The following is a 144,179-nucleotide window of genomic DNA, read 5'->3' as shown; positions in this document are numbered from 1 at the left end:
CCATGCTAAAGAGGTGACTTAAGAAAAGAACAATTTGTTTTACATTAACGAAGAATAGCTTGAGAAAATAAGTTCACCTCAAGACAATGTGAGTGGGTGCTCGAGAGGGTTAGCACTCTCTATCCCAATATGCAGCTTAAAAGAGAATAGAAGAAAAGATCGTTACATTTTAGGAAAAGGTTACATGGAGGAACGCTTCGCACCCGCCCCGAGAGTTAAACTGCTGAGCTAGCAAAGAAAGAATTTATTAATCGGCCATTACCTTATTGATGACCGCTGCCGAGGAAAGAGGCGCTTCCCGCCTCCTGCTATGTACTTTATACACTGAAAGATGGAACAGAAGTGGCCCGGAGACCCAAAAATCAGCAGTTTATATCCTCTCGCGGAAGGTTCTAGGTGTTAGGGGAAAGAAAACACCCTCCCACAAACTTTTTATTGGCTAGGGTATAGAAACATATTCAAGTTGGGGGAAGATACCAATGATTGGTCAGAAATTAATAACAGAAATTCGGGATTGGTCAAATACAAAACAAGGGGAAAGAGAGGGGTATACAGCCAACTTAAACAATAACAGAAAGAAATTTAACAAAGAACAAACTTTTGAAATAAAATTTTCTCCAAAGAACAGTTATTTTTCTTCCCACTAGGGTGCACTATTGTAGTTTTTCAGTGGTGTCCTCTAGAAGACAAAGTTCACACTTCTTACTTCAAGCAAAACAAAAGTACGTCGAAAATGACACAGTTCACAAACTCAAAAATTTCCAGGTGGTGACATCTTCTGAGAAACTAGAAAATTAATAGGGTAAATAAAGTTCAGACTTCCTCCAGCAGAGGAGTTTCCACAGGCGCACATTTTAAATTAGCGGAGTGGAGGTGTACCGCCCGGTACAGACCTCCCCCCCCAAAAGTTCCTCCCGGGGTGACACATGAAATGGTTTGAAAACAAGGTCCAAGTTTTGATGTAGATATGGAGATAAATTGCCAAAAAAAATTATAAGATTTTCTTAGTTTGGTTTGATTTAGTTTCAAAATTTTGTTGTTGCAGATGAAGTTAAGTTTTTAAGTTTGTAGAAGTAGAATTCCGAAGATAGACTTTTAATACTTAAAAGTGATGAAAAATTTTGCAATGTCCACCACATATTGCAGTTGAATTCCCAAGTGTAGTCATTGCTTATAGTAACTGTCCAAGTAGTTGATGTTGATGAAGTTGGATGGCCAGACCGGCCGTTGCAGCTTGCGTCCAAAGGAGGCCGCTCGGACCCCTCAAGTACCCTGAGATACCGCTCGCCCGCAATATGAGGGGAGCAGTGGTGTTGAAACACGCCGCGCCCGCGGTGAACATATACAGGCTGCGGGCAAGTAGCAGGTCGTGCGCCGCACATCAGCCTTGGCCGGGAGGAGAGCTCCGGCTCGCCGTGCACATGTCGTCCTCGCTGGGGCCGAGGGGGCCCGTCCTCGAACCCAGCCGCGGCACAGCGCCGCGCGGCTGCGGGGCCCTGAAACATTTAAGCTAGGCGGCAGAATTGTGTTGGACCATCATGTTTCTTTTGAGGGCACAGGCATGTAGAGAGATTGAGGGGCCAGCGGCGTGCAGATATCCATGGCATTTCATCTAAGCCAGCCACTGCGTGTAGTGGAGCAGGAGACGGGAGCGTGGTAATGGCCGTGGCAAGGACAGGATGGCAGTTTAACAAATCGGGGGAGGTTTACAAGAAATGCTTAAATATAGAGAAATATAATAGAAGGAGCAGAAAGCCTTAAGAGTGGAACTCACAAAAAAAATATAACCTTCATATTCCTATCAAATTATATGAAGCAAGTTGAAACAAAATTTACACCGGTTTCACCTGGGACAGGTGAACCCTAAATATCCTCTCGGTGGCTGGATTGCTTACTAACAATGTAACCGGAGTAAGAAAATCGAGAATGATGCATGGCCCATGAAATCTGGGGGCAAGCTTGCCCGCGGGAACAAAATTCTTGACCATCTCCTGGTCACCTACCTTCAAAGTGGTGGGTCTCCGTCCACGATCATACTTTTCCCTAACCTTTTCATGAGATACCTTAAGATTGGCTTTAGCCTTCTTCCAAAGATCTTTAATATTATCCGGATCTATTGTCTCGGGTAGAATGTCACTCAGAGACCAAAGGTTAGAGAGCGGCGTGTTGGGAACAAACTTGAACATCAAGGAAGCTGGAGTGAACTTATGAGATTCATGAACCGCCGAATTCAAAGCAAAAGCTAACCAATGCAGGGACGTGTCCCACCTGGAATGATCTTCATGATGATAGGCAATAAGTGCGGACCTGAGATTACGATTAACCCGTTCAGCCAGAGATGGTTGAGGGTAATAAGCAGAAGTAGTTACATGAGAGATGGATAAGTCAAAACAGAATTTACGAAATAAGTTAGATGTAAAAGCCTTAGCATTATCAGATACAATATATTGGCACGGACCAAAAGAAGCAAAAATAGAATTTAAGCAAGTAATGGTAGACTGAGCGGTAGCCAGCTTAGTCGGAAATAACCAAGAAAATCTGGTAAAACCATCTACACACACAAGGATGAACTTGTTGGCATTACCCTTTGACTGGGGGAATGGTCCTACATAATCAATATACAGGCGTTCCATGGGGCGCGACGCTTGCTGAGAAGACAAGAGGCCTACCTTGGTGGACATGGTCGGTTTACTAAGCAAACAGGATTTACAAGCCTTTACTAGTTCACGGATTTCACCGTCCATACCTTTCCAGATGAACATTTCACGAATCTTTTCACGAGTTTTAAAGATACCAAGATGCCCTCCTAATGGAGTCTCATGATAATACTAGAAGATCATAGGTACAAGAACCGCTGGAACAACAACTTTCATCATCTTATTATGCCTCGAAGGGCAACATAGAACACCATTCCTCAGAACATAAGGGACAACATGTTCCTCAGAAGAAAGAGTTTCCATTATCGGAGCCAGCGTCGGATCTTCACGTTGGTATTTCTCGATATCCCTAAAGAGCATGGGAGCATCTGTTAGGATGGCATTAACCTTAGATAGTATGGACTCGGAAGGTGATGAACTGTCGACCGGTTCGTGGGTCTCGACGTCGTTAGAAAACATACGGCTGAGTCCATCAGCAACAACATTTTCGGTACCTCTAATATGTCTAACATCAAACTGGAAGGCAGAAATACGGATGGCCCAGCGGGCTATACGACCAGTACGACGCGGCCTACCTAAGACCCAGCTTAAGGCTTGATTATCTGTCTCCAGGTCGAATTTGACATGTTCCAGATAGAGACGGAACTTCTCTAAGGCGAATAAGACTGCCAAACCTTCGAGCTCATAGATGGAATACTTGGCTTCTTGAGCCGACAATGTCCTAGACGCATAGGCGATGGGGCGCCTCCCTAGTTCAGTCTCTTGAAGAAGGACTGCAGCTACCGCTGACGACGATGCGTCGGTTTGGACAATGAATTTCTTCGAGAAATCAGGCATAGCAAGTACAGGGGCATTACAAAGAGCTAATTTAAGGTCTTCAAAAGCGGCTTGTTGAGAAGGTCCCCATTCGAATTTGATGCCTTTCCTACGAAGAAGGTTTAAGGGCGCCGCTCTATTAGCGAAGTTAGGAATAAACTTCCTGAAGAAATTCACCATACCAATGAACCTGGCGATACCTTTAATGTCTTTGGGAGGTTTAAAATCACGGATGGCCTGTGTTCTAGAATGATCGACTGCTACACCATCCGGTGACACAATATGCCCTAGGAAAGACATAGAGGGCTTAGCAAAGGCAACCTTGGACAACTTGACAGTTAACCCAGCCTTACGAAGGCGATCGAGAACTTCTCGCAGATGATCTAGATGTTCTTCAAAAGTCTCTGAAAATACGACGACATCATCCAAGTAGTGATATAAGTACTCAAATTTGATGTCGGAGAAGACTCTATCTAGCAGCCTAGTGAGTACAGCTGCTCCCGTGGGGAGCCCGAAAGGCACGCGGTTGTATTCATATAAATTCCAGTCCGTGGCAAACGCTGTAAGGTGTTTAGACTCTTCGGCAAGGGGAATTTGATTATAGGCCTGATTCAAGTCCAAGATAGTAAAGAACTTGGCCTTACGAAACCATGAAAAACAAGAATGAAGGTCGGGAAGGGGCACATATTGTAACACCACCTTCCGATTGAGAGCCCTGTAATCAATGACAGGCCTGAAGCCTCCTTGGGGTTTCGGGACTAAAAAAATAGGCGAAGAATACGCTGACTTAGAGGGCCTAATAATACCGTCCTTCAACATCTGATCGATGATTTCTTTTAGAGCCTTCATTTTAGGTGGAGATAGCCTATAAGGTGGGAAACGGACAGGAATCGAATCCGTGACCTCAATTTTGTATTCAATAAGGTCAGTAACACCAAGAGTATCAGAGAACACCTCGGGAAACGACTGACACAATTTGCGAATACTATCAGCCTGCTCCTCAGGTAGATGTCTAAGGTCTAACAACATCTCATCCTGGGTAGGCGAAATAGAAGAACATGATGCAGAATTACACTTTAATAGAGGGATATTACAATTAGAGGCAAATTTGAAAGTGCAAGACCTACTCTGAAGATCGAGCACAAGACCAGTGTGAGAAATAAAGTCCGCTCCCAATATAATGGGGCAAGACAAATGCTTGGCCACAAACAATTTAACTTTCCATGTGAATTGAAAAATACGAATTTTGACATATAAGGAACCGAGAATTTCTAATGGAGAGGAATTAGCCGAAACGTATTGGATCGCCGACAAACAATAGTTAGGAAGCTTACAAACAGATTTCAATTTTGAATACCAATCAGCCGAAATAATAGAACAAACACTACCTGAATCTAAGAGAGCTGTTATAGGCTCGTTATTTAACTCAATTTTGAGAAAGGGGACCGGTGCGGGGGAATCCGCCGCAATCCTAAGACACTCTTTGGGACCTTCAAAAGATGAATTTGAAAATTGCTCGTTCCCTGAATTTACAACCTGTTTACCCGGGGCTGAGTCTCGGGAAGATGGATTAGTCGACTCAGCCGAAGCCACTAGTCACTTTTTATTATTGGCATAGGTGGAATTTGCACCAGAAGTTGAGCAGGAGGGGGTGCTATTCGAATTGGGACAATTCTTGGCGATATGTGAGAAAGCCCCACATTTAAAACAGCCTTGTGATGACCCGGCTCCATTCCTTGTCCCACTTGACTTGATCAGTGGACACTTGTTGCGCAGATGGTCAGGCGACCCGCAAGCATAACATTTACGGGGATTGACTGGTCGGCGAGGTGGAGGCCGAGTATTACTAAAGGAAGGCGGGGGTTCTTTCGCGACACGCAAGGAATCGGCGTATCTAACTCCTTCCGCTGAGACGGCCAATGCTTCAAGTTCAGAGAAAGTTTGCGGGCACGCCGCGAAACACAAATATGACCTGTAGGGTGGTGAAATCCCTTCCACAATAGCTTGTACAATCTGATCCTCAGGGAAATGAAGAGCAAACACCCTAGTATAAAACTTAATGTCCTGTATGAAATCAGCCAAGTTTTCATCCAGGCGTTGTACACGGTAATAGTACTTCTGAATAAGGGAGGACCTGGCCCTAGCCGGGATGAAGTTAGCTAGCACATGGGCATGGAAATCCTCAATAGATGATTGCTCGGCAATGGCTCTTACGATTTTATCTGAGAGAATACCAATAGCATACGGATAGATAATTTGCAAAATTTGACATGGAGAAAGAGAAAACACAAGGGCATGATCCTGAAATTCAACTAGAAATCTTAAAAATGAAATTACATCACTGGTGGTATTGACGGAAAACTTAGAGATACCTCTGAGCAACATTGCCAATGGATGAGGCAAGCTGCTAAACCCGGGTGACATAGTAGGTAAAGGTTTCAATGGCAAGGAAGTTAATTCAGAACGGATGTTACTCAATGGTGCACGACGTTCAGATTCGTTGTCCAATGGGGCAGGGATAGTTTGAGCAGCAACGGTTATCCTATTAACTTCTCCCTTGGGAGGCGCTTCCTCAGTACCTGCATTCACTGTGGTAGGTAGATCGCTTTTGGGAGGAACCTCCCCTGTTAACAATTGAGTGACCTTGCTAGATAATTCAGACATATTTTCAAGCAGGGTACTAGCTTCCTTCTTCTGAACGTCATTCAACTTTAGAGACAAGAGATCGTTAACCTTATTTGAAAAATGATATAGCCTAGCTTGCACACGCTTAATTTGATTAGGAGAAGGATCATTTTCATAAAAAAAACTAACTACAGAAGCTAGCCCAGTAATATTCTCCGTGATCGTGGAAAGAGAGTCGTCAATTTCTTTCTCTCCCAAATTGGGGATGGAATGGGCAAATCTAGGGACTCTCTAAGCTTGTTTGTGTCTACTGCAACCGTGCCTCCAGATTGTACATTTCTAATAGTCAATTCATAGATCAACTCCTCCTTGCGCAAATAGTTAAGATGGAGAACATCGCGAGGGCCGGGCATGGTGACAGAACAATTTTGAAAAACTCAAAAAATTCCAGCAACTGGGAAAATAGTTAGAGTTCGGAACAAACAATGTTTAGCCGTCAAAAGGGGCTAAATTGAGACCCATTCAACCACGCTCTGCTACCACTTGTTACGGAGTTTTTCCGTGGTAGGTAGAGGTGAAAGAAGGTGCGGGTGTGAATAGGTCTCCAGCTACGAAAGCAAAATTAATTTAAAATTTAACAAGGTTATATTTTCTTTTTTAAAACAAAGAAATAACAAGCATGGCAGGTACAAAGTAGCAAATCAAAAAGGGTAGTTACAATATTTACAGGATTTGGGCTTCGCGCCCTGATTTTACACTGCTTGGGCAATCAGCTCAATTTTACCCCAAACACGAGTTTTAACAGAGGGGCAGAAAACCCCATTCATACCTAGGAGCCCTTGCTCCAAATTACACAGAAAAGCCTCCACGAGGCATACAACACCTTTTTTTTTCAAAAGAGCCACTCGCTCTCAAAATTTAAGCCTCTCCCAGGCCACACCAAACTCCACCTTCAAGTTGTCCTCAACGGACATAAACACAGGGGTAAAATACCCAATCTACTGAGGTCTATTAAATGAAAGGCAGGTTAATTAAATGACCTCTAAAATAACAATTTGAGAGGAGGCGAACTTGCACTCCTAATACACTTTGATTAAGACCTACTTGGCACTAGGCCGTTAATACAAGGGCTAATCCCATGCTAAAGAGGTGACTTAAGAAAAGAACAATTTGTTTTACATTAACGAAGAATAGCTTGAGAAAATAAGTTCACCTCAAGACAATGTGAGTGGGTGCTCGAGAGGGTTAGCACTCTCTATCCCAATATGCAGCTTAAAAGAGAATAGAAGAAAAGATCGTTACATTTTAGGAAAAGGTTACATGGAGGAACGCTTCGCACCCGCCCCGAGAGTTAAACTGCTGAGCTAGCAAAGAAAGAATTTATTAATCGGCCATTACCTTATTGATGACCGCTGCCGAGGAAAGAGGCGCTTCCCGCCTCCTGCTATGTACTTTATACACTGAAAGATGGAACAGAAGTGGCCCGGAGACCCAAAAATCAGCAGTTTATATCCTCTCGCGGAAGGTTCTAGGTGTTAGGGGAAAGAAAACACCCTCCCACAAACTTTTTATTGGCTAGGGTATAGAAACATATTCAAGTTGGGGGAAGATACCAATGATTGGTCAGAAATTAATAACAGAAATTCGGGATTGGTCAAATACAAAACAAGGGGAAAGAGAGGGGTATACAGCCAACTTAAACAATAACAGAAAGAAATTTAACAAAGAACAAACTTTTGAAATAAAATTTTCTCCAAAGAACAGTTATTTTTCTTCCCACTAGGGTGCACTATTGTAGTTTTTCAGTGGTGTCCTCTAGAAGACAAAGTTCACACTTCTTACTTCAAGCAAAACAAAAGTACGTCGAAAATGACACAGTTCACAAACTCAAAAATTTCCAGGTGGTGACATCTTCTGAGAAACTAGAAAATTAATAGGGTAAATAAAGTTCAGACTTCCTCCAGCAGAGGAGTTTCCACAGGCGCACATTTTAAATTAGCGGAGTGGAGGTGTACCGCCCGGTACAATAATAATAATAATAATAATAATAATAATAATAATAATAATAATAATAATAATAATAATAATAATTGTCTCTTTCATTGACTTCAAAAAGGCTTATGATTCACTAGATAGGCAGTCCGTGTTCGTTACTCTAGCAGAATTAGGGACAGATAAAAATATTTGAAAACTGGTTGATAAAACTCTCACAGATATAACCTCAAGAGTTAAGTTTCTAAATGAACTTTCAGAACCCTTCAAAACCAAGACTGGAGGTCGACAAGGTGATGGACTTTCACCAGTTCCCTTTAATTTGGTATTGAATAAAATAATGAGGAAATGAGAAATTAAAATCAAAATCAAATCAAAATCTCTTTATTTGCAAATGAGGTGTCTACCTCGGTGGCAAATGGTACACTAAAATACATTATTGTCAAGCACTAAATTTTAAATTAACAAGAGAAGAAGAACATTTTCCTAGAATTCAATATTATACAATTTACGCTAACAATTTTTTCTATTAAACACACAGCTCACCCTTAATAAATTTGTATTGTTTACAAAATTCTACTTATAATATCTACTGTACAGTATTTACAAACATAGTGAACTCATATACAGTACATGGAATTACTTCAGATAATACTATACAACTGGTATAAGATTAAAATTTACATTGCATTTATTTATTTATTTATTTATTTATTTATTTATTTATTTATTTATTTATTTATTTTTTTACCCATTTTGGAACCTAAGAAGCATAACGACCTGCTGCGTCTTCACCAGAGCCCCTTTTGTCACCACTTTTCAGAGTTCCTGAAGGGCCTTCACAGCTACCGTACCGGTCCCAGGGCCCTCGAAGTCCCCACTGTACTTCACCCCTACAGGCAGTCCCCTAATTCGGCTGTCCAAACTCCATAGACCAGGGGATCGAATTAATTTATTCACACACATTTTTATTTACAATAACCTGCACTGTTCGAATGCCCTCTGACATTTCATTTATTTTCTCTGTTGTTGTTTATTCTCTTTTTGAATATCTGTACAGATTTTGGAAAAGGATCAAACACTGCCCCTGGTAAACTGTTCCGCTCTTTCACGCCCTTCCCAATGAACGAAAATTTACCCCAATCGTTTCTGCTAAAATTCCTTCTAATTTTTTACTTGTGGTCAGTTCTGCCGATATAATTATTTTCCAACCGAAGCCTCTCACGGATTTCTCCCCATGCTTCTTCTCCTGTAAGATTACATGATAAAAAACATTCAACGAATCAATTTGGGGTGAGGAAAAGGAAGATTTGAGTTGAAATGTCTTGCCATTGTTGATAATATAGCAGTAATTTCAGAAGCACAAATGATCTTGAAAACTCTACATGGTATGGCCATTAAAATTTGTCTTCAAATTTAATATGGAATAACTAAATATATTGAACATAGACACAACGGAGAGAAGAACCTTACAACACAACATAGACAGGTTGCTATACCAGAGTCCCAGCCGCTGCCTGTTGCTGTGCGACAGAGGTCGGAAGGGAGGGGAAGTGGTGCTTCTCGCTCGTTTCGCGCAGTCGCAGTAGGCATTGTACAGTTTATTCTGAACAAACTGAGTACTGTGCAAACCCCGTAGAAGGAGAAGATGAACTTGTACCAAGAATACAGGCAGCTTTCTAGATCGTTCGTGACACACCACACATCCTGAACAGAGTCCAAATTATGAGGGGCGCATATTGAACACCTACTGTAATCAAACCATTGGGCATATTGTTTCCTTTGTTCAGTATTTCATTCCATTTACAATGTTGTGAGTGAAGGAATACACAGTCGTGGGGCGCAGCGTTGCATTTCGTGAATGTTAATAATAAAGAACGTTACTGCGACTAACACACGAGAGGAGAAACGAACGGGTGCATTTCTTGACTGACAAGTGCGACTTAATTACAGTGTGTGCTTGTACCATGACGAATATAAAAACCAAGTGTGATGACTCAACGAGTTCAAGCGCGCCCCGCGAGGCAGCGCTAGAGTGTGGTAGCTCCACATAACCGATCAGCTGGTCTTAGGAAACGTATTACCCCGTAACTGATAAGTATATACACTGTGTTTTATTAAAAAATTGAGAGATTACAATTAAAATACCACGGCAGAGAACGATGCAAAAAATCATACACGGAAATAAAGATCTACGACCTTCATCACATGTCGAGAAAAGCACAAGTTACTCGAGTGTACATATACAATAATAACACACAACTCCCAGCATATTAAAACAAACACCAACTCAGGTTGTGGGTTAATGGACTTTCGAAAGCTTGCGTGAAGATTTGGCGGATGTTCGAGATTGTAAATATCACCGGATTTCTTTCATACTGAAGAAAACTCGGCACTTCAGATAATGATAAACAAGTGGGGATTATATCCATAACATGTTGAAGACAACAGCCAACTCTTGAAGGATCAACTGAAATTTTGTCTATAGAATCGATACAATCAACAAATATTTCGCCCCACATCGATTTTGAGTTCAGTTTTTCACGAATTATTTTCTCGGCCTGGAAAAGAATGTCGCATATACTTTTCGAAGGGCGTGTAAAAAACACTTCATTATTGCTTGCACCGTAGTCTGTTATTTCGGAGAGAACTGAAAATGTACTATGATTATTGTCACGTAGAGAATGGGCACAGGGCGAACACTTAATCAACTTAGAAGGAAGTATATGAATATTGTTACTCGGGTAGTAAAATAATAACTAACGATGGCAGAAGTAAGAACAAAATAACATGCAGACTAGCACGAGCAAGGAAGAGCTTTCTTACGAAAAGAAATGTACTCACTTCGAACACTGAAATAGGTATTAGAAAGATGATGATTGTTGTTCAAAGGGGCATAACTGCTAGGTCATCGGCCCATAATGGTACGAGGTGCAATAAAATGCAAATTAAAATTAAAACTTCAAAATGTATCGATTAGAATCTAAAACGAATAGTGTTGACAAGGTCTTTTGGGCATCAGAAAGCACAATAGGATAATAACTCAAATTTTGATCGACATTAGACTGACCCTTTAATTCTCCATTAGCTGATGCACTCCCATCTTCAATCTTGTTTCTTCTTTTCCTAGTGGTGTCTAGATTCTTTTTCCTGTTGGAAGTTTCACAGGACTTAATCTCACTTGAAAGGTATTTCGGAAAATTAGGGAAAATGTGAGACACCGCTCCTGGACGTAATTTCCATCTCACAGGAGACATAACCACTTTTTCACCATTCACTATAAAATTATCTGATTTTACTATCAAATCATCAGAGAAATGAACTTGACAAATTCTACTATTACGCATTAACACAGTATCCTTTCGTGGAACAGCTTTGGCCCATTTTTCAAATTTATTTATATCCTTCGGTGGTGAAAAGAATTTTAGTACCATTAACTACTCTACCATAGCCTGACTTACAGCCAGGCACAAAACAGTACTCCGTGTTGAACTATTAATTTAATCAAGCCACATAACACACGTGCTTTAAGTGCACAATACACAATGAACTGAGTTTAGGAACTGAAAGCAAAAAAAAAAAAAAAAAAAAAAAAATCAACTTATTGACTTGAAATATCTCGCACAATAACATCTCCAGCACTTTCCTACACATGGTTTGCCGGTCTACTGAAGCACGTGTTGGACACCGTCGTTCGCAGTGCTCCCAGTGGTGGGTCCACAAACTACCACGCTATAACCACGGCCGACTTGATGCGTCGCTCTAGCTAGCTCCTTACCGGCCTTGACAATCGGGTCCACGCACTGTAACGTTGCCTACGCTATAATAGAAGGCCTGGACAAGCCGACACATTTCTGGGCGAACGATGTAGTTCAGGCAATGGCCGCTTGGATCGCGTTTATGTTCTATTGTTCTCATGTACTGTCTATATTCTTATATTGAATATTCATACAATAACGCGAAATAATACATTTTTATTATCATCATGTCCCGTGTGAATGAGATATAAATATACAAAACAACTTAGAACACATTACACTTCATAGAGTTCTTTCATTTTGCACTTGTTTATCACAAAGGAGTAAAGAATAGGGAAATAGGCCTAAATAGAAGTACTGACCCGATTTTTCCCTAATTCCATAATTTCAACACTTTTCTGCTCAGAGGCTTGCTCTTGAATTTGTTTAATAAATCACAGTCATTAGTCACTTTCTTTGCGTTATTATCAAGAACAGGCCTGAAAAATGTAAGTATAACGTATGTGATGTGTGCTTGATCACAGTCGCGGCACTGAAACGTCTTTTTCAACTTTGGAGCGGTAAGGAATTTCAGCTTTCGGACAAGTTTACATTTTCCGAGATATCCTAACGCCCGCGTTGTAAATATTAATACATTTTTAATAAGAAGAATTTGCAACGGCACTTTGTCGGGGAGGCAAAATTCCCCTCACAGTACTTACACCGTAATCTGATTCGACAAAGTGCAAGCTACATGTTCTGGAGTTATCATTAGGAGCCGGAAGAGATACTTTTCTGCTGCCCTGTCCAGAAATAGCAGGCCTCCATTTCTCCCGTAAACTCGGATCTTTAGGAAAAGGATGAAAATTTATATTTGTGTATATTTCTTCGCTGTGTCAGATGTGCAGTTAGGCACGCAAAATTAACCATCATAATAATGTTAATAATAAATAATGTTATTGGCTTTACATCCCACTAACTACTTTTTCGGTTTTCGGAGACGCCGAGGTGCCGGAATTTTGTCCCGCAGGAGTTCTTTTTACGTGCCAGTAAATCTATCGGCAGGAGGCTGACGTATTTGAGCACCTTCAAATACCACCGGATTGAGCCAGGATCGAACCTCCCAAGTTGGGGTCGGAAGGCTAGCGCCTCAACCGTCTGACTCACTCAGCCCGGCAATAAACCATCTTAACCTACAGAATGGAAAGAGAAACTTGACGGTAATTGGCCCCAGGGGCTCTGAAATTTTGAACTGTGTTGGCAACCAGGGGGCCCTTAACTGAGTCCTGGCATTTCTTCCACTTACTTGTGCCAGGCTCCTGACTTTCATATATCCTATCCGACCTTCCTTGGTTAACTCTAGTTCTTTGCCGACCCCTACGCTATTAGGTTTCCGAGGGCTAGGCAGTCTTTTATTTTCACGCCCTTCGTGGCCCTTGTCTTCCTTTGGCCGATACTTTCATTTTTCGAAGTGTCGGACCCCTTCCAGTTTTTCTCTCTGATTAGTGTTATATAGAGGATGGTTACCTAGTTGTACTTCCTCTTAAAACAATAATCACCACCACCACCTTGACGATAATTTGGAAGCACATAACTAAACAAATGTTACTGTAAATGCATCTCAGCAACCATCCATATATTGCAAATCGTGAGACCAAATAAATTAAAAACGACAAAACTCTTCATATTTCACGTTAGATAAGGCCTTACCGTATAAAATAAAGTTTAATATATTATTTCTTCTTATAAAACACATTGCAGTTACACACATCATCATAGAATTCACGCCAAACAATAGAACATAAACGCGAACCTAGCGGTGGAAAAGAGAAAAACTATTAACCCGCTTTTAATGCAAGAAATTGGCTTTCTGTCCAGGCCTTCTAGTATCTAGTAGGCTTTGACTGTAATCGGAGTAGTTACACAGCTCGACACGTGGCGCTGGCGGCCGACCTATTTGCGGTAGAAATGCATACTTCTTTATGGAAAATATATTGACTTTATTTGCCGATTTATTGCAATTTAGAGTTATGGAGAATGTTACATAGGTTAATACTGTTAAAATGATTAATCCTAAAGGTTACTTTCGTTGATATTTGCCAAAATGATGTCGTGAAATGAAACTGCGGGGAGATGACTTAGTCCAGCTGTCGTTCTGATATTGACTCTGATTGCCGATGTATCTTAATTTAGGGAATAAAATAGTACGTTACATTGACTAATATAGTTAAAATGATTAATCCTAAAGGCTCCTTTCATTGATATGTGCCAAAATAACGTCGTGAAATGAAACTGCGGAGGGTGGAGTAGTCCAACTGACGTTCCTTAATTGTGAGGAATAATAGTAATCGTTTTTATTATCATGGCATTTAGATACATAGCAGAACTTACCACAATACTTTTGTCTTCTGGTGTTAATATTGAGATTAAGAGTCATTGTTCAATTAGAGTTTTAAAATTCTTCAAGCGCTGCTCTCAGGAAGGGGGCTGGACAAAACATAAAAGTCTTACTTTTTCCATATTCGTTGTATGCATAACATAAATGTTTTGACTCAAACATGTTTACATTTTTATTTCAATATATATAGTTTCAGATTTTATTTCATTCATACCTTTCAGTAGAATATTAAATACCGGGCAAGTTGGCCGTGCTAAATTCAGACAATAATTTTTACTTGAAATGCAGTAGGGTGGAACAAGTTAGCCGCGCGGCGTGCAGCTGTGAGCTTGCCTCCGGGAGATAGTGGGTTCGAACCCCACTGTCGGCAGCCCTGGGGATGGTTTTCCGTGATTTCTCATTTTCACATAAGGCTGTACCTTAATTAAGGCCACAGCCGGTTCCTTCCCACTGCTAGCCCTTTCCTATTCCACCGGCGTCATAAGACCTATCTGTGTCGGTGCGACGTAAAACAAATAGCGAAAGAAGAAGAAGAAGAATTTAAATAAAAATTCAGTGAGAGAAAAGTATTTTGAGTAAATAAATTGTAAACTGTTCTCTGCTCGATGATGATGCTTGTTGTCTAAAGGGGCCTAACATCTAGGTCATCGCCCCATTGCTCAGGTAACAACACTTCATACGTTGGCCTTACCGTCATAGCAGTAGTGATTCTTACTTGTCAATGTTTAAATGTTAAAGTTCAGATTATCTTGGAAAGAAATGTGTTGTATTGCTGTCATATGGCAAATACGACACCGCCTAAAGGATTATTCTATGAAAGAAAATTCATGGGTAAAAATACCTGATTAGCGTGATTAGCTGCCACTCCCGAAAGCCCGGGTTCGATTCCTGGCCCTGCCACGATATTTCAAAAGTGGTACGAAGGCTGGAACGGGGTCCACTCAGCCTTGGGAGGTCAACTGTGTAGAGGGGGGTATCGATTTCCACCTCAGACATCCTCGAAGTGGTTTTACATAGTTTCCCACTTCTCCTCCAAGCAAATGCCGGGATGGTAACTAACTTAAGCCCACGGCTGCTTCCTTCCCTCTTCCTTGTCTATGCTTTCCAATCTTCCCATCCCCAACACAAGGCCCCTGTTCAGCATAGAAGTTGCGGCCGCCTGGGCGAGCTACTGGTCATCCTTCCCAGTCGTATCCCACGACCCGCAGTCTCACGCTCCAGGACACTACCCTTGAGGTGGTAGAGGTGGGATCCCTCATTGAGTCCGAGAGAAAAGCCAACCTTGGAGGGGTAAACAGAGAAAGAAAGAAAGAAAGAAAGAAAGAAAGAAAGAAGGTAAATACCCGAAATAGAAACGGAAAACTAAGACGAGAATGCTACCTGCTTTTAGCCACTCCGTAGTTTTGTCCTGGTCTACAGAGAATTCGTGAAATGACAGTGTCCCTTAGCTGTTTTTTTCCTGTTCGGAATACAAAAAATGCACACAGCACACTATATATTCGAATATTTCCTAATACAGTTAAAGAAAAGCAAATCACCACACCATTAAAAAACGAATTAGCGCATAAATTGAAATCCTTGTTCAGGACGAAGTTACAGCGAGAAATCACTTTGTTCTTGTTTCCATAAAATTTCTGCTCGAAGTACGAAAAGGTGCACAAGAATGTCACAAATTCCAAGATTTGTATACACAATTTAAAAAAATATAATCACCACACTACACAATAAAAAATAAACTCACTAGCGCATAACTATCAGATTTCAATATGAAGCCAACAAGCACCTCATTGCGAACACATTGCCAACATTTACGACAGCAAAACCATATAAATAAAACTGGAAGTGCTGCAATTTGCGATATACAGCTGCCTGTCAGTGGGTAGTAGGCCAGCGCTCCAGCGGCATTACGGTGAAACTTTCCAATTACAGCTTTGTGCTGGGCTTCACAAGCGATTGTCAAGGCCGATATAAGGAGCGCAACGAGCGAGCCAGTCGGCCGTGCTATAACGGTTGAGTCATCACACTTGTTATTATATTCGTCATGCTTGTACTCTGTGCGCTGTTCTTCTTCTTCTTATTCTTAATCCGTTCACCCTCCGGGGTCGGTTTTTCCCTAGGACTCAGCGAGGGTTCCCACCTCTACCGCCACAAGGGCAGTGTCCTGGAGCTTCAGACTCTGGGTCGGGGATACAACCGGAGAGGAAGACCAGTACCTCGCCCAAGCGGCCTCACCTGCTATGCTAACAGAGGCCTTGTGGGGGGGATGGGAAGATTGGAAGGGATAGACGAGGAAGAGGGAAGGAAGCGGCCGTGGCCTTAAGTTAGGTACCATCCCGGCATTTTCCTGGAGGAGAAGTGGGAAACCACGGAAAACCACTTCCAGGATGGCTGAGGTGGGAATCAAACCCCCTCTACTCAGTTGACCTCCCGAGACTAAGTGGACCCCGTTCCAGCCCTCGTACCACTTTTCAAATTTCGTGGCAGAGCCGGGAATCGAACCCGGGCCTCTGGGGGTGGCAGCTAATCACACTAACCACTACAGCACAGAGGTGGACCTGTGTGCGCTGTTACGGCTGTTTAACCCGCGAGTGGCCGCACGTGAGACATTCTCTCCCATTAAACGCCATTTAAAATTTGCACAAATTTTCGGGGCGTTAGAGTGAAATGAATTACGGAAATGAGACGTAAAGACTGGGTTATACATTTTAGATTAAAAAATGAACTGATTATCCGTATATTACGGAAACAAATTCAAATTTCCTTAACGGAAATTAGTCATTAGTTCAGCGAAATGTCAGTACATAACATTCAGAAGAGTGCCGGGCAGAATGGCTAAAACGGTTAAGGCGGTGGCTCTCTGAACACAGGTTGGCAGGTTCGATCCTGGCTCAGTCCTGTGGTATTCGAAGGTGCTCAGATACGTCAGCCGTAGATTAACTGGCATATAAAAGAATTCATGTGGGGCAAAATTCGGGCACCTCGGCATTTGCGAAAACTGTAAAAAGTCAAGCAATAACGTCAAAGCAATAACATTTTTGTTAATATAGAATTTTTATGACAGTCGCAATACAAAAGCAGGAATAAAGTACAACAGGTCTCCTCTCGTAACTGAAGTTTGTAACAGCGCTTATTAGCCAGCATTCTTCCTCGACTCATAATTTTTGAAGACTCATTTATCAGTAATTGAAAATGGAGAACGTTCCGCGCGCAACTTAAGTCAAATACTAACGCCTAAAACCGGATAAAGTTTCCCTTTCGATTTCAACAGAACACCACAGTCTAATTATATACAGCCGCGAAGCTCTGATGATTTTTTCATCCGAGGCGACTACAGCGCTCCAAGCGGCGAGATAGAGGCAACTTGCTAGCAGACAACAGGGAACGAATTACCACTACAGTCAAAAATGGTCATAACTTCTGAACCATTCATGCAAATAATGTCCTGACAAGGTTATTGTAATCCTTATGAAATAGCGGAGGAGGTCAAACAAGTTAGCCTATTTCGATGACGAGTTCGAGGATGATATCGAAATATTTAAGGAGTTATTTTTCTTTACCTCGGACTATAACATAAAATCGCTTTTAGAGGGCAACCAGTTCGAAATAGGTATATACCATTGCGGACATTTTTGTAGAGGTTTCTATGCTCTACAATTCGTGCGGCTGACACTTGGGGCAAATACAGTAGAGACAATACACGACACTTACGGATTTCGCCTTGCTAAAATGGGAGACAATTCGACGGTGGCGCTCCTAGTGACTTGACCTGAACAAATCGCGCTAAATTCAAATATCAATGGAAATGGATAAATAAATTACGTCTAGAAAGACAGTGGTATTGAGATATTAACTTCGAAGTTGCTAAAGCAATTCTGGATAAATGAATGAAGAATTATTTAAAAGGTTATTATTCAAAGACTGAAATTAGACATATAAACAAGGTGTGAAATGGACTGCTGTGAAATGGCTTGATCTTTCATTTATGCAACACTTTTTTAGCTTTAGCAAACCTGCCTGAAATCTTACGGTTGGATTTGTCTTTTTTCCTCATTTAAAAACAATGTATCATCACATTAAGACATTTGTCAATAAAAATATCGGCACATTCCTTACACATATGATGCAATGAATTAACATTTAATAGCTGGACAATTTTCCTCTTAACATGAAGCCTACTAACAGAAAGAAAATCTATAAAATCCCGGCTTTAATCTGAGAAGAGGGATAAAAGAAAGAAAAGTTTGAAAATGTTGTCGATAGTGATGCTTTGAGGAATATTTACGTACAATTAGAGTAAAAATGTAACATACCCTTGGCTGTATAGTCGAGGTTTTTTAAAGTCGCTGGCCTGGAAATGATCTGAACAGATCTTATAATTCTTATACAAGCGTAACGTCCCTTCTTTCTTGTACACTTTATCCAAATCGCTTCTGTGACATTTCAAAACCCACAGATCACGCCTACAACAACACATCGGTATTGAAGGTTAACTGCTGCACTATACAATAAAATATGCGTATTATATTTTAAACCCGTTAAAACATGGGTCGAACAGGTTAAGAGGATTATGAAGTACTATAAAAATCTCTGTCACTGGAAGAATATATATGCAAACACAATATTACTTACATGTTCTTGTCACGAGGGAACCTGAAGAACGAGCGCGCATTTTTCTCTACTTCGTAATTACTGCAGCCAAACACAGCACATACCTTTCCCCTCATGTTGAGAGGAGATATCAAGGAATGACACACGCTACTATTTAATTATGTCAACTCACTGAAAACGCATAAATAACACCAAAAACTTCACACAAAAATACACGTGCTCTTATGACAGAATCAGTACCGTTCAGGTCTATCCGCTAGAGTGTGCTCCAATAGCTGTCCCTCGATATCTCGCTCAGTGTCGTGTATTGTCTCTACTGTATTTGCTTGGGGTCTATCGCTGACGGTTCACGCAGCGTGAGCCAAGAAAGCACCTCCCTTGCGTGACTGAGAAGTGAACTCACAATACTAAATAATGTGAGAGAAAATCTCATATACCGACCACTCGCGGGTTAATAAACGAACTGTGGCTATTGCCACACAAGGACAAGCCTGTGCATACATTATCTCTGTCTCCACCATACACCCCACTTCCCTTCCATCCCCTTCCCATCACTGAAGCACGGCAGCGGAATGTGCTCTGACATAGCAAAATAGAAGGAAAACAAAATCCACAGTCTCTTTCCAGTCATTCAGCCGGGTCAAGAATGGAATGAATGAAACCCCCATCTAGCGGCGAGGATAGGAATTGTGCCGGCTGCCGAAGCTATCGCACTCCTCTGCAGCAATGTTTAATGAATGACAGATGAAATGAAATGATTTTGGGGAGTGTTTCTGGGATGAAATATGACAGGGAAAACCGGAGTACCCGGGGAAAAACCTGTCCCGGCGCTGCTTAGTCCAGCACAAATCTATATGGAGTGACCGGGATTTGAACCACGGAACCCAGCGGCGAGAGGCCGGTGCACTGCTACCTGAGCCGTGGAGGCTCAGCAAATCGATGGCTTACTTCTAAAACCTCGTATTTCCCAGTGCTCTTCTTATCCATTATTTTCTATATGACTGGACGATATAACTGAAATATGAAGTATCTGACCCTCATCATGACGAACATTACTTTTTCGAGCATTAGCCGCGGAGTTGCTCAAGATGTTGCAAATCGATTTCAAATAAGAGAGGAACATAGAAGTAACTTAAAGAAAACATGGAATATGGGGAATTCGGACAATCTGAAACATACAGAAGTTTTTCTATTCTCTTATTTTATTTCATATTTTATGTTTAAATACAGAGATAGTAATAATTTCGTGTGGCTATTTCTAGCCGAGTGCAGCCCTTGTAAGGCAGACCCTCTGCCATGTCTAGGAAACTGTGTATTATTGTGGTGGAGGATAGTGTGGTGTGTGAGTTGCAGGGATGTTGGGGACAGCACGAATCCAAGCCCCCGGGCTATTGGAATTAACCAATGAAGGTTAAAATACCCGACCCGGCCGGAAATCGAAGACGGGACCCTGTGAAGCGAAGGCCAGTACGCTGACCATTCAGCCAACGAGTCGGACAATACAGAGATAAATCGCTAGATATGAAAACTTCTTTATAGGTTTGAACATATAAATTTTGCGCTAATAGGGTCTAAATTACAAAAGTGTAATTGTATAATTATAGAAGAAAATATTGCGTTAGTTAATATTGAAATAAAGTATTATGTTAATAATATCAATGAAACTTTGTATAGTTTTCTCCTCTCGTTCAGCTTTCATTGGACTGTGTTACTCCAATTCCATGGAGAGATAAGGTCTTTCTTCTTTTCCCATCACTTTTCCCCACACCTGTGGGTTTGACCCAGTTTTACGGCCGGATGCCCTTCCTGACGCCAACCCTAATGGAGGGATGTAATCACTATTGCGTGTTTCTGTGCTGATTGGTAGTGTAGTGTGTTGTGTGAATATGAAGAGGAGGGTGTTGGGACGAACACAAACACCCAGTCCCTCAGCCAGGAGAAATAATCAGAAGCGATTAAAATCCCCGACCCGGCCGGGAATCGAATCCAGGACCCTCTGAACCGAAGGTCAGTACGCTGAACATTCAGCCAACGAGTCGGACAAAGAAGGTATTCCTCCATGGCAGTTTATAATATGAACGGGAATCCATTCCAAAATTACCCAATCATGTATCAGTCCCGCAAGCGATAGGAAGTCAGCGTATGCGTGAATGCGTCCATGTACTGGCAACGAACTGCGTGCTGGAAAGAACTTTTGTGCCAAACCTCGGCTTCGGGGAGCGAAGGCATTGCAGTACTCGTCGTCTGTATTCTGTGTTCGTTGATTTGAAGTCACTAAACAAAATGTCATTATTTTTTGAACAACCATCGAGTTCTTAATTAAACTTGAGCTCTAATTTCATTTGTGGTGAGTGGATGGAACTAACAGTCGGTGCCACTAATTACTTCCCACTTCAGAATGTCATTAGTTAATATTGAGTACATTATAAAGTCAATTTAAGTTCATTCCTTACATTCCAGGGTGCTCCAAAACAAGAATATGACAGCCTTATTTGGTGCGGTGACAAGAGTTGGCAGTGATGTACTTCCTCCTAGAAAAATACACAGCGCCCATTTGTTTCTTTTTGTGACCCCAGTATATTTGTTACTCTTCCCCAACATATCTCTTATTAAGATGTTTTATATGAATGTTTAAGAGGCCGACTGTGAAAGCCTTATCCGCTTTTAATTTGTGACAAATCAAGCTGCACTTTTATGGTCGGAGTGTTTTACTGCTTCAGCAGCCGCCCGAATAAAAAATACCGAGCTTAGCTGATCTACGTCACTGGCTCCCATCGCCTTTGGTCCCTTATCTACAAGACTCTGCTCTGTCAGTTCTCACCCTCAGGTCATTAACTGTAAGGTGGTCACCAGTTTTAATTAACCCAGCACTGGAAACGTAGGCGTTTTGAAATTTGGAACGTCCACGAGCTTATATTAATAAGATACAACACCACACAAAACTTGAAGTTGATTAGTTAATTTATTGCAAAGTTATTAACAAATATTATACGTTGTAAGGAAAATGTTCCATGCGGTACACTTTTCATTATTTTGGGCTGTAATTTACACACTTATCATGTACTTAATAACAAATACAGTAGAGATAATACACTACAGTCTGCGAAATACCGAGGGACAGCGATTGGAGCTCTGTCTAGCGGAGTGAGCTGGAGTTACTGATTCTGTCATAAAAGCACGTGTATTTGTTAGTGAAGTTTTTGGTGTTATTTATACGTTTGCAATAAGTCAATATAACTGAATAGTAGCGTGTGTCATTCCTTTATAATTATCCCCTCTCAACATCAGTGGAAAGATATGTGCTGTGTTTGGCTGCAATAACTATGAAGTGCAGAAGGATTCGCGATCTTTCTTCCGTTTCCCTCGTGACAAGAAAATGTAAGTAAATATTGTGTTTTCATATATATTCTTCCAGTGACAAAGAGATTTTTACAGTACTTTCTAAAGGTCTGACCTGCGCGACCCATATTTTAACTGACTTGAAATGGAATAAGCTTATTTTATTGTATAGTGCAGCTTCGATATCGATGTGTTGTTGTAGGTGTAAACTGTGGGTTTTGAAATATCAGAGAACTGACTTCGATAAGGTATATGTGAAAGAAGGACCTTACGATCTCTTCAGATCATTTTCAGGTCAGCGACTTTACAAATCCCCGAATATACAGCGAAGTGTATGTTAAATTCTTACTCTAATTGTACGTAAATATTCCTCAAGACAGAAATATTGATAGCATTTTCATGCTTTTCTTTATTTTATATCTCTCCTCAGATTAAAGCCGTGATCTGTACTAACACAGAATCTCCCCAAAAAATGAAACATCAAACGCTACCGACCCTTCCAGAAGGGGTTAGTCCTTCCAAGAGAAAAAGACAGGAATGTGCCGATCTGTTTATTGACAAGTGTCTTAATGTGATGATACAATGTTTTTTAAATGAAGGAATAGACGAATCTAATCGGAAACCTTCAGGTAGGAATGCTAAAAAAAAAAAAAAAAAAAAAAAAAAAAAAAAAAAAAAAAAAATGAAAGATCAAGCCCATTCACAGCAGCGCATTTCATATCGTGATTATATGTCTAATTTCAGTCTTTAAATAATAACCTATTAAATAATTCTTCTTTCATTTATCCCGAATTGCCTTAGCAACTTTGAAGTTAATATCTTTATAACACTTTCTTTGTAGACGTAATTTATTTATCCATTTCCGTATACGAATTTCCATTGATATTTCAATTCAGCGCGAATTTCCAGGTCACGCCTCTTGCGAATTGTCTCCCATTTTAACAAGGCTAAATCCAGAAATGTCGTGTATTGTCTATACTGGATTTGTTAATAATTACCCTGGGTTTTGCAGTCATTTGTAAACTATTGAAGATGTATGTTTTCCATTTTTCAGAACAATAATAGCGGAGAGTGAAGAACAATTAACGACAATGCTGGAAGTAATGGACAGTACTTTTACATATGGATATAACATGAAAATAAATTTAGACCAAACAAACGTAATGGTGATAATTAAGCAACAAAGCTCTGCGTGGGAACCAGCTCAGTAACGCTGAAGAATTTTCTTACTTGGGAAGCGAAATAACAGGCGATAACTGAAGTAAGAGAGATCTGGTCAGCAGAATTACCTAATCAAGCGAAGATAGCCTTCAATAAAAAGAGAAAGCTCTTCACATCTAAAATGTCAGCTTAAAACTGAGGAGACAATTAGTTAAGACATGTATGCGGGCTATTTCTGTACGAAAAATAATGTTATTTGCTTTACGTTCCACTATCCACTTTTACGTTTTTCGGAAACGCCAAGGTGCCGGAGTTTTGTCCCGCAGGAGTTCTTTTACATGCCAGTAAATCTACTGACACGAAGCTGTCGTATATGAGCACCTTCAAATACCACCGGACTGAGCCAGGATCGAACCTGTCAAGTTGGGGTCAGAAGGCCAGTGTCTCAACCGTCTGAGTCACTCAGCCCGGCGTATTTCTGTACGGAAGTGAGACCTGGACACTAGGGGGTGATACTGAAAATTGAACGTTGCATTTTTTCAGCTCAAAATATTATCCGTTCTTTGTTATGTACAAAATGCCCCTTGCGATAGCGTTCAATATGTATAGAGATGAAATATATTTCTCCATTTTTTAAAATTTTTGTTTCTAAAATAGCACCAAACTAGATTTTTGCCCACTACTACTACTATTAAAGTTTACAACCCTAATGTTGGCTGGCCGCAGCTCTCTAAAGGTTACTGTTTTGTGGCATTCTCTTCAGTTCTACGTAAGACTGACATCCCAGCTCCGCCACCAGTTGACCAATAAATGCCTTCCCCTACAATGTCTTCCTTCCACAGAGCCCTCCAGGATGAAGGCTATACTTTACTTTTGAGGAAATTAAATGATCATAAATATGTCTTTCAATAAGTGATGTTCAATCTGATTACGATTAATTAATTAATTTGCATCTAACGAATCATTTTCGAGAGACAAAATGTATGGTAACTGGAGTCGGCAAGTGTAGGATTGTGGGTAACTGAGTCAGGGCCTATGAGACTACCACAAACGAAATAATCAGCTCTCTAGGATATGATGAGATGAGGGCTATTTTATAAAAGAACCTTCTGTGTGTCTCTCAGTCATGGCTAGAGCCCGGATTTTCATGAAAATGCATGTTCCTAAATAAGCTTGTTACACTTCTGAAACTTTGCAAATATTCATTCTATGACTATACTGCTAATATTAAGAGTTGGTGTGTGACATTTCTTACAGGGAGGTCCGTTTACTGCCTGCCGAGGCGGGATAAAGGGAGTGGTTGTGTGGTTGCCATGGAAACGAGGGTGGGGCGACTGCGGTTGCCATGGAGATAAAACTTCAGGGCAGCTCGTCTTGCTGGAAGTTGCCAAACCTGTCACTGTCACTGATAAGAACCTGATTGATTGTATAAGAGTGATCGCAAATGGGACGACACCGCCTGGCCAGGTAGTCTACAACAGATCACAGCGGTCAGAATGAAGGAGGGAACAAGTGAGCCGGAAGCGAGGGATAAGAGCATGTAGAAAAGAATGCTGGAATGTGGCAACATCGTGAAATGACACGTGCAGCGCTCCTCCCTCCAACCTTACCTGTCAGACACCAACTTTAGTTAAGTCTAGTATAATCAGTTCCAAACAACCGTATTTTTTCCGTGCATGTTTTGGCCTTTTTGGGTGAAAATTCATGCGTAATGCGTATTTTGAAAATTTTGGATTTAATAGCGAATAATTGGACATTTATATTGGATTATGTCTTGCTCCATGGCTAAATGGTTACATTGCTGGCCTTTGGTCACAGGGGTCCCTCGTTTGATTCCCGGCAGGGTCGGGAACTTTCACTATCATTGGTTAATTTCCCTGGCACGGGGGCTGGGTGTATGTGTTGTCTTCATCGTCAATTCATCCTCATCACGACGCTCAGGTCGCCTACGGGAGTCATATCCAAACACCTGCACCTGGCGAGCCGAACCCGTCCTGGGATCTCCGGGCACTAAAAGCCATACGCCATTTCATTTTTCATCGGATTATGGCATTCCTTCTGACGTTGACACATGTATTATGTTAACTTGCATGATAGAGCCATTTTTGAACATCGGTTTGCAGAATTTGAGATCGTACGTCCACGTTATTTGTCTATCATTACGAGAGAGAAGCAAGATGTATTCCTGGCATACTACTTGACAACGAGAGTTAGATGCAGAGAAGTCCTATAATCCAGTCAGCCAAGCACTTTCTTATCTGATGCTTGAGTGAACATTGACATAAGCGGGAAGACCCCACGTCGACTGCTCTAATCCTTATAAATAAGGTGTCGCAGTAAAAACTGAACCCTACATTTTGCATTACTAAATGCTATTTTTTTCGTCTATGTTAGACGAAGAAATCAAAACTTGAATCACATTACTGCGACGCCGCGTTACTGAGATAGCTGCTTACAAACCTTGGTTTTGCACCGAATCCTGTTTTGTTTTCTTGGAATTTCCTGCCCCGAACTCCGAACTCTCACTGTTCACACGTCTGAGGCCAAAATAATTGAGAAAAGTTGGGAGTTGGAAAGGAGTACACTTACACGGTTCAAATTGTACTCGCAATTTAGTGGTGGACTCTGCTGCGAAGTGTTGATGCCATGCCAGCTGTTAACAGTCTATGAATAGACCTAGTGTCTAAATGGATTGAGGAAAATAATTTCTAAATTAATTTTTTAAAGGAGATAACTTCAGAATGAACCTGTCACTTCTTGTGACGTAGGAAGATCATTTTCTGTGTTCAAGAATGTTCTGTCAGATAAACGAATGAACTTAAATGAAGAAAATTTGTAGAAATTAAATTAGTTGTTATACAATGTTTCTAAAGGAAGTGAAAATATAAAAATGTTGAAATGAATTTTGATAGTGCATATTTTCCAGTTTATTGTGCATGTTCCATCATTTGATAGTGCATGAATGAATGTATATTTTGAGATTTGATAGTGCATGGAAATACGGGCTCTAGTCATGGCCATCCATTAATGCTTTACACCACAGTTTGCTCGGTTGCTAGGTAACTTTGCATCACACAGTTTTCCTACCGCTAATTTCGTGACGCAGAATTTCAGGTGTCCTCCAGCCATAATTTGTAATATTTGTACACATTTCATTTCAGTTTCAACTCGGTCCTTTAGTCTGCCGAAATAAATAAATAAATAAATAAATAAATAAATAAATAAATAAATAAATAAATAAATAAATAAATAAATAAATAAATAAATATTCGAATTTAATAAAGTTGTTTCCTTGTATTTATCTTACTGTTTGTTTTCTTTTCAATGTGGTTTATAAATTTATGTAGGGCCTATTCAACAATTAGCTTCGTCAGACTGAAGGACCAAAGTTATAAATCTCCAGCCATTAGACATATTTTACGTCAATGATAAAAACTTGAAGACCTGATTTTATTCGCGCTCCTGTGGTACCACAGTTTGGCTACTGAATCACTGCATAAACATCTTCGAATCATACAGCGCCTCACGTACAGATGGCGGCCAAGGTGTGGCGCAGACGGAAGGAAGCAAGGAAGGATATGGTGCGACCGTGTCAGAGGCTGCAGTAACAGGGAATAAATCTGGAGACTCGCTAATTGCATTCCGTGCGCGCTCCGACACTCATTAGACTGACTCGTCTTACGCTGTCATGTCAGCAACTAGCTTTATTGCTCCGCTCTTATTACACTAGTTCAGATAGAAATTCATTAAAATATTAATGAAACCATCGAGAAGACGCGGACAATTGCGATTGAATTGCCTAATATAGAGGAGAAGTTTCTAGACCTGCTCCTGGTTACACCAAACCAATAAAATCCACTTTACTAGCGTGGTAATACATTGTAATGTAGATTTAAGGGGCTCCAGACGGCAATAATAATAATAATAATAATAATAATAATAATAATAATAATAATAATAATAATAATAATAATAATAATAATAATAATAATAATAATAACCGCCTCTCTGGTATAGTGCTTAGTGTGACTACCTGCCACCCCCGGAGGGCCGAGTTGTATTTCCAGCTCTGCCACGAAATTTGAAAAGTCGTACGACGACTGGAACGGGGTCCACTCAGCCTCGGGAGGTCAACTGAGTAGAGGGGGTTTCGATTCCCACCTCATCCATCCTCGAAATGAGTTTCCGTGGTTTACCAATTCTCCTTCAGGCAAATGTCGGAATGGTACCTAACATAAGGCCACGGTCACTTCCTTCCCTCTTCCTTGTCTGTCCCTTCCAATCTTCCCATGCACTACAAGGCCCCTGTTCAGCACAGCAAGTGAGGTCGCCTAAGCGAGGTACAGGTCTTCCTCCCCAGTTGTATCCCCGAGATCCAGCGTCGCACGTTCCAGGACAGTGATGGTGGTGATTATTGTTTTAAGAGGAAGTACAACTAAGCAAAAATCCTGTATACAACACCAGAGAGAAAAAATAGTAAGTTCCGACACTTCGAAATTGTTGACAAAGAAAAATAAGGGTTATGAAAGACGTGAAAATGAAATACTCCGTAGGCCTCGAGTTCTCTAATACCGTAGGGGTTGGAAAAGGACACGAGTTTAACAAGGGAGGTCGGATAGGATAGATGAAAGTGAGGAACCTGACACAAGTAAAACGCTCCAGGACACTGCCCTTGAGGCGGTAGAGGTGGGATCCTTCGCTGAGTCCGAGGGAAAAACCAACTCTGGAGTGTAAGCAGACTTAGAAAGAAAGAAAGAAAGAAAGAAAAAAAGAAAGAATTTTAACGAAGGGGACGGTTATACCTCGTATACTGAGTAAGATCATGTCCCTGGAAGCCCTGGAATGAACTACATTTCTAACAGGGTCTTGAATCTAGTTACTATGGAATGACAATTATAATCAATCGTTTTCATTCTTCATTGTTATTGCTCTAAAGGTAGCAATATCAAAGCGCGTCAGCCTAGAACAATAATTATAAGACGACTTAATAACCCCAAACTACCATAATGTCGTTTAGCGGTCGTGTAAGCTTACGTTTTCAGACAGACGTACCGTTTTGTACACGGTGTCCCACATTGCCGTTGATTTTCTGAAGTTATACTCTTATGCACTTGCTTAGCACACGCGCTTTGTTGCTTGCATTTTACAGGGGCTTCAGGGTGGAAAAAATAGACATAATGTACTTTTCTTGCTATTAATAATGACTGTACTATGCTCCTGGTAGAATGAATTATTAAAGGATGGAATAAGTTACAAAATGAATATTAAATTGTTGCACAATTATGACGATATGAGGGGTCTGGAAGCAAAACTGAAAATTTCCACTTCTCGGTGAAAATGAGTTAAAGTATGGATAGCATTCTGCGAGGTAAATGACAACATTGTTGATTTGCGTAACCGACACAATCCTCCTCAAATATAACGTTAAACATTGCAGTTAGGTGCAAAGTCGCCAATCTCCATGTTGGCCAACCGCAAGTGAGCTCAGTGTCACGTGATTGTTTACAACACTATTTCAAATTTAATGTTGCTAGCGTTTTGTTCTAACAAGAAAACAAATCCAATGAACAGTGTTCTAATGCGAGGTGAGCCTCAGTACCGGACTGGCATAGGGGCGGCTAAAAGTGATCGTAAATCTAGAAAAGGATATTTTATCATTGCGAGATGTCGACAGATTGTTGACTAAACATTACGGAAAACGTTTGACAGTTTACATAAATTTGCTGGAAACAATGGCATGACACTGAATGAGGAGGAAGTCATCGAGGCAGAGGATTTTTTTTTGTTTTTACAGAAACAGATGATTTGATATTTTAGACGTTCTATTTATGTGATTAAATACAGTTAATATATGCTGAACTGTTATTACATCATTACTTTCTGTATTTCACATGCAATTATGGCAATCTGCTAACACTGTTGGATGCAGAAGTGGAGTGAGTTAGTTGAAAACCTGTCAATTTGCAATTTTAATAACGTCAATGCCGAACGTTTATCGCAGATATTAGGCTATGCGGCATTTTGAACTGTTTAATAGGAGGGTTATATTATGTAAACAAATTCATGCAAGTATCTCCTCTAGTTACAGAGTTGTAATAATTCAGTCTCTCCTGTAAAATTGGGTTGACTGGACATTGCCAGTTCTGCTTCTAGACTCCTCATATGTTCATTTTCTCTGTTATACGTGTACCCATATTAAATGTAACTTTGGACCTGTGATGCTCCACATCACTCGTCTTGATACTCCGTCATATTGTTTTGCCTGCCATTTTCAATAGTTTTATGAACATTTGATATCGGTACATAATAACTGATTCATTCGTAATGTAGTTTATGCTCGACGATGCCGAAATATAAATATTATATGGCAGAAAACTGAATCTTAATGAGGTTCATTATAGTTCAAGTTTCATTATGATACAGGTTCTCCACCAATCAGAGTTTAGATTTTTCATTGTGATATAGCTGCTTGACAAATTAGGTAAGGATAGCTTCGCACTTGTTTCCAAAATCAAACATGTCGAACACACATATTAACATCAATGCACCTTCTACTTCCAATATTCCACAACCACACGGCACATTCCCGCAAATTCACTTCACCAACTCTATAATAAACAATTTGTGTTTGAAATAAAGCTATAGTCGTATAGTCGTATTTTATTTCATTTCAATATAGGCACCTGAGCCAAGGCTCTTCTTGGTGCAATACAAATAAATTACAATGGCAGCTATATTCACAATGTAACTACAAAAAAAAATACAGTAAGTATATAATTTAACATGATGTAATAGATAAGATAGGACAAAGCTTCCTAACCAAAATTACCATACTACTTCAAGTATTTAGTTACATTACTCTTGAAGATAGATAAAGTTGGTAACATTTTTATACTTTTTGGAAGCGAGTTTTACATAGTTATAGAAAAATGCCAAAGAGAATTTTGACCATAACTAGTGGAATGAATCTGATTGTAGTGAATATTATGAATAATTCTTGTTTCATAATTATGAATCTGTGAATTAGTGATTACTGATGTGTTTGAGCGGACCAATTTGTTTTGAATTTTATAGATCATAATTATAGAAGCCTTTATGCGGAGGTTTGAAAGTGATAATATATTACAATGTTTATACAGATCTTTAGTCGGTGTCAGAATGGGCAGTTTGAAAATTATTTTTAGTGCTATCTTCCTAAGGATCTCTACCTTTTCAAATAATTCTTTATTACAGCATGCCCAGACATGTATCATATAAGAGATGTGGCTTTCAATAAGAGCATAGTAAATACCCTTCAACAACCCACGAGAGAACTTATATCGAAATCTACTGCGGATACCAATCACAGGGATTCTGGATTGCACAGGAGGAGGGATCAACGGGGGAAGACCTGAGAAATCAATCCAGATGAACCTGGGCAGACACACTACCGTCTTTCAAGCTGAAATGATAGCTGTCACAACATGTCTTGAAGAAAATCTGAAAATGAACTAAAGGAATAAGAACATTTTCATTTTCACGGACAGCCAAGTGGCCATTAAGGCACTAGAGGCAGTTCGGATAATATTCAGAATTGTCTGGTATTGCCACTCACTTCTCCTGAAGCTCTCAAAATACAACATTGTCAAATTAATATGGATACCAGGGCATGTAGGAATAGAAGGAAATAAAAAGGCAGATAAAATGGCCAGGAAAAGGGCAGAACACATTTTGTAGGCCCAGAACCTGGATGAGGGATTTCCTATGGACAACCCTGATACTACGTAGGAAAATGGGTACAAAAGAAACAAATGGAAAACTGGAAAAATACTCCAGGATGCAGGATTACAAAGGAACTGATAAAAGAACCAAACAAGAAGCATACTAAAGAACTGTTGAAACTCAGCAGAGAAAATACAAGATGAGTAGCAGGACTGTTGACAGCACACTGCTGTCTGAAAAACTACTACATAGAATTGGAGTAATAAGAGACAATATATGTAGAAAATGCAATGAAGCAGAGGAATCAGCTGAACACATACTTTTCGAATGTGAGGCGCTGGGTAGAATCAGACTCTCCACTCTAGGACTACCAGTTGAAGAGAGAGAAAAAATCCAAGAAAACCCAATAAGAACCTGCAGCTTTGTGAAGGGAGCCGGTGTATCTAGGTGGGTAAGGTAAGGTAAGGGTTATTCTGCCCGAAGGCAGGTCCGAACCTCCGCAGAGGTGTTCCTGAGCCGGAGTTTACGTGCGGTAGCGTGGCCAGTTCCTTTCCGCTCCTTCATTCCCTTACCCCCCATCAACAGCGCGTGGCAACCCATCCAACTCCTAACCACGTCCAATGTTGCTTAACATCGGAGATCTCACAAGATCCGGTGTTTCAACACGGCTACGGCCGTTGGCTATCTAGGTGGGAATGAAGGAAAAACATGGTAGCAAATGATCTTAGAGGTCGACGTTAATTAGGAACTAATATATAGGTAGCCCATGAAGAAAGGAAGAAGAATAAGAATATGATGATGATAACCTTCTATCAAAGCTTTGAAAACATATGATATTGTCAAGGTGTCCGGTCCACTCACGAAAAGTTAATAACCCAAGCGCATGTACTTTGCGCTCTGTTCAGTAAAGTCAACAGTCAAGCGACATCTCGACAGAAATGTATGAATATTAAAAAAAATAGAGTTATAATTATCGTCGAGCATAAACAGGGGTGTCGTATGCAACTCGCCTATAATGGTAATTAAGACACTCGTATGGAAATTATTAATTATTACCATGATAGGCTTGTTTCATAATGTACTATTATAACACTTCTTTCCACATAACATTATCTGTGCGTCGACCAGGAAGGCGTACCTGGGTCTATATTGCCTGGTATACAGAAGAGCAACATAAAAGTTGCCGTGGCTGAATATTGGACACTCACTTTCTCAAGAGGTTGTCCCTGCGCTTTATTATTGGCCATACAGAAGACCTTCCTGCCTGTGCGTACGTAGATTGTTGTCTCTTAGCAGCATGTTCTGCCATCTGTTGAGTATATTCAGAAGCTGAGGAAGGTCAGAGAATCAAAGGATATCTAGCAGAGCGTAATACCTTCTATTCCGTGGTTTCTGTAGATTCGCATTTACACGCGAGGAAAATGCTGGGGTTGTACCTTAACTAAGGCTACGGCCCCTTCCTTCTCACTCCTAACCCTATCCTCTCCCATCGTTACCATAACGCCTATCTGTGTTCGTGCGACGTAAAGTCATTTGTCCATCCATCCATTATCCGAAGGCTAAGCCTTGTCGCTGCAGCCACATCGCATGGTCTTCAGCAGTCCTTTTCATCGTGACATAGAAAGCAAAACTCAGCTGAGTGATTATATTCCTAAGGTATGAGAGACGTGGTCTTCCTCTTGACTTCTTCCCTAGGACCTTTCCTTCGAAGACATTCTGGAGAAAGGTGTCATGTCGTATCCAAGAAATTTAGCTTTCCTTTGCTCCAGAGACTAAATTGAGGACCGTTTCTCACTAACGTCATTCAATATTTGGATATTAGTCTTCTTTTCTGTCCAACTCGTCCCTGTCAGTCTTCTCCAGAACCACATTTCAGCAGCTTCTAATGTTGATTGTGCTTGTTTTCCCAAAGTCCACGTCTCACAACCGTAAGTTAACGCACTCCAAACAAAGGTTTTAACAAATTTCTTCCTGGTTTCAATTCCTATGTGCTTATTTAACAATAGATTCTTCCTGCTTTGAAACACTTGTTTTGCCGTAGCAATTCTTCTTTTGACTTCTGTCAGGCACTGATTATCATTGGTAATAACACTACCGAGATAACAAAATTCTTTAACCTGATCAATTTTTTCACAGCGTAATTTAATGTTTGTTTTCAATTCAGTCTTCTCCTTTTGAACAACCATCACTTTCGTTTTCTTTGTGTTTATTTTTAGCCTGAACTTCTCCAACGTGTTGTTTAGTGTACCGAGCATCCTAGTCATTTTGTGCTCTGAATCAGCTATCAATGCAATATCAACTGCAAAGCGAATACTATGAATTTGTTTACCATTAAAATTTATCCCTTTGGTTTTTTCTTTTACTGTCTAATAGCGAATTCTATGAAGATATTAAACATTTAAGGTGATAAGGGACAGTCTTTCCGCACTCCTCTTCTTATTTTTGCTTCTCTTGTCGTACCATTGATGTTTATTTCAATTGTATAAAAAATAATCTTCCATGATCAGAGGAAGTGTGTACTCTCTGGCTTGACAGATAGTAATCAAACATGGCTGCATGCAGTCACACTAATGAGAATGAAAATCACATCCAGTATATCAGAATATTAATGAAGTGTTATTCGCTTAGCAACCCGCTAAGTACATAATGTATTGCGGGTTCGGTAAGCATTCGCCTGCAATTATTGGAATGGTTATTTAGTGATTTGATTTTAGCATCAGAAATCTGTAAACCTGTAAACACGCCAGTAGTCTGTGTCACGAGTGTCCATTGACCCGCTGAAAACAAGAAAGTGTCAAATTCCAAGGCGTCTTTAAAGGTTACAGCAGTTTCCCCACTTCACATCGGATGGTAACAGAGAGCTGACTGTTGTTTTATATTTCCCTCTAACGAGTTATAATCAATTTAGCAAAATACAAATGGTATTTTTAATTGATAAATGTCTAATAAAATACGCAAAATTGAAGCTGCCTAAAATATATTTTTCGAACCTATTTTTTCCACATCTGAGATCCTATTTTAGAAATTTAAAATAACATTTTTAGCCTAAAAATCTAAGGTCTCTCGATCATTTTACACGTATGTGACATATTACTACAGTCGGAATCTTGACATTTTTCTGCAGGCTGTATACAAAGTTTTATAGCACAGTTTGAGGGTTTGTAGGTGGGGGGGGGGGGGTAGATAACATTTTTAGCAAGGATCTATATCCTGAAATGAACGGTTTCTGCGCTACAAAAAAAAAAAAAAAAAAAAAAAAACCACCGTCGCGTGTTTAAATGTCCCGCGTCTGCTGCGTCAGTGAGGGGAGCGAAGTACGTACGTCGTTGTAACAGTGCTTCTGTGTCCACTTATAAGAACTTACAAGAAGATTCGGCTTTACAAGAGTCTGGTGGAGTCAGAGGAAGATCTGCTTCCGTGGATTATATCAGCGGCGGATGTTTGACATGATACGCAGGTACAATGTTTGTATCACAGTGGGTGGTCGCCACGTCGAGCCGTTCTTATACCAAAAAAAAATAGGGAGCATAGAAGTTATTTTTCAGTCCGACTTCTTGGCTGAATGGTCAGCCTTTGGTTCAGAGGATCCCAGGTTCGTTTCCTGACCGGGCCGGGGATTTTAATCGCATCTGATTAATTCTTCTGGCTCCGGGACTGGGTGTTTGTGTTTGTCTCAACACTCTCCTCCTCTTCACCGGAAAGTAATTCCGAATAGAATAAAAAAGGAATGAAGCAAATGGGTCGACTGAAACCACCGGACGGATTTATCGAAGCTGTTTTTAGTAATTTTACTGTATTTTACTGTTAGTTCATCAGTTCTGGAGGTTTTTACTGTACATTTCAGTATGACTTGTGCCGTGTGGCCACGTTACATTGCTCTAGATTTAAACGTAAAACATTGTTTAGCTAAGGCGATGTTGAACGCTGCCTGTTAGAATATATTTTATTTTACTACAGGCAAGAAGAACCGAATCAGTTCTCTTCTCGGCTGTGTACATGATTCGACGTTCCGTCTCCCAGCGCCGCTCGATTAGCTCCAAGTTTACAGGAAAGAAACACCATTCTTCTTGCGCGGGCATCGCGTTGTATAAACTTCCCCCGACTACAAATAAACGGACAGGTGAGAATAAGCAGATGCTCTCTGGGCTATTAACACGTACCTGTGGCGGGAGGAGCAGCTCGGGATGGTTCTATCCTAAAGACTCGTTATAACTTGCGTTCAATATGGACTTAATTCACGTAAAAATTGATAAATTGAAACCGTTCATTCCAAAACAGCACAAGTCTAATTTTTGGCACTATACGAGTTATTCGTATCAGCGTATTTACCTCACATCAGGCACACCTTTGACAGTCAGAACAGTACAAAATTCTCAACGGAGGGGTATTTTATAGAGGCAATGATATTCATAAGAGCACAGCTCTTCTGATTGTCAAACTCAACAGTTTCAAAGCGGCACATGTTCCTAGCCAAAGGCCACTCATACCTGCTTGTGACCGTGATTTTGCCCATACAGAGCTGAAGAAAAGAAGGAAGCTACTGTCTACACACCAAATCAACGGGCTAAGATAATCCAGGAAAGTGAAAAATAGTATAGAAGTTGTTGATGCTGAGCAATCCATGATCAAAGATTTAAAAAAACCTTCTTCTCCAGTTTGAATGAACGTATTCCTCTGACAAATAATCAAGCGAAGTGGAAAGTGACAACATTTAGTACCATACGAACTATAACTAAGCAGTACTCCAAGTGGTCTGGTCACCGACAGCTTTCACTTCCGACAGAAACGGATTCTTAATCATTGGTTGCTTAAATGTACTTATGAAGATGTCATACCAATAAAAGCTCCTAAGGCAAAGGAGATTGGGAAGTATGTAGCATCCATCGATCCCCATCATCGCCGATACTTTGAAGACCAGATACAGAAATACGGAACGCATGAGGAGAAACATGCTGATTCAGAAAATGAATTCTGGGACTCAGATTAAGTGCGAATGTACACTGACTGACAGAGCAAATGCAACACCAAGAAGGAGTGGTCAGAACTTTATGCCAATTGCAGGGTAGACTGACGTCACTGAGGTATGCTCATGATGTGAAATGCGCCGCTGTGCTGCGCACGTAGCGAACGATAAATGGGACACGGCGTTGGCGAATGGCCCACTTCGTACCGTGATTTCTCAGCCGACAGTCATTGTAGAACGTGTTGTCGTGTGCCACAGGACACGTGTATAGCTAAGAATGCCAGGCCGCCGTCAACGGAGGCATTTCCAGCAGACAGACGACTTTACGAGGGGTATGGTGATCGGGCTGAGAAGGGCAGGTTGGTCGCTTCGTCAAATCGCAGCCGATACCCATAGGGATGTGTCCACGGTGCAGCGCCTGTGGCGAAGATGGTTGGCGCAGGGACATGTGGCACGTGCGAGGGGTCCAGGCGCAGCCCGAGTGACGTCAGCACGCGAGGATCGGCGCATCCGCCGCCAAGCGGTGGCAGCCCCGCACGCCACGTCAACCGCCATTCTTCAGCATGTGCAAGACACCCTAGCTGTTCCAATATCGACCAGAACAATTTCCCGTCGATTGGTTGAAGGAGGCCTGCACTCCCGGCGCCCGCTCAGAAGACTACCATTGACTCCACAGCATAGACGTGCACGCCTGGCATGGTGCCGGGCTAGAGCGACTTGGATGAGGGAATGGCGGAACGTCGTGTTCTCCGATGAGTCACGCTTCTGTTCTGTCAGTGATAGTCACCGCAGACGAGTGTGGCGTCGGCGTGGAGAAAGGTCAAATCCGGCAGTAACTGTGGAGCGCCCTACCGCTAGACAACGCGGCATCATGGTTTGGGGCGCTATTGCGTATGATTCCACGTCACCTCTAGTGCGTATTCAAGGCACGTTAAATGCCCACCGCTACGTGCAGCATGTGCTGCGGCCGGTGGCACTCCCGTACCTTCAAGGGCTGCCCAATGCTCTGTTTCAGCAGGATAATGCCCGCCCACACACTGCTCGCATCTCCCAACAGGCTCTACGAGGTGTACAGATGCTTCCGTGGCCAGCGTACTCTCCGGATCTTTCACCAATCGAACACGTGTGGGATCTCATTGGACGCCGTTTGCAAACTCTGCCCCAGCCTCGTACGGACGACCAACTGTGGCAAATGGTTGACAGATAATGGAGAACCATCCCTCAGGACACCATCCGCACTCTTATTGACTCTGTACCTCGACGTGTTTCTGCGTGCATCGCCGCTCGCGGTGGTCCTACATCCTACTGAGTCGATGCCGTGCGCATTATGTAACCTGCATATCGGTTTGAAATAAACATCAATTATTCGTCCGTGCCGTCTCTGTTTTTTCCCCAACTTTCATCTCTTTCGAACCACTCCTTCTTGGTGTTGCATTTGCTCTGTCAGTCAGTGTATTATTCACGCTATTGTGAACAAGTTTAAGTCAAAATAACTACTGTTTCTATATTGTTCTCTTATAGTGAAGTTGAAGTGACTTCCAAAACAGCACAAATACAAGATGTTAGGCATTTTTTCACATTTAAACCATTCGTTAAATGTTCCTAATATGAAACAAGGTTATGTATACGCATATTAATTAGCTGTACACAAAATATCAGCATAATAAACTAAATAGTTTCAGAGATATAAAAAATAATTTATTTTCTCAGAAGTAAGGTTGGTGGATTTATGCTGTTCTGGAAGTCATGGCTTCAATTCGTGACGCGATCCATCCTGGTTATCTTCAACAATTTTCTGGAGCGCAAAATCTAAATGAAAATGAATGAAAACCGACAACCTGTTTTCCAGTCAATGGCCGGGTCAGGGATGGAATGAATGAAGCCCTCATCTTGCGGCGAGGTTAGGAATTGTGCCGGCTGCTGAAGCCTGTCGCACTCCTCTGGGGCAATAATTAATGACTGGCAGATGAAATGAAATGATAGTGGAGAGTGTTGCCGGAATGAAAGATGACGGGGAAAACCGGAATACGCGGAGAAAAACCTGTCCCGCCTCCGCTTTGTCGAGCACAAATCTTACATGGAGTGACCGAGATTTGAACCATGAAACCCAGTAATGAGAGGGTGACGCGCTGCCGTCTGAGCCACGGAGGCGGAATGCCGAATATAAAATGCCCTCAAAAAGCTCATCACTACAGTTGCACCCATTGTCCAGGTCTCCCTGCCGTATCGCAGCACATTCCACAGCAAGGTCCTGAGGTTGATGATGGTGTCCTCGTCCCGAGGTGGTGCAGCTTTTTGCAGTCACACCCCCAAGGGAGGTGAGCTGCATGTCCATTTCAACCACATGAAATGTACCACAGCCGCCTCTGTAGTTTAGTGGTTACCGTGATGAGCTGCCACCCCCGGAGGCCCGGGATCCATTCCCAGCTCTGCCACGAAATTTGGAAAGTGGTAAGAGAGCTGGAACCGGGTTGACTCAGCCTCGGGAGGTCAACTGAGTAGAGGGGGGTTCGATTCTCACTTCACCCATCCTCGAAGTGGTTTTCCGTGGCTCCCACTTCTCCTCCAGACAAATGCCGGGATGGTACCTATCTTAAGGCCACGGCCGCTTCCTTCCCTCTTCTTTGTCTATCATTCCGATCTTCCCATCCCCCCACAAAGCTCCTGCTCAGCGTTTCGGAAACGTCGTCCACCGAGATACTTTTTCAGCTTTCTGAACACATAATGATCGCATGACGCTAAGTCTGGACTGTATGCAGGATGTTGTCATACTTCCCACATGAATCGCTGCAGCAGTTCGGACGTTTGGCGGGCCGTGTCGGGTGTTGCTTTATCGTGCAACAAAATCAAACTGGCGCTCAATTTTCCCCGCCGCTTTTCTTTAATTCCGAAACGATGGGGAGGTGATAGCAGCTGTCTTCAGGTGGTTACATAGCGCCTAAGATGATTTCTATGCATCGGGAGTCGGAAAGGTTCGTTCACCGTTCAGAGAAATGTTTACAGACTCTTCGGTATTATATAGAAAAGTGAACTTACATTGTACGTTGTCTCAGCCGTGTTGCCTATGTGTAGGTGGTTTCATAAATGGTCATAACTTGGAAGTGTAACTTACTTTTTGATTCGCCCTCGTATACTATTCTGTATGTGTGCTATAATGTAATAATTTACCCCTCATCTATCTTCTTTTCCATGTTGGACATCTAGGGACCACATAAAGTAACACCGTGATCCTTCTTTTCTTGACTTCCAATAGTTCTTCATCCTTTCTTGTGTCCAGATGTTATTTGCTTTCCTCTTCTCTTTCTCCTGGGAACCCTTGAAATTTTGTATCACTCTTCTGGAAATTGATTTGTCTTTTATTTATCTTCTGTTATTTCAATCCCTGTCATAGGCTATCTGTTTATTTTAATGGTTGTAATTCTTGCTCTTATAAACATGGTTAAACAATCGTTTTGCTGTTCTCCATCCTCATTATGTGACAAAAAAATAATTCTCCTCTTTCTCTTCCTGTCTGACATCCTTTCTTTTTCTTTATTCCTCCTATGTCTAATTCCTCCGTTTTCTATAGTCCCCGGATTTTTCCTCAATATATTCCTTTCCTTTTTCCTTCTCTCCTCTATTTCACCGGTTGTCATGGAGAACACCTATCATTTCTTTAATTTTTTATTTCATCCGTTTACACTCCAGGGTTGGTTTTTCCCACGGACTCCACGAGGGATCCCCACCTCTACTAACTCAAGGGTAGTGTCCTGTAGCGTGAGCCATTTGGTAAGTGATACAAGTGGGAAGGACGACCAGTACCTCTCCCAGGCGGCCTCAACTGCTATGCTGAACAGGGCCTTCTGGGAGGATGGGAAGCTTGGAAGGGATAGAAAAGGAAGAGGGACGGAAGCGGCCGTGGTCTTAAGTTATGTTCCATCCCGGTATTTGCCTGCAGGAGAAGTGGGGAACCACGGAAATCCTCTTTGAGGATGACTGAGGTGGGAATCGAACCCTCATTCAGTTGACCTCCCGAGGTTGAGTGAACTCCGTCCCAAAACTCGTACCATTTCTTATTTGAATTCCCTGACAGAGCCGGGAATCGAACACGGGCCTCCGAGGGTGGCAGCTAATCGTGTTAACCAGTACACCACAGAGGTGGACTAATTTCTTTAAACAATAGTCTAATTTAGACTTTAGTCCAGAGCTGTCAGTTGATCTTATGACAGAACAAGTGGAGGTGAGTTTGTTTGAAGAGCGCATGATCTCAAAGGTGACGATGTACTGCTTGAGTCAGAGCAGTGACAGGCGGGGGAGTCCTTTGATTCACCTGACTCACAAAGCATCAGGATGAATGGGGGCAAATATTTATAGTCTATGACAAATTACCTACATGGTGAATATAAACTTGTGTCGTAGTCTTCTGAACGCCTTCAGCATTTAATATTCAAGGACAGCACACTCGCACTGAAGTTGACAGCTGTCAAAATTACTCGAAAATTGTTTGAGATATTCAGTCCTTACTGGATTATAGATTTCTGTGCCGTCAGTGATGATGGTTATACCGGGCGAGTTGGCCGTGCGCGTAGAGGCGCGCGGCTGTGAGCTTGCATCCGGGAGATAGTAGGTTCGAATCCCACTATCGGCAGCCCTGAAAATGGTTTTCCGTGGTTTCCCATTTTCACACCAGGCAAATGCTGGGGCTGTACCTTAATTAAGGCCACGGCCGCTTCCTTCCAACTCCTAGGCCTTTCCTATCCCATCGTCGCCATAAGACCTATCTGTGTCGGTGCGACGTAAAGCCCATAGCAAAAAAAAGATGATGGTTATCATGATGATAATAATAATAACCGATTAAGTAGCCGTGCGTTTAGGATCGGGCAACTGTGATCTCCCACTCGGGAGATAGCAGGTTTGAACCCCACTGTCGGCAATCCTAAATATGGTTTTCCGTAGTTTCCCATTTGCACACCAGGAAAATTCTGGGACTGTACCTTAATTAAGGCCACGGCCGCTTCCTTCTCACTCCTACCCCTTTTGTATCCCATCGTTGTCATATGGGCTATTTGTGTCGGTGCGACGTAAAGCAAATTGGAAAAAAAATCGTCTGATCTCATTTGCACAATCTTAGTTATCATATTAAATTTTTATTTGCTGCTATTCGCACTTGCTAAGCGCCAATGCGCTTGCCAGCAGATGGTAGTAATTATACCATACTTCATCACAAATTACTTGATATTAATATTATCATTTAGACTTTCACGGCCCGTGTAACTATTCATCAATGTATATTTAGTGTTTATGATGTGTAATGAAATATATAAACATTCTCGAAGTATATAAACACTCTCAACGCGTTTGAAAAGTAACCCTGCCTTTCTTCATCAGGAGAACACAGAAAAATGAAGCGTGACGCATCAAGGGTTGCTAAGAGACAGCAGCAAGGAACTTAAAATGGTACCCTAAGAAGGACGCCATTTCATCCCCATGCTAAAGCACCATTTTCTAATGGTTCTGATAATATATAGCCATGATTCCGAGAGGCTGTAGCCTGTATCGCGGTTAAGAAAAAAGTGATGTAAATGGAACTGCTTACCCACCTTGCATACTTAACACTGCTAAAATCTTACATAGGTACAATGTACGAACTGTATTTGGAACTTCCGTTAAGATTAGGCAAATCCTGCGACCAACTAAGGACAGTTTGCCTAAATTGCAACAACCAACAACCTGGTATCTACAGAGTTCCCTGTACTTGTGATAAGGTTTATACTGGGCAGACTTCGAGAACAATATGTACTCGCATGAAAGAAAGACTCAACCAACCCGATAAATCAGCTGTTGCTGATCATGCCTTAACACCTGGTGATGATGTCATGTTCCAAGGAGTGAATGTTCTTGCCCTATAAAACAATATAGCGCCAGAATCATCAGGGAGGCGGTTGAAACACCCAGATAATTTCAACCGCGATACGATACAGGGTACATCCTCAGTGAATCATGGCTACATATTATCAGAACCATTAGAAAATGATGCCTTACTCTTGCCATTCGTTGTCTGTAGCATGGGGCTAAAATGGCGTCCCTATTACATCTTAGGGCAACGTTTTAAGTTCCTTGTTGCTGTCTCCTAGCAACCCTTAATGCGCCATGCTTCATTTCTTCTGTTTTCTCCTGCTGAAGAAAGGCACGGTTCCTTTTGAAACGCGTTGAGAGTGTTTATACAGTTCATTACACGGAATAAACCCAAAATATACATCACGAATAGTTACTTGATATTAACTTAGGTGTGTAGATTGTTATTATTAGTAGCGTGGGTGCCTCTTTCCCGGCGGCCAAGTCAGGGATTTTTAACTGGATGTGACGGTGAGATAGTGGCCTCGGTCCAGAAAGCCAGAAAGAGGGTTCGTCGTGCAAGAACTTGGACAGGTAGTGGCTGTGGATTGCGAAAATTCATTCAGAGGTTTAAAACATTTTTTCTGAGAGAAAGAAAGAATAATAATAATAAATTAATTTAATGCAGCCAATGGCCATGGGATAGTTATACACATAAATACGTGGAATAAATGTTCACTTAGAATACCATACATACATACATACCTACATACATACATACATTACCATTATAGGCTGTTATGCCTTTCAGAGTTCAGTCTGCAAGCCTCTGTGAATTTACTAAACATCGCCACAATCCTCGATTTGCAACTAGTGTTGTGGCCTCATTTAGTTCTATACCTCTAATCTTTAAATCGTTAGAAACCGAGTCTAACCATCGTCGTCTTGGTCTACCACTACTTCTCTTACCCTCCATAGCAGAGTCCATTATTCTCCTAGGTAACCTATCCTCCTCCATTCGCTTCACATGACCCCACCACCGAAGCCCGTTTATGCGTACAGCTTCATCCATCGAGTTCATTCCTAAATTATCATTTATCTCCTCATTCCGAGTACCCTCCTGCCATTGTTCCCACCTGCTTTTACCAGCAATCATTCTTGCTACTTTCGTGTCTGTTACTTCTAATTTATGAATAAGATATCCTGAGTCCACCCAGCTTTCACTCCCGTAAAGCAAAGTTGGTCTGAAAACAGACCGATGTAAAGATAGTTTCGTCTGGGAGCTGACTTCCTTCTTACAGAATACTGTTGATCGTAACTGCGAGCTCACTGCATTAGCTTTACGACACCTTGATTCAATCTCACTTACTATATTACCATCCTGCGAGAACACACAACCTAAATACTTGAAATTATCAACCTGTTCTAGCTTTGTATCACCAATCTGACATTCAGTTCTGTTGAATTTCTTACCTACTGTCATCAATTTAGTCTTCGAAAGGCTAATTTTCGTACCATACTCATTGCACCTATTTTCAAGTTCCAAGATATTAGACTGCAGGCTTTCGGCACAGTCTGCCATTAAGACCAAGTCGTCAGCCTAGGCCAAACTGCTTACTATATTTCCACCTAAATGAATCCCTCCCTGCCATTTTATACCTTTCAGCAGATGATCCATGTAAACTACGAACAGCAAAGGTGAAATATTACAGCCTTGTCTAATCCCTGTAAGTACCTTGAACTAAGAACTCATTCTACCATCAATTCTCGCTGAAGCCCAATTGTCAACATAAATGCCTTTGATTGATTTTATTAATCTACCTTTAATTCCATAGTCCCCCAGTATAGTGAACACCTTTTCCCTTGGTAGTCTGTCATATGCTTTCTCTAGATCTACGAAACATAAACACAACTGCCTATTCCTCTCGTAGCATGTTTCAGTTACCTGGCGCATACTGAAAATCTGATCCTGACAGCCGCTCTGTTGTCTGAAACCACACTGGTTTTCATCCAACTTCCTCTCAACGACTGATCGCACCCTCCCTTCCAAGATGTAGTCACATGTAGTCACTACAAAATTTGGTCAAGGACACCACTCTTTTTTCACATTCCTGGAGGTGATAGCGATCACAACGATTCTTGCGCAGCCGACACATACAATCCTCCTGCGGTTCATGATGTTTCGTATTGTCACATATTCTGTGATGGAAGCCATGTGTCATCACATGCCGTAGCTCATAATTTGGTTGTTTCCGATCTTGAGTCATCATGGCATCCATGGTATAAAACGTGCTCCATATTTCCTTTTTCTTTGAATAAAGTTCTTGTAGAGCACTGTTGTAGGCAGGTGTAGAATGTAGAATTTTCTATGAAAATAACATGGGTGTTAAATCTATTGCCCGGAAAGGTCCTAATCGCTTACAAATTGAATTTCCGCATGCTGTACAAGCGAATGCCTTTTTACGACATCCAATCCTTGCAAGTATTAAGGCTAAAGCTTATATTCCCAGCTCCGACGTCTTGCGAGTGGGTATAATTCGTGGGGTAGACAAGGCCTATCTGATGCTGAAATTCTTAAAAATCTAAAATCACGGGCGCCAGTTAAATCTACGGAAAGATTGAATCATAAAGTTATTCAATAAAACCGTATTGATTATTTGCCTACGAGATCAATTAAAGTTGTCTCCCGTACGAAAAACTTACCCCATCAGGGCTCATTGTATCGCGTGCATTTGGACGTACAACCGTTCATATTTGCACCAATTATTTGCAGGAAATGTCAACGCTACGTCTCACCGACAAAAATTGTAAAGCCATGGCGCCTGGATGCGGACACCCCACAGCCGTGTTCTGAAAACTTTCGCAAATGCACACATTGTCAAGGGGCCCATTCAACTGGATCATCACACTTCCCAGCGCAAAAGCATCAAATTCTTGTAAAGAAACTTATAAGTACAGAAAACGTAACTTTTATGAAAGCTAGCTCTAAAATTCAACCCTAAGTTTTTTTTTATCCAGACCAGAAACCCCAACACTTTCCACCTCTTACTAGAGAGACGCCTCCCTTGCCTGTGGAAAACCTGCGCAAACGCAAATGTACGCAAGTAGTTGTGCAAGACCCCAGACCTACTTCCCCAGCTGGATACGATAGAGAGGGATACCTTAATCTCCTCAGGGTACAATCCATGCCTACATATCACCCCAATTTTCCTTCCGCCTCATTGCACACCCTCAGTTAAACCCAATCTCTTCACGTCTGGAACACGAGAGATGCCCAGTAATGACCCTTTCTCTACAGCGGTTACTAATTTGCAGCGCCAATGGGCCCAGTTACAAAATTATCTTCATAAAAAAGATAATAATAATAATTATTATTATCTTCTTTCTTTCTTAATCCGTTTACCCTCCAGGGTTGACTTTGCCCTCGGACTCAGCGAAGGATCCCACCTCTACCACCTCAAGGGCAGTGTCCTGGAGCTTCAGACTGTGGGTTGAGAGATACAACTGGAGAATAGGACCAGTACATCGCCTAGGCGGCATCACTTGTCATGCTGAACAGGGACCTTGTAGGGGTATGGGAAGATTGGAAGGGATAGACAAGGAAGAGGAAGGGAGCGGCCGTGGCCCTAAGTTAGGTACCATCTCGGCATTTGCCTGGAGGAGAAGTGAGAAACCACGGAAAACCACTTCAAGGATGGCTGACGTGGGAATTGAACCCCCTCTACTCAGTTGACTACCCGATGCTGAGTGGACCAGGTTCGAGTCTTCGTACCACTTTTAAAATTTCGTGCCAGAGCCTGGAATTGAACCCGGGTCTCCAGCGGTGGCCTCTAATCTCACTAACCACTACATCAGAGTGGCGGAAATAATAATAATAATAATAATAATAATAATAATAATAATAATAATAATAATAATAATAATAATAATAATAATAATGCTGGTAAGTTGAAGAGAATGGGGAGATCGTGATCGACCTGAGTATTACAACTAAGGTCTGAAATGTTGCCTCAGACTGTTTTTGGCTGTGCCTGTTTTTGGTCCCCGAGAGGCATTTTATTTCCCTCTCTTCCTCGTCCGGGCAAGTCCGGCGAGAACCCCCTACCCACTAGACCTGGGATACTCCAGATAGGGGAGCAGGTAAAGCCCCACAAGAAGCAATCCAGTCCGTATAAAAACTTCATGAAATAGCAGCCAAAGCGGGCCACCAATTTTAATTTGAAAAGACCCAGTATATGGAAGGAACTATATCACGATTCAATAATCAACCGTTAATCACCAAATTAGGAAAAATCTTGGAAGTAGATAGTCTAGGCGAAATTTTTGAAGCAGCAAAAATGAAATGAAATGGCATATGGCTTTTAGTGCCGGGAGTGTCCGAGGACATGTTCGGCTCGCCAGGTGCAGGTCTTTCGATTTGACACCAGTAGGTGACCTGCGCGTCGTGATGAGGATGAAACGATGATGAAGACGACACATACACCCAGCCCCAGTGCCAGCGAAATTAACCAATGATGGTTAAAATTCCCGACTCTGCCGGGAACCAAACCCGGGACCCCTGTGACCAAAGGCCTGCACGCTAACCATTTAGCCATGGAGCCGGACACCAGCAGAGGTAAATTAGGAATCATACATATAATTGCTAAACTGTAAATACTTTACAGAATCACCTGGAACAGGTACAATAACAAGATCTATACCTAAAATGTAGAATTCGAATAGGACTATGTCCTTAGTTGTACGAACATTAAGTTACTACTGACCTGTATAGATACATTTCTCATCCAGTGAGTTGGCCGTGCGGTTAGGGGCGTACAGCTGTGAGCTTGCATTCGGGAGGTATTGGCATCTCTGAAGATGGTTTTGATGGTTTTCTGTGGTTTCCTATTTTCACGCCAGGCCCTAATTAAGGCCAACGCCGGCTTCTTCCCACTCCTAGCCCTTCCCTGTCCCATCGTCGCCATAAAACCCATCAGTGTCGGTGCGACGTAAAGCAACTCAATGTTGAAGACATCCTAGGCATATGAGCTACGAATATAATAATGTATGAGAATAGCGTGAGTCAATGCAGAATTTCACTTAAGTCCTTATAACTACATTCGGTGTGGACATTATTAAAAGAATGCCTGAGGGCATTGAACCAAGGAAGGTATTACAGAAAGAATTATGTAAATAAGTTAATTTGGCTAGCATTTGAATGAAAAACAGTGGGTAAAGAAACAAGCGATTTCAGGCGGTTTTTCCGGGACTGCATTTAGCTGGAAGTGATTTTCGAATTTTTTTTTAGTTTGGTAGAGCTATCCAAGACTCACAATTTGAAAACTTTGCCCTTAAACTTTCGGCACAATTGAAGAAATTGCTTAATAATACATTTTTCGTATTATGGGGACCTCTACTTTGTTAAGAAATATTTTCAACATTAGGAGAAAAAGGAGGATACATTTCTGTTCAGTAGAATGTTGAAGGAGCAGCTTTTAAGGATATTTTGGTTTCTGGTGTGGTAGGCACAAATAAAACACAACCAAGACAAAAATCTATTTTTTGATACAGTAATTGTATTTTTTATTTTTTCAAGAAATATACTACAAGAGTTTCAGAAATACTTCCATCAATAAAATAATTAATTCAGGTTATATATACAGATATGTACATTTAAAAGTTTGGAAAAGACGATTTATTGTAAAGTTCAGAGTAAGAAAGAGAGAAGACAGAAAGGACTGAAGAGGATGAAATTCCTAGACGTTAAAAGGGTTCCCTTAAACATCGTAAATAATTAAATCAGAAGCTTCAAAAATAACAGTGAAGAGATAAAAATGATACAGTCAGATAAGAACATTTCTACTCAAAGCTTGAACTCTCTTCAGTATATTTCAAATGTCTCTGTGAAGCAAATTACGTCCAATTTCCATGATTCTGAGTTAATGCGGTAATATCATCATCTGGTTAAACTGAGGTCTATCATGGAACTCATTCACGACGAACTGCAGTTCATTCCCGCAAGTCTCTTTTAATTTATCACTGGAAAAATGATTTTTAGACACTAATAGGTTGAAATGCAAACGTATTTAAACAAGGCGCAAGTATATTCTAACCCGCACAATGGCTCTGCTCTGAGACTCAGAACCCCTAAAATTTATGCAACTCGCCTACATAAGTGTAGGGCGGCTAGATGGTACTTTCGCCTTGTTCAAATGACTTTACATTCTAATCCACTAGTCCTCTCCCTATTAACCACCTTGTCCACTACTTTCTCGCCTTTATTTTCTCTCTAAGAACACGGTGAGTGTAATTTTCACACTAATGCAAATTATCTTCTGTTCTCTTGACTAGAATATAACAATTATGGTATAATTATTGTACATTAGATAACAGAAAAGAAAATTGCACGATTCAACACTTCACTCTATGATACAGAATGTTTTTCTTAGTTGGGATATAATATTTAAAGAATTTCACTACGGTGATTTAAACCTCACTCCAGGTCAGTTCTAATTACACGTGAACATTACTCACTAAAATGACCAAGTATCGGTTTTGTTGTCGGTGAAAAAACCCAAAAAACAATTTGAACCTCAGTAACACAATGCTGTTCCTCTCATGATCCGCACAAGGGGCGAAATCCACAGCATAAAGGCCACCACACACAGAAAGCCAAGCTGCGCTAACCTAAGCCATGCCAAGCTAAATTTTATAGATCGACAATGAGGCGATTTTCATAACTGTATCTGGCTTCGCGCATACGCACAATCACTTTTGTCCCCGGAATCTAGCAAACAGTCGCTAAATGTGGGTGGCTTTCGTGAATTACCTCAATACATCACCTATTATATTGCTTAATATTTTCTGGGCTTCTTTAATATCATGGAAGACAGATAAAAGGATAAAAGATATTGAAGATATACAAAAATATACTTGTCCGTCAAATTATTAAAGAGATATAACAACTGTTGACAAGAGATACAGTAAATGAAACTCTGGAAATTTCACAACAAAAAGTTTCTATCTAAAAATCTTAAAATAAGGCACTACACTACATTGGTGAAACCGGAATGCCTATATGCAAGTGAATTCATGGTACTAAACTATATATTAGATAAACTTCAGGTAGCAGAAAGGAGAATCATGAGAAAAATCTAAAGCCCTGTGAAAACAACAGAAATATGGAAATTCAGATCTAATGACGAAATACACAGGAACATAGAAAACATAACAGAAACCATAAGAAAAAGAAGATTGCAATTTTTTGAACATATTTACAAAATGGACAATTCCAGCTTAACAAACAGCACCTTTGGGACAAAAAGGCAACAAAGCTGGATTCGAGAAGTAAAGAAAGCTTTAGAAGCAAATAGTATAAGAGAAGAAGAGACTATGGAGAGAGAGACTTTTAGAAAGAGGGTAGTAAGTATGGAAGGATTCCAAGGAAGATTGAACTAGAAGCTTGGTGCAAAGTGGTCCGAGGACAGAAAGAAACAGCATAGTGAAAGGATGAAAGAATATTGCAAGATACGGAAGAGAAAAAAACAAAGTATAAAAAATTGAATTGAAATTGGCACGTGGACCTTAGCAGGCCTCACCGGAAATAATAATAATAATAATAATAATAATAATAATAATAATAATAATAATAATAATAATAATAATAATAATAATAATAATGATAATGATAATGATAATGATAATGATAATAATAATAATAATAATAATAAGAAGAAGAAGAAGAAGAAGAAGAAACTGTGGAATTGATTTACGAATCATTTATTGCTTTTACATACATTTTTACCCTGCACTCTATAATTTCGGGCGTAGAGCTAACCACTCTACCCCATCAAGTGCCGAGGTTATCGATAGTGGGAGCCTTTACCTTCCACCCCTCCAAGGGCCTTCATGGCCTGTACGGAGATGACTTTGCTCTGCTTACTCTATAATTTGGGTACTACATATTCAGTTTTATCTTAATAGAGAGTAGTTCATGAAGCTGTTCCTGATTTAGACGAAAGTGATTTTTAATTCTTCATCACTTCCACGGAATGCTTGAATGAAAAAGTGGAGTTTCTTTCTCTTTTTTCGTCTTCGACAACGGCGACCAATAAAAAAGCCTCCTCTACAATTAATCCGCCATGTTTAAACGGCTGCCTATCATAGTTTAACTTAACTTTTTATTCGTGACGTAGCACAACATAATTTGGCATTACTTTGCTTAGCGTAGCTTAATGTAACTTAACTTAGCTTTCTGTGTGCGGCGGCCTGAAACGGTGACGGGTTCAAAGCAACATACGCAAAATATTCCTTATAATAAGTGGGAGGGAAGTTTGAAAAAGTAATCTAAATAATAATGTTGGTAGGCCTATACAAGTATACAGACGAGCCACACGGAAATTCGGGAGAAAGTCAGTCGGGGCTGTTTCTAATGATATCTTGCTCTAAGAAGTGAGGGGATCACTACAGCTGCTCTTGCTTCAGCTCCAGAGCCCATACATGCTGTGGCCATCCAGTTCTGCCTTTGCTCTTCCTGTTGCCATCACCGCCCTGCTGACTGCATTCCGTCCCGGCGATCTGCAACAAAGTTTAATATTAGTTTCGAGACTAGAAAGTGAGACGGGTTTAGGTTAGAATGCAATCTTGCTAAAGCTACTAACGAAAGCCCGGACAACGGTTCTGTTATGAGATTTGCATAACCAGTAGGGGCCCAGACTGTTGGAACCCCTGGATGTTATGTTACTCTCACTACATTACGGAACAGCGCACCAGCCAAATTAATTTGCATTTTAACCTAAACATTCGGACTGTAAACATGAGATATACAGCGGGAGGATTAAACATGGCTGAACTGCACTGTCAAATCGAATCCGCTGATGCCCTGGTCCACAACTCCAACATATTTTCAAATGCGGGAGTTTTTCTACTTTGAAATATTAAATGAATCCTGAACATGAAATCAATAGAATGCTAAGAGTTTTTCACACATCCTCAGGGAAATATGGGCTAAGAATAAATACCATAGAAGACAAAATCCTTGGTGATCGACAGAAATAAACGACCAACTCTAGCTGACATAATTTAAAATTGTACAGCCTTGGAGCAAGTCACGGAATTGTGTTACTTGCAAAGTATAACTCTTCAAAATAAATGCGTACCAGAAATCAAGTAAAGAATAGTGACAGCCAGGGCTGGGATTTTTATATTAATACATTTTTCATTACATACAATTAAATTGTTTTTAATCTTTCAGTTGGAGTGATTTGAAACATATTTGATTTTCCATATTTCCAGCTTTAGTGCATGTTTCTTTACATATTTGTGAAAAACTCACAAATATTTACTTGATTTAACGACCCATTTTAAATATCTGCCATATTTTATGGTTTCAAAGTTATTCTTGCCACAAAATTATTTATCATTTATTTTATTGCCATCAATAATAATTTAAAGGTGGATTCTAGTTCAGTATTTCTACGAAATATGGAAAGAAAGTTCTACTCTATGCGTATTATTTTCTTTGTAGCTGCCTTTGGCCTCCTCACTCAATCCACTTAAACCTATATCAAATAGCTTATACTCGTGTTCTGTGACTAATGTTCATTTATTTACCTTTAGTGACTTTCACGTGTACTTCCTTCCACAAGCATTAAAATTGGACACAAACAAGATATCCTTTACATCATTTTTCACAACTTTTATTTTTTAAATTGTCCATATTTTGAAAATATTTAACACCTTACTTCCTATTTTTAAATGTTCCGCGGGCATTAGTGATGAATGGGATGCCTAATCGCTGGTTTACAAAGGAGAGCTACAACCTGCTACTGTAGACATCGGATGTGAAACAAATAGCGGCCATTTTACTACACACGTTCTTTAACAGGGTGCTTTTGTAAAAACGCAAAAGATGCAGAAATTATACTTTACTATAGATAGATTTACTTATCATCAACAGGTTATTTGCCCAATTATAGATGATTCAATAAGACTATATATACAGGAAAATACACCTTAAATAAATAACACTAATTTTCTGAAATAGTAACCAAATTTAAACTAAACCTAGATACATTTATATATATTTACAACACCTTAAATAAAAAATAAAAATGAATCTCCTTAAATAATTGTCATGATTAAACTACTTCTAGAGCCATTTACATACACATATTTTACAGAGAGGGCCTTACAATAATGAGGTCGTTAGGGACGTCTGATTTTAGAGGGGGGTGAGTGAAAAACGTCCACTGATTTAGCCACCTCATTCAGTGACTTTAGCGCCCTCAGTAGCCATGAGATTGCCCGAGCCACAATTCTCACTTTAGGCAGATGGAAAGTATGCATTTGCCTACTATTGCGACGAGGAACATGTAATGGTACCAACTCCAATAATGCTGAGCAATCCACTCTATTCGTCAGGAAGAAAGAGGGCATTGGCACATCTGTGGCGGTAGTTCAATGTCCTCATACTCATAGTCTCACAAAAAGACTCGTAATCGGACGAAGAGGGAGAAATACCCAACCCTTTGCAGCTGATCCATTTCATGAACCTTATTTGGACTCTTTCCAAGTTTTGTTTTAAATACCACTGAGAAGGTAGCCACACCTCGCAACTGTATTCTAATGATGACCTGATTAGAGTGCAAAACCAAGTCATTAATGTTTACAAAGACAGATATTCCAGTTTACCAATGAATTGCTTGTATGTGCCTTGTACGATCCATTATCTATCAATTCCAACTCTGTTCGATGAAATACGAGGGTAGAAGGCAGGCGGCTATTTGGAAAACTCCTGCGTTCTTCGGCTGCATACCGATCAGATTCCTCATCAGTTAAAATTATGTATGTGTATTCTCTGTTGCTGAACTGAACAGCCATTGTAAATACGTAGACAGCAAATTTAGTGCTACTGTACCAAATCCCAGTCTATTACTGACCGTTCGAAAACGAGGCTAACTAACGCAAGGGGGCGCATCAGACGGGTGGCGTTGAGGAATATGGAGCGAGCGGCTGTTATCTTTTCGTATTGTGACGTAACGTGCCTACAGGCAGTAATGCGCCTGTGAAGATCGGATGTTAGGCATCCCATTCATCGTTAGTGCATGCGGGACACTTATAAGTAGAAAGTACGACGCTGAGGAGCCACCTCGTATTTACCCATTGTTATTATAGCGACCGAGAGCGAAACAAGAAGGATTTGTTACTAAATGAACACATCAGTTTGGAGACAAGAAAGTCGTTCCTCAACAACTTTGTTTGGAGTTTGCTGAAGTACGGATGTGAAACCTGGACTCCAGAAAAATTTGAGAATTAAAACTAGTGGTGGCGGAAATGTGATTCTAGAGAATGAGCAGAACCTGTCGGGAGGGAAGAAAGTCAAATCACCTCGTTTTGCAAAAGAAAGATAGTGGGTTCGAATCACACTGTCGGCAGCCCTGAAGATGGTTTTCCGTGGTTTCCCATTTTCACACCAGGCAAATGCTGGGGCTGTACCTTATTTAAGGTCACGGCCGCTTCCTTCCAACTCCTAGGCCTTTCCCATCCCATCGTCGCCATAAGACCTATCTGTGTCGGTGCGACGTAAAGCAACTAGCAAAAAAAAAAAAAAAAAAAAAAATCAACACTTCTAGCACTTCAGGCAAGCAACTCAATGCCGAAAACATCCCAGGGGTATGAGCTATGAATTTTAGGTAAATAAAATTTAATACAGTATGAACATATATTCTTTATTGATTCCTAAAGATTACAATCCTTTTCTTAATCATCGATATCCGGTCGATTTCATTACCAGTTGCCCTTTCCTACCACTACGAGCGCTAATGTGAGTCAGTGGAAACTTTCATTTAAGCACCACTACGGGCGCTAATGTGAGCCAATGCATTGTTTCACTTAAGCACCACTACGAGCGCTAATGTGAATCAATGGAGAGTTTCATTTAAGCACCACTACGAGCGCTAATGTGAGTCAATGGAGAGTTTCACTGAAGCACCACTACGAGCGCTAATGTGAGCCAATGCATTGTTTCACTTTAGCACCACTACGAACGCTAATGTGAGTCAGTGGAGAGTTTCATTTAAGCACCACTACGGGCGCTAATGTGAGCCAATGCATTGTTTCACTTAAGCACCACTACGAGCGCTAATGTGAGTCAATGGAGAGTTTCACTTAAGCACCACTACGAGCGCTAATGTGAGTCAATGAAGAGTTTCACTTAAGCCCTTATATATATAGCCGGGCTGAGTAGCTCAGATGGTTGAAGAGCTGTCCTTCTGACCCAAACTTGGCAGGTTCGATCCTGGCTCAGTCCGGTGGTATTTGAAGGTGCTCAAATACGTCGGCTTCGTGTCGGTAGATTTACTGGAAGTGAAAGAACTCCTGTGGGACTAAATTCCGGCTCCTTGGCGTCTCCGAAAACCGTAAAAAATAGTTAGTGGGACGTAAAGTAAATAACATTTTTATTATTATTTAAGCCCTTATAACAAAATTCGATGCGGACATTTTTCAAAAATAAAAAAAAGACAGACTATTGAACCCAGGAACACGTTACGGAAGGAATTATGTAAATTTCTCTGGGATTTGAATAAGAAATAAAACGACTAAAGAAAAAGCATTTTAGGTTGTTTTTCGAAAGTGCATTTAGGCCGAAAGTGATTTTTCGATTTTTTTTTAGTTTGATAGAGCTATCGAAGATTCACAATTTGAAACTTTTTCGGGTCCTTTATCTCTTCAACTTTCTGCACAATTGAGGAAATTGCTTAATTTTGCATTTTTCGTAGTATGGGGGAGACAACTTTTATTGAAGGTACTTGGAATACCTGGGTGCGTAGATCTTAGTATTTACTGCCCGAATATTCAGTTTTATAAATAAAGCCGTGTTTTAATAATCATTAATTTCATATCTAGGCTGAACCAATGCATTAATATCTTAGAAGAGATTTTAATAAGTTTTGAAGAATAAACATAGCAGGGTTCTAGAACGAATTATGGTTCGTCGGCTCGTGAAGAGCTCTGTGCACTGCACATTCTTCAACCGCGTACCATCCACTTGTCCGTCTCCGAGGTGCAGGACTCCATAAAACTGTCAATTAAGAAGCCAATATGTACATTTGCCGACCCTGAACTACCGAACATGAGCGCTGTTTACTTTGGGCCCGCCACTAATAAGCAGAGCTCTCAATATTAACCAATTAGTAATGAACACACAAAGAGGCGCCAGAACAGCCCGAATCTCTTAGACAAATAAAGATCGGTCCAGAATACTCTGGAAATTAATCTCTAAGAAATGCTTTCAATGAAACCATTAAGTCGAGTCCGTTAGCTACCAAATATAGCGTCCTTCAAATAATATACGAGGTTACAGCGAGCAGAGTGGCCACGGCTTTTGCGTTGCTTTACAGCTCTGCATTCGGGAGGTGGTGCGTCGACTGTTCTGAAAATAGCCTTCCGTGGTTTTCGATTCTCCTACCTAAGGTGAATGCTGGGACAGTTCCATGGACGCTCCTTTCTCACCTTCTCCCAGTGTTGCCAGGTCTCCCGAAATTCTAGGAGCTCTCTAGATTTTTTTTTTTTGCAACACACCAGAAAAACCGAAAATACAAACAAATATCCAGAAATATTTTCTAATCCAAATTTAAGGAAAATAACAAGAATGAATAATGATTAATGATTCAAGATTCAGCCAACGGCCGTAGCCGTGTTGAAACACCGGATCCCGTGAGATCTCCGAAGTTAAGCAACACTGGGCGTGGTCAGGAGTTGGATGGGTTGCCACGCGCTGTTGGTGGGGGTAAGGAAATGGAGGAGCGGGAAGGAACTGGCCACCCTACCGCACGTAAACTCCGGCTCAGGAACACCTCTGCGGAGGTTCGGACCTGCCTTCGGGCAGAACAACCCTTACCTTACCTATTCATGATTCAGTGGAACCTCTATATCTCTAATAACTTCGGAAGTTAAATTTTATTTCGAGTTATCGAAATTTCGAGATATAGACAACACCATTTTTGAGCATGTATAGCACTCAATTGAATCTAAGTATCTACGGGCTTATATTGAATACACTATTTTAATAGTATTTAAAATATACAAGCAAACTCCAATTTACATCACTTTAGTTACAACACTTATTAAAGTACCGTTTTAGAAGACAGGATACAGTAGTGAAACAAGAAACATACCTCGGTTAACACCTTTGGAAAAAAAAATCCGATAATCTCTTCTGTTTGTTAGTGTTAACCTTTCCTCCCTTCACGTTGGAACCTCTCGTCAATATCACGCAGCAGAGATTCGTAAATGGCATCCGCGACTCCGGGGGTTTATTTCGTACGTAAACGGTAATTAATTCACACCCGAGTAAAAGCGAGGCTTTGCCGATTTTCCGATCACTAGCAGTTTTAGTTTTTATGTTCCCCTCATTTTAGCTCCCAGCATCAGTGCAAACCTTCCTTTACTTGTTAACTGTTCCTCACAAACCACAAATGCCGTATTGCACAGTTAACGTTGCACAAAATTCGAGTTACAGAGCATTTTTCGTTTCAAGGGAGGAAACTTTTGCTTCGAGAATTTCGTGTAATAGAGAAATAAATACACATGAGGAATAGGACCAACGGCCGGGAAATTTAAGTTACTACGAGATACTGAAAATTCGAATAATGGAGGTTCGATTGTATATTTGTACCTAAAAACTCTTTCCTCGTCTCACTGCGTGACGTTTTATCGATAATATCACTCGTTAGGTACTTCCCCGCATTCACTTTAGGCTCGAATTAGGTTATCTCTACCCTCTTATTGAACTCAAAACTCACGTTTGACTGCATCATTTGAAGGGGAATCCCCGACCCGCAGGCATACAGATCTGCATCATGCTACGACTTCAAAACTGGCACACAATTTTCTACGCCTAATGAATAACTATATCTACAGGAAAAGTGGGGAGAAGAAGAAGCATAGTGTGGCCAGAGAGCATGGGTGAGTGAAATTGTATATTATCTCATAATAACTTCAAATGACTATTGCATTCTTTAACTTAGTTGTATTATAATATTTCAGTGCCCAAAAAACTACCGAAATTTTCATTAAAACTCCAGAAATTTTTACGTACAAACTATCGATATGTCATTTGTAAATCTGGCAACACTGCTCCATCCTCTATGAGACCCGCCCTACCCAATCAGAGTAACATTTTACACGTAGTAGTACTGCGTATGAAAGGATATCGCACTCTTCCGTTGTACCCAGTGTTGCCACCTTAGCGTATTTTCCGCTAAATTTGGCGGAGAAATATAAATCATTTAGCGGACAGCAGAAGTTTTGGCGGAAATCTAGATTTATTATAGCGGAATTTAGTGTTTTATCCATTTTACGTTCTTTTTTAATTTGTTCTCCAGTCTATCTCCGAGCTATTCCGTATTTCTTGTCAGGAGCTAGCAGTCACGTGAGGAAAACATGTTATTTGGATTTGATGTTATAAGATCATGGCATCATAAACTTCTAAATGCGTGGGGAAAGGGTACTTATCTCTTTGTTGACGAATGACGACAGGGACAGGTAATAAAACTGTGAGAGAGTAGCATTTATATTTATGTATGAAGAAAGACCGTTTAATGAACTGGCCTGTTCTGTGTGTGGCCCTTGAGGTAGGGGATTCACCTAGTTTGCACCCGGCACTAAAACGCCCACAAGTTTTAGCTCGCCGGCTCACAGATCAGGTGAGTGCAGGCATTTACTTTTATTGTTATTATTATTATTATTATTATTATTATTATTATTATTATTATTATTATTGCCTATTCTATTGCTCATTATTTGATATAGGATTTCTTGGCGGAATTTTAGCGGATTTTAAGTAGTACAGTACCGGTCAAATGTTTACGACCACATAAAGAAATCACGAAATGTCATCTAGAACCTAAAATTGTGCCGCTAGACCTCTGTAATTTTCTTTCTGATATCTCACATCTAATAGAATATATGTCGCCTAATTTCATTGAGTTAGTTCAAGTACTGTAGAAGTTATGAATTTTTAACTCTTGGAAGGTCACAACAAAAAATCAAAAATTTTGGTAATATAATGTACTGAATACTCTAACTGGTTACAAGTATCACCAACAAGATATTTCTGTAGACTTAGCAATAGGTGGGGGCCATTTTAGTATAAATATAAAAATTCCGAAAATATGCGGCACCGGTTTTTTTTCGTGTTTTATTTTTTTGAACCTGGGCCAAAATTGTTGATTTTTCTTTGCCTTTTTCATGTATGGCCCAAGGTCTCAGTGTGAGCTATCGGCGTCAAACTTATCTTCCCTGATAGTTTCATTTGCACTCTGTGGATGGCATCCAAGAATACGTTTCTGATGCCTATAGCTCACACTGAGACCTATGACAAGAACAAGGAAAAATTGACTATTTTAGCACTGGTTTGAAAAAAAAGTAAACCCACAAAAATGGGTGCCGCATTTTTTCGGAATTTTCATATTTATACTAAAATGACCCCCAACTATTGCTAAGTCTCTAAAAGAATCTTGGTGGTGATACTTGAAACCAATTAGAGGATACAATACATAATATTTCCAAAAATGTTGACTTTCTGATGTGACCAAAATTGTATAACTTATACAATACTTGGCGTAAATCACTGAAATCGGGCGATGTATATCATATTAGATGCAAGAGCTCAGGAAAAAAGATACAGAGGTCTAGTAGCAAAATTGTAGGTTCTAGATGAAACTTCATGATTTTTCAATGTGGTCCTAAACTTTTGACCGGTACTGTATTTAGCGGATCTTGAAAATATAAATTGGCAACACTGGTTGTACCCCCCTCTTAGTAACTCTTACGACATGCAGGGGTACCTTCAGACTCCACCCACAGTGGAGATAAAGAGTTCCTCATGAGCAGTGCAGTGTCTATCAAAAGGTGCTGTTTCCATTTCACAAGAATTTTTAGTGTCCTCCACGTGCGTTGCAATAGTTGAATACTATCGTATGCCATGAGACCAGGAAGATGTAAATCTTTAAATCTTTTATTATACGTTCCCTTGCGTTTATGCACCACCAGACGGAATAAATCAGCAAGCAGACAAAGAAAGAATTACAAAATTACGAAAATCATACAACATCGTTTGCAACAGATACATAAAAACAAATCTATATCCCAAAACGCAAAATCACGACACTACAACACAGTTGTCAAAGCAGAAGCCCTTTATGCATAAAGTTCTCTGATAATTGGTGGCAGATCACTAATAAAAAACGTCGAAAAACAAGAGAGGAAAATCCTCAGGAAAATTCTAGGACCTAAATGCGAAAATGGTATTTCCATGAAAAGGAAATCACAGGAAATTTATCAAGTAGCAGAAAAAATCTCAGACACCATTACAAAAAGAAGATTAAGATTCTATGATCACCTGATCGTGATGGATAACTATAGTGCTAACAAAGAAAATACTAAATCTCGCAGTATCTGTAAAAAAAAGTCACATCAACTGACTTACAGAAATAAACAAAGAAAGATCTTCAGGAAACTGGTATAAATGAAGAAATCTTGCAAGGCAAAGAAAAATACAGAAATCTCATAAACAAATACAAATTTGTTGATCAGCCTAAAAGACAAGCTACAGGATGGACGGAAGAAGCACAGCGAAAGGATGAAGAGATTTTGGCAAGACAAGGAGAAACGTTGTGCTGAATAAATTCACACACGCTCCTAAGTTGGGCATAATGAATTAAAAAAAGGTAATAATATAACCTCCTGTGGGTGGGGGACGCAGACGAAGAATACACCGAAGATATCCCTTCCCTGTCGTAAGAGGCGACTAAAAGGGGCGACCAAGGGATGATTGAAATAGAACCATGCAACAACTACTTGTGATTAGTAACAAAGACCGGTTCACTGTGGGTTTCCAGTACTTGTGATTAGTACCACCATATGCGGAACACCACAGGCTTACGTTGTATGTCATTAATACCATTATATGAGAAACAACACGGGCTTACGTCGTATGTCATTAATACCATTATATGAGAAACACCACGGGCTTACGTTGTATGTCATTAATACCATTATATGAGAAACAACACAGGCTTACGTTGTATGTCATTAATGCCATTATATGAGAAACAACACGGGCTTACGTTGTATGTCATTAATGCCATTATATGAGAAACAACACGGGCTTACGTCGTATGTCATTAATACCATTATATGAGAAACACCACAGGCTTACGTTGTATGTCATTAATACCATTATATGAGAAACAACACAGGCTTACGTTGTATGTCATTAATGCCATTATATGAGAAACAACACGGGCTTACGTTGTATGTCATTAATGCCATTATATGAGAAACAACACGGGCTTACGTTGTATGTCATTAATACCATTATATGAGAAACAACACGGGCTTACGTTGTATGTCATTAATACCATTATATGAGAAACAACACGGGTTTACGTTGTATGTCATTAATACCATTATATGAGAAACAACACGGGCTTACGTTGTATGTCATTAATACCATTATATGAGAAACAACACGGGCTTACGTTGTATGTCATTAATACCATTATATGAGAAACACCACGGGCTTACGTTGTATGTCATTAATACCATTATATGAGAAACAACACGGGCTTACGTTGTATGTCATTAATGCCATTATATGAGAAACAACACGGGCTTACGTTGTATGTCATTAATACCATTATATGAGAAACAACACGGGCTTACGTTGTATGTCATTAATGCCATTATATGAGAAACAGCACGGGCTTACGTTGTATGTCATTAATACCATTATATGAGAAACAACACGGGCTTACGTTGTATGTCATTAATACCATTATATGAGAAACAACACGGGCTTACGTTGTATGTCATTAATACCATTATATGAGAAACAACACGGGCTTACGTTGTATGTCATTAATACCATTATATGAGAAACAACACGGGCTTACGTTGTATGTCATTAATGCCATTATATGAGAAACACCACGGGCTTACGTTGTATGTCATTAATACCATTATATGAGAAACAACACGGGCTTACGTTGTATGTCATTAATGCCATTATATGAGAAACACCACGGGCTTACGTTGTATGTCATTAATACCATTATATGAGAAACAACACGGGCTTACGTTGTATGTCATTAATACCATTATATGAGAAACACCACGGGCTTACGTTGTATGTCATTAATACCATTATATGAGAAACACCACGGGCTTACGTTGTATGTCATTAATACCATTATATGAGAAACAACACGGGCTTACGTTGTATGTCATTAATACCATTATATGAGAAACACCACGGGCTTACGTTGTATGTCATTAATGCCATTATATGAGAAACAACACGGGCTTACGTTGTATGTCATTAATACCATTATATGAGAAACACCACGGGCTTACGTTGTATGTCATTAATACCATTATATGAGAAACACCACGGGCTTACGTTGTATGTGAGAAGCACCGTGGGTCTGCTTTGCGCTCCTCCGAAAACCGTAAAGGTAGTTAGTGGGACTTAAAGCAAATAACATTGTCATTAATATGATTTTAACATCTTTTATGAAATCCATTACAGTTAGGAAGATATTTTTGATATAATCTAGATTTTGACACTTTTCGACATCTATCTATGTCGTAATTTTAATTTTTTCAGTTCTTGATCTATTTTGTGTGAAATGTACCATATATTATCAAACTCACATTTTACTGTTTATTTTTAATAAGGCAAGAGTCGAACTCTAGAAAGGAGATGCTGTCTGTGTAGGTTCTGTCTGCCCGAGTCACATTTGAACTATGCGGCGGAAAATTCGAAATATTATGTTTGTCCTCGGTAGTAGTAGTAGTAGTTAATGTATAACTGGCTCTCCTCCACCCTCTAAAATCATTGGTGCGCATTCGACAGAAGCCTTGGGGGTTAGGGAAGGAAATAGAGAGCTCGTGGGTGGTATATGGTGAGACCACACTATTATTACCGCGCCCTCTAATGGTTTTAAAATATGTCTCTTCCTGTGACCACCTCAAAGCTAACTTTTGTGGTCAACAAATCGCTAACTCAAGAAGTAATTCTTGAAAATCCTTTCCTCCCATAAGGTTCACAAATGACATGTATCAACGTAAGCGGAAAGTGTAAGTGGCTAGATTTCCTCTTAGCCCTCCCACTGTACACTGGGGCCTTAGAGGGTGGTATCTCTGGGGGACGGAGCTATGCTTTGTCTCTTCTCTAGTGCCAAGACATTAAACAAGTCCCTTTTCATTGGTCAACAAGTGACATGCACCAGAGGGTGACCAGATTTGCAAAACAAAATCCAGAAAGGGACATTTGAATCCTTCCTTAACTTAAAACAATAAGGACAAAAAAGAGGACATGGGTGTTAAAAATTCAACAGCATGGTGCCCTATTTTTTCTTCTTATCTTCTTTATCCGTTTACCCTCCAGGGTTGGTTTTTCCCTCGGACTGAGCGAGGGATTCCACCTCTACCGCCTCAAGGGCAGTATCCTGGAGCTTCGGACTCTGGGTCGGGGATCAACAGGAGCCTTGCGGGGGTATGGGAAGATTGGGATTGGAAGAAATAGACAAGGAGCAGGGAAGGAAGCGGCCGTGGCCTAAAGTTAGATACCATCACGGCATATGCCTGAAGGAGAAGTGTGAAACCACGCAAAACCACTTCCAGGATGACTGAGGTAGGAATCGAACCCACCTCTACTCAGTTGACCTTCCGACGCTGAGTGGACCCCGTTCCTGCCCTCGTACCACTTTGCAAATTTCGTGGCAGAGCCGGGAATCGAACGCACGCCTCCGGGGGTGGCAGCTAATCACGCTAACCACTACACCACAGAGGGGGACCCCTATTTTTTAATAATTTTATTTGTTTTACGTCCCACTAACTACTTTTACGGTTTTCGGAGACGCCGAGGTGCCGGAATTTTGTCCCACAGGAGTTCTTTTACGTGCCAGTAAATCTACTGACACGAGGCTGATGTATTTGAGCACCTTCAAATACCACCGGACTGAGTCAGGATCGAGCCTGCCAAGCTGGGGTCAGAAGGCCAGCGCCTCAACCGTCTGAGCCGCTCAGCCCGGCAACCCCTATTAGCATACAACATATCTGAAAAAAGTTATTTGCCACTTGAAATACGTTATCGAGTTTTAGCATTATTTTTATGATTTTAACAGTGTTTGAGAACATTTTACTTTATTTAGTCAGTTTACTGTGTAGGTTTGGTTTTTTCCTCGGACTCAGCGAGGGGATCCCACCTGTACCACCTCAAGGGCAGTGTCCTGGAACATGACGCCTAAACCATTCTTATTCAGTAGAGATTATAATGTCATGTTGAAGTTATCCATTTAGAAGCTTCCTCCATCAACACAATATGAAGTAAACTCCATGTGCGTGTCAATAATATTAGGCAGTTTTGGTTCCTTGTGCTTCCAAAGTAACACAGCCCCAGCCTGCCAGATGAGAATGGGATGTGGTATCAGAAAATGTGTCTCTTAATACAATTATCGCGAGTTATTTATTGCCATCAAGCGGTGATGATCGCACCGGAGATAGCACAACCCTCGCGCCCCAGTAATGTGATTGCGGGGTGAGAATAAATGACCAATCACCTCTACCCTACTATAATTAGATAATGCTGGGGGCTGGATTATTTAACTATCATCAGTGGACTGGCAGTGAGTTGACGGCATTCCAAGCGCTTTCGTCGTGAGAACACCACAGGTCCTCTGCCATAGCCATCATCTCTCCAGCAAGCCGAGTGCGGGTGTAATGCAGTGTGAAAATCTTCCAGTTTGACCTTTCTGTCCACAGCACTTTGTATTACGTCTTTGTGAATTTGTTTGTCCAGAACATCACGAGATCTTTCTCTAGGTCGTTGCATCGTAATATTTATTTATTTATTTAATTAATTCGTTTTCCCTCCAGGGTAGTTTTTCCCGGATTCACCGGGGGATCCCACCTCTACCGCCTAAATTGCAGTGTCCTGGTGCGTGAGACACTTCGTCGGGGATACAACTGGGGTGTAGGACCAGTACATCGCCCAGGCCAGTGAAGATTGGAAGGGATAGATAAGGAAGAGGGAAGGAAGCGACTTCAGCCTTGAGTTGGATACCATCGCAGCATTTGACTGGAAATTTCAACGAGTGGTACGAGGGCTGGAACGGGGTCCACTCAGCCTGGTAGAGGGGGTTCGATTCCTACTCAGTCATCCTTAAAGTGGTTTTTCGTGGCTTCCCACTTCTCCTCCAAGCAAATGCAGGAATGGTACCTAACTTAAGGCCACGGCCGCTTCCTTCCCTCTTGCTTGTCTATCCCTTCCAATCTTCCCATCCCCCCCACAAGACCCCTGTGAGGCAACCTAGGCGAGGTACTGGTCCTCCTGCTCAGTTTTAACCTCCGACCCAAAGTCTCAGGCTCCAGGACACTGCTCTTGAGGCGGTAGAGGTGGGATTTCTCGCTAAGTCCGAGGGAAAAAAATCCTGGAAGGTAGACGGATTAAGAACAAAAGAAAAGAATAAAATTATTCTGATGGACTGAATATCCGTATGTGGCTGGGAGGCGTGACCAGTCTTAAGGAAAATAATGGATAGGAATAGCATTATCAGATAAGCGGTATTGTTCCCGCAGTAGCGATATTATTACGAGTATATGAACAATATCGCAAGGTTTTTAAATGGTAAACTAGGCATCCTGTAACCATTACTATCACAAAGACAAGTACGGTACTACTAATGATCTTACTAGACAGATCTACGCGCGATAAACATGTAACTTGGCTAACAAAGTCTGCTATTTACCATCATAAACCCCCAAGTAAATACTTGGCTGATGAAGGGTTATGAGGAATTCAGAGTACATGAAATAAGCTGCTGTACAAACTGCAGAAAGCTCTTGGAGACCTTGGCTGTTGTTTATTGTCTCTACGGATATTAGTACTAGCACATGTTAACATACTGCGCGCTGGGTTGTCGCTCTTGATAACGACAGGACAGAGCGTTGTTATTTCTGGGGCCAGGTTTGAATGCAGATGCTCTTCCTGATGTCACATTATTTCTCAGGTGAGAATTACGGCCCGCATGAAGGCCAAGGTCCTCTGTACCAGAATACTTCTCTTCAGATGTAAACCCTTCTGTAGAAAATATAACTGTAGATGTTTGTCCTACTGGGAAGCCTCCGCGGCTCAGGTAGAAGCGCCTACCTCTCACCGCTGGGTTCCGTGGTTCAAATCCCAGTCATTCAATTTGAGATTTGTGCTGGACAAAGCGGAGACTCTCCAATATCATTTAATCCGTCATTCATTAATCACTGTCCCAGAGAAGTGCGACAGGCTTCGGCAGCCGGCACAATTCCTATCTTCGCCGTTGGGGGCTTCATTCATCCCACCCCTGACCCGGTCATTGACTGAAAAACAGATTGTAGGTTTTCACTGTGTTCCTTGATTCAATAAGCTCAGGTGTTTTATTTTGATTTGTTGAAAAATGTTCACAAGGAATTTAGTTATAAGGCCTTCAGTGAAATTCTGCAGTGACTCACATTAGCGTTCGTCGCGGTATAGAAAGGCAAACTGCTAATCTAATCGACCGGAGAAAGATGATTAAGAAAACGATTGTAATTTTTACGAATAAAGAATATATTCTCATACTTTATTATATTGTATTTATCTAGAATTCGTAGCTCATGTCGCTAGGATATTCTCAACACTGAGTTGCTTGCCTCAAAGGCTACAACTGTGAACGTGTTTTTTTTTTTGTTTTTGTTTTTTTAACATTTTGCTGTACGTGGCATGGACATAGATAGATTTTATGGAGACGATGGGACAGGAAATGGCAAGGAGTGGGAAAGAACTCGCCGTCGCCTTAATACTTTGCGTAAAATGTAATTAACTACTGAAAATAACATTGTAATCGTTACATCGCATCGAGATCCTGGCAACTTCGGAGCCCCAGCTCTCGCAAGGAGTCGCGCTGCGAAGCGCACTCGTTCATTTATATCAGGTTGCTGTGGTTACTAGTTGACGTTTAGATAATTGTGTACTACGTTATGGAGATGGTGGTGGTGTTGATTATTGTTTTAAGAGGAAGTACAACTGGACAACCATCCTCTACTAACACTGATCAGAAGGAAAATACGTAGGCAAGTCAATAAGTATGTACAATTTTGCTCTAATTGTCTTCAGGTTGGCTGTATGGCGTTGTGCGCTTACCAGCCGCTAGATGGCACCGTTGTCTTCGTCTGTGGTAGGTTTCAGCGTTATCAGATCAGTACAGCTTGCGCTGTTGCGACGTGAAGATCGCCGCGCCACTCTCTGTTTGCACCGAAAAATAACAGCGTTCCGTAATCTTTTTTTTTTTTTGGTGGTTTGAGGGTGTACTGGGAGCGGAAATTCATAGAAGACTTTCATCACAAGACTGGGCAATGTTTTGCTACAGCGAAGTGTTTACCAGTGGACTGAACAGTTCAAAAGGAGTCGCACGAGTGTGAAGAATGAGGAAAGATCCGGGCAGCCGTAACTGATGCCAATATTGAGCAAGTGCGTGCTATGATCCTGAATAACAGACCAGTGACTGCTGATGACGTGGCAAACCATATGCACATTAGCCATGGTTTTGCATATGAAATCATGCATAACAGGCTTAACTTTCATAAAGTCTATTTGAGATGAGTTCCAAAACAACTCAATGAAGAGCAGAAGCGCAATCTGTGAGAATCTGCCAGCACTTAGTGGACCGTCATGCTAGGGAAGATGAAATGTTTCTGAAACGGATCACCACTGGAGATGAAACATGGGTTCACCACTTTGAACCAGAGAGCAAACGTCAGAGTATAGAACGGAAGCATCCCGGATCCCCGTTCAAAAAGAAATTCAGGAGTCAACATTCTGCAAGAAAAGTGATGCTGACAGTGTTTTCGGACTCTCAAGGGCGAATCCTGGAACATTACCAGGAAAAGTGGGAAAGGGTGAACGTTAGACTGATATGCTGGTAAACAAGCTGAAACCTGCAATTCGCAACAAACAAAGCTCGATTGTCGGAAGGAGTTCTTTTTTGCACGACAATGCGCGTCCACGTACTGCTACCTACATCGCTCAAACTCTTCAGATGCTGCGTACAGTCCCGATCTGGCCTCATCAGATTACCATCTGTTTGGTCCACTTAACAATGCTCTAAGAGCCCGCCGATTCAGCTCCGATCAACAGGAAGCGGTGCATACGTGGCTTGCTGCGCAACCAAAAACCTTTCTTGCAGAGGGTGTCAGAAAGCTTGTGAAACGGTGGACCATCTACATTGAAAAGCAGGGTGACTGTGTTGAAAAATGATATCAATGAAAAGTGTGTACTCTTTTTGTAATGAAATATAAAAAATGATTGCAGATACTTATTGACTTGCCCTCGTATAAGAGGACCGACACCTCGAAAAATGAAGAAAGACAACGGCCAGGATGGCCGTAGAACTGAAAGACTGCCTACATTTCTCGCATTTATAAATGATCTACCTGATCAAGCGATTTATTCTGATTGCCTGCTATATGCTGATGACTTCAAAGTATTCAAAGCGACTTCAAAAGTCAGCGACAATGAACATCTCCAGTTAGACCTGAATAACATAACGGACTGGGCGACAGAAAAGTAATTATATCTAAACATTCCAAAATGTGTGTCCATGTCGTCCAGCCGAAGTAAAGCACCCTCCCTCTACACTTACAAGTTAGGGTGCGATGACCTGAGAGCCGTAACAGAATGGAAAGACCTCAGAGTATTATTAGACCGGGAGCTGACCTCCACTCCTCAGGTACAGAAAGTGGTCACTGAAGCATGTAGAATTTTAGGATTTGTGATAAGAAATATGAAACCATTTAAAAACGTGTATTAAGTTGTGCAACACCTTGGTCAGGCCAAAACTGGAATACGCGAGTGTGGTTTGGAGCCTTAGGATCAAAATGCATGTGTACCAACTTGTAAAGGTGCAAAAGAAACACTTGAAATATTTACATTTTAAAAGAACATCACAATATCTCTTATGGTTTCGTACAACGAGCTTTTGTTAGATTTAGAAATGGAGAGTTTAGAAGATCGAAGGCAGAAAGATGCGGCAAAGTTCATATATAATAAAATAATAAATTCGCAAATTTATAATCCTGAATTCCTTTCCCTCCGGAATTTCCATGTGCCACGCCCAAATTCAAGATTTCATTTACAGCTAGAAAATCTGCCCATCAAAATCCACCACTTTACAGAGTATGTAGGATCTATAACGGTGCATCTCGAAAAAATAACGTTCTTGATTTCAGTACAAACGTAACAATATTTTTAAAAGAATTCGTGACAGCAAGAAAGGTCATGTAATTGATCCCACAGTCAGAATGGAGCATCACACAGGCCAGCCTTTATATTCCCGTTGATGTCATAATAAGCAATGTATTGTTCTTTGATATTATTTTGCTGTGTGTGTTTCGGAATGTTAATGCTGTAGACTGTATATTGTGTTATTGTTATTAATTGTGTGACTTTTGTTTATATAGTTAAACTGTGTTCTTATTGCAATGCAGAATACCTAGACAGTCGTTCAGTTTTTCAGTAAAAAGGATCAGATTAAAATTAGTTTAGAATCGATTTAAGTTAGGCTAGGTAATATTAAGTAATAATTATTTGTAATTGCTGTAATTGGGATGAAGCAAGCAATAAATTACATTAAGTTAAACGTAATACTGTCGGGATAGGAAAAGATCAAGAGATGGCCAAGGGAGGTCAGATACACTGACAGAAGTAAGTGGAAGCAATACGAGTTCAGTCGCCAAACCTTGGTCCGCCGTTCAGTCGCTCTTTACGACAGGCAGGGAATACTGTGGCTGTCGCTCCCTATCCACAAGGGTTACGGGGTTGAGAATGGAGCCGGAGTAAAAATGTGACGGTGAAGGGGTCAAGGCATTTCCATTCCCCTATTTAAATAAATATTTTCAATTGATTATCCTGAAAATAATGAAAACTCGAAAGTGACATTCAAATTTTGCTTGGGAGCAATCATTTTGAAGGTCTGATTAGTCTCGCCTAGTGATGCCTCTGTGTTAAAAAAAACAAAATGGCGTAATGTATTTTGTCTTGCAAACTTCGTAATAATTCCATCCCCATGTGAAAAAATGTCAATTACAAAACAATAATTGCCTTCTCTATGCTGACGATCTAAAGACCTTTAAGTGAGTTGGACTCTAAGTTTCTACAGTCTGATTTAAATCTCCTAAGTAACTGATGTCAAACGCGGCTACTTGGTTTGAATACTCCAAAATGCAATGCAATTACATTTTCACTTAAGTTGGAAGCAGTAGAGTACCCTTACAATGTATACCTCGTATGAATGAAATAAATAATCTTGGTGTGGCACATTAAAACTGTTACGTTGTTTCCTTCGAGAAACAATTAGACAAGACATCTAGGAAAGAGTTTTAAATGACTTGGCTTTCTGAAAATAAAATGCGCCGAATTTGTTTCTCCTAGGACTCTAATAACTTAGTTTTACACTCTAATCAGGCAATCGTTAGAATACTGTTGCGAGGTGTGGCTACCTTCTCAACAGCATTTAATACAAAACTTGGAAAGAGTCCAAATAAAGTTCATGAAATGGATCAGCTACAAAGGTTTGGGTATTTCTCTTCGCCCAACTGCGAGTCTTTCTGTGAGACTATGAGTATGAGGACATTGCACTCGCTCCGCAGATGTGCCATAGCCCTCTCTCTTTATAAGTGTCTGACAAATGGAGTGGATTGCTCAACATTATTTTAATTGATACCAGTACATGTACATCGTCGCAGTGCTAGGCAAAGGAATACTTTCCATCTGCCTAAAGTGAGACCTGTGGCTTGGGCAAACTCATGGCTGCTGAGGGCACTAATGTCACTTAATGAGGTGCGTGTATCAGTGGACCTTTTTAACTAAACCCCGTCTAAAATTAGACCTGCCTAATGACCTCAAGAATGTAAGGTCCTCTCTGTAGACTATATACATACATGTAAGATGCGGGAGGTGGGAGGAACAAATTCCGTCCCCGCCCCTAATTTCGTTCGCCTAGTGATTTCCAGTTTGCTCGGTTGGTACCTAATATTTAGCCGCGTGCACACGCGTAGACTCATCCCGTTGTCTTGTGAGAATTGGTTGTGTGCACCACGTTTAGTTTCCGTGTGTAAGGAGGATTCATTTTTATGCTGAGCTGAGTCAGTGCAGCGTTCAATTTAAGACCTTGTTATTTCTAGAGTGAGCATTGATATGTGTATGAAATACTGGACTGCATTTCAGTCGTGTGGTGTAGTTCCTGGCGTGCAATCGCTACAGTGAGGTGGTTGGCATGAGTTATTGTAGAGGCCATTATACTAATAAATCAGAGAATGTTCGTAATTTCGTCCCCTTTCACTTCATTTGTTATTTATGAAGTTTATTATTATTTTCAGATGGGAAAACTCAAGCAGTGGGATAATGGGGTATGAGGAAAGGCTATTAAGGAAGCGAGGGACAAGATAATGGGTTACAAACGTACAAGTACAGCGTTTAACATCGCACGAGCAACGCTGAAAGACTACGTTAAAAAGAATACCAAGGAAACATTTTTCATAACTTACATGACCTTCAAGTAATTCATTATAGGAAAAGTGTTTCGTAAGGTTAGAAAGGAAAAATATATTAACATTTATTGTATGTTTCACAAATTTGTTAGGGGATGAAATTACGAGCACATTTTTGGTAGTTTTTGGTAGTGTTTATGTTTCTGTCAAATATCGACTATCGTACGTTCTAACACTTTCAATGTAACTTGCCCGTAAGTAATTCAGTAATATATATATACCAATTTCTAACCATGTCCATAATATTCTTTAATTTCTACGAGTCCAAATCTGTTAAGGGGACGAAATACGGGCCCGCTACCTTATATAAATGTCTCTAGATTTAGTTTAATCATGTCAATTCTTTAAGGATATTCTTTTTTTATTTAAGGTGTTGTAAATATGTGTGTATAATCATCTCTATATTTAGTTCAAATTTGTTAATTATTTTAGGAAATTCGTTTTATTTATTTAACGTGTATTTGTTGTATATTTTGTTCCATTGAGCCATCTATAATTGGGTAAATGACCTGTTGATCATAAATCTATCTATCTACATCAATGATTCCCTAAAAACTCGCGTTCTGTGAAGGAATTATAATTGTAATTCAGCCCTTTTTTTTTTTTGTACTTTTCCTATCATTTGGAGGCTACAAAGAGAGCACAGTGTTTTCTTCTCTGGTCTGCCGGTGGGCAGGGCCGCTATGGAAATAACGGGTCAGGCAGTCAGGTTTGTTTGTGTATAATACTGAGCGACCATGCCTGACGCGTGCCGCACCACCAACGATCACGACAAGATTTATGGATCCTGACAGATGGTCTCCCCTGCACGACCAGAACATTTCCCTAATGAACTCCAAACTGCTCCGCTAAATTTGCACCATCTCGGGCTTTGCTGTCGGTAAACGTTGTTCCAACTGAATACGGATTCATAGATTAATGAAATGATTCCCACTGCGGTACCCAATTTTATTATTATGAAATCTCTACATATGCCCTGCTCCATGGCTAAATGGTTAGAGTGCTGGCCTTTGGTCACAGGGCTCCCGGGTTCGATTCCCGGCATGGTTGGGAATTTCAACCAGCATTGGTTAATTTCGCTGGCACGGGGGTGCCTGTATGTGTTGTCTTCATCATCATTTCGTCCTCATCACGACGCGCAGGTCGCCTATGAGCGTCAAACCGAAAGACCTGCAACTGGCAAGCCGAACATGTCCTTGGACATTCCCGGCACTAAAAGCCATACGCCATTTCATTTCATTTCTACATATAACAGGCTGACCCAAAAAGTCCGTTAATGTTTGACGAGGCAATACTTCACGGAATATTGGAGATAGAGAGGTAATAATTGACACAGATGATTGACATGGCATGGGGTTTTGTTGAGATTTAAATAAAGTACACAAAATGATCAACAGATAGCACTGGACAGCAACACGTCAGGTACGAATGGCCACACGAGATTGGCAAGACATGGGGTTTTAATGACACCCAAATAAAGTACACAAAATGATCAACAGATGGCGCTGGACAGCAACACATCAGGTACGAATGGCCACACGAGATTGGCAAGACATGGGGTTTTATTGACACCCAAATAAAGTATACAAAATGATCAACAGATGGCGCTGGACAGCAATACATCAGGTACGAATGGCCACACAAGATAGGCAAGACATAGGGTTTTGTTGTATTGTATTGGAAGTATTGTCTCGTTAAATGTAAATTGACTTTTGTTTGGGTCACTCCATACAGGGTGATTCACCAGCCTCTTGCGATCCGGCGGCTTTTACTACAATTCTGAAATATATCGGTCCCTCTCCCTAAACTGGGGTAATACAGTGGAATCTGATTAACAGATGATCAACAGATGTTGCTGAACAGCAACACGTCAGGCTCAAATGGCCACACAAAACTGGCATGACACGGTGTTTTATTGACACCAACAACGAGTGCAGAAACTGGCCAACAGATGGCGCTGGACAGCAACACATCAGCGATACCGCATGAGACCCGTGAACGCTGTAAAAGAAGCTGTTATGAGAGAGGGCGTCAGATGCGCCTGCAATCGCGGCATGTTGACGTTACTAGAAAAGGCACTGTCAGTGCAGCTTTATTTACTTTATTTTGGGGTCCATAAAACCCCATGTCATGCCAATCATGTTTGCCAATTATTACCTCTCTTCCTCCCATATTTCGTGAAGTATTGTCTCGTTAAATGTTAATTGACTTTTGTTTGGGTCACTCCGTACAGGGTGATTCACCAGCCCCTTGCGATCCCGCGGCTTTTACTGTGTTGTTGTGTGTTTGAGTCATCAGTCCAAAGACTGGTTTGATGCAGCCCCCCGTGTCACCCTATCCTGTGCTAACCTTTTCATTTCTACGTAACTATTGCATCCTACATCTGCTCTAATCTGCTTGTCATATTCATACCTTGGTCTACCCCTACCGTTCTTACCACCTACACTTCCTCCAAAAACCAACTGAACAAGTCCTGAGTGTCTTAAAATTTGTCCTATCATTCTATCTCTTCTTCTCGTCAAATTTAGCCAAATCGATCTCCTCTCACCAATTCGATTCAATATCTCTTCATTCGTGATTCGATCTATCCATCTCACCTTCAACATTCTTCCGTAACACCACATTTCAAAAGCTTCTATTCTCTTTCTTTCTGAGCTAGTTATCGTCCATGTTTCACTTCCATATAATGCCACGCTCCACACGAAAGTCTTCAAAAACATCTTTCTGATTCCAATATCAATGTTTGAAGTGAGCAAATTTCTTTTCTTAAGAAAGCTCTTCCTTGCTTGTGCTAATCTGCATTTTATGTCCTCCTTATTTCTTCCATCGTTAGTTATTTTACTACCCAAGTAACAATATTCATCTACTTCCTTTAAGACTTCATTTCCTAATTTAATATTTCCTGTATCACCTGCCTTCGTTCGACTGCACTCCATTACTTTTGTTTTGGACTTATTTATTTTCATCTGGTACTCCTTATCCAAGACTTCATCCATACCATTCAGCAACTTCTCGAGAACTTCTGCAGTCTCAGATAAAATAACAATATCATCAGCAAATCTCAAGGTTTTGATTTCCTCTCCTTGGACTGTGATTCCCTTTCCAAATTTCTCTTTGATTTCCCTTACTGCCTGTTCTATGTAAACATTGAAAAGGAGAGGGGACAAACTGCAGCCTTGCCTCACTCCTTTCTGGATTGCTGCTTCTTTTTCAAAGCCCTCGATTCTTATCACTGCAGACTGATTTTTATACAGATTGTAGATAATTCTTCGTTCTCGGTATCTGATCCCTATCATCTTCAAAATCATAAATAGCTTGGTCCAATCAACATTATCGAATGCCTTTTCTAGATCTACGAATGCCATGTACGTGGGCTTGTCCTTCTTGATTCGATCCTCTAAGATCAGACGTAAAGTCAGGATTGCTTCACGTGTTCCTACATTTCTTCTGAAGCCAAATTGATCTTCTCCCAACTCAGCTTCAACTTGTTTTTCCATTCTTCTGTAAATAATACATGTTAACATTTTGCAGGCATGAGATACTAAACTAATGGTGCGGTAGTTTTCACACCTGTCAGCACCGGCTTTCTTGGGAATAGGTATAACAACATTCTCTTGTCTCATACATCTTGCACACTAAATGAAATAACGTTGCCATGCTGGTTTCTCCTAAGGCATTCAGTAATTCAGAGGGAATATCATCAATTCCAGGTACCTTGTTCCTATTTAGGTCTCTCACAGCTCTGTCAAACTCAGACCTCAAAATTGGGTCTCCCATTTCATCAGCATCAACAGCCTCTTCATGTTCCGGAACCAAATTATCTACATCTTTACCTTGATACAACTGCTGGATATGCTCCTGCCATCTTTCTGCTTTGTCTTCTTTCCCTATAAGTGGCTTTCCATCTGAGCGCTTAATATTCATACACCTAGATTTTCTTTCTCCAAAGGTTTCCTTGATTTTCCTGTATGCAGCATCCACCTTTCCCAGGACCATACAGCCTTCGACATCCTTGCACTTCTCCTTCAGCCATTCTTCCTTAGCTACCTTACTACAATTCGGAAATACATCGGTCCCTCTCCCTAAACCGGGGTAATACAGTGGACTCTGATTAATTGGACATTCGACAATTCGAAAACTGGATCATTCGAATAAAAGGTTATTTCTCTTGAAATTCCTATTCTAATCAATGCAACAAATAGTATTTAATTAAAATTTTCGGAGTTGAAATTTGTATAATTCGAAGTCACGACTTTATCGGAAGTTAACTTTTTAACGGCTCCACGAATTTAAGCCTTCGGATTATCCCCAAGATTTTTTAAAGCTAATAAATATACAGTACAAGACTAACAAAAAAGTTTGAAGGACAAGTGAAATTAAAAAAGTTCAAGTGAAATTTTGCACACTTAAGGTCTTCAGTTCGATTTGAAGGGGATCATGTATGATGTGACAATAGCATTACTAGTGGTAGAGTTAGTCAACCAATGAGTTTCCGGTTTGAGGTTATGTTACCTAACAATGAATCACGTGAGTACGTCGTGCGCCATTACGCCGCCAATACGTAAACGTCGTTTGGTTGCGAGTAATAAGTTAGAAAATTGGAAAAAACTTCAAGTGGTGAAATATAGTGATGAAGCAGGACCGAGTGGACGTTCGGATGAAGATGTCGTGATAATAGAGCGATCAACAAAGATAATTGATGAAGATAATCGACCTTCAAATACTTCAAACGATATCGAAGTGCAGAGGCAACGTAAACCTGATCAACAAAAATAACCAAAACCAGAATTACATCGTATAAACAATATATGGATATCCATTTCCTCTCGGCCAATCTCAGTTAATTCTGTCGTTTCGTGACGGAATATTTTCAATGTTCAGTTGCTTGTCCTCAGGACTAGAACTGTGGATTTTTTAAATTTGCTTGTAGCGCTAGACAAAAATCTGCATGGGGCTAACAGGAAAGTTTTGCTCTTTATTGATACCTGCACAGCTCATACCAGGAATCCTGAACTCAAGAGCATTAGGATAGCTTACTTTCCTCCCAATATGACGTCAATTGTCAGCCGATGGATCAAGGAGTAATTCACAATCCTAAACATGTTTTTCGATTTTTTTTAAAAAAATTCGTGTGGCTATTTGTAGCCGGGTGCAGCCCTTGTAAGGCAGACCCTCCGATGAGGGTGGGCGGCATCTGCCATGTGTAGGTAACTGCGTGTTATTGTGGTGGAGGATAGTGTTATGTGTGGTGTGTGAGTTGCAGGGATGTTGGGGACAGCACAAACACCCAGTCCCCGGGCCAATGGAATTAACCAATGAAGGTTAAAATCGAATCGAACCCGGGACCCCCTGAACCGAAGGCCAGTACGCTGACAATTCAGCCAACGAGTCGGACATGTTTTTCGATGACAGGTTGTTATTAAAATCCTGGACAATGACACGAAGCAAACTAAAATTGATCTGTTGGATGAATGTGAGCAGTGAAATAAGTGTATTGTTATATGCGTAAATGTTTTGTAAACAAATTTGTTGTTACAAATGGGGATGAAATTACGAACACATTTTTGGTAGTTTTCTTTGTAGTGTTTATGTTTATGTCAAATATCGACTATCGTACGTTCTAACACTTTCATTGTAACTTGCCCTTAAGTGAAGTACATATTCAGTAATATATATACCAGTTTCTAACCTTATCCATAATATTCTTGAATTTCTACGAGTCCAAATCTGTTAAGAGGACGAAATACAGTGTGAGGTAACGATGTCGAAGACTGCCTCAGCTTAAGAAAATAACGGGGAGATTAGTTCTATATAATATGTAACTTTGAATTTTAATACGTAAATTAGTTCCGGTCCGCCTGTGTGGTGTAGGGGTTAGTGTGATTAGCTGCCACCCTCGGAGGCCCGGGTTCGAGGGCTGGAACGGGGTCCACTCAGCCTCGGGAGGTCAAATGAGTAGAGGTGGGTTCGATTCCCACCTCAGCAATCCTGGAAATGACCTCAGCAATCCTGGAAATGGTTTTCTGTGGTTTCCCACTTCTCCTCCAGGCAAATGCCGAAATGGTACCTCACTTAAGGCCACGGCCGCTTCCTTCCCTCTTCCTTGTCTATCCCTTCCAATCTTTCCATCCGCCCGCAAGGCCCCTGTTCAGCATAACAGGTGAAACCGCCTGGGCGAGGTACTGGTCATCCTCACCAGTTGTATCCCCCGACCCAGAGTCTGAAGGTCCGCGACACTCTCCTTGAGGCGGTAGAAGTGGGATCCCCCGCTGAGTCCGAGGGAAAAACGGACCCTGGATGGTAAGCAGATAAAGAAAAAGAAGAATTAGTTCCGACAAATGGAAGAACCTAATAGTTATAAATAGACTGAGTTGAAACTGAAAATAAATGTCTTCAAATATGAGAAATTATTAGAGAGCGGTACATATGGGGCTTCTAAGGCTTTCCCAATTCATTTAGGTTGTGTAGAAATGGCCGGGCCGCTATGAGGAAGTGCAGTGGCTGCGCCGTAGAGCCCCAAGCTGGAGTAAACAGCGCACCAGACAAGATGGGCCCCGCCCGTCCCTTCACCCCTCCGACGATGACAGACGCACCGCTTCATTTATTTATTGTTATTTTTTTCCTCCCTTCCTGAACTGGGAGGCGAAACTTCATCTTCAATGTATCCTTCCAGATTATCTTTGGAACTAAAGCTGCTCTGCGCCAAGTTCTCACACCATACAGAATTAATTAGCCTGTTATTTTCTTAAAGCTGAGACTGTGTTCGATGCCGTTACCTCAAACTGTCTAAACCCAAACTCCACTATTGATAATGTAAGAGCTTTCTATATACAGTCGGGAACAAAAGTATACACACACTTCGAAATTTCATGTAAGTGTGATCAAAACGGCACATTTTACTTATCTGCACTTAAAGAATAAAATTGTAGACTTGTAGATACTTCATGGCAATAATACCTAATTGCAGAATTAAAGGCCAGTGGCGGTTCGTGAAATTTTACGCCGCCATCTCTTTCCCCTCCCTATCGGTACAGTGTTCACCGACCAGCATCACGATATTTTAGATCAATAATAATAATAATAATAATAATAATAATAATAATAATAATAATAATAATAATAATAATAATAATAATAATAATAATAATAATAATAATAATAATAATAATAATAATAATAATAATAATAATTGTACCGGGCGGTACACCTCTACACCGTTTATTTAAAAGTTGCGCCAGTTGAAACTCCTCTTCTGGAGGAAGGTTGAACTTTATCTATTCTATTAATTCTCTACTTTCTCAGAAGATGTCACCACGTGGAAAATTTTGAGTTTTTGAACTGTGTCCCTTTTGATGTGTTTTTGTTTCGCTTGAAGTAAGAAGTGTGAACTTTCTCTTCTAGAGGACACTACTGAAGAATTACAATAGTGCAACCTAGTGCGAAATCAAAGAACTATTTTGTTGGAGAAATTTTTATTTCAAGAGTTTGTTCTTTGTTAAATTTCTTTCTGTCATGGTTTAAGTTGGCTGTATACCCCTCTTTTTCCCCTTATTTTGGATCTAGCCAATCCCGAATTTCTTTAATTAATTTTCCACCAATAATGTGTTTCTTCTTCCTCTATGTAGGGGTTTCTTTTCCCTAGCCAATAAAAACTTTGAGGGAGGGTGTTTTATTTCCCCTAACGCCTAGAATCTTCCGCGAGAGGATATAAACTGCTGATTTTGGGGTCTCCGGGCCACTTCTGTTCCATCTTTCAGTGTATTAAGTACATAGCAGGAGGCGGGAAGCGCCTCTTTCTTCTTCAGCCGTTCAACACCAGGTAATGGCCTATTAATAACTTCTTTTCTTGCTAGGTCGGCAGTTTAACACTCGCGGCGGGTTCGAAGCATTTCCATCATGTAACCTTTTCCTAAAATGTAATTACTCTTTTCATCTTTTTCTTGTAAGGCTACATATTGGGATAGAGAGTGCTAACCCTCTCGAGCTCCCACTCACATTTGTTTTGAGGTGAACTTATTTTCTCAAACTATTCTTCGTTTATGTAATGTAAAGTGTTCTTCTCTAAGTCACCTCTGTAGTATGGGATTAGCCCTTGCGTTAGCGGCCCAGAGCCAGATTAGGTTTTAAAAAAAACAAAGTGTATTAGGAGTGCAAGATCGCCTCCTCTCAAATTGTTATTTTAGAGGTCATGTAATCAACCTTCTTTTCATGTAATAGACCTCTGTAGGTTGGGTATTTTACCCCTGTGAATACGTCCTTAAAGGACAGCTTGAAGGTAGAGTTTGGTTTGGCCTTTGAGAGGCTTAAATTTTAAGAGCGGATCGCTCTTTTGAAAATGGAGTGTCATATGCCTCGTGGAGGCTTTTCTGTGTAATTCGGAGCCAGGGGCTCCTAGGGATGAATGGGGTTTTCTGCCCCTCTGTTAAAACTTGTGTTTGTGGTAAAACTGAGCTGATCGCAGAAGTCAGGGCGTGAAGCCCAAAACCTGTAAATATTGTATCTCCCCTTGTTTTGCTACATGCCATGTCTGTTATTGCTTTGTTTTTGAAAAGAAAATATAACCTAGTTAAATTTTAAATTACTTTTACATTAACTTTGATTCCGTAGTTTGAAACCCATTCACGCCCGCACCTTCTTACGCCTCTACCTACCGCTAAAACACGGTAACAAGTGGTAGCAGAGCGTGGTTGAATGGGTCTCAATTTAGCCCCTTTTTACGGCTAAACATTGCTTTGATTCGAACTCTAACAATTGTCTCAGTTGCTGGAATTTTTTGAGTTTTTCAAAATTGTTCTGTCATCATGCCCGGCCCTCGCGATGTTCTCCTCCTTAACTATTTGCGCAAAGAGGAGTTGATATACGAGTTAACTATCAGAAATGTGCAATCTGGAGGCACGGTTGCAATCGACACCAACAAGCTTAGAGAGTCCCTTGATTTGCCCATTTCCATCCCCAATTTGGGAGAGAAAGAAATTGATGACTCTCTTTCCACGATCGTCGAGAATATTACTGGGCTAGCATCTGTAGTCAGCTTTTTTGATGAAAACGATCCGTCTCCTAATCAAATTAAGCGTGTGCAAGGCAGGCTGTATCACTTTGCAAATAGAGTTAATGATCTGTTGTCTCTAAAGGTGAATGACGTTCAGAGGAAGGACGCTAATACGCTCCTTGAAACTATTTCTGAATTGTCTAATAAGGTCACTCAATTGCTAACCGGCGAAGTTCCTCCCAAAACTGATCAACCCGCCACAGTGAACGTAGGTAGTGATGAAGAGCCTCCTCAGGGAGAAGTCAATAGGATAACCGTTGCTGCTCAAACTATCTCTGCCCCATCGAACAACGAATCTGAACGCCGTGCGTCATTGGGTAACATCCGCTCTGAATTAACTTCTTTGCCATTGAAACCTTTAACGACTATGTCACCTGGGTTCAGTAGCTTGCCTCATCCATTGGCAATGTTGCTTAGAGGTATCTCTAAGTTTTCCGTCAACACCACCAGTGATGTAATTTCATTTTTAAGATTTCTAGTGGAATTTCAGGATCATGCTCTGGTTTTTTCTCTTTCGCCATGTCAAATTTTGCAGATTATCTATCCGTATGCTATTGGTATTCTCTCTGATAAAATCGTAAGAGCCATTGCCGAGCAATCATCTATTGAGGATTTCCATGCCCATTTGCTAGCTAACTTCATCCCGGCTAGGGCCAGGTCCTCCCTGATTCAGAAGTACTATTACCGTGTACAGCGCTTGGATGAAAACTTGGCTGATTTCATTCAAGATATCAAATTCTACACTAGGGTGTTTGCTCTGCACTTTCCTGAAGATCAGATTGTGCAGGCTATTGTAGAAGGTATTTCGCCATCCTACAGGTCATATTTGTGTTTCGCGGCGTGTCCGCAAACCTTCTCTGAACTTGAAGCATTGGCCGTCTCAGCGGAAGGAGTTAGATACGCCGATTCTTTGCGTGTCGCGAAAGAACCCCCGCCTTCCTTTAGTAACACTCGGCCTCCACCTCGCCGACCAGTCAATCCCCGTAAATGTTATGCTTGCGGGTCGCCTGAACATCTGCGGAATAAGTGTCCTCTGATCAAGTCAAGTGGGACAAGGAATGGAGCAGGGTCATCACAAGGCTGTTTTAAGTGTGGGGCCTTCTCACATATCGCCAAGAATTGCCCAAACTCAAATAGCACCCCCTCCTGCTCAACTTCTGGTGCAAATTCCAGCTATTCCAATAATAAAAAGTGACTAGTGGCGTCGGCTGAGCCGACTAATCCATCTTCCCGAGACTTAGCCCCTAGTAAACAGGTTGTAAATGCAGAGAACGACCAGCCTTCAAATTTATCTTTTGAATGCCCTAAAGAGTGTCTTAGGATCGCGGCGGATTCCCCCGCACCTGTTCCTTTTCTTAAGATTGAGTTAAATAATGAGCCTATAACAGCTCTCTTAGATTCAGGCAGTGTTTGTTCCATTATTTCGGCTGATTGGTATTCTAAATTGAAATCTGTTTGTAAACTCCCTGACTATGACTCATCTCCTGTTAAATATGTTTCGGCTAATTCATCTCCATTAGAAATTCTAGGTTCCTTACATGTCAAAATTCGGGTTTTTAAATTTACATGGAAGATCAAATTGTTTGTGGCCAAGCGTTTGTCTTGCCCCATCATATTGGGAGCGGACTTCATTTCTCACACTGGTCTTGTGCTCGATCTCCAGAGTAGGTCGTGCACATTCAAATTTGCGTCCAATTGTAGAATTCCCTTGTTAAAGTGTAATTCTGTATCATGTTCATCTATTTCGCCTACCCAGGATGAGATGTTGTTAGACCTTAGACATCTACCTGAGGAGCAGGCTGATAGTATTCGGAAACTGTGTCAGTCGTTTCCCGAGGTGTTCTCTGATACTCTTGGTGTTACTGACCTTATTGAATACAAAATTGAGGTCACGGATTCAATTCCTGTCCGTTTTCCACCGTATAGGCTATCTCCACCTAAAATGAAGGCTCTGAAAGAAATCATCGATCAGATGTTGAAGGATGGTATTATTCGGCCCTCTAAGTCAGCGTATTCTTCGCCTATTTTTCTAGTCCCGAAACCCCAAGGAGGCTTCAGGCCTGTCATTGATTACAGGGCTCTCAATCGGAAGGTGGTGTTGCAATCTGTGCCCCTTCCCGACCTTCATTCTTGCTTTTCATGGTTTCGTAAGGCCAAGTTCTTCACCATCTTGGACTTGAATCAGGCCTATAATCAAATTCCCCTTGCCGAAGAGTCTAAACATCTTACAGCGTTTGCCACGGACTGGAATTTATATGAATACAACCGCGTGCCTTTCGGGCTCCCCACGGGGGCAGCTGTGCTCACTAGGCTACTAGATAGGGTCTTTTCCGACATCAAATTTGAGTACTTATATCACTACTTGGATGATGTCGTCGTATTTTCCGAAACCTTTGAAGAACATCTAGATCATTTGCGAGAAGTTCTCAATCGCCTTCGTAAGGCTGGGTTAACTGTTAAGTTGTCCAAGGTTGCCTTTGCTAAGCCCTCTATGTCATTCCTAGGGCATATTGTGTCACCTGATGGTGTAGCAGTCGATCATTCTAGAACACAGGCCATCCGTGATTTTAAACCTCCCAAGGACATTAAAGGTATCGCCAGGTTCATTGGCATGGTGAATTTCTTCAGGAAGTTCATTCCTAATTTTGCTAATAGAGCGGCGCCCTTAAACCTTCTTCGTAGGAAAGGCATCAAATTCGAGTGGGGACCTTCTCAACAAGCCGCTTTTGAAGATCTGAAATTAGCTCTCTGTAATGCCCCTGTACTTGCTATGCCTGATTTCTCGAAGAAATTCATCGTCCAAACCGACGCATCGTCGTCAGCAGTGGCTGCAGTTCTTCTTCAAGAGACTGAACTAGGGAGGCGACCCATCGCCTATGCGTCTAGGACATTGTCAGCTCAAGAAGCAAAGTACTCCATATATGAGCTTGAAGGTTTGGCAGTCTTATTCGCCTTAGAAAAGTTCCGTCTCTATCTGGAACACGTCAAATTCGATCTGGAGACAGATAATCAAGCCTTAAGCTGGGTCTTAGGTAGGCCGCGTCGTACAGGTCGTATAGCCCGTTGGGCCATCCGTATTTCTGCCTTCCAATTCGATGTACGGCATATCAGAGGTACTGAAAATGTTGTTGCCGATGGACTCAGCCGTATGTTTCATAACGACGTAGAGACCCACGAACCGGTCGACAGTTCATCACCTTCCGAGTCCATAATATCTGGTGTTAATGCCATCTTAACAGATGCTCCCATGCTTTTTAGGGATATTGAGAAATACCAACGTGAAGATCCGACGCTGGCTCCGATAATGGAAACCCTTTCTTCTGGGGAACATGCTGTCCCTTATGTTCTAAGGAATGGTGTTCTATGTTGTCCTTCGAGGCATGATAAGTTGATGAAAGTTGTTGTTCCAGCGGTTCTTGTACCTATGATCTTCAAATACTATCATGAGACCCCATTGGGGGGGCATCTTGGAATCTTTAAAACTCGTGAAAAGATTCGTGAAATGTTCATATGGAAAGGTATGGACGGTGAAATTCGGGAACTTGTAAAAGCTTGTAAATCTTGTTTGATCAGTAAACCCACCATGTCCACTAAAGTAGGCCTTTTGTCTTCTCATCAAGCGTCGCGCCCCATGGAACGCCTGTATATCGATTATGTGGGACCCTTCCCCCAGTCAAAGGGTAATGCCAACAAGTTCATCTTTGTGTGTGTAGATGGTTTTACAAGATTTTCCTGGTTATTTCCGACTAAGCTGGCTACCGCTCAGTCCACCATTACTTGCCTAAATTCTATTTTTGCTTCTTTTGGTCCGTGCCAATACATTGTATCTGATAATGCTAAAGCTTTTACATCAAATCTGTTTCGTAAATTCTGTTTTGACTTGTCCATCTCTCATGTAACTACATCTGCTTATTACCCTCAACCATCTCTGGCTGAACGGGTTAACCGTAATCTCAGGTCCGCACTTATTGCCTATCATCATGAAGATCATTCTAGGTGGGACACGTCCCTGCATTGGTTAGCTTTTGCTTTGAATTCGGCGGTTCATGAATCTCACAAATTTACTCCAGCTTCTTTGATGTTTAAGTTCGTTCCCAACACGCCGCTCTCTAACCTCTGGTCTCTGAATGACATTCTGCCCGAGACAATAGATCCGGACAACATTAAAGATCTTTGGAAGAAGGCTAAAGCTAATCTTAAAGTATCTCATGAAAAGGTTAGGGAAAGGTATGATCGTGGACGGAGACCCACCACCTTGAAGGTAGGTGACCAGGTTATGGTCAAAAATTTTGTTCCCGCGGGCAAGCTTGCCCCCAGATTTCATGGGCCTTGTATCATTCTCGATTTTCTTACGCCGGTTACCTTATTGCTAAGTAATCCAGCCACCGAGAGGATATTTAGGGTTCACCTGTCCCAGGTGAAACCGGTGTAATTTCTGTGTTAACTTGCTTCATATTATTTTGAAAGGATATGAAGGTTATATTTCTTTTTTTTTTTAGTTTCACTTTTAAGGCATTCTGCCCCTTCTATAGGATTTTGTTTCTTATGTAAGCATGTTTGTGAAACCTGCCCCGACCCATTAAACTGCCATCCTGTCTTTGCCACGGCCATTACCACGCTCCCGTCTCCTGCTCCACTCTACACAGTGGCTTAATGAATACCATGAATATCTGCACGCCGCTGGCCCCTCACTCTCTCTACAAGCCTGTACCCTCAAAGAAAATGATTGTCCAACACAATTCTGCCGCCTAGCTTTAATGTTTCAGCGCCCCCGCAGCCGCGCAGCGCCGTGCAGCGACTGGGGAGGGGGATGGGCCCCCTCCTCTCCAGCGAGGACGACATGTGCACGGCGAGCCGGAGCTCTCCTCCCGGCCAAGGCTGATGTGCGGCGCACGACCTGCTACATGCCCGCAGCCTGTATCTGTTCACCGCGGGCGCGGCGTACTTCAACACCTCTGCTCCCCTCATAGTGCGGGCGAGCGGTATCTCAGGGTACTTGAGGGGTCCGAGCGGCCTCCGTTGGACGCAAGCTGCAACGGCCGGTCCGGCCATTCGACTCAATCTACATCAACTACATGGACAGTCACCATAAGCAATAACTACACTTGGGAATTCAACTACAATATTTGGTGGACATTGCAAAATTTTTCTTCACCTTTAAGTATTAAAAGTTTATCTTCAGAAATTCAAATTTTACAAACATAAAGACTTTCATTCTCCTGCAACAACAACATTTTGAAACTGAATTAAGAAATCTTGTAAATGCTTCTGCTATCTATCTTCGTATCAACATCATTACTTGGACTTTGTTTCAAACTGATTTCATGTGTCACCCCTGGAGGAACTTTTGGGGGGGGAGGTCTGTACCGGGCGGTACACCTCTACACCGTTTATTTAAAAGTTGCGCCAGTTGAAACTCCTCTTCTGGAGGAAGGTTGAACTTTATCTATTCTATTAATTCTCTACTTTCTCAGAAGATGTCACCACGTGGAAAATTTTGAGTTTTTGAACTGTGTCCCTTTTGATGTGTTTTTGTTTCGCTTGAAGTAAGAAGTGTGAACTTTCTCTTCTAGAGGACACTACTGAAGAATTACAATAGTGCAACCTAGTGCGAAATCAAAGAACTATTTTGTTGGAGAAATTTTTATTTCAAGAGTTTGTTCTTTGTTAAATTTCTTTCTGTCATGGTTTAAGTTGGCTGTATACCCCTCTTTTTCCCCTTATTTTGGATCTAGCCAATCCCGAATTTCTTTAATTAATTTTCCACCAATAATGTGTTTCTTCTTCCTCTATGTAGGGGTTTCTTTTCCCTAGCCAATAAAAACTTTGAGGGAGGGTGTTTTATTTCCCCTAACGCCTAGAATCTTCCGCGAGAGGATATAAACTGCTGATTTTGGGGTCTCCGGGCCACTTCTGTTCCATCTTTCAGTGTATTAAGTACATAGCAGGAGGCGGGAAGCGCCTCTTTCTTCTTCAGCCGTTCAACACCAGGTAATGGCCTATTAATAACTTCTTTTCTTGCTAGGTCGGCAGTTTAACACTCGCGGCGGGTTCGAAGCATTTCCATCATGTAACCTTTTCCTAAAATGTAATTACTCTTTTCATCTTTTTCTTGTAAGGCTACATATTGGGATAGAGAGTGCTAACCCTCTCGAGCTCCCACTCACATTTGTTTTGAGGTGAACTTATTTTCTCAAACTATTCTTCGTTTATGTAATGTAAAGTGTTCTTCTCTAAGTCACCTCTGTAGTATGGGATTAGCCCTTGCGTTAGCGGCCCAGAGCCAGATTAGGTTTTAAAAAAAACAAAGTGTATTAGGAGTGCAAGATCGCCTCCTCTCAAATTGTTATTTTAGAGGTCATGTAATCAACCTTCTTTTCATGTAATAGACCTCTGTAGGTTGGGTATTTTACCCCTGTGAATACGTCCTTAAAGGACAGCTTGAAGGTAGAGTTTGGTTTGGCCTTTGAGAGGCTTAAATTTTAAGAGCGGATCGCTCTTTTGAAAATGGAGTGTCATATGCCTCGTGGAGGCTTTTCTGTGTAATTCGGAGCCAGGGGCTCCTAGGGATGAATGGGGTTTTCTGCCCCTCTGTTAAAACTTGTGTTTGTGGTAAAACTGAGCTGATCGCAGAAGTCAGGGCGTGAAGCCCAAAACCTGTAAATATTGTATCTCCCCTTGTTTTGCTACATGCCATGTCTGTTATTGCTTTGTTTTTGAAAAGAAAATATAACCTAGTTAAATTTTAAATTACTTTTACATTAACTTTGATTCCGTAGTTTGAAACCCATTCACGCCCGCACCTTCTTACGCCTCTACCTACCGCTAAAACACAGTAACAATAATAATAATAATAATAATAACACTTGGCCAACACCGACGTGATCAGGTAGCTAAAATCATTCACCTGAAACTTTCTGTAAAATGTGGGTTTCTTCAGCCATCAACTGCATATTGGAAGTATACACCTCCACCCTTCTCGAAAACTCTTCATACAAACTACTATGGGTCCGAGAAGTCATAACCGATGTCTCGCTCAGCAACAATAGGCCAGATATTATTTTAATCGATAAATCAAAAAGATCCGCGTGCCTTATAGAAATTGCTTGTCCAAACATCTCCAATCTGCAAACAACAATAGCCACAAAGATATCAAAATACACAGAGCTTGCAATAGAAATACAACGTCTGTGGAAACTAGAATCAGTCACCACAGTTCCATGTACCGGTGTTATTCCAAAAAGCTTGCGCAGCTCTCTGGCCGCATTAAACCTGCATCATCACACATACGTAGAACTACAGAAAGCCACCCTCCTGAGCACCTGCCACATTGTGAGATAGTATCTAGGAACGACTTTTCCTCTGACTTACACCAAACAGCATCAAGTTCCAGGCCAATAATGAAGAACAGATTCCCAAAACGGGGAGCTAAGAAGTTGTTTAGCGACATCATCTGTGCATGTTTATTGTATAAATGTATATGTTGTAATTATTTCTGTTGTAAATATTTTTAGACATATGTACCTATAGTTTCATGATCAAGACGGCGACTCCTTGCTAAGGTCGAGTCTGCCCATTATGTTACCGCACAAGCCGAGCCTTCCTAAATTGATGTACACTGACTGACAGAGCAAATGCAACACCAAGGAGGAGTGGTTCGAAAGGGATGAAAGTTGGGGAAAAAACAGAGTCGGCACCGAAGAATAATTGATGTTTATTTCAAACCGATATGCAGGTTGCACAATGCGCACGGCATCGACTCAGTAGGATGTAGGACCACCGCGAGCGGCGATGCACGCAGAAACACGTCGAGGTACAGAGTCAATAAGAGTGCGGATGGTGTCCTGAGGGATGGTTCTCCATTCTCTGTCAACCATTTGCCACAGTTGGTCGTCCGTACGAGGCTGGGGCAGAGTTTGCAAACGGCGTCCAATGAGATCCCACACGTGTTCGATTGGTGAGAAATCCGGAGAGTACGCTGGCCACGGAAGCATCTGTACACCTCGTAGAGCCTGTTGGGAGATGCGAGCAGTGTGTGGGCGGGCATTATCCTGCTGAAACAGAGCATTGGGCAGCCCCTGAAGGTACGGGAGTGCCACCGGCCGCAGCACATGCTGCACGTAGCGGTGGGCATTTAACGTGCCTTGAATACGCACTAGAGGTGACGTGGAATCATACGCAATAGCGCCCCAAACCATGATGCCGCGTTGTCTAGCGGTAGGGCGCTCCACAGTTACTGCCGGATTTGACCTTTCTCCACGCCGACGCCACACTCGTCTGCGGTGACTATCACTGACAGAACAGAAGCGTGACTCATCGGAGAACACGACGTTCCGCCATTCCCTCATCCAAGTCGCTCTAGCCCGGCACCATGCCAGGCGTGCACGTCTATGCTGTGGAGTCAATGGTAGTCTTCTGAGCGGACGCCGGGAGTGCAGGCCTCCTTCAACGGGAAATTGTTCTGGTCGATTTTGGAACAGCTAGGGTGTCTTGCACATGCTGAAGAATGGCGGTTGACGTGGCGTGCGGGGCTGCCACCGCTTGGCGGCGGATGCGCCGATCCTCGCGTGCTGACGTCACTCGGGCTGCGCCTGGACCCCTCGCACGTGCCACATGTCCCTGCGCCAACCATCTTCGCCACAGGCGCTGCACCGTGGACACATCCCTATGGGTATCGGCTGCGATTTGACGAAGCGACCAACCTGCCCTTCTCAGCCCGATCACCATACCCCTCGTAAAGTCGCCTGTCTGCTGGAAATGCCTCCGTTGACGGCGGCCTGGCATTCTTAGCTATACACGTGTCCTGTGGCACACGACAACACGTTCTACAATGACTGTCGGCTGAGAAATCACGGTACGAAGTGGGCCATTCGCCAACGCCGTGTCCCATTTATCGTTCGCTACGTGCGCAGCACAGCGGCGCATTTCACATCATGAGCATACCTCAGTGACGTCAGTCTACCCTGCAATTGGCATAAAGTTCTGACCACTCCTTCTTGGTGTTGCATTTGCTCTGTCAGTCAGTGTAATAACAATAACAATAACAATAACCCGATGACGCTGACTGAATAGAAATTAACTACGCTACAATACACACACATTAACAGGCTAACAGCTAGGCCTACTGCAGTCCTCACTGCTATGACACTGCAGTGTTTTACAGATCACAGTACAATAACGACATTCACGAAAACAAATTGCACGCACGAATTTCTCTCGTCTCGCCCAAATCTCAAAGCATAAAGACGTATTTCACAATTTGCCGAACTTACAAATAGTCCCGTCACCTTATGGTTACGTTTTAAATCCTTATTTTAGCTTCTACCGAGCTCGATAGCTGCAGTCGCTTAAGTGCGCCAGTATCCAGTATTCGGGAGATAGTGAGTTCGAACCCCACTGTCGGCAGCCCCGAAGATGGTTTCCCGTGGTTTCCCATTTTCATACCAGGCAAATGCTGAGGCTGTACCTCAATTAAGGCCATGATCGCTTACTTCCAACTCCTAGGCCTTTCCTATCCCACCGTCGCCATAAGACCTATCTGTGTCGGTGCGACGTAAAGCCACTAGCAAAAATTTTAGCTTCTTTATAGAAAGGAATTGTTTAAATAGTCAGTACAATGGAATTCATTGCTTTTTAAATGTTTTCGAATTAATCTCTAACAACAGCTAATGTAAGACAGGGAGGGAAAAGGCCGAGGTACATTGTAAAGTGGTTGGCGATATTGCTGTGGGCTCTGCCGGACAGACCATACACCCCCCTGTGCTCTTCCTTCTCCTGACAAGCCCATATAGTCCTTCCAGGCTTCTCCCGCACCCCGCACACTTGCTGAGGGCTCTGCCGGACAGACCATACACCCCCCCGGTACTCTTCCTTCTCCTGACAAGCCTATATAGTCCTTCCAGGCTTCTTCCGCACCCCGTACACTTGCTCAACTCTAGGAACGTACTGAGGGCTCTGCCGGACAGACCATACACCCCCCCTGTACTCTTCCTTCTCCTGACAAGCCTATATAGTCCTTCCAGGCTTCTTCCGCACCCCGTACACTTGCTCAACTCTAGGAACGTACTGAGGGCTCTGCCGGGCAGACCATACACCCTCCCTGTACTCTTCCTTCTCCTGACAAGCCTATATAGTCCTTCCAGGCTTCTTCCGCACCCCGTACACTTGCTCAACTCTAGGAACGTACTGAGGGCTCTGCCGGACAGATCATACACCCCCCTGAGCTCTTCCTTCTCCTGACAAGCCTATATAGTCATTCCAAGCTTCTCCCGCACCCCGCACACTTGCTGAGGGCTCTGCCGGGCAGACCATACACTCTCCCTGTACTCTTCCTTCTCCTGACAAGCCTATATAGTCCTTCCAGGCTTCTTCCGCACCCCGTACACTTGCTCAACTCTAGGAACGTACTGAGGGCTCTGCCGGACAGATCATACACCCCCCTGAGCTCTTCCTTCTCCTGACAAGCCTATATAGTCATTCCAGGCTTCTCCCGCACCCCGCACTCTTGCCAGAGCCCGACCGCCTCACGTCTAAAGAGAAAACGTCGTGCTTGCTGAACAGCTGCCACTATCTGACAACCCTTGCCTTACCTTTCAAAATAATAAAGCGAAATGTTTACAGCCAGAATAATAAAGATAACATTCTATAACTGAATAGCACATCACCTTAAGTTCGACTTCGCTACATTGTTCATCTCTTTATGCGATCAGTTACAGAGAGCAAGTATGTTAAATATTCTTGAACAGGCAGTGGAGCGGCGCCCGAAAGCCCTTCATGCACGAACCGCCACTGCTGAAGGCCATGTATCGTTCATTTCTGAAACGAAACAAAATGCCCAGGAACAAAAGTGAACATACGCGCACATTTTTCACTCTCATATTAGGTTCACTACATTTTGTTTCCACCTTTTGCAGCTATCACAGCTTCTAAATCCAGAGGGAGCGATTCCACTGGGATATATATATATTTCAAAATCGTTCTTTTCCTTAACGGAATATTTCCTAATCCACCAATGGAGTTCCTCCCACAGGTATTCAATAGGGTTAATGTTGGAGGTCGGGAGGTGAATGAAACTGCTTGGGAACATTTTAAAGCAGTCAATTTTTCACTATTGCAACGGCATGTTTACTTTAAAATATATTTCGGTTTTCGGTCTTAACGACCATTTAGCCAGCCACACTGTTGTATGTTTCTTATTATTAATTATGAATTGACTTGATCAATCGAACTTATACATTTAAGACAAATACAGTCACCCAGCTCCGAGCCGAAGAAATTAACCAGACCAAGTTAGAATCCCCGACCCCGCCGCGAATCGAACACGGGACTCCAGTGACCAAAGGCCAGCACGCTAACCATTTAGCCATAGAGCCGGACCAACGGTATGTTTAGGGTCGTTGTCTTGTTGCATGACCCTGTCATTTCTTAGTCCCAGTTTTTAAAAAGATTTTTCTCTAATACATTCGGATACTTCCATTTATCCATTTTTTTTAATAAACACTAAATTGTCTAGCCCAGCACCAGACGTGTGACCCCAAAGAAGAATGTTCCCACCTCCATATTTCACTGATGGAACAAGATTTTTATTTTGGGAAGTGCAGCCAGTATCCAGTATTCGCGAGATAGTGGGTTTGAACCCCACTGTCGGCAGCCCTGAAAATGGTTTTCCGTGGTTTCCCATTTTTTTGCTATTGGCTTTACGTCGCATCGACACAGACAGGTCTTATGGCGACGATGGGACAGGAAAGGGCTGGGACTGGGAAGGAAGCGGCCGTGGCCTTAATTAAGGTACAGCCCCAGCATTTGCCTGGTGTGAAAATGGGAAACCACGGAAAACCATCTTCAGGGCTGCCGACAGTGGGGTTCGAACCCACTATCTCCCGAATACTGGATGCTGGCCGCACTTAAGCGACTGCAGGTATCGAGCTCGGTGGTTTCCCATTTTTACACCAGGCAAATGCTGGGGCTGTACCTTAATTAAGGACTCGACCGCTTCGTTGCCACTCGTAGCCCTTTCCTGTCCCATCGTCGCCGTGTCGGAGCGACGTAAAGCAACTTGTAATTTTAAAAATTTATTTTGGAGGCTTTCGTTAGGCTTTCTCCATACTTTCTGTTTTCTATCACACTGAAATAAAAGGAAGAAGCATGCACTGTTTGGAAGGACGTCACAAACGCAAGTGAAAACAGTCAACGTGCTGGAAAAATTATGGAATAAGTGGGCGCATATGGACTTTTGTTTCCGACTGTATTTAAAAATTTCACAAAAACGGCTGTTTCCAGTTCTTTTGACCTCCTACTGGATTGGTTGGCATCATTTTTGTTCTATTCTCTCCGGAATTATCTGGCCATCAATCATCAGGCATTGATAAGTCTCTAAGTTCCGTCAACTTTGACGGCCGAGTGCATCAACCTTGTTTAAGTGTGTACGTAAACATGTTTATATTTAAAGACTGGTTATGAGGAATCGGGGAGCACCATTCTTAATCAATGATTACTTAAGCACGCTTAGAAGGCGACGCCTTCTCTTTGGCCAGGAGATTTGACGGGTTGGAGAGTTTGCAGGAGCAGGGTGATGGGTGGTGTGGTTTGACTTAGTAGAGGAGGGGATTTTTGACCTCTCATTGCTTTATTTCTTGTAGTTGATTACAATTTAAACGGCAAATACACTGGTTCTCGTCCCAGTACCTCGCCCAGGCGGCCTCAGGTGTTATACTGAACAGGGGGCCCTGTACGGAATGGGGAGGTTGGAGGGGATAGACAACTAAGAGGGAAGGAAGCGCACGTGGCATTAAGTTTGGCACCATCCCCGCATTGGCCTGGAGAAGTGAGAAGTACGGAATACCACTTCGAGGATGCCTGAGGGGGGAATCGAAACCCCTCTGCTCTGTTGACCTCCCGATGCTGAGTGGACCTCGTGCCACTTTTCAAATTTTGTGAAAAAGCCGGGAATCGAACCCGGGCCTCCAGGGGTGGCAGCTAATCACACTAACCACCACACTACAGAGGTGGGCCTACACTGTATTAAGATATATTAATTTACTGTTCATGCACTATAGGATGGCGTCGTTTATGAGGCCGCGAGAAGATAAGACTTACTTTTTTGGGGGCGGTTTTTGATTTCCCCAGTTACGAATCATGTTTGCTAGTACGGAATACTCTCGGCTTGCTTTCCGCACATTTTCTTTCGGTAAATTCCAAAAGGTTTAGCTCAAAATCTACAAATGAAACTCGTTCGTGAATTAATTTTACCGGTAAAATAAAGTAACATTCTGACCACAAGACTTGCTTTACTCGTAAGAATAAAGCAGGTAGCAGGTAGAAACCACAAAATTCTGAAGGTTTTTGTTTTCGGAGTTACAGCGTGTCTAATAAGTAGCCTACATTTACGAGTTCAACATTCGTTCGTATATTTATTTTTCTAAAATCTTCCGTCAATACCTGGAGGGTCTCACAACCATGGGGGTCTTATTGCCGAGGTGCTGGAATTTAGTCCTGCAAGAGTTCTTTTACATGCCAGTAAATCTACCGACACGAGGCTGATGTATTTGAACACCTTCAAGTACCAACGGACTGTGCCAGGATCGAACCTGCCAAGTTGGGGTCAGAAGGCCAGCGCCTCAACCGTCTGAGCCACTCAGTCCGACCCATTATTATTATTATTATTATTATTATTATTATTATTATTATTCGAATAACCCTTTTGAGGGTACGATAAATCAACTTTGGTTACTTTTCTTTGTATTTAACTGTCAAGTTTCCAAACTTCCGTCATTCTCGGAGAATGTTGTTCCTTTTCCTCTTGAGTCCATTTTCTTCCTGTTTTTAATTTCTTTCTCTTCTGAAATCCTGCCTTTCGTGTTACTTCTCTGAAACGTGTTCTGTTTTCTATCGTATCTATTTTAACTCCTGCATTTTTCATATCCTCTCCAATTTCAAAGAACCATGTTGGCTTGAACTTGTAACTGTTCAATAAGCTGAAGATTTGTGTAGTTATTAACAAAAGAGTTATCATTATATTTGTGAATAAGGCCATTAGGACTACGCAAAGTACCTAGAGGCGTGCATTTGCCTTCTTTGTGCCCATATTTCCTTCTTTCTTTCACTGCAGACTTCCTTTCTGTCTTCGGACCAGGTTGTTCCAGCCGGTCTTTCCTCTTCGTCAACTTGCCATTTGTGAAATTTAGATCTAAGATTACCCGGTGCCTGTTTGTGCCTTCCTATTCCAGATCAGTTTTGATTTCGTCAGTCTATTTCATTGTGTCTGCTTTGGCTTTAGTTCTGCTTTCATAGAATTCGACTATTTATTTTGAAAATCAGTCTGGGTTCATAATTTTAATTATGTCCATAGGATCTTAACCTGCGTTTTCTTATGTCACTGTGAATATTTGTGTATTGTTTGATTTTGTGTTAACCTCTGAATCGGTATTGTCCATCTGCGAGGTTTGGTCCTAGAATTTTTCTTACGATTTTGCGTTCGTTTTTCTCAATGTTTCCAATGTCTCTTCCGCATTTTATCTGTTATATTTTCTATGTTCCGGTATATTTCATCATTAATTATTTCCAGAGTTTTGTAGTTCTCAGCGGACCGAGTATTTTCCGTATAATTTTTCTTTCCTGTACTTCTAATTTTTTATTATTATTATTATCATATTTATTTATTTATTTATTTATTTATTTATTTATTTATTTATTTATTTATTAACAGAATGGCGAAGCACAATAATGTTGACTAATGCTAACGAACATTCCTCGCGGGTGTTACGAAATGCTGGTCGAACCAGGGACGCAGTTGAGCCAGCAAGAAGTGGCTGTCAACACCTCGACTCCATCAGTACGTCATCGCATCCCGGCACACACACACACATGTTCAATTATTAAAAAGTGGAGCAGGAAGAGCGTCAGATGGATGAAAGAATAAAAGCTAAATTAAACAGGGAATTAGGAGGAAGCAAGAAGTTCCGGATGTTGTAAGCCTTGTTTGTTGACTTGGTCGCAAAACACCCCCGTAACACGTGTTGATCAGGCACTACCGGTTATTAAGAGTCAGTGGCACAATTATAGCCGCCTCGTGCTCACTACATTCCATAAAAAGGCATCCATTGATGTCAATGAACTTGTTGGGAGCAATATATGAAACTTTGATTGCAGCACCATGCTGTGCAGATGGAAAGGAAGCATAGCAAACTCCAAAACATGTCCAGATTGTGCTATACAAATCGTCTTTCGACATCCATCCTAGTTGTTGTTTTTCTCCCCAAAAGTTATTCTTCACATTTATTTCCACAACAAATTTGGGTTGATAGAGTAATTACAACGTAATGCCCAGGGCGCGAATTCTTATGCAATTACAAATTACATTTCTTTACTTGTAAACAACAACTGAAAATGTCGGCGAATTATGCTTCTGATATCGATATATCTGTGTTTCATTTCACATATTTCGACATGTTCTTAGTAGGCCTAATATTACCTATTTTTACATATTATGTGAAGAATGTAATATTTGTGTACATATCTAGGTAATTATTAAAAAACTTATTTTTATTTGGTAGAATAATTTATTGTCCGCCTCTGTGGTGTAGTGGTTAGCGTGATTAGCTGCCACCCCCGGAGGCCCGGGTTCGATTCCCGGCTCTGCCACGAAATTTGAAAAGTGGTATGAGGGCTGGAACGGGGTCCACTCAGCCTCGGGAGGTCAACTGAGTAGAGGTGGGTTCGATTCCCACCTCAGCCATCCTCGAAGTGGTTTTCCGTGGTTTCCCACTTCTCCTCCAGGCGAATGCCGGGATGGTACCTAACATAAGGCCACGGCCGCTTCCTTCCCTCTTCCTTGCCTATCCCTTCCAATCTTCCCATCCCTCCACAAGGCCCCTGTTCAGCATAGCAGGTGAGGCCGCCTGGGCGAGGTACTGGTCATTCTCCCCAGTTGTATCCCCGACCAAGAGTCTGAAGCTCCAGGACACTGCCCTTGAGGCGGTAGAGGTGGGATCCCTCGCTGTGTCCGAGGGAAAAGCCGACCCTGGAGGGTAAACAGATGATGATGATGAGAATAATTTATTTAATGCGCACAATGTGCAAAGCATTATTAAACTAGTGATCTAATATATCCTGAATATCCATAAAATACAAAGTCATGCATTAAGAAAGAAAAACTTCTTCCAGCTCTTTACCAGGTGGTAATAATAATTTCGTGTGGCTATTTCTAGCCGAGTGCAGGCCTTGTAAGGCAGATCCTCCGATGAGAGTGGGCGGCATCTGCCATGTGTAGATAATTGCGTTGTGGAGGATAGTGTTATGTGTGGTGTGTGAGTTGCAGGGATGTTGGGGACAGCACAAGTACCCAGCCCCCGGGCCATTGGAATTAACCCGGTCGGGAATCGAACCCGGGACTCTCTGTATCGAACGCCAGTACGCTGACTGTTCAGCCAATGAGTCGGACTTACCAGGTGGTAGTGTCCCAAGAATGGATGTGACATTAGCACGCATTAAAGCTATGCTGATGCGCTGAATAAGATAAGCAGTTATCGCCGGAAATCCGAGCATTCCATTGGCCAACCTCTTTGATAAAACTGAGGCCCTCATTACCCCAGGTACCACTCGATTTAATGGCTACTGGCACGAAGAAGAATTGTGTCGGATTGTTTAATTTTCAGCAAAATAAATGGCGAATTTCAACTCATATAGAATACTAGCTGATGTACCCGTGATTCGCTACGGGATTCTCAGAAAGACTTGTCGGTTTAATAAGTTTAATTAAAAGTAATGTTATCATACAAAATACTCGATCAAATGAAAAACCGCACATTTTCTCACTTTAATGAACAGTCTACGGTACCGATCTAACAGTCCAAAGTTCCAGTGCTGGAGTGACCAGGCCACAGACAGCTGTGAACACTCCTCTGCCATTATTCCGTTAAATATGCCCACTACTCATTCCAATCAGTGCCTCAGAGTGCGGATTGAATAGCTCGAATGCTATGATGAACCAGCGTGTTACGTACCAGCAATATCAGAAAATTTATGAACCAGGGGAATACCATGCTAAAGAAGAAAGTTGTCCAACTCCTCATCTACTTCCCGCCAATATTCAGGCAGGCTGTTATACTCGGCACGACCAGGCCAGTTGGCCGTGCGGTTAGGGGCGCGCAGATGTGAGCTTGCATCCGGGAGGTAGTGGATTTGAACCCCACTGTCGATAGCCCTGAAAATAGCTTTCCGTGGTCTTCCATTTTCACACCAGGCAAATGCTAGGATTGTACATTAATCAAGGCCAAGGCCGATTCCTTCACACTCCTAGCCCTTTCCTACCCCATCGTCACCATAAGACCTATCTGTGCCGGTGCGACGTAAAGCAAATTTTAATAAAACTCGGTATACAGCAGTAATCCCATCTATCGGAGATGAGTTGCAACAGGGACACAAAGCACATCCCAACAAACAATGGTCAGTGTAATGTTATTGTTGATCAATGTTATGAGCTTTCTGTATTGTTGGCTTTCACATTCAGTTTTCTTTCGACTCTGTGATTTGAGGGCGTCTTACAAAATTACTTATAGCGTAGACTGTAGTTCCTGATTCCCCGACTTTGCATACCGATTTTCATTAAATTCTGTTTACCCATTTTCTCGTGACTCGGCGCTGGTATGGACTTAGCAACAAAAAAATAAAATTCATGAATATATCTGTTATCATAGCCGGTACGGAAAAATGCATAAGACATAAATGATCGGAAATTTAACACTATATAACTTTAGTTATGTAGTATTTGTCGAAAGGACCACTAATAACACAAATATTTGAGAATTACATTTTAGGCCTACCCCTGAACTACCATTTCACTCAGCGTGAATAAAATTATTTATGACCTACATTATAGAAACTTATTCTTTGACTTTTCAAACCGATTTTCATTAAGATAGGACCACTGATAACGTACATATTTGAAAATTAAATTTTAGACCTTCCCCTAAACTACCATTTCTCTCGGCGTGAATAAGATTATTTATGGCCTAAATTGTAGCGACTAACTACTGGACTTTATATACCGATTTTTAATAAATTCTCTTCAGCCGTTTTCTCGCGATGCGTGTACAGACAGACAGACAGACAGACAGACAGACAGACAGACAGACAGACAGACAGACAGACAGACAGACAGACAGACAGACAGACAGACAGACAGACAGACAGACAGACATCACGGAAAATTAAAAAGTGCATTTCCTTCTTACTATAGACACGACCGATACAGAAATACTATCCTTTTTAAATTCTGAGCAATGTACAGACAAAACTCTTATTTCTATACTAATATTATAAAGAGGAAAAATTTGTTTGTCTGTAACGAATACACTCAAAAACTACTGAACTGATTTTAAAAATTACTTCACCTATAGAAAGCTACATTGCGAGTGAGTAATATGGGCTGTATTTTATTTTCAAAACAATTCTAGGTGGGGGGCACGGGGGGGGGGGGGGAAGATATAAAAATAATAGGCTAATATAGGCAAAATATCGAATTTGTCGTATAAGGACGAGACAAAGCTCAATTTAATCCTCTTGGCGCAAAGAACAAAACTCGGTAAGCCCTACGGGCGCAAAAACCATGTTTTAAGGCCCTAAAACCAACCGTTCCCGAGATATTGGCACCACTCTACCCTACTCTACTCTAGGAATCGGATAAAGTAATGAACTGGCGTAAACACGGCAACGTCAGCTCCAGGATTCTACATCAGCGAAATTATCTACAATAAATCACAAAAACTTAACATGTTACAGGCATTAAAATCGATATTTGGAATCCCACAAATATTCGTTTTCAGATAATCCACTTAAGTGGGGAGGGTGAAAGAAAGTGAGGAAGGAGTTGAATTATTTATATGAGGATACATATATCTCAAAAAATAAAGATGTTACAGACTTTAAAATTGGTACTTCGAATCTCCTTTAAAAATGAACACACTATTTTTGGAAAATCTACTTAAGGGGGCGAAAAGAATAAAAAAGCGGGTGAATTAAAAAAATGAGTATCTTCTTCTTCTATTGCTTTACCGACACATGTGTCGCACATGTGGATTAAAGCCAGTTTTACGGCTGGATGCCCTTCCTGACGGCAACCGTATGTGTAGGGATGTATTATATTCTTCTACACTAATATTATAAAGAGGAAGAATTTGTATATTTGTTTGTAACGGATAGACTCACACACTACTGAACCGATTTTAATAATTACTTCACCTATAGAAAGCTGCATTGCCAGTGAGTAACATGGGCTGTATTTTATTTTCAAAACAATTCGAGGAGGGGCGACGGGGAGGGGGGAGATATAAAAATTTAAAATAATAGGCTAATAAAGGCGAAATCGAATTTGTCGTACAAGGACGAGACAAAGCTCATTTTAAGCCCCTTGACGCAAAGAATAAAATTCGGTAAACCCTTCGGGCCCGAAAACCATGTTTTAAGGCCCTAAAACCAACCGTTATGGAGATATTGGAACCACAATACCCCTGCTGTAGGAATCGGATAAAGAATCGAACGGCCGTTTGCAACGTCAGCTCCAGGATTCTACAGCAGCGAGATTATGCATGTACGTTTGGGCATAGCTGCCAACGAAAACTGATACACATGACTTACTATCTGAAAAAAATAAGCTGTTGTGTAAGACGCTCATAGCACTCCTTTGAGCGGGGATGGAAAGTGAGTGAAGTATACAAACAATAGCCCGGGAGATCTCCGTAGTACAGCGACCAGCGGTTGCCGACGGGCATCGGTTTTTACGTACTGGGTTAGGTTTCAGCATTTTTACGGAGTCTGTTACCTATAGTTTAATCTATTTTCTATCAAATAATGGAGTAGTAGGATCACTGATGTTATTAGTGCCGATATTTTGGTCCACTTTTAGGATCATTGTAACCATGAAAACATCCTATATACTGTACACAATTGTCAAGATCCATGATTAGAAAAAAATTTCTCAACATTTGTACTCAGATTCATTATATGATGTGCGACATGAGTGACAAGCTCTGAGAATTATAATTCTTGATAATTATAGTAGTTTCTTCTATGCATCGCGTATTTCCTTGATCATTTGTAATAGTTACGAAGTGTCGGATCAAACAAATACATTCAATAATATTTATATTTGTGGTACTATCTACACTAAACCGGCAGCTTTGTGAAGGGAGCAGGTATATCTAGGTGGGAATGAAGGAAGAACATGGTAGCAAAAGATCTTAGAGGTCGACGCTAATTAGGAACTAATATTTAGAGGCCCCCATAAAGAAAAGAAGAAGAACGTACACTATAATTCCAAACATGACAAATAATTTCTACGTACTTAAGTAAATACCCCATTGACGTAAATATCTGATGAAGTCAGTTACACCGACAGTATGAGTAACTAAAGCCAGTTTCTGATAACCCGTACGAAGAACGGGTACTTCTGCTAGTTTATATATATAGATATTTCAATCGGTAAAGTTGGATTTAAAATTCCTTTTAAAATCAGGGCTTCTAACCTCTTGTCTGTGAAATACAGTGAGCCGATTGAAGAAACGGTGTTTAGACGATGTCTACGGATAAAAAATGTCTAAGTATGGCTGCCGCATTGCAGAGACGTTATTTATCACTCAGACACTGTCTAAAACCGTAGTTTAACCGGCCATGATTAAACACTGCCGAGAACACTGTTTAATCTCAAATGAGAGAAGTGAATCACAAACAGAGGTTATGTAACATGAAATATATAATTTGTATTATCATGTTGAGACGATTCAGGGAAGAAAGGTTAGTCCGACGGCCTCTCTGTGCGTCCTCTGCTGTACAATCTCAGCAATTCATTTGAAATGAACGGGGAGCTACAGTTAAAGTACGATTTCGCTTTTCAAGAGACTTGTTTCTTGAGACTGACAAAAGGACAGACCAGTAATTGTCAACTTAAGTACATTTCTTGGCAACCGATATATTTTATTATATATGGGTTAATTTCCATGGAATTATAGGTCACTTCGACTTCATCCATATCAGAAAAATTTGTCCCAATCGTCAGAGGGCTGTCACATACATCAGCCGGGAGGGATTAAATTATATTATATATACTGCCAAGTAAGCACACATAAAAGTGGCAACTAAAAAGTGGGTTGTGTGTGGGTTTGTTTTCATAATCGTCGCGCTAATCAAGATAAGTTTTCGGCAAATATGAGATTGGAAAAAGCAATGAGTGGGGTAGAAGAGCCGTGGCCATAATAACAGCCCTATTGTTCCCCTGGTGTAAAACTATGAAGAGCCTCCGTGGCTCAGACGACAGCGCGTCGGCCTCTCACCGCTGGATACCGTGGTTCAAGTCCCGGTCACTCCATGTGAGATTTGTGCTGGACAAAGAGGAGGCGGGGCAGGTTTTTCTCCGGGTACTCCGGTTTTCGCTGTCATCTTTCTTTAAAGCAATACTCTCCATTCTCATTTCATAGCATCCATCAGTCATTAATAAATGACTTTGGGAGTGGTGACTCCATCGTACTAATAGCCTATATCTGCTTCATTCATTCCATCCCTGACCCGGTCAAAGACTGGAAAACAGGTTGTAGGTTTTCATTTTTATAAAAATATGGAAACTAGGGAAAACAATGTTTGGGGCTTCCAATGATGCGCTTCAAATGTGCAAGCTAGATCTATATGGCTCGTACAGCTCATTCGGTTACACAGTAACTATAGTTTCATCTTCCCTTCCCAGAAGCTATTTCTATTACACTCACCGTAACAACATTATAATGAAAGCAACACTTCCTCGCACGGTGGCGTGTCACTTTAGTGTCGTTAATATTTTATTATGAGACTTTATTTCTGCGGGTAAGTCATGCTCATGCTTAGCCATATTTGGAGAATGTGTAGAAAGACGACAGCTGACTAACGTTCGGCGCATGCATGACGAATTTCGTTGGTTGCGACAAGCAAAGAATTGCATGGAAGATACTTCTATTTACATTCTGGAACGGGTATTCAGACTTTAAACAACGTCTAGCTAAACATCGGCTGAACATTGTTTATGTAATGGAAGATCGTGCCCAACTTAGACGTTGTTGAGGAAGTGAAGGCAGCTGTCTCCAGGTGGTTACATAGCGCTCGAGATTATTTCACGCATCCGGAGGTGATTGACCGTTCCGAGAAATGTTTACTGTCTCTTGGAGATTATATAGAAAAGTGAACTTACATTGTACGTTGTCAAAGCCGTGTTGTCCATGTGTAGGTGGTTTCATAAATGGCCATAGCTTGGAAGTGTAACTTACTTTTTGATTCGCCCTCGTACTTTCCTCATCACGAGATGGTTTTTTTTACGCCCAGAGAGCCATCTGGTGACGGAAGTGACTATAGAACAACGGTAAAGCATTCTTAGGCCCGGTTTCTTCAACTTGGGTTAAATGTAATCTAATCCTGGGTTTGTTAACTCATTCTAACGAGTCACGCGTTTCAGCAAGCTATTTCGACAGACAGTTAACTAACACCGTATTAACCTTCGCCGGAAACAGCTGCCGTACCGATCAAGGAGGCAGTGACTAAAAATCAGAGATTATGAACACACTTCTTGCATTGTTCCTCAGATAGATTTTGAAAGCTATTCCTTCTTATTGTAGGTATGTTTCTGTCAGGAACACCATTTAACAAATCTAAATAAAGTAACTCTTCATCAAACGCATGACTTACCGCGCTCATTTTGCTTTTAACTTCGAGAACCCAGAAGAAAGGAGGGGTTAACTTAACTCCGGCCTTAACCTAGAGTTAAAATTAACCCTCCTTGATAAAACAGAATGAACAGTGAATTCAGAGTTAAAATTGCATAACTCGGGGTTAAGGTTTAACCCACGTAGATGCAACAAGCCCTTAGAGAAGTCTTGCTCGTGAAGAAACGAGATTTTCTTCTGAACACGAGGACCAAAGTTTTCTGACGGGAAAACCCGAAAGCTTATGATCATGTCTAAAATAATCCGAAGGTAGGCCTATAACATCTGCATTTACGGGCCGTTAAAACACCAATCTTAATAACTGTTATCAATTTGAATTACATTTATTGAGAAACATATTTATGATCGTGTGATGTTCCCAAAGGGAATGTTGACACTATTTTCAAAAATAGTGATATCCTTTCAGTCATATTCGGTTAATTCTGTAATGCTTTATATTTCAGTTTTTCTACATTGATTTTACCATGGTCCGCCTCTGTGGTGTAGTGGTTAGCGTGATTAGCTGCCACCCCCGGAGGCCCGCGTTCGATTCCCGGCTCTGCCACGAAAATTTGAAAAAAAAGTGATATGAGGGCTGGAACGGGGTCCACTCAGCCTCGGGAGGTCAACTGAGTAGAGGTGGGTTCGATTCCCACCTCAGCCATCCTGGAAGTGGTTTTCCGTGGTTTCCCACTTCTCCTCCAGGCGAATGCCGGGATGGTACCTAACATAAGGCCACGGCCGCTTCCTTCCCTCTTCCTTGCCTATCCCTTCCAATCTTCCCATCCCTCCACAAGGCCCCTGTTCACCATAGCAGGTGAGGCCGCCTGGGCGAGGTACTGGTCATTCTCCCCAGTTGTATCCCCGACCAAGAGTCTGAAGCTCCAGGACACTGCCCTTGAGGCGGTAGAGGTGGGATCCCTCGCTGTGTCCGAGGGAAAATCCGACCCTGGAGGGTAAACAGATGATGATGATGATGATTTTACCATGTAGGGGATTTTATTAATAACATTTATTATGTAAAAACAAGTCCGCCTCTGTGGTGTAGTGGTTAGCGTGATTAGCTGCCACCCCCGGAGGCCCGGGTTCGATTCCCGGCTCTGCCACGAAATTTGAAAAGTGGTACGAGGGCTGGAACGGGGTCCACTCAGCCTCGGGAGGTCGACTGAGTAGAGGTGGGTTCGATTCCCACCTCAGCCATCCTGGAAGTGGTTTTCCGTGGTTTCCCACTTCTCCTCCAGGCGAATGCCGGGATGGTACCTAACTTAAGGCCACGGCCGCTTCCTTCCCTCTTCCTTGCCTATCCCTTCCAATCTTCCCATCCCTCCACAAGGCCCCTGTTCAGCATAGCAGGTGAGGCCGCCTGGGCGAGGTACTGGTCATACTCCCCAGTTGTATCCCCCGACCAAGAGTCTGAAGCTCCAGGACACTGCCCTTGAGGCGGTAGAGGTGGGATCCCTCGCTAAGTCCGAGGGAAAAACCGAACCTGGAGGGTAAACAGATGATGATGATGATGATGATGTAAAAACAAATATACCTGTAGAAGATTTATAATTGTAATAGAGCAACAGAATATGTTTCTATTTAAAAATATCGCCCGTTCCATAGCTCGCAATAAAACCACAGGAAGTGGTAAAAAGGACATTCATTGACCTCGACCGGACAGGAGATGCCTCAAGCTGCGGAGATCGTTTGTGTGTTGCGTTTTAGCGGGATATTTACACTACAACATAACATACAAACGATCTCTGTAGCTTGAGGGATCTTCTGTCCATCCAAGTTCAAGGAATGTTTGCTTCTTTTCCGTACCACTTTCTGTGGTTGCCAACGGCCGTAGCCGTGTTGAAACACCGGATCCTGTGAGATCTCCGAAGTTAAGCAACATTGGGCGTGGTCAGGAGTTGGATGGGTTGCCGCGCGCTGTTGGTGGGGGGTAAGGAAGTGGAGGAGCGGAAAGGAGCTGGTCACCCTACCGCACGTAAACTCCGGATCACGAACACCTCTGCGGAGGTTCGGACCTGTCTTCGGGCAGAATAACCCTTACCTTACCTTCTGCGGTTCTATTCGAGCTATAACACGGGGGATATTTTTAAATAGAAACATATTCTGTTGCTCTATTACAATTATAAATATTCTAAAACTACGTGTGTTTCTCCATAACAAGGATTATTAACGTAATCCCCATATTGTACTTTCCAGATCTCTTCAAGTATAAAAAATAGTTACTTTCTTTCCAATTGTTATAAACAAAGAACGTGAATTGCTTAAATCCAAAGAGTGATATTTAATTAACATTTCAGCAAATGTTCCACTGAATACGTACTAGTTCCCTGTAATAAATCGTATGCCTGAGACCAAAATGTACGGATAGGAATCATGTTAATGAAATATGCAGGTGTAATTAAACTTTTGGTACGATCTGTACATTAATATGAAGTAATCTACGAAATACGCAATTACGGTGTCGGTTGCTGGACAGCCCTGTTGTGTATAGCGTATTGATGAAGTGTTAATCCACGTTAACCTACCTGTCATGTCAGATGACGGACACTGTCGTCACTCATACACAGACTGGGATACGTCACGCTCTTGTCAGCATATGAAGTCGTGAAGGTCATCATTTTCTACTTGTGATTACAAACAGTGTCAAAATGAAATATTGAAGAATGGACGTTTTAGTGGTCTGGATCCTGTTTTATCAACGTACATGCTTCTTAACCTCTCCCGAGGAATGAGATTGACGAGGGACGACAAAGATATTATTAACAATGAAAATAACAAATTCTTGTTGCTTGTTCAGTGTTTCACCGAGTTATCGTAGTGATGGGATAATCGAATACAAACTAATCGATTTTCGATTATTTCATTGCATTTGATTATTCGATTATATTTTCCATTCAATTACTTTATTTGATTATTTATTCGATTATCTAAATAATCGCATGGAGGTTATTCAAATATTTAAAGTACCGGTATTCGATTATGCCATCACTACAACTGATTGATATTTGAAACTCGTTCGATTATTTACTCGATTATGTAAATAATAGGATGGAGGTTATTCATTAGTAAAAGTATAAGCATAACGAGTGGAAGTGTGAGCTCTTAAGTTGTTCCCTGTTGGCTAGTGTAGGGACTGGGATGTATCGTCCGCTAGGGGCAGCACCGTTGCTATCTGTAGTTGTAATATGGTTGTGTTCGGTAGTGTTGTTCTATGAAAGCAAAAACTTAAGTGTCTTGTATTATTGTTACGTGAAAGTGAAGAGCGTGTGATTTTTTATTGTGTTGATTTATTTAAATATAGTGCTGAGTTATAAAACTTACAAACATATCGAGGAGGAAAAATGCCTACTTGCTTCGTTCCAGGCTGTAAGTTTGGCTATAAAACTACGAAAGGTAAACACTTCTTCAAACCACCTAAAAATGAAGCAGAATTTTCGAAATGGGAAAAGACGATTCCCAGAAAAGACAAGAAAGCTTTCTGATAAGTGTTATATGTACGATTCACATTTTTCCGATGAATGTTTTGCCAAATCAGATGCATTTGTAATACAAGGCGAACAGGTAGAAATTTCTAGAGATAGACGGAAACTGAAAACTGGCACTGTTCGTCATATATTCCCCAATTTGCCACAATATCTCACGAAACAATTAAACAAACGAAAACAGATAAACTCAGAGGAATTTGAAGACAGTGAACAAACAGAAACGTTAACTAAGGAATTAAATACTTCTACAGCAGCAGGGGCTCAATAGGGCATCAAACCTCATTAAAATGTGGAGATAACTGCAGTGGGAAGAATAATACTTTTGCTTCAGAAAGACCTCTTGAATCCCTAAGAGTAACAATTGAGAATACATGTGTCCGAGTATTTATGGAATAATGGATTCCGATATGTGCTCACAGCCAAATTTAATCAAGATCCAGAACGGCACTTTGTGACGACCACCCTTCAACAACAGATTTTCTGAATTCACACATGTTGCAGACTGTTTATGTTCCAAACAAACTTGCCCTGTAGTAATTGTGAGCCCAAACTTTAACTGATATTGGCTTCATTCGTCAATCAAATGAGAACACTGGTTAAGAAGACAGAAGAGACAAACAAGGCTCTATTACAACATGCACAAAATAGAATAAGGCAAGCACTAGACTTCACTGAGAACATGATGACCTCTTACCGGACTGGGAGAACAATTTAGGTCTAATTAACAGTGATAGCCGCAGTCTTGCAAATGAGTGTTTGATTTATTATCTACGAGGATATTATAATACGCAACGTATCCAAGGTCACAAAATGTCATAAATGTGTCAGCCTGCTTCACGGAAAGCCTACAGAAGAAATACTTGCCGCAGCCTTCACATTTATTAGGGACTATAGCAATAAATACGGTAATGGCAGCACTTTCCTCACCCATCCTTCAAGAACAGTTTATAATGTGTTCGTGCACGTTGCAAGTGTAGTGGAACAAGAACTCTCCTGTGAACATAGTCTATGGGGCGATATATTTTACGCCGGGCTGAGTGGCTCACACGGATGAGGCGCTGGCCTTCTGACCCCAACTTGGCAGGTTCGAACCTGGCTCAGCCCGGTGGTATTTGAAGGTGCTCAAATACGTCAACCTCGTGTTGGTAGAGTTACTGGCACGTAAAATAACTTCTACGGGACAAATTCCGGCACCTCGGCGTCTTCGAAAACCGTAAAAGTAGTTAGTGGGACGTAAAGCAAATAACATTATTATTATTATTATTATTATTATTATTATTATTATTATTGATATATTTTACGAGTGTGTAGGCAGTTTGCACAATATCATTAATAATTCGAAAGAATTAGGATGCTGCGATGACCACGTTGAGGACATTATCCCTAAACTTGTGTTTCATTATATGAAGAATCGATTTTATTTTGTAACAAGACAGATGAGAGGGGAACTGAAATATTCTAAGAGCACAAAGTATGTCTGGAAGCTATCTATACTATCTGACAACTCACTTCTGGAATGGTAAGCAAAAGCATAATATTTTGCATGTAACAATTATTGTCTTTTATTCGCATGCTGACTTGTAAGATCAAGCTCACTTACTGCTGGAAGAGCGGCCTAGCGGAGGAAACAATGAACTAGGTAAGAGATCACAGTTCTACCTGCTACTCGCTATGGTATAAGTATAAGTATTCCATTATCCCATCACTATGTTATCGTACCGTCCTGAAGTTTAAGATTAGTATATAGAATAACGAATTATATTTACATGGTATCATTATTTTCAATAACTCTCACTGCTGGGTTCCGTGGTTCAAATCCCTGTCAATCCATGCGAGATTTGTGCTGAACAAAGCGGAGGTAGGTCAAGTTTTTCTCCGGGTACTCCGGTTTTCCCTGTCATCTTTCATTCCAGCAACACTCTCCAATATACTTTCATCTCATTAATCATTCATTAATCATTGCCCCAGAGGAGCGCGACAGGCTTCGGCAGCCGGCACAATTCCCATCCTCGCCGCTAGATGGGGGCTTCATTCATTCTATTCCTGACCCGGTAGGATGACTGGAAACAGACTGTGGATTTTCATTCATTTCATGCCGATCGAGTCGGCAGTGCTTTTAGGGACACACAGTTGTGAGCTTGCATTCGGGAGTTACTGGGTTCGAACCCCACTGTCAGCAGCCTTGAAGATGGTTTTCCGTGGTTTCCCATTTTCACACCAGGCAAATGCTGGGGCCGTACCTTAAGTAATGCCACACTCGCTACCTTCCTACTCCTAGCCCTTTCCTATCATATCCTCGCCTACAATCTTCGATATGTTCGTGTGACGATAAATATGGAGCAAACAATAAATAAATAAATAAATAAATAAATAAATAAATAAATAAATAAATAAATAAATAAATAAATAAATAAATAAATAAATAAATAAATAAATAAATAAATAAATAAATGTCTGTGCTGTAGTGGTTAATGCGTTTAGCTGCCACCCACGAAAGGCCAGGGTCGATTCCCGGCTCTGCCACGTAATTTGAAAACTTGTACGAAGGCCGGAAAGGAGTCCACTCGGCATCGGGAGGTCAACTGAGTAGAGGGCCTTCGACTCCCCCCTCAGGCATCCTCGAAGTGGTATTCCGTTGTTTCCCACTTCTCCTCCAGGCAAATGCCGGGATGGTATCTGACTTAAGATCACGGCCGCTTACTTCCGTCTACCTTGTCTATCCTTTCCAATCTTCCCATCCCCCACAAGGCCTGCTCAGCTTAACAGGTGAGGCAGTCTGGGTGAGGTACAGGCCCTCCACCCCAGTTGTATACCACCGACCCTATGTTTCATACACCGGGCCACTACCCTTGAGGCGGTAGAGGTGGGATCCCTCGATGAGTCCGAGGGAAAATCAACCCTGAACGGTAAATAAATACATAATTCATTCATTCATTCATTCAAACAGTTTTTGTGAAATTTTTTATTCACTCCTTTATAGATGTATATTAAAATACCTGAAATATCAAATACCAAGGCATCACTGGGCATTTTGTATTGTTTTATTAATATTTCATAACCCGCGGGTTGGGGATAGCCAGCCTGCCTCTTATCCGGAAGCCCCAAGTTCGATTGCCGGCCAAGTCAGAGATTTTTACTTGGATCTGACGGCTAGTTCGCGGTCCACTCAGTCTACGTGAGAGATAGCGGCCCCGATCTAGAAACCCAAGAATATCTACCGAGAGAATGCGCGGCGTTGAACACGCCTCTCTTACCACGGGGCGTAGGGGCGGTAAAATAACATCCCCTAGCTGTCGTAAGAGGCGACTATGGGCTTTAGGGAACACGGGGCCCTTAGCTGAGTCCTGGCATTACTTCGACTTTCTTGTGCCAGGCTCCTCATTATCATCCATCCTATCGGACCTCAGCTCTCTATCTCTTCCGACACTGACGGTTCCATACTTAGGGACACTTTGATTTTCACGCCCTTCGTGGCCCTTTTGTTGATATCTTTATTCTTCAAAGTTCCGGAACTCTCCCATTTCCTCCTCCCCCCGATTATTGGTAACAGAGGATAGTTAACCCCTTGTACTTCCTCTTAAAACAATAATCACCACCATCAGACATCATTACGTAATCTGCAGGCCTTCGAACTGGGCAGCGGTTGCTTGGTAGGCCGAGACCCATAAGGGCTATTGCGCCATTGCGATGCGTGTTAATAATTATTGTAGAGCCCGAATGTTGATCCATTAATAGATTACAATGCAAACTTACTCAAGAGTGTAACAAGTATATTCTAACCCGGTTAGCAACCTTGTTATGCGGTTTGCATGAAGATTAGGGACTTGGCCTCTTGGAACACACTGAACATTATATTACTCTCGTTGCATTACTGAAGAATGGGCTAGATGACACTTCTTACTGGACAAATTATTTCGCATCCTAATCTTTTAATGCATCAACGTCCGAAGTCTAATTATTACTACTACAGCATGCGGCAAAACAAACAGCACGGAAAATACAAACACGCTGTGAACATGCAAGGTAACACCGGCAACTCGTTATCTAACTGTGTGCACCGTCACGTCTCACGAATTGTTGATCATCTTGAGTTGCCACAAGCAGCCTACACAAAAATGACTATATCTTCCCTGGTGATTCGGGAACATTCTTAAGTGCATCATCTAACTGCAAAACGAATTTTTTGAGCGAGCCCAATGTGTAGGTACTCGTGAGTGCAACACGTTTAACAATCCTGTGATGAGTTTGTATAATCATTAGGGGTCCGGCCTCTTAGAACACCCTGAAAGTTACTCTGGCATCGTAAAAAAAATCATACACTCCTGTTCTCTGTTACAGACACTCGCACATTTTCTCCGCTACATGTATGTGATGCAGTGGTGGCGGTGATTATGGGGGAGGACGAGGTGGGTGCACTCATCCTCCCCAGTTTCTGAAAAAGAATTCATTTTAGCCACATAAAACTAGATTTTTTAATATACAAATGCTGTTGTCTGTTACTTAATTCTGTCCTTTAATTTCTTTAAACTTTAAAAATAATTAGTGTAAATACGGACAAAATGTCATTCGACTCAGCTGAACAATTTTTCAGAGCCACAGAAAGTGGTGAAGATTCACACAGCGCGCGATTAGTATCTGCGCACGTGTGTAATGGTTCCTTTGGTGAAAGTTTTCTTCCATAGCATTGAAACAAATTCTCAGAAAAATATATTGATCGCAGTTAAGTTGGTAAACTGTTAAACTTCACTTCTCTGTGGAAATTCGCTCAGAGAACATCAAAATCTCAACATTTTGTAGCTATATTTTCAATTTTATTTGCCTACGCACGCACTATATTCTCCACACCTCCGGTACCTTTTGTTGTCTACAAATTTTTGTGCCCCCTCCCCCTTCTAATTCCCAATCACCGCTAGTGATCTGGTGACGTCCTATCAAGAACGAAGCATGCCATTCTATTTTAAGCAAGTGGTTTCTTTTTCACGTCCACTCTGATGTTAAATGTTCCTTTTATAATGTATTTTCTACATTTTATTAATCGTAAGTTAATTTCTACTGACAGAAGAACCAAGTAAATTTCCTTGCCAACCTTGCTTAGAATGATTCCTGCCAAGGGTGCCGACTCCGGGCACCCACCAGAACATTTGTCGGGATGTGCAGAAGCGCCCCCCCCCCAGCAAAAAAAACAAGGAAAAGAAATGTAACAAAAGAGGTAATAACAGAAAGGTTAAAAAAGGGGTATCTTAATTTTTCATCGCAGTTCTTAACCCTAGAAATACCAAGGTACTGTGCCCCGCGCATTACCAACGCGAGAGGGGGGTATAGAGGCCACTAGGATTGTTTTCTTTTACTTTAGTCTCAATTATTAATGAGGTATGTACCCATTTTAATGTCGAGAACATTTATTTGCAGATAAAGTACGGGTCCACATACCACGAAAAACGTAAAATTAAGCATTTTCCTCAATTGTGCCGAAAGTTGAAGGACTAAAGGGTCCAGAATGGTTTCAAATTGTGAGTCTTTGATAGCTATATCAAAATAAAGATAATACAAATTTTGAAAATTACTTCCGCCGTAAATACAGTTCCGAAAAGAACCTAAAATTGCTTTTTACTTTACTCATTTTATTTTCAATTCAAATCCTATCCAAATTAAATGATGTACATAATTATTTCTGTAATGTGTTCCTTGATTCAACACACTCATAATTTTTTGATTTTTTGAAAAATGTCTACACCGAATGTAGTTATAAGGGCTTAAGTGAAACGATCCATTGACTCACATTAGCGCTCATAGTGGTAGAAAAAGGCAAACTCCTAATCTAATCGACCGGATAACGATGATTAAGAAAAGGATTGTAATTGTTAGGAATAAATAAAGAATATATTTTCACACTTAATTATATTTTATTTACCTAAAACTCGTGGTTCATATCCCTAGGATGTTTTCAGCATTGAGTTGCTTGCCTGAACTGTGGATTTTTACGTGTACATCAGAACGTTCTTTTTCCGCCCTGAGAATATTAAAAAATTACTGCGCAGTACCATGACGCAAGGAAAATGACTGACAACACAATTATGCATGTCTATAATCAAGAAATAAAAAATAAACTGAACCTCGATATTGTGGCGAAAATTTTCATCGAACAATCGATTGTTCGTGGGAACACTGTCTTTATGAGGGAAAATTAGAAATTCCATTAAGATTGTAATTTTTTACTAAAGACTAAATTTTTCTTTTATTTACTAATAATAAGCGCCAAATTTGAGGCATTTTCTTTTTAATAATTTGGTTTGCTATCATTGTCTTTTAGAGATACAATTTGTATTTCTTCAGCTTCCATCCTTTTATTTCACATACATTTAAAATGTAAAAATCTCTTGCTTTTTTGTGATTAAAACACACGTTTACCTTTTATGTCGATTGTACGTGGACTTTTTGTTTGTACTTCTACGATATTGTTGATAGAGTGCCTTATAAAGTAATAGTTAATATTTTCCATCAAGTATTTCTCATCCAAAAACACAATTTCCGAGGTTTTCCCCCTTTGTCGATAGTGAGTTAGAGCAAAACCGGGCGCCCCTGCCTCCTGTCTCTTCTCTGTGCCTGAGCGCTTAGAAACAGGCACATTCACTAGCTTAAATTAAGAAAGTTGGAGTGTATTTAACTTACGAGATCTGGTGGAGCCTTGTGATCTCCATAGTCCGCTGTGATAACGGGGGCTGCCGATCCCGAGGTGTTCCGCCGACTGCTCCCCGTGTGCACCAGCTCTGCGCGGAAGCCGGTGTCGCAGGCTCCGGGGTCGTCGCTCTCCAAGACGCCCATGAGGTAGCAGATGTAGGAGGTGGCAAGCCTCAGCGTTTTGATCTTGGACAACTTCGTGTCGGCCGGTACGTTAGGAATACAGTCTCTCAGATCTGCGAACGCGTTGTTGATACTCTGAGTTCGTTTGCGCTCCTTCTTGTTGGCGCAATGACGTCGCTTGACGCGCACCACAGGCGGCAGGTTGGTTTGAGCGCCGCCATTCGCACTGCTGTAGTAGTCCCCCGCACTTAGTCCTGCCACCTCCAGATGAGAGAGAACTACAGGGGCGTGACCGCTGCCATAGTCGTCGTCATACATGGGCGACTCGTCCCCTCTCGAGCCCGTCGGTGTGCCGGGCGTCGAGGACGAGCTGCTGCATGGCGTCGTGTGGTTGGCCCAGAACCCAGCGTCCGTCCCGCCTGCAACCACACAAGGAACATATTACAATCTGCATCCTATTTATTCCAACGTAATGTTTAATAATAATAATAATAATAATAATAATAATAATAATAATAATAATAATAATAATAATAATAATAATAATAATAATAATAATAATAATAATAATAATAATAATAATTAATAATAATAATAATAGCGTATGGCTGTTAGGGTTGGGAAAGTCCGAAGACATGTTCGGCTTGCCAGATGCAGATGTTTTGATTTTATGCCCGTAGACGACCTGCGCGTCCTGATGAGTATGAAATGATGAAATGATGATGAAGACAATACATACACCCAGCCCCCGTGCCAGCGAAATTAAGCAATGATGGTTAAAATTCCAGACCCTGTCGGGAATGGAACTCGGGACCCCTGTGACCAAAGGCCAGCACACTAACCACTTGGCCATGGAGCCGGATAATAATAATAATAATAATAATAATAATAATAATAATAATAATAATAATAATAATAATAATAATAATAATAATAATAATAATAATAATAATAATAGGGTCCTAGGAGTGAAAATGAAAGTGAAATGTGTCGTTGCGACCATCTGCAAAAATAAACTGTTGGATTCAGCAACAGAATCCAACTAGCCTCTTTCACTCCAACTCCAGTACGTAACCTACAAGAGGTGCCCCTGTTAAGCCGAGCAACCCAGTGGAAGGTGGGGTATCGAATCCCAGCGGGAAACTGGGTCGGTGAACCGATCAGTGCTGGGGGCTCCAAGGCTCACAACCTTCGTAGCACCTTGGTCGGTGCGAAATATCATCGACCCCAGTCTACAGTTTTTCAACTGTGAAGAAAAGCATGCAGGAAATTTCAGCTAAAGCTACTACCCCAGGTGGTAACCAATCCGCCGTCGTCTTTGTACGTTAGCGGGCCTTCGGATTCTGGGGAGCCTGCACCGACATGCTTGGAGGTATCAGAGACTCCACGAAAGATCAAACATAGAGCCAAGAATTTCTTTGCTTCCTTTAATGCCAATTCTCTCCAGAAGGTTGGAAAACTGAAACAGCTCACACATATTCTATCGGAACAGCAAATTTTGATTGCAGTAATTCAGGAAACGAGATTTACAGATGAGCAGGCCTTTGAATCTGAAGGTTACAGGATCTTCAAGGGTAAACCTGGTAAATGTGTCATACAACCTGTCCCCCACCTCGGCACAGGATTTGAAGTCAACAAAATGATTCTGGATCAATAACAAATTTCATCTCTGTGAATAGCAGAGTCTCGACTCTGTCCTTTGGAAGCACAAACAAAATGTATACTATTGTGAACGTTCATGCGCCGATCAACCAAACGAACAAGAGAGATCCAAAGGGAACTGATAGATTCTGGGAAGATGTTGAGGAGATTTTATCCAAGATTCCAGACAAACATACCATAATCGTGCTTGGAGATTTCAATGCCCAGGTAGGCAAAGAGAGAAAGTTCCGAAACATCGTTGGAAACTATCCTGCTCACCAGAGAACAAATCGTAATGGAGAAAGGCTAATAGAGCTGTGTAAGGGATTTAACCTCGTAATAAAGTCTACTGCTTTTAAACACCTGTCCAAGTAACAGAAGACCTGGAAATCCCCAAATCACCATCTTGGTGAATTCTAGATTGATCATGTCGCGATCGCACGGAAGGCTCAAAGAGAAATTCAGAATGTGAAAGCTCTAAGACAAGCAAAACTGGATTCAGATCACTATCTATCCAAGATCAAAATCAAACTGCTCCCGAGAAACACAAGGAGAGTTCGAGCTAAAAGGATTAAAATATTTGATAGAGAAAAACAAGGATCTAACCATGAGTTCACTCAGAAACTACAATTGGTGGAAGCAGAGAACTGGGAACAACTGCGCGAGGCCCTGGTCAAAACAGCTAAAGAGACGGTTCAGCTTACTAAGCCCAGGAAGCATGCTTGGTGGAACAGTGAATGCGATGCAGCGATAAGGCAAAGACAGTTCGCCTCGCAGAAATGGAACTCGCTAAAGAACCAAGTCAACTGGACAAACTTCTTGAATGAGAGAAAGTGTGCAGCCAAAACCATCCGCAGCGTTAAACGTACTTTTGATAAACACCAGCTGGCTCAAGTTGAGCAGGATTTCAAGAAGAACAATACACGCGGCTTTTATAAAACATTTAAAAGCAACTTAATGAATTACGACCCACCGAGCCTACAGTTCAGAGATTCCAATGGAAACCTAGCCCATAACGACAAGGAAAACTGCCGGATCCTTGCAAAATACTTCAAATCTCTTCTTAACTGCGACGCCCCAATGTCCAGATTCACATTTGAAGATAAAACACAAGTAACCGAGATTCAGCTCCACCTACGAAAGAGGAAGTCAGACAGATTATCCAATCCTTGAAGAATAATAAAGCGCCGGGTGAAGATTCGATGATAGCTGAATTGTGGAAGTTTGCTAGTGACAATGCAGTGGAAAAATTAACGGACATCATACATGAAATCTGTAAGACTGAAAGACTTCCAAGTGACTGGACATCTGCTCTAATCCATGCACTTCATTAGAAAGGCGACAAGTCGGATGTTAACGACTATCGCAGCATCCCCCTCCTACTTATAACCTACAAAATTCTCTCGAAAGCTCTTCAAATCAGGGCAGTAGAACAGCTAGATCCAGAGCTGGGTGATTACCAAGGAGGTTTCAGGAAAGGACGGTGATGTGTGGAGCAGATCTGTCCTTTCATATCTTAAACTAAGGAGCAAGCCTTTTGTAGTAACGTTCATCGACTTTAAGAAGGCCTATGATTCAATTGATAGAACTACCCTACTTCAGATCTTAAAGGAATTTGGCTTGGACGGTAAAACAAGAGTGATCATCCAACAGACTCTCACCAACACCATCTCAAAAGTGAAGTTCAGAGGAGAGCCTTCAGATGCCTCTGAAATACGGACAGGTGTTAGGCAGGGAGATGGTCTCTCACCTCTGTTGTTCAACTGCGTTCTTGAGAAAGTGATCCGTGAATGGCGCAGACAAATGAGTTATGAAGGAGTCGAAAGCGGAGTCAGACTAGGCCACAAGAACAAGAACCTTTCAATTGACTATCTAGCATTTGTAGACGATCTCGCGGTTTTCGCTGATTCCTTGGATGTGGCCACGAAGCAGATCAACCAGCTTCAAACACAAGTTGCAAAGTCGGGCCTCCAAATCTCCTTTGAGAAAACGAAATTCATTAAAAACTGGCGCCAAGTGAGCTAGAAGGGACTCAAGGAAAAGTCAAGCTAGTTGAAAAATTCAAGTATCTTGGTGAATAGATAGAACCTAACATGTCCGAAAAAGGAGCCTTTGCTTCACGCATGAATAAAATGGAAATGGCTTACCATCTGACTAAAAATGTCTATAACAAAAGATCTACTGTATATCTCTGAATGCAAAAATCAAACACTATTGCACTGTTATCCGGCCAGAGGCTCTATATGCAGCGCAATGTCTCGCCATGAACAAAAAAGGCATGATGGAGAAATTGGAGGCCAAGGAAAGAAAGATTTTGAGAGAAATCTTAGATCCAGTCAAAGACTACGGCGAGTTTAGGAGACGGCACACCCAGGAGTTGTACTCGCATGTGGAGAAAATAACCGATGTGATGCGAAAAAGGAGGATTGCTTTTTATGGACACATGGCTCGAATGAATTCAACACGGTTAACCAACCGCATTTTCACTTTCCTTCAAGAGAAAAAGGTAAAGGGGGCATGGTTCAGTGAGGTACAGAAAGATCTGCAGGAGACTGGGATCTCGTTTGAAGATATCCAGGAGCGTGTTCCACTTAATAAAAAACTCCAAGAACATCAGAGTTTCCGACCAAAGCCGAAGATGAAAACTGGAAAGGCATGGACGAAAGAACGAAAGGAGCAACACCGTATACGAATGAAGGAATACTGGACCAACATTAAAGCTCAAGGGAAACAGTTGAAATGACGTGGTCCTTAGTTGGCCGAAACGAAACAAGAGAATAATAATAATAATAATAATAATAATAATAATAATAATAATAGTAATATGCTTCCGAGTGTGCGATCCTTAACAGGAAAGGTCTGACTGACATTCTGGAGCAAGGAGAGGAACATACTGAAATGGACGAAAGAGTGATCACATTTCTAGGAAATAGAACTCAGAGAATTAAGAGTAGGTGAAGCGTGATCTGATCCTGTAATCATTTGGGAACGAGTTCCACAAGGCAGTATTATTAGGCCTTTATATTTTCTTATATACACATAGTGGAAATCAACGGGAAACTACCTCACTCCTTATTTCCCCAGTACGCCTCTTCAGTGATGCCTAGGCCATCTATCACAACTGTTGGCATAGCTGTGGAGGATCAAACCAGCCTTCGGGCTGAATACCCAACATAACATATACATATAAGTGATATGAGTAAGGAATATTGGAATCCCTGATAAGGATTTTGATGTAATACTGCATAAAGTAATTAATAAGTTATAGGATTGTGAACAAACAGAACCCCATGGCTCAAGAGCCCGGAAGGGCCTTGGCCTACCAAGAAACTGATTCTCAGTCCGAAGGCCTAAAAAGACCTCGACAATGTTGCGAGATGGACAGCAGAAATGGTATGATGATATACGGGGTGAAAAGTCAGGTTGTGAGTTTAATCAGGAGGAAAAATCCTCTCACTTTTAAATACCATGTTTATGGAGTGAATGTACCCCGTGGAGATCATGGTAAGTACCTAGATGTTAATATATGGAAATATCTTCCTTCGGGTAATGACTTTAACGAGCCTGTAAATAAAGGTTACAGATCTCTTCACATGGTATGTGGATGTAAATGAGAGGGCTTATAAGTCACTGGTAAGACCACAAATATTAGAATATAGTTCTAATGTATGGGACCTTCACAAGAAATACTCGATTAGAGAACTAGAGAGATCCAAAGGAATGCAGCATGATTTGTTCTGGGAGATTTCCGACTACAGACTAGTGTTACGAACCGTGGGCTTAATTAAGGTACAAGGTGTTACAATTGGAAACCATGAAAAACTATCTTGAAGGCTGCCATCCGTAGCGTTCTAACCGACTATCTCCCGAATGCAAGCTGATGGCACCTTATCCAAAGCACGCAGCCATTCGCTCGGTTTCGAGTTGTCAGTAGTGTGATGACGTTACTAGACGAATAATCTCGAACTAACTTTTTAAAAATAGGAAACATCATAATATGAAGATAAAGTGAGAATTTATAAGGACAAATTCGAACAAATATTCGTTTATAGAAAGAGAACTGGAATAATTTACCAATGGACATGTTCCATAACTGTCCAACTTACTTGAAATCATTTAAGAAAAGACTAGATAAACAATTTACGGGGAATCTACCACTCAGAAGAATGAAGGAAGGAGTTGTCACAACCTGGAGCTCTATACTTACACAGAACACATCACAGAAATGGCAAGGAAGAAACATATGATCTTCTATGGTTATATAATATGGGGATGAACCCAGCCGGGCTGACCAACAATCTTCTCAGAATCTTCTTACTGTGATTGATGGAAGTGTTTAAAGAGAGGCAGACACTGGAAATAGCAGGAAGTTACATCACTGTAGAGTTCGGATTTTATGGCAGTAATAGGTTAGAACAGGGGTTTCTCAATGGGGGCCCGCGGGAGCATTTTCAGAAATAATGTGAACAATATTTACAAACAAATATTCCACAGCTCGTTCAAAATGTATTAATTGTTATACCCCTTACAGACCCAACTCAGAACTAATTCATTCTTTAATGTTATTTCCTCTTTTTTTAGACGTATTCTCTTGATCTGAATAGATTATTGATTTTTAAAATTTAGAAATCCAAATTTCACTCTTTTATGCAATTGCAAAATAATGTTTTAACCAATTAACATTTTCGAAAATTAATTTCCATGAAATAAGCATATTATTTCGTACTGGTACCTCTGTTCTATTTGCAGAATTTTACGAATTTTACAAAAATTTGCCTATTTCTCAAGTGCGCCCCGCGGTCATGCCTAAGGATTCCTATGTGGACCTAAAGTCCTTAAAAATTGGAAATCCTTGGATTAGAATGTAAACTCATTCAAGCGGGTAGGATGTATAGTCTGCCCAACACTACGGTCACGTTATGAGTCTTGCATACTCTTTAAGGTTAAGGCCCATCCGAAACCCTAGAATTTATGTTACTCTCGCTACATTACGGAAGAACGGGCTAGACCACGGTTACTAGACTAGACGGTAGGGGTCATCAGTTGGGTGCGCAATAGCAAGCCACGCCTCCTGACGTCACAAGGCACCCTTGTTCGCTAAGCGAAGCAGAGTGCTATTAGTCTAGTGATGGTGTTTACCTTGTCAACAGTGTAAGAATTTAATTTTTCTGTGCTGTGCCATGGTGTGTAGTGCTGTCGCCGGTTGCTCTAACCACGATAGACACCAGAAGGATTTATACATTAAATTTCATCGTTTTCCAAACTCCGTTACTATTGAGAATGCTCGTGTATGCTCTGTGCACCTCGACAATTCGGATTACAGAAGGGACTTGAAGGGTGAGTTGTTAAACCTTCCAAATAAACGTAATTTAAGGACTGACGCAGTACCACATTTAAATTTACCACTGAGTAGTAATGATTTAGCGAGTCAGTTCTGTAAAGACCGTGAAATAAGGGCACAAAAGCGAAATCATCGTAAGGAGATACGGCAAATTTTACAATCGCAGGCGCCAATTGAAGCAGAAAATATTAATAATGCAATCTTGAAGAAGGAATTAGATGACAGAAGTAAACATCAGTGTTTCTGTAATGAGAAAATTGCTGAACTGACTGCAGAATTGGAGTTAGTTAGACTAGAAAATTGTGACTTAAAACAGCAAAATAAGGATCTTCAGGACCGTCTTAGTGCAGCTAATACCGAGATAATAAAATGAAAAAATAATGCTCAAGTTTTTGAGGGCACTTTTTCTAAAAGTCAACAGCAAGATTTAGTAAAAGGCAGATGCTCAAGTTGGTCATCTGAGGACATTGCTAAGGCGGTAACCTTACGGTCTATATCATATAAAGAATTGTGTTTTGTTAGAGACGTGATTAATTACCCTCTTCCTAGCGAAGTTACAATCAAACGACGGCTAAGACAGTTTTCTATTTCTCCTGGATTCATTGAGTTGAGCATTAATATCTTAAAAAGACAATCAAGGCTTTTTACAAATTTTGAAAGAGATGCTGTTCCCAGCTTTGATGAAATGAAGGTTAACAATGACTTGTGCTTTGATCAAAATGAAGAAATGATTAGATGACCTCATGATAATGTCCAAGTCATTGTAATAAGAAGTTTAGTTCAAAAGTGGATGCAACCTATCTACTACTACTTTGATACAGCGATGTCAAGAGAACTGTTAATAGAAGTAATTCATGTCGTAGAAAGCACCGGATTTAAAGTTAGGGCAGTTGTATGTGACATGGGACCTTCAAATAGGAAATGTATGACAGATCTAAATATTTCGTGGCAAAAACCGTCGCTGGAAAACCCATCAAGTAAAGAACGTAACATATGGTTTTTTTGTGATGTGTCTCATGTACTTAAATTACTGCGGAACCACCTTCTTGATGAAGGATATAAACTGGAAAGTGGGCAATGTTTCACAAAATAAGCATTTACAAAATTAATTGAAATGCAAAGCGAGGGCGAAGACCTACAATATGCTCCCAAGCTTTCAATGAAGCATATCCTTGTGACTGGAACGGAGAGGCAAAATGTACGGAAAGCCGCTGAACTGTTATCACTGACTGTGGGTAAAGCAATATGCCATAACTTCCCAGAGCTCAGCTATGTAGGAGAGACTGTAATCACGATTAATAATGGATTTGACGTCCTAAACTGCCGTGTCCACGTGTGTGGCACAAACAGCGTAAAAAGTGCCTATGGGAATTGTATAGAGCAACAAAATCATGCTCTTGACAAATTATTCGAATTAATTTTCACCATGAGAATAATTGGCAAAAACAAACTCCTTCATTTTCAAGAAGGCTTTATAATGTCTATAAGTAGCCTTCGTGGTCTATATAAGGACTTAAAATCAGAAGGCTATACTTACGTAATGGCGGCCAAATGTAACCAGGGCATAATTGAGAGCTACTTTTCCCAGATCCGAGGACTTGGTCGCTTTTATGATCATCCTCTCCCTACCATTGTATCGCAGCGAATTAAATCATTGATTTTAAGCCGGAATGCAGATGAAGTGATAAACAGCAAAAACTGTCCATATGAAAAAAATGTCCAATCTCTGAGCGCAGACGTTTTGTCTGCGCAAGATGAGGTGCCTCAATACTTCATACTTGATAATGACGAACATTGCCAAGCAGTGTCCAACCAAAATCGAGAAGCTTGCGACAAAAATTGCAATGTTGAGGATGAGGATGATGATTTCACTTCAGCTGTCAATGGACTTCTGGAAAATTTTCAAGATGAAAATAATGCAAACGTGTTCTGTCGAAGTAGTTAGAGAGAAGAACGAGCTACTAGAAATGATTGCTGGCTCTGTAGCTTATAGGGTGAAGAAAAAGTACCCCCAGAAAGATAATATGTATGGGATCCAAACCGTGAACATTTCTCCTTCAACTAGGAATTGGCTAGAAACCATTTCGAGAGGGTACTAAATGAAACCCACGGATGAGTGCATTAATTATATTATTAAAATGGAAAATGAATTTAGTGCCTTCCATGGAAACTACATTATGAAATGTCCAGGAGTCTTTAGATTGTTAAATGAAAAAATTAAGAAAAATATCCTGATCTTGAAGATTTTGTTTCATGTTTTGTTAGAACCAGAATCTTCATAAGGATGAAAAACATAAACAAACGTAGGCACATGAATTCTTACAAGAGGTGTAAACGAACTCCTAATGAAAAGAGGGAAAGTGTGAAAAAAGTTAAGAAAGTTGTTGGATAGACTGATTTTAAATAATGTAAAACAACGAAATAACATCTAGATGTAAATATTTTGTGTGGTACCTATATAATGTAAATATGTATGCAGTTTTAGCACCATCATAAAAATTGGGTGTATTTTTTAGGTGCTTTTAAATATTGAACTTTTGATCGCATTTTCTGACTGTGAGGGTTTTCTCCGTACGACAGGTCTATATGGCCTAAGACTGTGGAAGCCTCTTTCCCCCCCAAAAAGAGTGACCCCTGATATGGTGGAAGAGGTTGACGTTTCTTCAGGGGCTTTTTACCAACATTCCATCGGCCAATACACATTTATAAATAGTTACTTATACATAAATATAATATTAGGTGTTTAAAACACTACTTAACACCATCAATCCGCCAAAACAACGGTAAAAAACATCCCGTTCGATTGGTCATGTTTCTTTAATTTTAGTAACGAGTTTTAGAAATGAATCTATGTATAAAATCGTTCTAAAATCACTGGATGGATAGAAAATACGAAAACCGAACCGTAAATACTTTATTTACGAGGCGAAAGATAATTTAATACTGAGAAAGCTACTGGAATAGTTCGTTAAGCACAGGGGCATTATATTACTTGTAATCTTCTAAAAAATACTCAAATAAATTACAACATAATTATCTACACATAACCACCGGTAATTACATTTAACAAAATTGAAAAATATTAAGCAAATGGTTAAATAAAAACAAGCAAATCATTAACAGAAACGCATAAATACAATGGGTCGCGTTCACTGCAAGCCGGCCAGAGGAGACCCGATGACGTCATCAGCCAAAGCGAGCCTGCGCGTGACCCCTACCGTCTAGTGTAGTTACCGTGGGCTAGACGACACTTCCTAATAACCAAATACTTTGTATTCCAACCTGTTACTGCAGAAAAATCAGAGACGAAAGAGATTTTAGGACAAGCCGATCTCTATGATAGCTGTCACCCTCTGGACTAAGACGAGAAAAGAGCATTATACTACCTCCATTCACAGTGAGACTGAACAGTCGTTGTGGTAATTATTGTTGTAAGGTGGTGTACTAGACGATAACCACCATGAACTGTCCTCTACAAGGTATCTATAAAAGAACTCTTAGAATTTTGAAGATAAATATTTTAATGAAATCGAAAATTAAAGATAATGTAAAGTTTTCTTTACAAGTTAGTCCACATCAAAAGTGCTCCATTTCTGGCACGGCATACATTCAAACAGTAATCGACCTCTTGCCACGCCCTGGCCAGCACGTCTGCGTGATGGTTGCTACAGAAGACATGATCATAGTGAGCAAGTGGCATTAGTTAACTCAGAATACATCATAACAACAATAACAATTAAATTCGTGTCTCAAAAATTTTGTATGCACGATGTGAGTTTTGCTGAGCGTTGACCCTGAAGTGACCCGAGCAGCAGCCTGTCCCTGTCATGCAGTGCAGTGCAATGGCGACAACAGAATTCTCAGTGTATTATATGTAGAGATGGGATTTATAAGTACGAATAAGTTAGGATGCAAACGTAATTAACGAAGTTACAAGAGTCTTCTACCCGCACTACGGTTCTGCAGTGAGATTTTCATGAATATTAGCGAACTATCAGAACCCCTGAAGTGTCCTATACCCGCACAACAGTTCTGCTGTGAGATTTGCATGAATATTAGCTATCTGAACTTTCAGAACCCCTAAAGTGTCCTCTACCCGCACAACATTCTGCAGTGAGATTTGCATATTAGCGATCTGAACTATCAGAACCCCTAAAGTGTCCTCTTCACCCAGACAACATTCTGTAGTGAAATTTGCATAAATATTAGCGCCTGAATAATCAGAACCCCTAAAGTGTCCTCTACCCGCACAACATTCTGCAGTGAGATTTGCATAAATATTAGCGATCTGAACTATCAGAACCCCTAAAGTGTCCTCTACCCGCACAACATTCTGTAGTGAGATTTGCATAAATATTAGCGTCTGAATAATCAGAACCCCTAAAGTGTCCTCTACCCGCATAACAGTTCTGCTGTGAGATTTGCATAAATATTAGCGATCTGAACTATCAGAACCCCTAAAGTGTCCGCCGTCATTAAACATCATGTGGCACTTAACAAGTCTAATTCAACATCTCCAACAATCTGAAAATAAAAACACCGGTACCCAGGAAGTAGGTCGTCATTATTGGAAGTTAAATGTCACGCCATTAAGTTGGGAGAAAAGTCCCGGGGATCGTGCTCCAGAGAATCTAATCACTTCTACTGGATTCAGCAAGTCCCGTAGTTGTTATGAGTGTAGTAGCATAAGGGGAGATCGCAGATCATAACGAGAACCATTGTGTTAGAGCAGATCTCGGAGATTGCCACCTACAGTCGTGTGGAGCGATCTTATCACCGCCATGTCACTCAGCGAGGAGCAGGGGGAGATGTGACATTTACTGTGTCCTGTTTCTGCAATGTACAGTACTACACTCAAACTGTGATATCTCGGTGTTTGGTAGCTGAAAACACTTCGAGCTATCGAAGATTCGAGGAATAGGAAAATGCGCCTACTACATCGGCTCCACAAACAAAAATATCAGCTGCAATTTTAGTTATTTTAGGTATCGTTTAAGTCTACAGTCGAAACCGATTATAACGACTCACAAGTGACCGTCAATTAACGGTCGTTATAGGCGACAATCGCACAAACCGATCTTTTTATGTTGCTAAAAATGTCATATCATTAAGTTTAGGCAACACACTTTACATGGTTAATTAACAGAATGAATTTAAATTTCAAAACAACGTAAGTGAAGTAAGTGCTGTATTTGCAATACATAATTTGTGGAAATAAAGAATTATAAAAGAAGTAATAAGTTAGTCAAAGACAGAAGAAGCATTATTTATTTTTATTTTTGTTATTACCTATTATTGTTTATTTAATCCAATTAGCGTCCATGTTTGGTTTTTCCCCGAAGTCAGCGAGGGATCCCACCTCTACCGCCTCAGAGGCAGTGTCCTGGAGCGTGAGACAGTTTGTCAGGGGTAAATTGGGCCTCTGTGAGGGGATGGAAAAATTGGAAGAGATAGACAAGGAAGAGGGAAGGAAGTGGCCGTGGCCTTAAGTTAGGTACCATCCCGGCATTTGCCTGGAGGAGAAGTGGGAAACCACGGAAAACCACTTGGAGAATGGCTAAGGGGGCAATCGAAACCCCTATACTCTATTGAACTCCGAGGATGAGTGAACCCCGTTTTAGTTCTCGTACCACTTTTCAAATCTCAAGTCAGAGCCGGTAATCGAACCCAGGCCTCCGGGGATGGTAGTTAATTGCAATAACCACTACGACACAGAGGCGGACTTAATTATTTCATAAAGAATTAATTCTCAGTCACGGCCTAGATTCAAACGTCATTATGTTTAAAATAAGTCTTGCATCTGGAACAGTTTCAATATAGACTAGTTTTCTTTAAAATATCTTAAATTCGAAAACATTTTCTCTCTTTAGACAGAATATTCAAGTTCCATTAGCAAGAGCCGTGGTTTTCTTCTTTCTTTCTTTCTTAATCTGTTCACCCTATAGGGATGGGTTTTCCCTCGGACTCAGCGAGGAATCCCACCTCTACAGCCTCAAGGGCAGTGTTCTGGTGCGAGAGACATTGGGTCGGGGGGTACAACTGGGGAGGATGACCAGTACCTCACCCAGGCGGCCTCACCTGCTGTCCTGAACAGGGGCCTTGGTGGGGGATGGGAAGATTGGAAGGGATAGACAAGAAAGAGGGAGGGAAGCGGCCGTGGCCTTAAGATAGGTACCATCCCAGCATTTGCCTGGAGGAGAAGTGGGAAACAACGGAAAACCACTTTCAGGATGGCTGAGGTGGGAATCGAACCCACCTCTACTCAATTGAACTCCCGAGGCTGAGTGGACCCCGTTCCTGCCCTCGTACCACTTTTCAAATTTCGTGGCATAGCCGGGAATCGAACCCGGGCCTCCGGGGGTGGCAGCTAATCACACTAACCACTACACCATAGAGGTGGACGCCGTGGCTATCAACTCACATAATTTCGTGGAAATTGGACTAAAATTACAGCCAATGCAAGTTACGATTTCATCCCTCTACGTAGGTATGAGTCTCTTGCACTTTCAGGAGCATATAGTCCGGTTGGCAGCTCACCAAGACCAACAGGAAACTTGAACAATACAGTTTCTGTTAGCTGTCGACAAGATGGACTTCCTCTCTGTTTTATGTTTGACAAGAAAATCGAATGAAACAAGCCGCGAGTCGATAATGCTGTACCTGTCATCCACGGATGTTATCATGTATCAGACCACACTTCACACTACAGCGTATCTATAAAAGAACTCCGGGGATTTCAAGTTAAATACTTTAACGAAACCAAAAATTAAGGATAATGTGTTACACGTAGTTTGCAAAGTAATAGTGTCCAGTCTATTTTACAACAATTTAGTGCAGTTAAGTTTGTGCCCCATTTGTGGTACAGCATACCTCCAAACGGTAATCGAGCTCTTGTGGCGACCTATTCAGCATGTCTGGTGTGAAGGGACGACCTTTTGCCAAGGACCCAAAGACTCCTTGAAAAACATTAATCAAAAGAAGAAAATATACACAGTGGAATCTCGATATCTCGAATCACCTCAAGAGCTAAATTTTATTTCCAGTTATCCAAATTTCGAGATGTAGAAAATGCTGTTCTTGAGCATGTATGGCACATAATTGAATCATGTGTATCCTATATACGGGCTTATACTGAATATATTAGTTTTAACAGTATTAAAAATATACAAACTAACTCTATTTTACGGCATCACTTTAATTATAACACTTATTATAGTAACTTTTTAGAAGACAGGATACAGCAGTGAAACAAGAAACATACCTCCGTTAACACCTTTGGAAATATCCGTTAGTCTCCTCTGTGTGTTACTGTTAACCTTTCCTCCCTTCACGTTGAAACTTCTCGTCAATACCACGCAGCCGAGATTCGTAAATGGAGCTTGTCATCCGCGACTTCGGGGGTTGCTTTCGTATGTGACCGGTAATTAATTCACATCCGAAAAACAGCGAGGCTTCGTCTATTTTCTGATCACTAGATGCTAGTGTTTCCATTTTCTTTCAAGGGCGACGGGATGTGTGATGGTGATGATGATGATGATTTCAATTTCGTGTATCCATTTATAGCCTGGCCTTGTAGGCAGACCCTCCTCGGAGGGTGGGCGACATCTGCCGTGTATAGGAAACTGCGTGTTATTGTAGTGGAAGGTAATGTTCAGTGTGGTGTGTGAGTTGCAGGGATATTGCGGACAGCAAAACACTCAGTCCCGAGGCAAGGGAACTAATCATTTAAGTTTAAAATATCTCCGATCCGGCCGGGAATCGAACCCGGGGACCTCAGAACCAAAGAGCACTGCGCTGACCAATCAGGAGAGGAGCCGCTCATGATGAGAAGGTGAAATCCGGTGCCGGCACATGGCCTCCCCCTGTGGAATAGCACCAAAGGGTCTTCTCAAGGTTTAACGTCTCCATTCGACAGACGGATCACCATCCACAGGGTCATATGCCCTCGTTCCATATGAACAATGCGGGGAGGTTCGAAATTGTATCCAGGCTTTTGACACGCAATCTAGTGATTATAAATTGTATACCACCACCTCTCCTACCCTGTTGACCAACATTCTGATGGTGAGTTTTGTTCCAGCAACGGGACTCGAACCGGCTAACCACGCTGTCAGAGCATAGAGACTTGACGCTTAAACAATCATGGCCACCAGGCTGGGTTAAGGTAGACACAAAAATGAAAATAGTCATGAATTAATGAGACGCATTCAGGCACCCGAGAAAATTAAAACTTGTCAACACATACCTGACATTTGCGAGATCTCATGAGGAAATTGGTGTCAAAGTTCTCTTCGGTCCGCCTCTGTGCTGTAGTGGTTAGCATGAATAGCTGCCACCGCTGGAGGTCTGGGTTCGATTGTCGACTCTGCCGCGAAATTTGGAAAGTGTTACAAGGGCTAGAACGGGGTCCACTCAGCCTCGGGAAGTCACTGAGTAGAGGGGCTCGATTCCCACCTCAGCCATCCTGGAAGTGGATTTCCGTGGTTTCCCACTTCTCCTCCAGGTAAATTTCGGGATGGTACCTAACTTAAGGCCACGACCAGTTCCTTCCCTCTTCCTTGTCTGTCCCTTCCAGTCTTCCCATTCCTCCACAATGCCGCTGTTGATCATAGTATCACCTGCCACCTGGGCGAGGTACTGGTCCTCCTCACCAGTAGTATCCTCTGGCCCTAATTCTCACACTCCAGGACACTGCCCTTGTGGCGGTAGAGGTGGAATCCCTCGCTGAGTCCGATTGAAAAATCAATCCTGGGGGGCAAACGGATTAAGGAAGAAAGAAAGAAAGAAAGAAAGAAAGAAAGAAAGTTCCCTTTGGGAAAATCAAATAATCATAAAATGAAACTCAAACTGATAGCGATTAATTTATTTGCATCTAGCACATCGTTTTCGAGAGTCGACAAGTGTAGGATTCAGCCCATAGAAAAGGGGGAACTGGGCCTATAAAACTACTACGAACGAAAAAACCAGCAGTTCTCTAGACTGTGATGAGTTGAGGCCTCTTCACATCACAGCCTGCACGGTTGCTAGGTAGCACCGCGTCACACAGACATTTTTATGTCAATAGAAAATTCTCAGAACTCCTGTACGTAGCCGAGCTCAGGTGATATAGTGCACACACCTTTGGTGGTGTTACTGACGTCGTGACTTGTCTCGTTTGAGGTTTGTGTGATTCTGTTAATAATAATAATAATAATAATAATAATAATAATAATAATAATAATAATAATAATAATAATAATAATAATAATAATAATAATAATAATAATAATAATAATAATAATAATAATAATCCAACAACCCACTGAGTACATTCATTCATTAAAGTCACTCAGGCTCCATGGCTAACTTTTTAGTATGCTGTTCTTTGGTCCAGAGAGCCCAGGGTTCGATTCCCGACTTGGTTGGGATTTCAACCTTGATTCGGTGTTTCCTCTGGATTTGAGACTAATGCCCGGTTGCAGAAAGGTCCATCAAATCAGTCCTTAATGGAAGATCAGCTGATTGCCAATCGACTTTAATTCCAGAGTACGTTGCAGAAAACCTAAACCCCGATCAACTTTCTCCAGTTTACTGATTGAAGATCCAAGAAGGAAATAAATCTGGCAACAGCGCAATTACTGACCACTGCCGTGTTGATTCGTTAAGGATGGTGTCTATTTTATCCTCTTTGGTGTTTAGCAAAGACATGAGAGCGGCAGTGAATCAGGGAACAGCTGATCCTGATCGCGTTTGAGAAAGGTGAAGAGAAGTGTGAATTTTGTGGCTTTCGTTTGATTTAATTAATTTTCGACACTATCAGTGATATATATGGGAAGTGCGATTTCGGAACTGGTGCGGGAATTCGGATTCACACGATCAACCGTGTCCAGGGTGTATCGTGAATGGCTGAATGCGGGTGTCACCGTCCACAACAGACGAACGACCGGCCGTCTAGCCACCCTCCATGACCGTGACCGGCGACATCTGAGACGGATTGTCAATAGTGACAGACGGGCAACCGTGCAACAAATTACGGCTCAATTCAACACAGGCCGTGTTAGACACGTCTCCCAGTGGACAATCCGTAGGAACATGGGTTCTGCGGGGTATGGGAGCCGGCGCCGCACACGGGTGTCACTGTTAACCCAATGTCATCGAGCACAACGATGCGCATTTGTCGCCAGTCACCAGGGATGGACACTGGAACAATGGCGTAACTGCACCATGCCGATGGGAGGCAGCGTGTATGGCGCAGACCACATGAAGCGATGGATCCCGCCTGCCTCGAAGGTGTGGTCCAGGACGCTGGTGTCTCTGTTATAGTCTGGGGTGCATTTTCCTGGTATGGAATGGGCCCCCTAGCTGTTCTGGAAGAGACTTTCAATGGTGCGTGGTATGTTGAGTTGCTCGGAGACCATCTCCTCCCATTTTTGGCCTTCCAGCGCCCAGACTGTTATGCGGTGTTTCCAGATGATAACGCGCCGCCACATCGCTCCCACGTCGCCCGGGAATGGTTCCAGGAACATGCAGCGGAGGTCCAACGACTGCCATGGATAACCAGGAGCCCCGATATGAACCCTATGGAGCATATCTGGGATGTCCTGGAACGCAGGCTCCGTGCCATGGATCCTGCACCCACGAACAGACCAGCATTGGCGGCCGCTCTGCAAACGATTTGGTGTCAGCTGCGTCCAGAGGACTACCAGGGACTTGTCGACTCACTTCCACGGCGTCTCACTGCAGTTCGCAGCGCCAGAGGATGCCCCACACGCTATTAGGTGACTATTCCACGACAGTTGCTATGCCAGTGCAGTTGAGGGATACTTGCATATAAACCTACAACCTGTTTTCCACTCAGTGACCGGGTCAGAGATGGAATAAATGAAGACCCCATCTTGCGGCGAGGATAGGAATTATGCCGGCTGCCGAAGCCCCGTCGCACTCCTCTGGGGCAATGATTAATGACTGGCAGATGAAATGAAATGATAGTGGAGAGTGTTGCTGGAATGAAAGATGACAGGGAAAAATGAGTACCCGGAGATAAACCTGCCCCGCCTCCGCTTTGCCCAGCACGAATCTCACATGGAGGGACCGGGATTTGAACAATGCGCGAGACGCAAGGGGCCACATTTTGAACGGAATTAGGTTCGTGTTTTGCAGCATACTGTAGTATATTTAGTACATTTGAACAAAACCAATATTTTTAAGTCGATATTTTTCTAAAATATTTCTCAAAAAATATTTTAAGCGGCCCATGTCGAGCGCTGAGAATGTGTTTGCTTTCTCTATTTTTAACGCATAGTCTAAAGGCCCCCATACACGATCAAGCAATTTGCGCAACAAAGTGTTTTGCACAAACATTTTGATGGTTTATGGCACGAATTGACTAGTTGCACAACTGTTTGAAACAAATCGGGAGAGACCGAAATAGTCTGCGCAACATTCTGTGCTTGACAAGCGGTTTGAACGTCTTTGGCAATGTTTGACGACAGTTGTCCGTGTGAAGATCTTTCCTGTATCTACCTGACCCCGGATTAGTATGGCGTCAACAAAGGACGTTAATAAAGAATTCTGGCGAGAGTTTATCTCAGTTTATCGCGAATTGCCTGAACTGTGGAAAGTGAAGGATGAGATGTATAAAAATGGGAATATGAAGGATACGGCGTATGAGAAACTGGTGGAGCAGATGAAGGAGATTGATCTCAAAGCAGATAGAGCCCTAGTGCGTACCAAAGTAAATATCCTTCGTACTTCGTACGGCAGACAACTTAAGAAACTCAATAGCAGCAAAAAGTCCGGTGCGCCGATGACCTTTGATGTTAGGCCCCTTTAAAGAACAAGCAACAAAGAACAACAAAAATCCGGTGCAGGAAGTAAAGATGTGAATGCATCCAATTTATGGTATTTCAGCGATATAGATTTTCGGAGGGACCAGGAAACTCAAATGCAGAGAACATCCACAATGGACGATATCAAGAAAATGGAGGGAATTAATGAAACGGTAAGCATTTAAATTTAAAAAACTATTGCTACGTGTATTTACCAAAGTTTTCGCAAAGAAGACGTTGCACGAACCCTTCGTTGCGCAAATTGTTTGATCGTGTAGGGGGTAGGGGGAGTTGGCAACCGCCGAGATCGTCATTACTTCAAAACAACGCTGAGGGAGCTGAATAATGCTAGCGAAGATGCTCGCGAGAAGATGTGAATACTTCGACAAATAAGCATATTTTCAAAATATGTCAAATCCAAAAAATGATGATGGCAAACATACGTTGGTAGGAAGATCTGTAATATGAAAGAAAATGAAACAGTCAAAATGAGCTAAATCCTTGTCAGACAGAGCTTTGAATATCACATTTGATACCAACATCCCACGCGGTGAATTGGTCCCAAAACATAACGTACCCATTCAGCCAACGAGAAGCCATTTTCGGGCACATGGCCAGCAACCCTTTGTGTTCTATGGTTTAATTCAATTTTTCGTAAATGAGTAATTTTGATCATTGCAGTTTTCTGCAATGAAATGTGTGCGTTTCACATGGAAGTATTTTGGGTTTGACTGCCAAAAAAGTACTAAATCCAATCTGTTTTCTTAAATATTTGTTAAACTGCAAAAGTTTTAACATAAATACTTTGTTTAATAATGTATTTCTTCTGCCTGAAAATAATGAAAGTGGTAAAATGATTATCGGCTGAAATTTCACACCCTGTCTTCAGTTGAGAATGAAATGAAAAATTCCAAATTTTCAGACGACACCATGATTATTTGGTCACTACCAGAAAATATTATAACGTCATCAAATTTCTTGCCAAATAAGGCGAATTTCTCTGGAATATCTTGAATGGTATTGGAATAATTGAACAAGTACCGGGTTTGGTTGCGAGTGAGCAACTCTGTATGATGTTTGTTGAGGATATACATTCCATCGAAACAATGACGACCTAGGACACCATAGCTCAGTCGGAAGAGCAACCGACGCGAAATCGGGAGGTTGTGGGTTGGGATCCCACTGGTGTCCGATTGGCCATTTTTGTTCTGAACTCAACACGTAACATAACACGTCCTAATAGCTTGAAAGTCGATATCGAATATCCCTTGTGTTTGGATCCACATTGGGAGGTGATTTTTTATGTTAATACTAAGTACAGTAAAATTACGTTTGATAAAATTTTAGGGCTGAAAGAAACACAACTGGACTGTTGCGTAGAATGAGATTAGTAGGGCTACTGAAGAAAAGTCAAGAAAATAAGTAAGATCAGTTTGTCTCCTCTCCTTTTCAATGTTTAAATAGAATATGTGGTAAAGGAAATCAAAGAGGAATTTTGAAAATAAATCACAATTCAACGAGAGGAAATTAAAACTCTGAAATTTGCCGATAATGTTCTGAGCCTGCAAAAGATGTGGAGAAATTGCTCAATGTTGTTGACGGAGTGTAGTCGAATGGAATCAGGTGTAGGAAATAATAGATCAAGAAAAGTCTTTCAGGAAGTAAATACATATTATTACTGAATCGAACTGGTGAGAGAGAAACGTTTTCGCAAAATTTATCGAGAAGAAGAGATCGAATGATACGACACGTCTTTAGACACCCGGTAGGAACGTTAGGGGTAGACCAAGGTATATACCGGGGGGTTCACCAGCCCCTTATTTTCCAGAGATATGCAACCCAAATAACGCGTATAACGTAAAGATCCTTATAATTTAAATTTATGAACACCAAATAACTTGAAAGTTCTCGTTATGTTCGATAAGGCTCTCTGCTAACTGTATGTCATCACCGTAAATTGATCCATGGACCAAGTAAAGGAAAATTAACTATGCACAATTCCGCGCCAAATGCCAAGGATTCTGGAAACATGTGTTTTATTGCGCCATGAAATAAAACGCACAAAAATCGCTGCCGCATTTTTTAGGAACTTTTATATTTATACTAAATTGACCCCGAACTACTGCTATGTCTATGATAGAATCTTGGTAGTGATACTTGAAATCAATTAGAGCACATAGTACATACAATTTTCAAACATGTAGACTTCCTGATATGACCTTCCAACAGTTAAAAATGAATAACACATACAATACTTGGCGTGAATCACTGAAATCGGGCAACGTTTATCACATTCGAAAAAATACAGAGGTCTAGTAGCACAATTTTATGTTCTAGATGGACCTTCATGACTTTTCAATGTGGTCCTAAACTTTCGACAGGTAGCCTACTGTACATTTTATTTAGTTCAGTAGCCTACATGTTTCGGGAATCTATTCTAATCCCTTCATCAGCCTTCTTACAAAATACTATTAGCATATTAAAACCATTCATTCTATTGCTATTACCTGTTTCATAAAATAATTGAAATACGTGACCTTTAAAATATTATACATTCGCGGCCAATAGAGGTCAGACTAATTCCCATCATGTTGTGTTTCAGTAAGACATTAATAATTTAGTGAATTGATTTCTAATTGTAGAATGATGGGAAGCCTAGCTGACTAATAATGGGAAATGTAGACAATATGGATTCGCCTTAGACATTAGTACACCAGTAGAAGAATTTTTCAGTTTTAAAATAGTAACGAAGTAAGGTTCTGGTAGCGAACTTTTATCGTATATCGACAGTTGTGTCTATGACAATCACATGTAATATGATATTTTAACATTGTACCGGTGACCAGTATATAACCTGACAAAATATCACATTCATTCTATGTGGTGTAATTAAATTTACATTAGTTGTTCGTAGGTTTTATATTTTATTTGAGGGAGCCCGTATCACATTCGTTACGCTAACCATACGACACCTCGTAATCCGCAGGCCTTCGGGCTGAGCAATGGTCACCTGGTAGGCCATGGTCCTTCGGGGCTGTTGATCCATGGGGTTTGATTTCTTTGAAAATAACTAACTAACTAACTAACTAACTAACTAACTAACTAACTAAATGTAACCAACGGAATGGATTTAAAAATATCCATTATATTTTTTAAATTTTTACTGTTTATCCACTACAAATCTACATTTTCTTGTGCATTTATTATTAACTAGCAGTTATCCCACGGCTTCACACGCGTGGATTTCGTAATTTGATCAAGATAATCGTTCCTCGATTCTGTTCCAAGACATCTGAATATTCCTAAAGTATAACATTTCACCGAAAAATTCAGTTTCATTTACACCAGAAACACTTTTTAAACAGCGCTTGTGGTATTGCCTTTTGGGGCTAAGATGACCATACGACATAGAACTGTACCTGTGAGAAAAAAGTCTTCTAACAAGACGAAAGAAATGAAAGGTTATTTTTAAAGATGCCAAATACCTATTTCCACGTATGTAACAACTTCAGTTTTTGAGATCTAAAAATCCCCATAAAAATTATTCAACTCATTTTTCACTTCTTTTCACCCCCGTTAAGTGCGTGTTCCTTTATATTTAAAAGACTTTCCAAATACCAAGTTACATGTCTGTAACATGTTAAGTTTTTGACTTATACTGTGGATGTACCGGCACTCATTTTCAATTCTGTTCAGCCCCTTAAATGTTCTTTTCTGAAATAAATGCGCGTCTCTTTATTTTTAAATGAGATTCCAAATACCAGCCTCCGTGGCTTAGGGGGCAGCGCGGCGGCGTCTCACCGTTGGATACCGTGGTTAAAATCCCGGTCATTCCATGTGAGATTTGTGCTGGACAAAGCGGAGGCGGGACAAGATTTTCTCCGGGTAATCCGGTTTTCCCTGTCATATTTCATTCCAGCAACACTCTCCATAAACATTTCATCCCATCTATCAGTCATTTATCATTGCCCCAGAGGAGTGGGATAAGTTTCGGCAGCCGGCACATTTCCTATCCTCGCCGCTAGATGGGGCCTCATTCATTCCATTCCCTCACCCAGTCGAATGACTGGAAACAGGCTGTGGATTTTCAGTTTCATTCGAAATACCAATTCAGTACTGGGGTGCCGACTCCGGAGTTCTACGGTCTTCGAACAACTACCCCCCCCCCACCACCACCACCACACACACACACAAAGATCTTTATGGGGGTAAAAACAGGGAAAACAGATGAAAGTAAATAAAGAGAAAAGCAGAAATATTTATTTTTCGTCGTAGTTTTTGACCTAAAACAATACCAAGGCATTTTTGCCCCTTTATTACCAGCGAGGCGGTGGGGGAAGCCTGAGAATTCCCCCATGATATTTGTGTTTTATTTCTTTTCAATCACAAATGACATATGTGGATATTTTATTTTATTCGATCTGATTCATGGAAAACTTCATAAAGGGGAACTGATTCCAGAGATAGTTAAGTTGCTAAAGACTACCCATTTTTTCTTCAGAGAGGATTATTAGATAGTTGTACTTCCTCTTAAAACAAAAATCACCATCATCAGCATGTACTTCAGAAAGTTCTTTTTCCGCCCTGAGAAGATTTAAAAGTTACCTGCGCAGAGCCATGACGCAAGGAAAGCTGAACGACAACGCAATCATGCATTTCCATAATCAAGAACCAAAAAATAAATTGAATCTAGAAAATGTGGCGAACATTTGCATCACACGATCGACTGTTCGTAGGAACACTGTCTTTATGAGTGAGAATTGCAAATTCCACAAGGATGTTAAATCTCGTACCAAAGAAGACTTTCAGTTTCATTTTTATTATTGTACTAATAATAAGAACAAACTTTGAGGTAATTCCTTCTTACTTAATCCGTTTACTTTCAAGGGGTGGTTTTCCCTTGAGCTCAGCGAGAGATTCACCTCTACCGCCTCAAAGGCAGAGTCCTGGAGCGTGAAACTTTGGGTCGCGGGGATACAACTGGGAAGGACGACCAGTATGCTATGCTGAATAGGGGCCTTGTGACGGGGTGGGATTATTGGAAGGAATAGACAAGGAAGAGGGAAGTTAGGTCCATCCCGGTATTTACCTGGAGGAGTAGGGAAGCCATGGAAACCACTTCAAGAATGGCTGAGGTGGGAATCGTAATTCCTCTACTCAGTTGACTCCCGAGCCTTCGTTCCACTGTTCAAATTTCGTGGGAGAGCCGGGGGCGACAGCTAATCACACTAACCACTACACCTCAGAGACGGACGTGAGGTAGGTAATTCTTTTTTTCAACTCAATTTGGTATCATTTTACGATAAAACTAGACAAGACTATTAGGTTTTTAGATTAGCCGTGCAGTTAGCGGCGCGGAGCTGTGAGCTTGCATCCGGGAGGTAGTGAGTTCGAACCCCACTGTCGGCAGCCCTGAAGATGGTTTTCTGTGGTTTCCCATTTTCACACCAGGCAAATGCCTTAATTAAGGCCACGGCCGCTTCCTTCCCACTCGTAGCCTTTTCCTATCCTATCGTCGCTACAAGGCCTATCTGTGTCGGTGCGACGTAGGCCTATAAAAAAAAAGATTTTTAGAAGCACAATTTGTAGGCTATTTCGTTAGCTTGCATCTTTTTAATTCACATATATTTAAAATGTAAAGTTTCAAACTTTTTCATGATTAAAACGCATCTTTTTGATATGGATTTTATGTCGATTGCATGTAGCCTATATTTATGTGGATTTCTGTTTGTACTCATTGAAATGAAATAAAATGTCGTATGGCTTTCAGTGCCGGGATATCCCAGGACGGGTTCGGCTCGCCAGGTGCAGGTCTTTCTATTCGACTCCCGTAGGCGACCTGCGCGTCGTGATGAGGATGAAATGATGATGCAGACAACACATACACCCAGCCCCCGTGCCACTGGAATGCCACTGGAATTAACCAATTAAGGTTAAAATCCCCGAACCGGCCGGGAATCGAACCCGGGACTCTCTGAACGGAAGGCCAGTACGCTGACCGTTCAGCCAACGAGTCGGACTTTGTACTCAATCATTGTTGTTGAAAGAGTGCCTAATATAATATTAGTTAATGTTTTCCATCAAGCATTGCTCATTCCAAAACACCTAAAACTGTATTTTCATGAGGGTTAAATTTCGATACTTTCCCGTGCCCTCCCGCGTTTTTGGACTGTGATTTGGAGCACCCCCACTTATTTTCAAAACCGGGCAGTGCTGTTTTAGGGTGTAGACTATGTTCCAGTATTATTTTATTCAGCAATTCCCTTACAAACGCTGTGCAAAAGAATCGGTGGCAGATACCGGAACACTGTTCCGGCCGAAATTTGAAAGTCGAGAATGAGTGGGCAGTTTCTTACCTTGGTGGTGGTGCAGGTGGTGCAGGTAGTGGTGGTGAGGACTCTGGTGGTAGAAGGCCGCTGCAGCAGCTTGGTGGTGGTGGTAGAAGCTGTCCTGGTGGTGCAATGTAACCGCTGGGTGCTGGCCGTTGGGTGCTGAGGTGCCGTTGTAACTTCCTATCACACTCATTTCCATAATCAGCTGGGCATCACTAATCTCTAGCTAATAAATATATTGGTCCACAGCAGTGATCACTAGATAATTGGTTGTAAACAAAACTGGAAGTATTTCAAAAATCTGTCGTTCGGAGGAATAATCGTTCGCCTAACTCTCATGAAGCTGTCACATGAGAAAACTGACAGCCTGCGGCTACAGACATGATGAGGGTGAAGTTGGTCCCGCCTCACTCCGCCCACAGAAGGCACTGCGCATGACCGGGGCGGTGTTACACGGACACGCCTCTCCCGTTACGTTCCACCGCCTTCCTGTTACGATATTGCGGCTTGCCTCATATCGCTAATGGAACATCACCTCTCTTATCTCTTACTATCTCCCTCTGCAAATTAGTCTATTTAGAAGTGGCGTCAACCAGGCCACATTCAATACCGGCGAGTTCTTTCTGCGGAGTCCAAAGAAGCCTTGTCTTTCACCAACAAGAAATTGTCTTATTATTGTTGTTGTTCTTTAGGTTTGATACAGCCACCCTATCCTACGCTATCTTTTTTATTTCTACGAAACTACCATATCATACATCCAATCGGTTCGCGATATTCATGCGTTGGTTTACCTCTTCTAGTCTTACCCGCCACACTTCCCTCCAAAGCTAAAATTATTATTATTATTATTATTATTATTATTATTATTATTATTATTATTATTATTATTATTATTATTATTATTCTTATTATTCTTTCTTCGTTTCGACCTGCTGTGGACCACGTTATTTCAACCGTTTGCATCCTTGAGCTTTAATTCTTCCCCAGTATTCACGCATTCTCGTTCTGTGAGCCTCCTTTCTTTCATCAGTCCACTTCTTGCCTGTTTTCAACTTTGGCCTTTCTTGGAATCTCTTGTATCCCTGGAGCTTTTTCTGGAGAGGACCACGTTTCTGGATGTCTTCGAGTGTGATTCCTATTTCTTGAAGGTCTTTTTCAACTTCGATAAACCAGGGTCCCTTGGTTTTCTTGTTAAGAAAGTAGGAAAAGATCCTATTGGTCTGCCTCTGTGTGCTCATGCGTGCTATATGGCCATAAAAATTAATCCTCCTTTTCCGAATCGTGTCCGTTATCCTCTCCATATGCTGGTACAGATCGCTGTTGTGTCGTCTCCTGTACTCACGATCTTCTTTGATTGGTCCAAGAATCTTTCTCAGGATTTTTCTTTCTTTAGCTTCTAGCTTCTCCATCAGACCTTTTTTGTTCATTGCAGGGCATTCTGCTGCGTACAGTGCTTCCGGGCGTACAACCGAACAATAATGCTTAAGCTTGGCGTTGATGGACACTGATCTTTTGTTGTAGACATTCCTAGTCAGCTGATATGCCACCTCCATCTTGTTGATTCTGCATATGATTGCTTCTTTCTCAGAGTTGTTAGGTACTATCCACTCGCCTAAGTACTTAAACTTTTCCACCTGCTTGATTTTTCCCTGTTCCACAATGAGCTCTCTGGGAGCTGGCTTGATGTTGGTTATAAACTCTGTTTTTTTGGAAAGAGATTTGGAGGCCAGCTTTTGCTGCTTGGATTCTCAGTTGGTTAATTTGTTTTTCAGCAGTATCTAGGGAATCAGAAAAGATCGCTAGGTCATCTGCAAAAGCTAGGCAGTCTATGATGAGATCATCTCTCTTATATCCTATTCTAAGACCATTCTCAACCTCTTCCATGCACATCTCCTTGCGCCATTCCCGAATGATTTTCTCCAGAACGCAGTTGAAGAGAAGCGGTGATAGTCCGTCCCCTTGCCTAACACCAGTCTTGATTTCGAAGGCGTTCGAAATTTCTCCCCTGAATTTCACCCTGGACGTAGTGCTGGTTAAGGTCTGTTGAATGATAGTTCTCGTTTTGTTGTCTAAGCCCATTTCCTTCAGAATGCGGAGGAGTGTGTGTCGATCTATGGAATCGTAGGATTTTTGGAAGTCAACAAAAGTAACTACAAAATTCTTATTCCTGGATTTTAGGTACGACAGGACAGACTTATTATTATTATTATTATTATTATTATTATTATTATTATTATTATTATTATTATTATTATTATTATTATTATTATTATTATTTTACTACCCCTTTTCCCCACAGCTGTGGAGTCACGGGTGCGAACTGCGTCGCACATGTGGATTTGGCCCTGTTTTACGGCCGAATGCCCCTCCTGACGCCAAACCTATATGGAGAGATGTAGATAAGCACTATTGCGTATTTCTGTGGTGGTTGGTAGTGTAATATGTTGTCTGAATATGAAGAGGAGAGTGTTGGAACGGACACAAACATCCAGTCCCCGATCCAGGAGAATTAACCAGAAGCGATTAAAATCCCCGACCTGGCCAGGAATCGAACCCGGGACACTCTGAACCAAAGGCCAGTAAGCTGACTATTCAGCTAACTACTCGGGTATTATTATTATTATTATTATTATTATTATTATTATTATTATTATTATTATTATTATTATTATTATTATTATGTACAGGCATATATAAAGGCATTATGTATAGGCATTTGATAATGTTGTTTGGACCAAGCTATTTAAGACTCTGAAGGTGATTGGGATCAGATACCGAGAAATAAGAATTATCTACAATCTATACAAAAATCAATCTGCAGTCATAAGAATGAGCAATCCCGAAAGGGGTGAGGAAAGGCTGCAGTTTGTCCTCCCTCCTTTCAATGTTTATATAGAACAGGCAGTAAAGGAAATTGAAGAATTTGGAAAGGGAATCACAATCCCAGGAGAAGAATTCAAAATCCTGAGATTTGCCGATGATATCACTATTTTATCTGAGACTGCAGAAGATCTGGAGAAGCTGCTGAATGGCATGAAAGGAGTACAAGATGAAAATAAATAAGTCGAAAATAAAAGTAATGGAGTGCAGTCGTACGAGGACAGGTATTGCAGGTGATATTAAATTAGAAGATGAAGTCTTATTTATTTATTTTTTTTGCTAGGGGCTTTACGTCGCACCGACACAGATAGGTCTTATGGCGACGATGGGATAGGAAAGGCCTAGGAGTTGGAAGGAAACGGCCGTGGCCTTAATTAAGGTACAGCCCCAGCATTTTCCTGGTGTGAAAATGGGAAACCACGGAAAACCATTTTCAGGGCTGCCGATAGTGGGATTCGAACCTACTATCTCCCGGATGCAAGCTCACAGCCGCGCGCCTCTACACGCACGGCCAACTCGCCCGGTAGATGAAGTCTTAAAGGAATTGGATGAATATTGTTACTTGGGTAGTAAAATAACTAACTATGGCAGAAGTAAGGAGGACATAAAATGCAGACTAGCACAAGCAGGGAAGGCCATTCCTAGGAAAAGAAATCTGCTCACTTCAAACATTCTTCAAGACTTTTTCGTCTGGAGCGTGACAATGTATGGAAGTGAAACATGGAGGATAACTCACTCAGAAAAAAGAGAATAGAAGCTTTTGAAATGTGGTGTTACAGAAGAATGCTGAAGATGAGATGGATAGATCGAATCACAAATGAAGAGATACTGAATCGAATTGGCGAGAGGAGATCGTTGTGGCTAAATTTGACGAGAAGAAGAGATAGAATGATAGGACACATCTTAAGACACCCAGGACTTTTGCAGTTGGTTTTTGAGGGAAGTTTAGGGGGTAAGAACGGTAGGGGTAAAGCAAGGTATGAATATGACAAGTAGTATAATAGACGGGTTCTGCCGCCTCCTCCTCCTCCGGCTCTCGGGAGAGGCCTCCTCCTCCACCTCAGCCAGTGGCCTCCCAGTGGCCACCTCCACCTCCACCTCAGCCAGTGGCCTCCCAGTGGCCTCCTCCACCTCAGCCAGAGGCCTCTTCCAGTGCTGCCAACTTAACCTAACTAGCGCGAGATAAACAAAGCCACGTGCTTTTTGACAGACAACAACGCACCGCTAACCTCAGTACTGCCATCTTGACGGGCCTAAACCTCAGTAGTGCCAACTTAACCTCACAAGCGCGAGGTAAACAAAGCCACGTGCTTTTTGACAGCCACGTGCTTTTTGACAGATTTGTAAACAAAGCCACGTGCTTTTTGACAGCTGTCATCGACAACAACGCATCGCAAACCTCAGTACTACCATCTTGACGGGCCTAAACCCCAGTAGTGCCAACTTAACCTAACTAGCATGAGGTAAACAAAGCCACGTGTTTTTTTGACAGCCACGTGCTTTTTGACCGATTTGTAAACAAAGCCACGTGCTTTTTGACAGACAACAACGCATCGCTAACCTCAGTACTGCCATCTTGACGGGAATAAACCTCGGTGGTACCAACTTAACCTAACTAGCTCGAGATAAACAAAGCCACGTGCTTTTTGACAGCCACGTGCTTTTTGACAGCTGTCATCCGCCATCTTTAAACTACAGAGCGCTGTGCTGCCCTCTTTCGTCACCTGTCATCGGCAGTGCTGCCATCTTGGCGGGCCTAAACCTTAGTGCTACCAACTTAACCTCACTAGCTCGAGATAAACAAATCCACGTGCTTTTTGACAGCCACGTGCTTTTTTGACAGCTGTCATCCGCCATCTTTAATCCATAGAGCACAGTGCTGCCCTCTTTAGCTACTTACCTTTGAAATGTGGTGGCGGATAATTTGAAAAATGCTTTTTGACAGCAGCCATCTTGCATCGCAAACCTCAGTGCTGCCCTCTTTAGCTAGATACCTGTGGTAGCAGACAATTCCACGTGACAGCAGCCATCTTTAATCAAGAGAGCACCGTGCTGCCCTCTATGTGGTGGCGGCAAATTGAAAAATTCCACGTGCTCTTGTTTGGAAACAAACTCACGTGCTTTTTTGACAGCTACCATCCACCATCTTTAATCAACAGAGCACAGTGCTGTACTCTTTAGCTAGATACCTTTGAAATGTGGTGGCGGCAATTTGAAAAATTCTATGTGCTCTTGTCGGGAAACAAAGCTACGTGCTTTTTTGACAGCTGTCATCCGCTATCTTTAATCAATAGAGCACCGTGCTGCTATCATGCGGGCAATTTCGTCACCTATCACCCGCCATCTTTAATCTACAGAACACCGTGCTGCCCTCTTTATGGCTACTACCTTAAGCATGTAGTAGCGGGCAATTTGAAAAGTTCTGTTAGCTATCATCCGCCATCTTTAATCAAGAGAGCACCGTGCTGCCATCTTTAGCTAGATACCTTTGAAATGTGGTGGCGGCAAATTGGAAAATTCCACATGCTCTTGTTTGGAAACAAACTCACGTGCTTTTTGACAGCTACCATCCGCCATCTTTAATCAACAGAGCATAGTGCTGCCCTCTTTAGTTTGAAATGTGGTGGCGGCAAATTCCACATGGTCTTGTTTAGTAAACATAGCCACGTGCGGCTATCATCCGCCATCTTTAATCCAGAGAGCACCGTGCTGCCCTCTTTATCGCAGTAGATGTAAATTCGTCACCTGTCATACGCAGTGCTGCTATCTTTAGCTAGATACCTTTGAAATGTGGTGGTGGATAATTTAAAAAGAAAAATTCTACAGCAGTCCTCTCTCGACGCTAATTGCATAAGATGGCGGCTATACATGACTCCTTAAGGGTGCTTACGCAAGACGGCTGCTATACAAAGGTTCTTATGAGACGCCCTTGGGATGCTTGCGCAAGATGGTGGTTATACAAGGCTCCTTATGAGACACCCTAGTGATGCTTGCGCAAGATGGTGGTTGCTCTTATGAGGCGGCTTAAGGGTCCTTGCACAAGATGGCTAGAGACGCCCTAAGGATGCTTGCGCAAGATGGCGGACACAAGATGGCGGCTATACACGTCTCCTTATGAGACGCCTTAAGGGCGTGGCGGTTGCTCTTATGAGGCGGCTTAAGGGTCCTTGCACAAGATGGCTAGAGACGCCCTAAGGATGCTTGCGCAAGATGGCGGACACAAGATGGCGGCTATACACATCTCCTTATGAGACGCCTTAAGGGTGCTTCCTACTTAGGCCCTTTGGCATTTGCTCTGTTTTAGCTTGTATTGAAGCGAGTCTTCGTAACATGATCAGGTTTAGCTATGGTAGAGAGTATAACGTGCCGTGCAGGTTCGATTCATTAAATTTGGAGGCTTAAATGCAAAATGTTAAATATCTCGAAAACGATGCATCGTAGAGCAAAACGGACAAAATTTTTCCGCCTAATACGTAGGTTCGTAGTATCAGGAACAATAAAAAACATCGTCTAATGATGAGATCAACGGTTCGATTCCTACTTAAGCCCTTTGCCATTCGCAGCTATCTATTTCTACAAGATGGTGGCTACTCTTATGAGAAACAAGATGCCTTGAGACGTCCTAGGGATGCTTACGCAAGATGGCAGACACAAAATGGTGACTATACATAGCTCCTTATGAGACAGCCTAGGGGTGCTCGCACAAGAT

At 41.5% G+C, this 144,179-nt stretch overlaps 1 protein-coding gene across 1 annotated transcript; it reads right to left on the bottom strand.

Annotated features, from left to right (window-relative positions):
• Positions 1-47,364: 47,364 nt before the first annotated feature.
• On the bottom strand, positions 47,365-137,927 carry LOC136866547 (heart- and neural crest derivatives-expressed protein 2). Its single transcript, XM_067143615.2, has 3 exons — positions 137,615-137,927; positions 112,338-112,888; positions 47,365-50,367 (listed from the first exon to the last, which is right to left on the bottom strand). The coding sequence occupies exons 1-3, from the start codon at positions 137,787-137,789 to the stop codon at positions 50,254-50,256; spliced, it is 840 nt and encodes a 279-aa protein (XP_066999716.1). The 5' UTR covers positions 137,790-137,927; the 3' UTR covers positions 47,365-50,253.
• Positions 137,928-144,179: the final 6,252 nt, after the last annotated feature.

The sequence above is a fragment of the Anabrus simplex genome, chromosome 3 (genome assembly GCF_040414725.1).
Source record: "Anabrus simplex isolate iqAnaSimp1 chromosome 3, ASM4041472v1, whole genome shotgun sequence".
NCBI classification, from domain to species: Eukaryota; Metazoa; Arthropoda; class Insecta; order Orthoptera; family Tettigoniidae; genus Anabrus; species Anabrus simplex.
The sequence above is the reverse complement of the archived record's forward strand: the minus strand, read 5'-3'. Positions and strand labels throughout refer to the sequence as shown.

Excerpts from the sequence above, each read along its gene's own strand:
- LOC136866547 (XM_067143615.2), bottom strand. The coding sequence starts at position 137,789 with ATGGAAATGAGTGTGATAGGAAGTTACAACGGCACCTCAGCACCCAAC. Across the intron at positions 112,889-137,614 it reads CCACCTGCACCACCACCAAG|GCGGGACGGACGCTGGGTTC; the intron begins GTAAGAAACTGC and ends GTGTGGTTGCAG. Across the intron at positions 50,368-112,337 it reads ACAAGGCTCCACCAGATCTC|ATCGCCGGGACGGAATGCAG; the intron begins GTAAGTTAAATA and ends ACTTTGTTGCAG.